The following is a 121,896-nucleotide window of genomic DNA, read 5'->3' as shown; positions in this document are numbered from 1 at the left end:
AAAGCAAGTCTAATGTCAATAGTGTAGAGATGTACGAAGCACAACTCACACAGAAGTCCCTTTCAAACCAAGTACCAAGCTTTCTGTTGGTCAACGCGGTGAATTTGCGACTGTTGCGAAATCCGCGTGGGGAATTCTCGATCGCATTGATTTTTATCGAAATGACTGGAAAATTAGCTGAACATCTGTAAATGTGACTGCACCTTAAGTTGTAATTCCCTTTGAATTACTGGCTTTTTGCATCATTGACATCCTTTTTGTGTTCCACACAAAAAAACAAAAAAAAACCCTAAACCCGTATGGCTTGAAATAACTTGAGGGTGATTAAATAATGAATTTCCACTTTTTGGGTGAACTATCCCTTTAAGTACTTTTAGAAGAACAACTTCAGGCTATTTCCTTTCCTAAAACCATTCTAGCCTTGCAACAACCGATGGTCATCTTCGGCTAAGACTAAAACAGTTTAAGACACGGTGAATCATGTCAGAGGAGATCCTCGTAACAGAAATCGTTGTGGAAATGGAAGCATTTATGCGAAGCACAGAGCTGACCTGACTGAGAACGGTCACCCGTGGATCTGTTCACAATATGAAAATGATCCAAAAAATGAGATCACATTGAGGAATTTTATGCTGTACCTTTGAAATAGACCGTATTCACTCAAAGATATTTATATATATATGTATATATATATATATATATATATATATATTAAAGAATAAAAAGATATACTGTATATATCGTTTAAACACGATTAATTGCATCTGACATAAAAGTTTGTGTTTAAATAATATATGTGTATATATATATGTACATACATATTAGCCTGGTTCTACCAGACTCTCGTACATTTCATTTGTACAGAGAGTCTGGCCTCTCTCCATTGACAAGCGTTAACTTCCTTGAAGGCGGGAACTCTGTTGAAGTTTAAAACTATTGGATCTGCCCAGAGTCACTCTGGATCTGCCATAACCAATCGCTAACCTTTGGTCGTGACGTAACTCTACAACTCAAACTAGCGCACGACCTCAACGTCATCGTTCTCAGCCACTCCCTCTGTTCGCTGATTGGACCGCCAAAGAAATGATCGGAGAAAACCAAAGAATACACCACAATCCCAGACGTAGAACTGAAGGGAAATAAAATTAAGCGAACGTACGCAGGAGGGCGGAGCCAGGCTACATACATATATTATATAAACACAAACTTTTGTCAGATGAGATATATATAAAATTTTGCGGGGAAAAATTGTGAAATCGCTCCTGCAATGCTCCCAGCTCTACCTCTTAATACTGTGATGTGATTTTTTTTTTTTTACTCTTAACAATTTTTTTTATTTATAGAACAAAAATCAATCTTTATTTAGCATTTGTGCCGTACCTTTTGGGAAGTGTTATCCTGACTCTAAAGCTAATGAAAGCCTCTCTGGATAAAGCTTGAAAGATGTATTTTTGGTTTGGAAATAATATTCCCAGGAGAACCAAAAAGGAAATAAACACATTTGGGGGAAAAAACAACTTACCAACATTCCTTTTCAATGGAAATTTATATCCTAAAATATAGACTTTTGGCAACATTGTTCTTTCCTTCATTGTTCAGCAGCTCTCTGAGCAAACAGTTCAGTCCAGCTCCCAGTCCTCAAGTCCTGGAATGCTCCGGTGGCGTCTGAGCTGTAGGCAGGGCGGTAAGAAATGGCACCTTCCAGTGATGGTCCTCATGAGAGTGTGGCCTGTGTCAGAAACATGACTCCTGGGACTCTGTGTCGTTCTGTATTGACAGTTTCTCCTGTTCAATGTGGTTTCCATTGTGAAGAACTGAATACCTGAAAGAAAAAAAGAAACCAGGAAACCCCTTCAATTACAGTGACACATATTAAAAGCACCTCAGAATCACATTTTCGTCCCTCTACAAGCTTTTAGAAGAATTTTCAAGCAATGTGGAGAAATATAAACCACCTCACCTCATTTGACAGAAGAGCCATTGTTGGCCTTTTCACTAATATGAAAAAAGGTTCTTTAACAAGGGCAAAATCTTTACATCACCTACTACTGCTAATGGTGAGGGCCAAAAACAGCCCAGGTTTAAATATGATATCAAAATGTATCTTTTATAGCTTTGAGGCCAACTATATGACAGAATTATCTTTTAGCACATGTGCACACTTACAATCTTGCTTACGTGACTTTTGTTCTTTTTCATATCATTTATTTATAAAGTACTTTTAAACTACTCAGTAGACCCAAGTGCTGTACATAAAATGATACATATAATACACAATATAACAATACCATACTAAAAGACCAGAGAAAACAAATAAGTCTTTAACCAACCTCTAAAAACAGTATAAGACGTAGAAGCTCGGACCACAATTATTTTTGTCCAATCAAATACTTTCTAGAATGAGAATAAGGTCCCTTCCCTCATTACTGAACAGCAATGGCAAGTAGAAAATATATAATTATTGTTTAATTGTTTAAAAATGGAGACATGCCATTCAACAGCTTTGATTCCTGTATCTCAATCGGGTTAGATTTCCAGGGAATGCAAGAACGGACAAAATGTATACCTTGAATGCAGTGTAAGACAGGCAAATGCATTGAAATGCAAGAACAGGAAGGTTACTGATGTTGATGGAAGGTTACTGTAGTTTTTGCATAGTTAAATCTGATATAAATTAAGTTCTGCAGCAAAGAAATCCTCTGAAAATCGTTTGGATTTCATAACCCTCCAATAATTTTTCAATGATTTAATACAACAAAGAATTTAAAAAAAGTGCATTTAATTAAATGTGTTACTTGCCATTTCTTCGTAATTATTTGTAATATTTACAAGCAATTTCTGAGTGAAAATTGTTTCAAAAGAAATCATACACCAAATTGTTTTTAGTGTAGCCAGACAAAAAACCTACACATACATTTGTGCATGTAGATAGACCTCCGCTCCGTCTCTTGTTTTGCTAAATTACTGAGACAGAAAACATTGCCCCATGCGATTGCTCCTTTTCTGTCTGTAGCCGCACCAGCCATGAACCTCCTTTTCTTTAGAAAAAGAAAAAAAAAATCATTACAATATCTATTTATAAACAAGCAAACTAAAGGCAATTCCTGCAGAGCAACTGGGCATGAAATTTACCTGAACAAAAGGAAACCGCACAAAAGAAAACCCTCTCAAAAACTCAACAATTCCGGGATTTTGAAAGGAAACATGCGTCAGCTTTTCAATGAAGCAGATCCCAAAATTACTGCCACATTGCCACTGTCTGACTATACTGTTCATTGAGAGACAGCTCTGCACAGCCCGAGCACAGACTGAGGCATCTGTCAAATTAACATGATCTACTGCAAACATACCATACTCCCCAATACCCTTCAGTAATAATGTCTTGATCATGCTGGTACATCCAATCTAGACATTAGCTGGCCGGATTAGAGGCAGAGCTCCTTAATTTACATGAACATGAGCTTTGGGTCACACACACACACACACACACACACGCACACGCACACACACACACACACACACACACACACACACACACACACACACACACACACACACACACACACACACAGGAAGGATCTACATCATTCTGACAACTTCATTCTAAATGATGTGTGTCCGGACATCAGGGAATGCACTAAACAGAGCCCTAAAGACTGATAGGAGAGAAGGCAGTGGCGTAGGGCTTGATTTAACCCTATTTTACTACATACACTCCGAAATATATTAATTTACATTATTTACTTATTTACAGTAAATCTAGAGAGATAAAAGTTCCAGTTTATTTTTGACATAAACTGAAACTATAGATGATGTTGGAGGGCTGGTGTGAAATAAACACACTGAAGTTTCAGCCTTCTCCTGGGAAATAATTTAGAAACGTAAGGCAACTGCAGTAGAAATATGCATTTTCATCTTTCATCTTTCTGTGAAGGCAAACAAACATCATGACTTTAACTAGAATAAAAAGTTTGTTGAGACAAACTTTAAGTTGGCTTGAGAAAGCCGGACAAGAGAGTTTGAAGAAGTTTAAAGAAGTATGAAGTTTAAAGTAGTTTGAAGTTAAAATAGTTTGAAGTTTAATGTAGTTTAAAGTTTGATAGAATAGTTAGAAAGAAAGAAAAAGATTAGTTAGAAAGAAAAAGAAAGATGAGTTAGAATGATAGCTAGATAGATTAGAAATAATAGTTAGAAAGAAAGAAAGATTAGTTAGTTAGAAAGAAAGAAAGATTAATTAGAAATAAATATTAGTTAGAAAGAAAGAAAGAAAGATTAGTTAGAAAGAAAGAAAGATAGATTAGTTAGAAAGAAAGATTAGTTAGAAAGAAAGAAAGATTAGTTAGAAAGAAAGAAAGAAAGAAAGATTAATTAGAAAGAAATATTAGTTAGAAAGAAAGAAAGATTAGTTAGAAAGAAAGAAAGATAGATTAGTTAGAAAGAAAGAAAGAAAATAGATTAGTTAGAAAGAATAGTTAGAAAGTAAGAAAGACAGATTAGTTAGAAAGTAAGAAAGACAGATTAGTTAGAAAGAAAGAAAGATTAGTTTGAAAGAAAGATTAATTAGAAAGAAAGATTAGTTAGAAAGAAAGAAATATAGATTAGTTAGAAAGAAAGAGAAATAAAGAATAGTTTGAAAGAAAGAAAGAAAGATTAGTTAGAAAGAAAGAAAGATTAGTTGGAAAGAAAGAAAGATTAGTTAGAAAGAAAGATAAGTTAGAAAGAAAGAAAGAAAGATTAGTTAGAAAGAAAGAAAGATTAGTTAGAAAGAAATATTAGTTAGAAAGAAAGAAAGACAGATTAATTAGAAAGAAAGATTAGTTAGAAAGAAAGAAATATAGATTAGTTAGAAAGAAAGAGAAAGAAAGAATAGTTTGAAAGAAAGAAAGATAGATTAGTTAGAAAGAAAGAAAGAAAGAAAGAAAGAAAGAAAGATTAGTTGGAAAGAAAGAAAGATTAGTTAGAAAGAAAGATAAGTTAGAAAGAAAGAAAGAAAGATTAGTTAGAAAGAAAGAAAGATTAGTTAGAAAGAAATATTAGTTAGAAAGAAAGAAAGATAGATTAGTTAGTTAGAAAGAAAGAATAGTTAGAAAGACAGAAAGAAAGATAGATTAGTTAGTTAGAAAGAAAGATTAGTTAGAAAGAAAGAAATACAGATTAGTTAGAAAGAAAGAAAGAAAGAAAGAAAGAAAGAAAGATAGATTAGTTAGAAAGAAAGAAAGACAGATTAATTAGAAAGAAAGATTAGTTAGAAAGAAAGAAATATAGATTAGTTAGAAAGAAAGAGAAAGAAAGAATAGTTTGAAAGAAAGAAAGATAGATTAGTTAGAAAGAAAGAAAGATTAGTTGGAAAGAAAGAAAGATTAGTTAGAAAGAAAGAAAGATAGATTAGTTAGAAAGAAAGATAAGTTAGAAAGAAAGAAATATTAGTTAGAAAGAAAGAAAGAAAGAAAGAAAGAAAGAAAGAAAGGTAGATTAGTTAGAAATAAATATTAGTTAGAAAGAAAGAAAGAAAGATAGATTAGTTAGTTAGTTAGAAAGAAAGAATAGTTAGAAAGACAGAAAGAAAGAAAGAAATTAAGATAGAAGTTAGTTAGAAAGAAAGATTAGTTAGAAAGAAAGACAGATTAGTTAGAAAGAAAGAAAGAAAGAAAGAAAGAAAAAAAGATAGATTAGTTAGAAAGAAAGATTAATTAGAAAGAAAGATATATTAGTTAGAAAGAAAGAAAGATTAGTTAGAAAGAAAGAAAGAGATAGATTAGTTAAAAAGAAAGAAAGATTAGTTAGAAAGAAAGAAAGATTAGTTAGAAAGAAAGAAAGAAAGAAAGAAATATAGATAGATTAGTTAAAAAGAAAGAAAGATTAGTTGGAAAGAAAGATTAGTTAGAAAGAAAGAAAGATAGATTAGTTAGAAAAAAAAAGATTAGTTGGAAATAAATAAATAAATAAATATAGATAGATTAGTTAAAAAGTAAAAAAAGAAAGAAATAGAAAGAAAGAAAGAATGATTAGTTAGAAAGAAAGAAAGATAGATTAGTTAGAAAGAGCAAGAAAGATAGATTAGTTAGAAAGAAAGAAAGATTAGTTAGAAAGAAAGAAAGATAGATTAGTTAGAAAGAAAGAAAGCTAGATTAGTTAGAAAGAGAAAGAAAGAAAGATTAGTTAGAAAGAAAGAAATGTTAGTTAAAAAGAAAAAAAAGAAAGATTAGTTAAAAAGAAAGACAGATTAGCTAGAAAGAAAGATAGATTAGGTAGAAAGAAAGATAGATAGATTAGTTAAAAAGAAAGAAAGATTAGTTAGAAAGAAAGCACAAATCGTAAAAACGATAAAAACACAATCCTAACCGTGCCATTTTAGCTTGTTTTTGAGCTCTTTCTATAGTAAGTCTTCCATCGTAAATCGATGCGTATGGTCGTCTGTTAGTTATTTTAGTCGATAAAGTTTTAAATATGGATATTTTTCTTACACGAACGCATCGCTTTGCTTCAGAAGGCCTTTATTAACCCCTGGTGCTGTGTAGATTACTTTTATCATGGATAGATGCACTTTGATGGACTGAAAAAAAAACATAAACGGCCATTCACTGCCATTATAAAGCTTGGAAGAGCCAGGACATTTTTTAATATAACTCTGATTGTATTCGTCTGAAAGAAGAATGTCATATACACCTATGGCTTGAGGGTGAGTAAATCATGGGCTAATTTTCATTTTTGATTGAACTATCCCTTTAAGTGATGACAACTCCAAAATATATTCGTTTACAAATCATGCACTACGGTAAAAAGTGTCTTGAGGTCATAACATTATTGTGCAAGGAGCTGGGTGAAACCAAATCTTTATTAATTCATAATCTGCCCCTGTAATTGTATATGAAAATGATTAAAAGTGCTTGATGTACTAGATGCCTCTAGTGTTCATTTTGGTTGGAAACTGCAGGGATATGTATTCATTTTCGATACTAGCATTTTAATGAAATGCGTTTGAAATATGATTTCATATTACAACAAACCATGTTTCTTTGTTTGTGCCATCTGCAAATGCCGCTTTGATGGTCTTGCCGTACTTTACAGAGCAATAAATGATCTAATAAATATATGCATGCTGTTTGCATTCTTTTAAATGACTTTTTTTAATTAAAGCATTATTTGTATATTAAATAGGAAACACAGTTCTCAGTCACGAGCCACGGGGTTTGCACCTAGACTCTGGATCAGGATTTTCAATGTGATCACCGAACGTGACAGACAACTCGCAGGTCCAGGCGGTCTTGCTACAGTGATGACGTTCCAGGCATCTGCGTTTCTCCACGCTCACTGACGTATGAAATTGGCAGCAGCTTACCTAAAATGCCTACAAATTCAGATCTGAGCTGCAGCGTAACTCAGTCCTCACGGAGAGCAGAGAAACCGGAGTAACCACAGCAACCACAGCAAAGAAATGACCAACCAACAGTGGCAAAATATGTTCAAGTTCATCACAAATACAGGATTTTTTTTACATTGATATGGGAACGATCGCACCAATGTTTCCTGTAAGCTTCGCGCGTGAAGGGTCACACGCTTCTGATGCTGCTGCAGCCCAGACAGACTCAGAATGAAATGCGTGAGAGAAAAAACAATTAATTTCCTGAACGAATAGATGCGGCATTTCAACTGAAGTCCATTTCCATGTCCATTGATTTTCAGTACGGAACTGAAGCTGGCAGAAATGTTGTACATGGAAATATGCAGCTCTGATTAATTTGCAAGATAAGTGTCACATCCTAGAACAGAAGTTCGTAGCGGCAATAAAACAGAACAGCCTAATGATAAATCGCAAAATTAATAAAGGAACTGCTCCACATTAGATTCATTTTCTATTTCTAAAATATCAATCTTGAAATGTCAATACTTCTGATACTGATGTATATGAGCAGGATGTGATTTTATAATGATTTCAATGTAACATTAATGCATATATATACCACTCAAAAGTTTGGGGTCAGTGTTTTTTTTGTACAGAAATTAACAATTGTATTCATCAAGGACACATTAAATTGACCAAAAGTGACAATAAAGATGTATAAAGTTAAAAAATATTTCTATTTCAAATAAAAAAAAATTAACTTTCAGAGAATCCTGAAAAAAATGTATCACGGTTTCCACGAAAAAATATTAAGCAGCACAACTGTTTTCAACATTGATGATAATAAGAAATGAGCAGCAAATCATCCTATTAGAATGATTTCTGAAGGATCATGTGACACTGAAGACTAGAGGAATTCAGCTTTGCATCACAGGAATAAATTACATTTCAAAACCAATCAAAAATAAAACATTTTATATTAAATGGCAATAATATTTCACAATATTACTGTTTTTACTGTACTTCTAAGCTTTTGTACTTTTGGTGAGCATAAGAGACTCATTTCTTCCCCAAACTTTTCAAAGGTAGTATATTTAAAAGTGAAAACTCTGACTTTGTGGTCAATTTGTTGCAAAGGAGTAGAATCATCTCTCCTTTCGCTCACCTGAACATCATCAGAAATACTGAAAAGATCAAGCAGTCAGTCAGTTATTGTCAGTATTTCTGCCTTGATAGTACTTGGTAACAGATCAAAGTGAAGTGTTATCGCCCATTCCCACCAAGAAATAGATTTTGCTTAGCAAGAACAAAGTGGGAATATTTGTCCTGACTTGCCCACTGTAAATCTACAACCGAGAGAGAGAGGGATAGAGGGCAGAGAGGAGAGAAGGAGGGAGAGAGATTTGTTCATTATCACTTCTATTCCACAGTTTCCTGACATCATTAAAGTCAGAACGCTCTGTTTAACTGTGCAAGTCACAGTCGCACCAATCCATGGCCATCTGGAGTGCAGAAAAGCAAAAAAAGCAATGCCTGAAATACTGCAGTGGCGAAGAAATGATAATCTCTGCTTTATTTTAAACTTCATAAAACGCCTTATAATCAGCGCTAAATGTAAACTGTGGCATCTTTTTATAAATAATTGTATTCATTATATTGTTATTTCGTTTTTATATATTTTTTTGTTATGCCTCATACTGGGTTTTAATGAATTTAACAGACACACAAACTAGTACTTGTCCATCCTTCCATGTAAAGGATATTTTATTACAACCTGCCAGTATTAGGACAGACACATCTACTGATTTATTTAGTACCAAGGGATAATTCGATGTTTATGCTTCTGTTTACAAAATGACTTTAGTCTGTCAGTTTGTGTCTGGCGCCATACTGAAGGGAGGGGTTGTGTCGGGCACATCGTTTTGTTTCTATCATTACTGTGAAAAAATAGAAAAAAATAATAATCATATGTTACATTTGTAAATGCAGGTGATTGGTGACTAATGCTAGATATTTTGGTCTGAAATCCAGTGCGAATATTGGCACAAAACCCAGAAACATGAAAGTTGAATTTGACTGCTGATACAATAGGTTCAAATCCACTATTGTCAGAATCTTAACAGTTCAACAGAGCACCGGATAAAATAAATGCTTCCAATAAATAACAGGCCTGAATCGCCACAATATCATTATAAGCAGAGAGCTGAAAGGCAAACTATTCTTCCATTTACCACACACACATCTCATGCAGCTGTTGATAACAGAAGACTCATTTAATTGGAGCCCTAAAGCCTGTTTATCAAGCCCTCTTATCTGATAAACTGACCTCTTAGTGATGTAGTTTGTGACGTGCTCACTATCATTTGAGTTTTGAGAGAGGAGGCAAACCAGGGAAATCTCTCCTAGCTGAACTGTTTAGGATTAACCAGTAAAGGCAGGGCAAGATAACTTTCTTTGGTGTCTGATACCATCTGCAATTCCAGGCCACTTCACAAGAAGAGTGGCTGGGCAATATATTACGAACTTATCTATTCAGACATATTCCAGTTCAGGTCAGACAGGGCGTCGCAAAATGAGTCCAATCTCATCTCAGTGCCTGACGCATCGCAGCTCTCATTCAGTGTCAGACTAACAGGCCTTGACAGTCCTTGACAGCGAAACACTACTCACTAGTACTTTTATGACTTCTTAATGTGAACTGGAAACATGTTACCATGCTTTTATCATGTATTTACACTACCATTTTGGGGGCAGCAAGAAATGAATACTTTTATTCAGCAAGGATGCATTAAACTGATCAAAAGTGACAGTAAAGACATTTATAATGTTACATAATCTATCTATCTATCTATCTATCTACTATAACTAAAATTAAATACTGTGCATCATTCATAATCAAACTGTATTTGTTAAAATTATTCAAAATTTTGTTTAATTATATGTATTTAGAATACATATAATGCTTGCATGAAATGAGCTTATGTAACCGAGACAAAGGATACGACAGATAATTGTGGAAATTATATTGTGGTGGAAATATTTATGACTGAATTTTCCAGAAGTGCAGGTATGTCCACAGACACCCTTACATATGGTATCTTTGAATAACATAACTAACACACACACACACACACACACACACACACACACACAAAAAACTAGCTTAAATAAAAATGCCATACTACTGCGTTTTCAATGATTTCTCTATGAGTGTTAACTGAATGAATCTGCACTCGATATCATTGAATAGGCTCAGACGACACACACACCCTGAGTAACTTCCACTGTTCAGGGAGCACAACTACAATGAGCACTTTCAAAGGAAAAAAAATAGTCAATAGATTTGGCTAAAAGTCTGCAAAAGATATTGATGACCACCAAGAAAAATAAGTGTGGTCAGTCAGACGGCCCCTTCTAGTCTAAATGGGCATTTCTGTCATTTACTGTATGCCTAAAGTCAAACGTCAGGCTAAGTGACTCTAGACCTTCACTGTCAGCCAGATGGTAATGTCAGTCCACGGCAGATCATGCCATTTCCTCATGCTGGCACGGATATGTGTGTGTTTGTCTTCCTAGAACTGTCTGAGGCTTTTCAAACACACGCTCACAGATAGAAGACCTGATTATTGTGGAGTTGAGTGGCACCAGAACAGGACCATGCCCTGATTGTTTTCTGAAAGAAATAAGACACAGATATGGTGTGGAGGAGGCTGGCGGCAGGATTGAGAATGAGACAGACAGAAAGTTATGAAAAAAAGAGAGGAAAACAAAGGAAGGAAGGACAAATGCACTTATAGGAGATAAATAATCCTACAAGGAAAGTAAAATCGGAATGCATCTGCACCACAAGGAAAATTAATAAACGTGATATATCCCTAAATGAAAACTTAAATCAAATTTAGGGGACTAAAAATATCATTAGCTCAGTATAAAAACAGAAGAAGTCACCATGACAGAAAATCAAACTTGTGTGTGCGTCAGTCAGAACTTAGTGAATAAACCAAGACCAGAAGGGAGTGCAAATCCATCTAGGTCAGTATCCGATTCATTTTTCCATGACAAAGACCAGAGTAAAATCTCTAATACAATTTCTCAAGTCTTCCTTCTGGCGAAGGCTGAAGATAACAAAAGGACAGCATCAATGCAGAACTCATAATACCACACTGCATGGCAGAGATGGGTTTGATCCTAACATCCAATCCCAGCAGACCACTCTTTACTCTTTATACTCTTTACACTCTTTACACAGGATTATCCAGCAAGCCTAAAAGGCAACTGCACCAGGTAAGAACCAGCGACTAGCGCATGAATAATGGAAATAGCTAGACTAGTCTGTTATCAGTGAGGAAAGCCCTGCAAGATAGCAGCTGGTGTGCAGCTGCCTGTCTCAGGTAACGGCTTATTTTTAGCATTCATAATTTAAAATCAACAACACAAATGGGTAACACTTTATTTTGATGATCCCTTTCGAACATTCTGTTGACTATAAGTAACTTCGCAACTACATGTCAACTAACTCTCATTAGAATATTAGACTGTCTGCATAATACCTTCAAAATCTTTATCGTGATGTTCCCCCAAAAGACACTCTGACTATAAGTAACTTTGCAACTACATGTCAACTTATTCTAACCCTACCAGTGAATACTCTCTAATGAGAGTTAGTTGACATGTAGGTGCAACGTTACTTATAGTCAACAGAATGTGCTAAAGGGACCATCAAAATTAAGTGAAACCCACAAATGTTTGTTATACATTTGTAACAATTTCAACCTATGAATCACTCACTCTTCAAATGTTTACAAGGAAATTTTTTCTTCTTTTGTTCTTTATCTGACCTTTTATCCTGTGTTTATCCCATTTTTTGCATGACAGGTTTATTTATTTTATCACTCAGCCCTAAATGTTTCTTATGATTCATTCAAACAGTTCTTAAACAAATACTATATAGATAATTTCAAGACCATCACTATTGGAAAATAAATCACTAATGCGATCTCTTCAATAGGCTACCTTAATTTTTCTCATAGACAGCAATGACATTAAATGGAGCGTATATTTAAAGTCTCCTGCTTCTTATATTTTCTCTCCAGAAAAAAATGTGACGCACTTCAGATGTCGCAACAATGTCTGTGCTTAAATACATTTCATTCATACAGTTCTCATCAGTTGTTGGATTTTAGTTATATTCCTGGAATTATGATTTCAGTACACAGCCTTTCTATTCCTGTCCAGTTCAATCTTTCACAAAAAAGAAAATCTGAAAAATAAATTCATTTAAAAAAAAGAAAAAAAAAGATCTTTACATGACGTGCTTCATTTCTAAGAAGTGTTCATGTTCTAACCATCAGTCAAGGATAATTTAGATTCTGTATTGTATACGGTATTTCTTTAATCTGAATGCCAGTCTTCTTCTTACACAAAAGCCAGTGATGGAGATGACAAAATTGCTTACCATTTTTTACAGCGATTTTCATGTATTTAAAGCAATAATGCATGAAAGCAGCAAAAATACTCCCACAGTATATTAATCCTTTGCTATAACGAGAATCAAAAGGCCTTTGTGCTTTATGACTGAATCAATTAATAAGATGACCTTAAAGGGGTCATATAATGGTACATGCACTTTTACAAGTTGATTGTACTGAAATGTGTGTTGGCAGTGCCTGTACACAACCATCATAAAACGATAAAAATCCATCCAGTGTTTTTTTTTATCTCCTCCGCCAATCTCTCAAATCAAGCCGTTCGACCTAGTGACGTCACACGGTCGGATGCCCCTCCCACGATTGTTGATTGACAGCAGCGTTTCAACACAGACCCGCCCTCGCTCGTGAGCGAGCTGTCAATCATCATTGTCCGTGCGTCATTGTTGATACGCTGGAGCACTGTCTATGAGCAGAATGGCGTCTAAGAGATTGTGGTGTTCTGTTCTTGGGTGTAATAAACAACACAGCAGTCATGTTGATGTTCCTAAATCCGAACCGCTGAAGACGCAGTGGCTGAGTTTTGTTTTCGAAGGGAATATTCCCCACGATCAACGTCACTGCTTTCATGTTTGCGCGAATCATTTCTTACCAGACTGCTTTACAAACGAGGGTCAGTATAAAGCTGGTTTTGCTAAGAAGCTGCTCCTGAAAAAAGGATTGGTACCAACTATTCGTGTTCCTGCTGCACCTCCAGAAGAAGAAGTGAGTGTAACGTTTTATTAACCTTTATATTAATATTTATATTAATCTTTGCAAATCGCTAGCACGCTTCACGATGAATGCGGCTATTTTTACACTCAGGTACATTACGGCATGTTTTCTGTGTACGACGTTCTCAATATAATTCATAATCCCACGTTTATAATGAACAACGCGTTATGGTTATTGTGTTATTGTGTTAAAAACGGTGTACGCACAGAACAGAGGGGCGGGGTGAGCAAAGCGCATTATCATTTAAAGACACATGCACTTAAACGGCGTGCTGAAAACAGAGCTCTTTTTGACCAGGTAAAATGAGTGTTTTCTTACAATACTAATGAGAATTTTTAATTAAAGTATATTACAAACTTTTAATTTAGACCCTAAAGAATCATATTAGCTTGTACAAAAATGGCATTATATGATCCCTTTAAGACATTTCCCAAAGGATAGGATTGGGAATTTGGGAGACATTTTAGACCATCATATCCATTTACCACACACACATCTCATGCAGCTGTTGAGAACAGAAGACTTGTTTAATTGGATTTTCAGTTATTTTAAATGCATGCCTTCATAGATATCCCTTTAAGCTAAATTAATCTTAATGAATGTACAGTAATTTTGAAGCTCAATTTCAGTGGCATGAGCTGGTCTAATAAATACCAGAGCACAGGAAGACAGTATTAAAGGGCACCTATTATGCCCCTTTTAACAAGATGTAAAATAAGTCTCTGATGTCCCCAGAGTGTGTATGTGAAGTTTTAGCTCAAAATACCCAACAGATCATTTTTTACAGCATGTTTAAATTGTAATTTTTTGGGGCTCAGAAAAACACGAACAGTTGGTACAGATCCATCCTCGAGTAACAACGGAGTAAATGAAGACTGCTATGTTCATTCTTACATCCAACAACAAAACACCTCAATCGCTTAGGAGACATTCTTGTCTACAGCTGCTCCAGCGTCGAAACACTGGTGGACTGTGTCTGTCCAGCTCACTCAGGGCGGGTCTATGCTCAAACTGCAGTGTCAATCAACAGTCGTGGGAGGGGCCTGTGCAAAGTGACGTCACATTGCCCCGAATCTGAGAACGGCTTGTTCTGAGACAGTGTTTATGATTTATGGAGATTAAAAAAAAAGCACTGGGTGGATTTTTATCATTATAGGTTGGTTGTGTACACACACTGCCAACACACATGTATGTTCAAACACCATGTAAAAGTGAATTTTGCATAATAGGTGCCCTTTAAATACAGCAATACATATCTATTAAAAGAGAATCAATAAAGATTTTACTTTACATTTTTAGTCTTATCAAGGCCGTAACCATGTCTTGAACATTGAGACCATGTCTCAATTTTGTATAAAGCAACTAAATAGAACAGTGAAGGAAATTCTAGGTCTAATTCTATTTGGGAAATAGTCATTTTTAACTATTTTAAAAAAAATACTTTTACATTACAATATGAGGCTATGAGCACTTTTATGCCTAATATGTCGAAACTAAAAGCATAAAAAATTTCGTCTTGTCACACTCAGTTAGGATTTACATGAATCACGTATAAATAAAGAAAAAGTAGTTGAGTAGTTTGCATCACTGGATGTTACTGTCAATCGTTTAACATTTATATTGTAAAACAGTTGACAAATATTAATTGGTTCGTCATTTACATCTTACCTCACTCTATTTCAATGTAAAACTAACGCTTTGCGCTGGAATTCACGCTCTGCTTCTGTGAAAGGTAAACCCCGCCTACTTTGATTTGAGAGTCTCTGCTTTTAACTCTTTCCCCACCAGCGTTTTTTATTATAATAAAAAAAGTTGCCAGCCTTCTGGTGCAGAATTTTTAATAATTTTCGAAACATTTTCATGTACCCAAGACTATATTGTTGTATGAAAAAGCAAAATTTTGAGCAAAAAGCTGAGAAAAATAAGCATTTTTATCCAGACTACATCTGGATCGGATTCAAAATGATGATCATAGATGAAGTAGATCGAGTCACACCTCACCACCCCCAAAGCACCATAGTCCTATAGTTTTGATGTGTAATGTTGATGATCACGTTATTTTATATATGCATCTACTTACTGTCTTGTGTGCTGCGCTAATCACTCCGCCCAAGTAGCCACTCTGCCCAAGTAACGTTAGCTGTGCTCCTACGCCTAGTGAGAATATAGTTCCCAGTATTTATCCGATTAAAAATGGTCTCTGTCTCATATAGCCTTGTTATTTGTACACGCTGTGACTATACAGATCACAACATGTAAATAGGAAAATGTTTGCATTATTTTGTCACTTATTGGGATTAGTATGCTACCATTATCCATTTACATCCAGTCTTTGTGCTAAGCTAGGCTAGCGGTGGGTGCGTCAAATAACACTTACAGAACACACAGAAATGAAAAAGGTATGTATGGACTTATCTAACTCTGGGGGATACTGTGAATAAGCTAAAGTCCCAAAAAGTCGGAGTGTTCCTTTAATGCATTCTTTATTTATTAATACTTGTATGCGGGTAAATTTAATAAAAAAAACAACAAAAGCTGAGAAAATCAAGTCTTTGTCAAAGGCTATGTATGATCAGGTTCAGAATGACGATTAAAACATAGATTGAGTGGATCGAGTCCACACCACAAGTCAACACCCCAAAAGTTTGCACAGTCCTATACCTTGTCCTGGGTTGACATTTCATTCGGTCCTGGGTTGACATTTCATTCGGTAACATTAGGCAGTTTGTTGAATGTTTGATGATCATGTACGCTGACACTGCCTCTTCTTCACTCGGTTTAGTACTCCTTACCGTAAAATCTTTACGTTTTACATCTGTGCCCAGAGGGTAAAATAAACTCAGAGAGTACTGTATGCTAAATGTATATTTTAAAAAGTCCTCAGTCACTATAAACAGACCGTGAAGTTAAATGGCAGATGGCGTGATCACAAGAAATGCAATTAAAAGAAAAACAGTGGTTTACGAGAGCAAAAGAGGAGAATAATGCACCTTTTGGAAAACAAAAAAATCACCAATATTAAAAGTTTGGCTGAAATTCCCTCAGCTGTGAAAAACACTGCTGGACGAAAACAAGGAATGCTGGGCATGGCTGGACTCAAAGTGCCCCATTATTCTCATGCAATGATTGCCGTTACATAACTTATAAGAGCTAATAATAGAGCTACCTGTTTGTTTTTACTTTATGACCTGATATAGAAACAGCACTCAACCACAAAAACTCCTCTCGGTTTATCAGGGTTCGCCCCATTCTGCTTGAGTTAATGCACTCAGTGGGGATTCACAGCGCAGAGCATTTTCCTGAGATTTTTGACAACACCCTGAGCAGTTTACTGTGAACAATCCTAATGCTCACCACATTGATCCACTCCTCGAATACTGATTTGTTAGCATTAGTGAACAAAAGGGAAAATTTCATAAACACAGGAGGTGATTTTTGACTGATATGACTTTTAAAAGCGGCTCTTGAGTATGTTACCTTAGGGGAGATTGCGTTAAGCTGTTCAGGGGTCAGATTTACTAACAGCTTGCGCCAGCGCAAACTCTCTTCTGGCGTTAAAAACTACTGTCAGGATTTACTAAAGACACCCAGTGAAAAATTAACGCTGAAAATGCGTGGACGGTTATTTTTGCCGCTGACTTTATTGCATTTGCAGGAGTTTCTCTTTCACCGGGGGACACTCTGTAATAGTGCCACGCTACAGTAAATGCTCATCCTTTTTTAAAGCCCACTTAGAGAGAAGTAACTAATTAGAGAGCACCGACTTAACTTTTCTGCCGAAAATGTGAGTGGCACTCGCAAAACTCAGCTAGAGTATTGCTGATGTGTTCGGAGTGGCTGTTAGGCTGTTCTGAGGTGAGAAAAAAACACACAAATAGAAATAAAAAAGGAAACAAACTAATTAAGAAACAAAGTTACAAACAGATTAAGTACATAAATTGCATGCAAAAAGAGATAAAGAGGTGGAGCTGCTCACTGAGGGAGCGAGATGCTGATAGTTCAGTGCATATGGCAGTACCATTCAAAGAGCTATGATGACCATGATGCTTATAGCTCTGTAAATGGCGCTGCTATCTGCACCACACAAGTTCTTCCTGACCCTCTTCCTGTGGGTCTTTGCTGTGTCTTGGGTGCACAATAAATCCACTAACAGCCATGAAATTAAAAACACAAATCAAATATGGTACACCAAGATTATTTGGCTTTTAAAAGCAATGGTGTAACAATCAGCTCCTTTGTGCTAGACTATTCCAAGCCGAGAGGGTGGAAATGAAAAATTGCAATGCCAGAGTTATGAGTACTGTATCTATGTACACCCACTCAATGGCTCCCAAAATTCACACTTTAATCCAGCTGTTTACAGACGCAAACGCACCGAGCCGAGTGACATAATTTTCTCAAGTAGAATAATATTCCTGCCAGAAGCAACTCTCACTAATCAAATAATTTGAGGTCTCTTACCACTGTGTAAATATGTTCTATCAGGCAAATCCAATTATTTAAAAAGAAATACCACACACTGTTGAAAGTCATTGTGGAGCGACGGTAAAGACATTTTCCCTGTTCAAACAAGCGTGACATGTTTCAAGATTAGTTAAACCAGGCTTGAACATATGAGTGTATCTCATGTAACATAGCAAAGCAAAATTAAGCACAAATAAGAACGTGTCACTTATGCTGATTTAAAAAAAAAAGAAAAAAAGAAAGAATTGGCCTTAGCTTACTTAACCATTTGATGTTGGTGCATTGTAATTACATTTAAAATAGGCTGCATGCATTTAATTAACATTACACTGTTAATTTAACTCCTACCTGTAACTCAACACTTACCCCAAAACCTCTATAACCTCTAACTCCTTTAATCCTAAACCTAACCATACATCTTATTAGCAGTAAACATGGGAATTTTCTTTAAACAAAATAGAATTGATTATTTTTGGAAAATGGAAAAGAAAAAATGGCTATATATCTCAAAGATGTCTCAAAAGAAGCTGCAGTGTTGTAATTGCAATACTTACACTGTGTCTTGAACACTGGGTAAAATCATGTGCTCTCAGTTTTTTTTTTTTCTTGACCTCAAAGAAACGTAGAGCTCTTGCTGCCTCCACTTAATTACTAGGGCACTTGATAAAAGCCACTGCTCCTCTCCAGTCAAGAGAACAAATACACGGATACATTTCACGGTCAAAGCTGCCTTTATATACTAATATATATATATATAGTACTGTATATTTAAGTTCAATAATTTCACTTAAATGGCAATGCAAATGACCTATTAATTGTCATTTAAGTGAGATTACTTAACTTAAATATACAAGCTTTATAAAAATGATCATTCTATAAGAAAATTTCAGATGGCACTTAGAGGCTTTTGCATCTGAACTCTTCATATATATATATATATACATACATATATATACATGCTCTTTTGCTGCTTAAGAAACTTTGTTACATGTACTTACCATAGTAATAACAGTACATTATGCATAATTACATGCAACTAACCCTCAACCAAATCCTAATCCTACCCTAACCTTATTGTAAGTACATGTTGTTAAATAATATTACACAGTATACTTAAATATAGAATTACACTGTAACAATGACACCTTAAAATAAAGTGTAACCGAAACTTTTTTTATTATTATCAAAGTTGAACACAGTTGTGCCGCTTAATATTTTTGAGGGATCCGTTTTGTGATTCTCATTCCCAATTGTAATAAATATTATTACAATTTAAAATAACTGTTTTCTATTTGAATATAAATTATAATTTAACGGTATTCCTGTGATGGTAAAGCTGAATTTTCAGCATCATTACTCCAATCTTCTGTGTCACATGATATTTCAGAAATCAATATGATGAGTTGCTGCTCATGAAACATTTCTTATTATTATCAAAGTTGAACACAGTTGTGCTATGTGGTGAGCAGGACGAGGCCGAGGGCTAACCTAACAGGACTTTATAACATTAGGACCAACCAATGTTATTGTCAGTCCCATCCCGCTAACCTCATGTCCGCTGTAATAAGCCATCTGCCCTGCCAAACGTCTTATTAGAAGCAATGGTCTATCGGCTCTGGTTATGATCCTTTGTTTTCAATAACCTGGGCTGCTTGGCCATTGATTTGCTATAATAACAGTCAAATTACCAGAAGCTCAAGGCTGTGAACGTTTCATAGCTCTGGATACATCAGCCCCGACAATTAGAAGAATATTGATGTCTGATGTGTGTTCACTCACGGCCCTGCACGACGCTCCTCTGAGGTACGTTTGTGCATGTCACATTGAACAAAGTCTGTTCCACCGGTACAGGGAGATAATCATTCACTCTCAATGCTGAATAATAATGTTCTCTTATGCTAACACAGGACTAGCTGCCCCTGACATCCTGTTTAAATGCTGCCTTCTCAATTTATCGCACCTATTGATCTTTAGAAACTTGTGATCTGAGAAGAAAGCCTCAAAACTTTCTGAGCTGATGAGACATCAACGCTGCAAGTAAACATGAGTGAAACTGCAATTATTGGCAATTTAGCGAGGCCTGTGTTAGAGGAGTGCGATCCTCACATGGTTCAACCACGAGCGTGTGCTCATTTGGAGGAACTCATTCTCATGGAAACAAGCTATGAGCATATATGGCACCTCAATCATGATACTTAGATCTGTTTTTTAATGCTTTGATATAGAGGTGGGCGATATGAGTAAAGCAAGACAAGGCTGTACATCATTATATAGTTCTTTTTTTTGCTGGAAACTGATGAAAAAATTGTTTGCTAACATTTTAACATATGGCTTAATTAGTTAACATCATGCAGTTCATGAATTAGGTATTATGAATAAAAAATTTTTTATTAAGCATTATTAATATAGGTTGGAGATAATTACATTCTATTTATTGTTCATTGTTAATTCAATTAAAATGTATTAAAGTGTATAAATACGTATTACAACTAAATATGTATTTTTCAAAAGTGTTAAGTCCCTTATCAGAAATGATACAGTCTTTAAAAAAACACAGTAAAACTGTAATAATATGAAATATTATTACAATTTAAAATAACTTTTTTTCTATTTGAATATACTGTATATTAAAATGCAATTTACTCCTGTGATGCAACGCTGTATTTTCACCATCACTGTTCCAGTCTTCAGTGTCACATGATCCTTCAGAAATCATTCTAATATGCTGATTTGGTGCTCAAGAAACATGAATTATCATTATCAATGTTGAAAATTGTTGTGTTGCTTAACAAAGTTAAAAAGAACAGCATTGATTTGAAATAGAAATCTGTAGTAGCATTATAAATGTCTTTACTGTCATTTGATCCTTGAATAAAAAGTATTAATTTCTTAAAAAATATATTTTTTTAATAAATGCTGTAAAAGTATTGAGCATGGTTACTTCATGATATCTAAAGCATTAAGTTATGTTAACAAATTTAAAGGGATGGTTCGGAGTAAAATCAACCAAGGGTCCTTTGCACCATTACCTCGCGCCAAACACCCCCCAGAAGCCTTTTTTTCCCTTGGTTGAACATTATTCAAGTTAGAGTTTATTTAGAGATATCAGCCAGATGGCTTAGTGCAGGCGCTAATGGATCCGATGATGTATCTCGTAAATGACCACTAATAAAATGCCCAGAATGGTACCAAACTACTACAGTAGTACAAATAGGTTCTGTACTCATAAAACGAGGCATTGGAAAGTTTGTAAGTACATCAGGAGTTTATTTAAATAACACTTGCCTGGCGGCTCATGCTACTGCTAACCCGGACGTCGAGGTCACTTCAGTGGTTTGGGAAAAGCCCGTAAAAGTCCTGGCAGAAAGCGATGCATAAGGATGTAGTGTAACGACGCCCAGTTCCAGGAATGCACTAATATTTTGTTGGTAGTACCAGTTTGCAACAATTATTAGTTAACACTAAGTTGTTAACACTTCGGAAAAAATAATAATTCGTCGTTACACTCGAACACTTCGAACCATCCCTTTAACCTTATTGTAAAGTTCTATAAATGGTTTACAGATTTTTTTTTTTTTTTTTTGTGAATTGAATATTTACAAATAAATGGTGCTTCATCTCATTTGATTATTTAATCACGACTTGCTTTACGGCACGACGTCACATACATCAACAACATATGAAGCAGCCTCTATGGAAGACACTAGCACGCATTTCAGACGTGAATCATGGCAGAGTCGACGAAGAAGACGAAGAAAGCACAGTCGGAAGAGTGCAGAGACGGCTCTGCGTGAGTGGTATTTACGACAGTAACGTTAAATATAAGTACTCCACAGCGACTCTAGGGGGCGCTGTTTGAGAAAATGGGCAACTGCATAGTGTGCCTTTAAAAACAAAAGACTAATAAACTGGATAGTGCTATCTCCGAAATCTGATAAAAGCTGCATATCATCTGAATTTTACAGTAATTCAGCCAGTTGTGATGTTGCCTCTTCATCACTCTCACATGTAAATTGCATGAAGAAGACTTACAATGAAAGCAATGTACCCATAGCATATTTACTGCACTATAAACATGCTTAGCACAATCCGAGGTATCATTCAAGGTATGATATCATTTGAGGTGTTATAAGGAGTTTGTTCAAAGTGAATTCTATCAGAAGTGATGTTTACCTTTAGTAATTAATAGAGACTTTTTAAAAGAACACATTATTTCAACCCTTTGAAAGTATCATAAAGAACATGATAATTGGATTGCACGATATGATCCACCTGTGCAGGAAAACTGAATGAATGAACCGCCGTTCGCAGCGGTAAACAAAAAAGCTGAATAATGAAAGCGTCACTATTGGCTCACTAAAGCATGAAGAAGTATCTAGCGCAGAATAAATCTGCATTTACAAATACATAAAGGACACACACAAATACACACACGCATTACAAACCATTAAGCATTTTAAATGGAGACGACAGATGCCATGCTGAAAGAATATGAGGCGAAGTCAGATGCTGAAAGAAACCTTGAAGTGATGGGAAAGAAAAGAGTGTGTGTGAGTGTGAAAAGGACTCACTTGAGAACTCCCCACACAGCACTAGACAGGAACAGGCCTAGTGTTGCAGAACCAGAGGAGCAGTTTGGAGACAGAGGAGCAGCCGCTGGAGGAGAGGAGGACAGGGGGCAGCAGAGGGCAGCAGGACACACGAAGGACAGAGAGGAAGAAACAGGAGGAGAGAACAGGGAACGCAGGTTATTTCCATCCGGATTGATTCATTGCATACTTTCAAACAACAAAAAATACCATAGGTTTGAGGATTATATTGGCCATACAGACATTGATGCTTGTCTGTGTAAACTTTCAGACTTTTTGATTTGGAAAACATGAACATCTGAGTGAGAATTTGAACAGTCTGTCAAAGTACAGTAAGTCTACAATTCAGAGGGGCCGTTCACACAGGACACATTCTCACATCAGTGTGCACAGGTTTTATATGTAAACTCACACAAATGGATGTCTTTGACCATTATGCAAAAAATTATGAAAATTCAGCTTTGCATCACAGGAATAAATTACATAAAAAAAAAAAAAAATATATATATATATATATATATATTAAAATAGAAACCAGTTATTTTAAATTGTAATTATATTTCACAATATTACTGTTTTACTGTATTTTTGATCAAATAAATGCAGCTTTGGTGAGAATAACAGACTTCTTAAAAAACTTTTGAATAGTAACATAGCTTGAATGATATAGAACAAGTTCCAAAGTAAATATTGGTATTGGGTTAGGGATTTAAAAAGTCCTAACCCCAAGTATGAGCTTACAAAAACAAGAATGAGAGATATTGAAAGAAAAGACGGAGAAAGAGAGAAAAATATGTTATAATTAGAAAAATCTGTTTCACTGTAACAAAAGAAAGTGTTATTCTTTGGGGTGTTGTAAATGATGCTGTATTCTAAGTTTATTAGCTGAGAAAGTGTAAGGTTATTGTAATAAATTAAGTAAAAAAAAAAAAAAAAACAGTTATATAGAACAGACTATAAACAAACAACCAAAACTAAAGACCTACAAACAAACAACCTAAAGGCAATTTAGGTTGGGCATGACGGTGAACAAATTGGGACAGCTCTGATACGTCACTATTTGCTACTCATGAAAAACAACTCAATGAGTGTCAATGTACACACACACACACACACACACACACACACACACACACACACACACACACACAAAACAAAAACGAGTGCTACTATATCCAGACATCCCAAGTCTCCCGGAAGTTCCGGGAGTCTCCCGCATATTGATAGCGGCTCCCTGATGCCCGCAAGTGAGTTAAAATCTCCCGGAATCAAGAGCGCGCATGGGAGACAGAGACTGTGTTCCAAACCGTGTAGCGCGTGCACAGCAGAGAGGGAGAGGGAGCGAGAGACCTTGCGTGTGTGTGCTAGTGTGCCTCATCATGAAGCGCATGTAAGATAGAGAGCATCTGATTGGCCTGTTTCGGTAAATCAACCAATCAATTGTCAATGTGGGAGGTAGGGCTGTCGCGATAACCGCAATATTGTAGTACCGCGCTACTGACAAGCCAAACGCAGAGGATTCCAAGTAACCGCAGCAACCGCGATATTCGCGTGTTTTCTTTTTTCATAAGGCTATACCCTTCTTGTTTTGAACTTCGTGCATGTGTATTGAATGTTCAATAAGTTAATAATGATAATAAGACGTGGTGATCATGGTTTTATCATGGTGATTTGTACAGAGGCTTCGTAGGTTTGCACTTAAGCCTAAACAGACAGTGAATGAGAGAGATCGACTGAGCGCGTGCGATTACCTGCGTCTGTCTTTGAGGTCAAGTCATATTCGTGAAAAGGTTGCCGTGTCCAAGGAAAGTTAAATATTTGTCCTGTCATCCTATTAACGTTTAAAATAAAGGGTATTTAGTTACCATGAATGGCATCAGCGACAGCGCTGGTAAGCATCACAGCGCGAGGAACTTGCGGTCGCGGGATACAAAGTGAGTCACGCATTGAATCAATGCAATTTGTTACCCATGCGACGCATTGCTGGTCAGCTGAGCCTTGAAAAGTGGAGCTCAAAGTTAAAAATAATTAACCTTGTTTCATTACTATCTTTTAATGAATCAATCAGCGTTTTTGAATGTGTTGTTGAATGAATGGTTTAATGACTCACTCAAAGACAGTCCGTTGCCGTAACAACTGCGCGTGTGACAGGCTTTCAATGCGCAGAGATGCTGTTTAGTTTCGGTTTATTGGTTAATGAAAATGTACTCGTTTTTGTGCATGGTGACCACATCGTGACACTTATTTATATAGCAACAAATAAATCAAAATAAATTAATAAATGCGGTAAAACCGCATATCGCGCTATCGAGCCACTCAAAATTACCGCAAGGGAAAATCCTTCACCGCGACAGCCCTAGTGGGCGGGCTTTTATCTCTTCTCCCGAACCGAATTAATCAGTTCAGTGTATCTAGACTAGAGTTCTCAACGGGTCGGGTCGGCCCGACAAACCCGACGGGACCCGCGGGTTCGGGCCGGGTTCGGGTCGAAAATATAATCAAATGACTCGGGTCGGGTCGGACCTCGGGCTTAATCTTTTCCAGTCAGTGAAAAAAAAAAAAACATTTATTAATCATCGCTGCTGTTCACCGTAAAGAAAGTCTGGCTGCTGCGTGCAAGCGCATCACGGAGAGGGGCGGGGGCAGACCTGACGCCGCTGCGTGCACGCCTTTAGCCTGGAGAAGATGGAGTTGGTGAAAAGTAAACTTGCCTCAGGTGAATTCACCGTCGCTACTACAGCCTATTTATATATTTAAAGTTTATTGTTTCAGTTGTTTGTATTGTTAAAAGGCGTTAACATTAAAGGTTGATTTGAATTTCCGTCTGCTGGTCATGATAATACGTGTATGAGAAAAAAAAAAAATCCGCCGGGCCGCGGGCCGGGTTCGGACAGATAATTCATGTTGATATGTCGGGTTACATCGGGTCCGGGCTTTAAAAGCCACGGGCCGGGTCGGGTCGGGTTGTTATTTTCAGGCCCGTTGAGAACTCTAATCTAGACACAGGAGCGCCATGGCAGAGGGAGAGTGCCCCAAAAAATGAAAGTATAAGACACATTTTACGCCAGACTACACGAAAGTGTACCCCCTAGGGACAACAACTCTGTGGTGAAATGGGGGGGGGGGGGGGGGGGGGGGGTCCTCAGGATATCTCCCTGAAATGACCTTTTGCAGGTTGGGATGTCTGTATATCCCTTAATAAGATATGAAAAACTTTGCCACAAAGTAAACACCTCTCAATGAATGAGAATTTGACAGATTGCCATGGCTTTTATGTACCATGTAAACACAGCTCTTTTCCGGGTTTTAAGTAGGTGGCACTTAAAATACACAGTATCTATGGTTCCTCTTTGTTGGCTTCATAATAGGCCCATAACATAAATTACTCAAACACAGATGCTCATGACTCACTGTGCTGCCTCTAATAAAGGTTACGGATCAACATTCAATCCCCAAGCTGATGATAAGGATGCCATTCATATATGTGCGCGTTAAAGCAAACAGTGCTGACGCGTAGACTTATAGACCTCTGTAATGAAATCCTAACTCCTGTCTTTAGAAAGTCTGGCATCAATAAATAGTGCAAGTCAACTCTCCCTGCAGAAACCTTAAGCCAAGTGTAATAAAAAGTGATGCACACCGGCAGTATGAATATAGGAACTCTGAAGGTGCACTTGTAAATTCCTTCGTCTCTGACGTCACATCTTCAGTAAAAACAAAACCAGTTTCAATACACTGTCTTTGCACTGTAAGGCCGATCACAATTCAGTATGCGAATATTGCGGTAACACCTACTTTTCTGTCAATAATGAATAACTACACAGGAACAAATGAGTAATAATATTAAGAAGATATGGTGGATCTATATGTAGATCTTCATTTATGGTCTCACAAAGCCTGTCGAGAGCATGTCTTCCAACTGCATGAAATAAATAAATGGTAACGCGTTACAACAAGGTTCATTAGTTAATGTATTAACTAACATGAACTAACCATGAGCAATACATTTGTTACTGTATTTGTTAATCTCTGTTAATGGTAGTTAATAAAAATACAGCTGTTCGTTGTTTGTTTATATTAGTTCACAGTGAATTAACTTATGCTAACAATATTTTAATAAAGTATTAGTACATGTTGAAATTAACACGAACAAAGATTAATAAATGCTGTATAAGTGCAGTTAATTATTAGTTAATTCTAACTAATGTCGTTAACTAATGTTAAATAATGAACCTTATTGTAAAGTGTTACCAAATAGATGATATAAAATTAATTATTAAATAATATATTAAAATAAGGACAATATTTAACTAATATTTAATGTATTGTGGGGTTATTTTCATGACAATTAAGCACATTTCTTCCAAATTTTCATAAAATGAATGTGTAAACTGTTAAGGATACAACATAGTAGTGTATGTTGCTCTCCTTTTCATTTATTTTTGTTTTTTTATTTAATAGTTAATTTAATTATTGTATATAATAAAAATAGCACCATAGTGAAACATTATTGAAACAATTCTAAGAATAATGAAACATTACTGAGAATAATGGGGGGACTCGACAGGAAAATGCTGGGACTCATTATGGTAATGAGAATTTGATGGGCTTAATTGTGATGCAAACAAAGTCACAATGCATAAAAAAGGTCCTAAAACATGCTGTCTTTTTGGAGGAAATATGACCAAGGTCAAGGTCTTTTCCTAAATCATTTTGATGAATAAATCAGAATCCATAACATGTATTTACCAAATTTCAGTAAGATTACAAACCTAATTTCATAACCACATAGTTTAATCATTTACTATAAAAGCCATAGGAGTATGTGGTGAAGCACAAGCGCACTGACAGCACCAATCAGAAAAAAACTCACTAAAAATGACAGATATTGCTTCCTTCTCACTGGGCATTTTGTTTGATCTGGCTGTCAGTCCTTGTTTCATTTCGAGGAAGTTTATTTTCAAAAAGCAAAGCACTTGAGGCTCGTCTACGTCCGAACATTGGTAAGAGCTGACATATGTGTGGTGTTGTTTCAGTCTGAGGTTTGTTGAAGAAAACATCCTGTCCCGAGTGAGAGATCGCTCATCCAAGATAACATATGCTTATCATCAAAATCCAGACCCAAGAGCGGGAAAATGCTTAATCAAATGCAAATCCAATACGATGGCCTCATTTACGCTGACCCTCTTTAACTTGTACGACATGTATGAACGATAACGACACAGATGAATGATATTGTTGAAATCACTTTCAGAATGATTTTTTCCAGCTTTTTCATTCAGAATCCATGGCTTTAAAGAGCTTGAGAATTTAAAACGGCAGACGACGTAACTGTAGTTTGCACTTATAACAGCTTAAACAGAGTGTTATCATATGCTGGTGTGGACCATAGACTGTAAAAGAAAAATGGACGTAGTGTCCGTGACGTCACCCATAGGTTTCTGAAGAGCATTTTTGAAGCCCAAAGTGGGCGGAGGCGGCCAGCGCCATATTGGCAGTGCGTCACCGCGCGTCACTCCCGGATAAACGAAAATGGGCAAAGAGGCGGGATATAATAAAAAAATTCATCCCCCTCACATTTTTCATGAATGGCAAAATTAGCTATATAGACCAAAACCACTTTTTGTACCAGGCTGTAAACATATTTTTTTCTGCTGTAAAGATGGGCATATTAACATGGGGGGTCTATGGGATTGACTCTCTTTTGCAGCCTGTCTCTAGCGGCCAGTCGATGAATTGCAGTTTAAGTCACTTCCGTGTTGGCTTCAAGAGAAACCGGAAGGTTGCCGCTTGGTGTGGACGCTAATTTAGTTATTAGGGGTGTAACGGTACATGTATTCGTTCCAAACCGTGGCACGGTTTGGTGCATACAGTCAGACGACGAATACAGTCAGTCACAGGCGATCCACACTCCAATCCAGAAGAGGGCGGTATATTACACGCGGTAATGCAACGCTGTTTGCTAAACACCACAACAGGAAAAAGAGCAGAAGAAGAAGAAACGATCTATGCAAAAACCCAAAACATGGGTTTATATGGCAACAAGGGTTTGCTAGTAGCCTATACACTGAGGTTCGCTTCATTTTTGTGACATGCTCCACACACTTCACAGAAAGGAACCCAAGATGGCAGAAAGCGGCATCCTGTTTGTTTTCTTTATTTTACAAAAGCACAATGTTTTGGTTTTATTGTGAGTGTACACAAATAAAAATAGTTTACAGTTTTGAACGATGTCTTACTCTTATTAGTATGTTTTAAGTTGTTAAGCTAGGTAGAAAAAGACTACAGAAGTGCAAAAAGTTTGATTTTTCATTATTTTCATTATTTTGTACTTTTATAACACAAGAGATGCTTTTCAGTTTTGTAGCTGACTGTGACCAAATACTAAATACTCTTTTTCAGAGTGCATTCTGTTTACTGCTTAGTGCTTAATACACTAAAAGAGGCTGTACTGCACCAACTACCTCAGGGGGGACTAAATGCCGCTAGTTGAAACAAATTGTAATTTGCACTTCTGTCTGTTCAAAATAAATAAAAAGAAACCTAGCACTGGGGATTTTTTTTTTCTCTCCTGTTATACCAAACTCCTATCGAACCGTGACCCCAAAACCCTAATAGTTATCATTATAGTTCTCGTTATAAAGTACTTGGTGTGAAAGAGCCTTTGCGTAGTCCACGGCTAAAGTAATCAAAAACATCTTTAACAGTTTCCCTTCATAAACTCCATGGGTCATACATCAATATTAATGTTACAGGCAAAAACACTGCAAGCTGGATGGTTTTATAGGGGCTGGAGACAATAATTATACCTTTAAAATATGAGGCATGAATTTGAACTGGCATCAGTGGAAGTGTAATGCTCTATTAGACTGAGTTTTGAGTTTGCTTCTGAACAGCTGATGACGTGCACAAAAGCCAGCTGTCATCAGCATTGGCTGCGTGTTGTGCCGTGAAACGCACTTCTATCATTGCAGACAGAACTCACTAGCGCAGACATGCATGTAATCTGTCTCTCACTGAAACTCATATATCACTGCAGCTCAAGCGCAGCTAACGCATAAAACTGCTGTTGGTTTTAGTAGCACCACCCGGGTGTTATGTAGCTAAACTTTGTTTCGCACGCACACTGTGTGCTAAAGTTTGCACAGGGCAAAGTTTCTCACAACCAAAACCTAATTAGCTGCCTTGCTGTTTAAGATTTAGAGCATTGCTCCCTGAAGCGCATGGGAGATTCAGCTGATAGCAATTGAGTTTAACATTAGCATAATGCTAAGCTAACAACACTACAATTATGCGACCCACCTTTCTACAGTATGATTTAAAATGCTAGGTAGGAAGGGCACTAGGTTTTAGTGTAATCTACAAGCGACACTTCAGTTAAAATCAATGCATCACAAACTTGTAGTGTAAACAGCTTTGTTGTTTATACCTAGATTGGTCTAGTTTTGTTATCTAGATGGGGTGTTAGGGTGAGGAAAGGACTAATCTTTCAGGAAGAAGATGGCTTTTAAACAGAGTGTCACTGAAATGTGCTGACTGGTTCATCGTGATGTGCCCTATGAGACGTTTGAACGATAGATATCTCAAGTGAATACCAGCAGACTGTGCAGAGGCTTGTGTGTATGTAGGTTTCATGCCTCCCCAGACCCCATTTCAGATACAGCTCAATGCCCTCATCTCTCACAAACCACTAATGTGTTCAGTGCATCATGAGTTTATGGGTCAATGACAAATACGGATGTCTAGGATGCTGGGAAGGTGAAATCCTTGAAAAATCTCCCTGTAAATGTGTGTGCTAAGTAAATTGTGTGTTGCATTGGTACATTTTTCAAAAGCATCTGTATCATTTTCAAATAAAAAAACAAAACATATACTGTATTTATTTACTGACCACTACACAATATATATATTAGAAATGTGAAACTTTAAAAATTAGATAATAAATATATAGTAAATATTATAAATAATTAAAAAAGATAAATAAGTAATTAATCCATCTGACTAACTAATCCCATAATAATTAAAAAAAATCTCAAATCTAACCACACTTACTATGATTTGACAGACAATCACAATCAATCATATTGATTATTTGTATTTAATATTGATATATATAGATAAATAATATTAATATATAGATATATTAATATGAAACAAAAAAACTGCTTCAATTCATATTTTTAAAGAAGTAATAATAATATCATGGCAAACTACTAATGCCAAAATTTGGTATTTTATGAGATTGTTTTATACATCACCTAGACATTTTTAACTTTTAAGACCATTACCCATTAAGGCGTGTAACCCATTGTTGGTGAGTGTAATGTTTTATGTTTCAAGTAGTTCATATTATTTCAAGTAAAGTCAAGCCAATTCATGCTTTGTCAAGTCTTTTGTTGATTTTGTATCTGTTAACGTTTTCAATCAAATTCAACTCACCTTCAGTGGACTATGTCACACATACTTTAATTCAGAAATTGAAAACATGCTCATCATAAAATATGACTGTATTCAAGCCACTGTCTGTATGAATAATGATTGTCACATCATTGACTCATATATAATAGCCCTGCGAGTTTATTTTAGGGATGGATTTTGATGCAGTCTGTCAGAAATGATTGGGCTTCCTCATTAAGCCAACCATAACTTTCACATATAATTCTTAATAGGGGTGATTTATGACATGATGTACGAGCCAGAGACCTCAGCCCAACACAAACACAAACCTCTCAGAGCAGCAGGCATCACATTTACTTCTCTGCCTGGCCTCCATTAAATCACCCACACAAAAGTTGCCGTTTATTTTTAATCAGGTGTGTGTGCTCTTGTCCTGAGAGAGTCCTACTGAAAGAACAATTAAGAATCCACTAGATCAAAAAAATAGTGCTGATGTTAGATCAGGACCCTGGAGCATTTCTAGGCATTCATGACCCTGCATTTTTACTAAATCAAGTTTCTAAAGCAAGTGCTGCTAACTCAGTGAATATTTCTGCTCTGCATGTGCTTAAACAGCCGAATCAAATTTAAGGTGAATAGGGAAAAAATTTTTTGTTGAAAACTGAGATCTTTTCACAACAATTTGAAGTGAATAGCTGATCTGTGTGTTTGGGATCCTTTACATTTGTAGTGTGTAGGCTACTCTCTGCACCAAAGCTGAACATGAAAAATAATGATATGTATATTAGGATTTACAAACGAAACCCTGCTATTATTCTATAGCCCTATTCGGACGGGACTAGTTTCACAGGGGGACGTTAGAGAAAGTTTCACAGAGATTTTAATCCTGTCCGAATCTGCCATGTCTGTCTTTTTCTCACACGATCTCTGTAAAAATTCCAGAGCTAATTACCTACTGTTTTGCGTCAAACTCGGCGGTCCTCAGAGAAATCTAATGTTTTTTTTCCAAAACGCTTTTTCTTGTGTGTTTTGGTCAACGTGAACTACCGTACAATCTATCGCTATCGTGCCGGTATTCAAGTTTCTGCTTTTTGCGCACCGATAATGGATGTAGATGTGTTCGGTACACTGCGAAGAAATAAAAAAATGAAATCAACAAGAAGAGCCAAATCACGTAAACTGGTACGACTGGCTACTGTAATATCAGTTTCAGGTAAGATTGCTTTCATTTCTGCACTTAATTACATAACGTGTAAATTCACAGGGGAAGTAATATACAATATAGAGTCTTAATGTATGTATACATACAGTATACATAATAAATACAGATGTTTTACATCTTCACAGGGGAAGAAATATGCAATACACTACAGACAATTTTTGTTTTTGTTTAGTACACTGCAAAAACAGTGCCTTTTAGATTATATTCAATAATAACACCCACCTACACACACACGCTTCCCCCTTATTTTTTTCTTGGATACATAATTTGATATGTAAGTCATAAAGTCAAATAATCAGATATTACAACACACTTTAATTTGGTGGACAAATGTTTAATAAATAACATTGGGCCTGCTGTAATCTCTGGGCCGTAAAAAAAATATATATATATTTTAAAACATAAATTAAAATAGCTGATTTTAAGATGTAGACGAGATGTTTTAAAGTCACAGTCTGTATAAATGTTTTATGTATTTTAAATAAATGAATAGATCAAGGCGAAACAAAAATGAGCATTACGTCATTGACCCATTTACCTTACAGTGCTGATCTTTATCAGCAATAATTTCTTGACAAGACCTGAGTCCACGCTTGCCACGCAGACATTCAGACAGAACCCAGAGGAGTCTTCATTGCCCAGATGAGTTTAACATCTCCATGTTGAGCTGCGGGTGAATTACTAAATAATTAAGACGGAAGACAGCAGGCCTGTGTTTAGATCTGTGTCGTCTGTGTTAATCTGCCTGGATCCCTAAACTCATTTGCCTGTCCCACAGCTCCTGCCTCCAGCGTCTCCGGCAGAGCCCCTGAAATCCCAACATACTTCACTCCAATGTTTATCAGCCAGATTAACATGTTGACAGCCCCACCATTTGGAAACAGTTCCACGATTAATGTCCCGGGCAGCTTTCCAAAGGGCTGTGAAAAACAAAGAGCGGTAGGACATACTGAAGAGCCGTTACAGTCATTTGCACAGTCCGATCTGGACCCGTTTTCACTGGGACATATTTAGATAACAACTTGGTGGAGAGGCCTTTGAAGACTTTCAAACATCTGTGGATTCGTTGTTCAAGCTGGGTGAACAGCCAGTGTCTCTGATCTTGTGTGTTTGTATACTGTGGAGGTCTGAAGGCTATATTAATATCTTGGGTTTTAACATTGATAGTGAACAAGGAAACGTTCCTGCTATCTGTATTAGTTAAGTATGAAAAAAATCACAACAGTTGATATAAGTTGGACTGCTTTAATTGTTTAGTTAAAGGTGCACTAATGATTTCTGTATTTAACCATAACAGATGACGTTTGGATTTGTTTGGGGAAGAATAAAAGCTGTTAAGTTCACACGTCTCATAGCGCACCAGCAGTCTCCACCAGTTAAAGCAAACATCCTGTTTGCATTGTTTGTAGCTGATGAAGCAACTGAAGCACAGCTGCTTATGCATGAAGATGGATTTAATGAACGAGTAATCCAAATATATGTATTTCTCCCTCAAAAATGTATTTTTGATTCATTTTTAGTTTACAGTTTTTCTGAATTGCTAAAACACATTTCTTGAAACCGTCACTCAATTTCCTTAACACAAAACCAAATTTTCAAACCACATTCATAGAACCTCTTAGCCTGGCAAGCCAGACCCACATCAAGATGTTGGGTCTGGGAACTCACCGTTGGCAGGGCTCAATCCGAGGGGCGGGATAAACGGTTGTCTTTCAAATTCCCTCTGCACGCAATAGGATAGCGCTACAACCAACCAGAGCGTTTTCCCACCAGCGGAGCTAGTTGATAGATTCAACTTTTGCTGTATCTGTTCGGCAAAACTACGAACACATCTTCCTTTTTTAAGAATGATTTAAGTGCCTTTCTTTGTTCTTTTCTCAAAAAAAAAAGCTTAACTCCAAGTCTTCCAGAGTCGTGGCCAAAGCCGATTCGAAAGACTGCTGTTCGCCAGCAGCAGCCGCCATTCTTTGTTTTCAAGTAGCAGGGAACCGTCGCAACTCTGTCATCATTATGTTAAGCCCGCCCGCCGACTCTGTACACGATGTGATTGGCCTGACTAGAGTTTGTTTTTTCCAGCTCGAAAGCCAACGGAGAGTTGCTAGACTACCCTGGCTGCAAAATAAAATTTGCTGCCGCTAGGGTGCGTCTAGATTTCTAGGCTGAGAACCTCTGACTCTTCTGCCAATACTGTATCCACTGCAAGTATAGTATTGTACTGAATATTGAATAGTAGGCCTATCGAATGTCTGTATATTCACCACTTGTATACTGTGAAAATACAATGACCTAACTGCAAAAGCCAAAAAGGTTACAATAAAAAAACTCTAAATGAAAAGCATCTTATAGTACAGTTTTTTCCAATTGCTAACACACTAAAATGACATGCACAGCACAATTATTTAAACGGACACACCTCTTCTCAAGTCTCCAAAAGTCTGAACACATTTTCTGCTTTACACACATTTTGCAATTCAAAATGGCACTTTTTAAATGCACTGAACACGGTTCTCGGCATAAGACACAACAATCTGACAAAGTCACACGTTTGCCATTTCAAAACACTGCCATTCAAAATGAGACTACATGAGCTGATTGGCCCATACATGTGCCCCCGGCCAAACACCTCAATGGTTGTTAACACTTTTTTCAGTTTACTGTTTTTGTAAATATATCTGCTGTGCATATGTTGCACTGACTTGTTTGGTGAAAAATAAAAAATAAATAAATGTTTCAACAGCATGTGTGTGTATCTGCAAATATTTCTGTGCATGTGAACAATCTGAAGAATTTTCTACAATTTGAACTATTTTAGTATTATGGCATACTAAAGATGAGAGTGCTTTTCATTATACCCAAGTGTGTAGTTGGTTAGACAAAAACTTGGTAATATGAATGAAGTGTGTGCCATTTCGTGCAAAAGTTTGCTTTTGATAATGCTATATGTAGTTTTGGTTGCAGTGCTTCATTTTGCAGGATATATTAGGTATTTTGCAGTTTGGGTGAGTGGTTTTGTGAATTGTTAAGTATTTTGATAAAACCAGCCTAATTTGCAAAATTGTGTGTTAGCAATTGGAAAAAAACTGTAAAGTAGACTCAGAAGAGTTGTGCAAATGCAAAATCAAGGTCAGTGAGATTGATTCTGTTTCAGCATCATGTCTTCATGTTGGTCCTGCCAGAGGAGTTTATCCACATCTCAGACACTGTCATCTCTGCAAGTAAAGGGAAAAAGCCTAAAGCAGATCCAGCCTTGACAACATTCTCCACACCACTCTTCCTCATCCTCATCCTCTTCCTGCTTGTTCACCTCCTCTTTCTCATCCTCTTCCTTCTCTCCCTCTTATATTGTTTCCATCCATTGTTGGTATCAACATTCAGTGCAACATTTTGAGTAAATTGTGGGACTCTAAACTGACTTGTATTATGTACAGTTGGTTTGGTCACATCATTAGAAATAATTATGAACAATTTTGAGTCGTTGTGTGTAAACGATGACAACTGTGTTGCAGTTGTGTTTAACTTTCACCTGCCTGTGTTTAGCATTTTGAAAAATAAGCGCATCACAGTGCAAAATGTGTTTTAGTGAGAGAGAATGTGTTTAGAGTTTTGAAAAAAAGAGTGCATGAGATTTGCAAACAGTGTTTTAACTACCTGAACCTGAACTGTTTTACAGAAAGAGTGATTTATTCGACAAATTTGTTTAGACTATTGAGAATTTGGTTCAGAGAATGGGGTTTAGTGTTTTAGCAATTCAGAAAAACTGTAATAACAGCATAAAGGAATATGGTGAATCATTTTAATAATATTATGTATACTAATACCATGTATTTGTTTAAGCGCTTGCACCTTTAATTTATCGAAGCTGAGAAAATGCAAAAATGCAAATAATAATTAAAGGTGCTCTAAGCGATGTTGGGTGAAGTCACTTCTTGTTGACGTTCAAAGTATTGTCAAACAAAACGGAGGCTAGCTCAAACTCCATCTCTCCTCTAGCTAACTTCCCTCTCCTCCTCCCCACATCCCCCTTCATGTGCACGTGCACTAACCCCCCAACCCCCACCCCCAAATCATTCTTGTCGGTTATTGGCTGGAACACTGTTTGTTATGTTTTGTGGTCCAGGCTGGGCCAGTTTGTTTTTCTTGCCGTTTGTGGAGCCTGGGCTGTCTACAGAGACCGTGTTTTTTTACAGTGTGTTCAGGGGACAGGCAGCTAGCAGATAGTGAGGAGATGTTTGCTGTATGTGACAAAAAATGTTTTGGCCTAAAAATCGCTTAGAGCACCTTTAAATAAACCAAGACAAGGAGAAAGATATATCAGTAAATTGGGACATAAGGCCTGTGACATGGAAATGACAGTGACGTGCCACTCTGTAATTGCTGTCCCTATAAGGCCAACACTGTTGACAGCGCAGTGTGTCTCATTCCCTTGAATAATTTGGTTTGAGTGGTCACTGAGAGACCTGAAGCAGAAAGGACATTGGACACTGTCAAAACACATTATTCTGACCATGTCCAACTAGGTGTCACAGATAAGGGAAATAGCAAATGGCTTTTCTGGACATACACTGTAAACCTGAACGAAGAAATTAACCAAATGAAATGAGTTTATTTCATTCAAATATTGTATCACTCATTGTACTTTATAGAAAGATAAGGGAACTCAATAACTGATTATATTAAGCTAAAAATAAACAGTAAACTTGGAGCTTGTTAACTTAAAAAAACTGATTGACTCAACTTTTTTTGAGTTCCGCCAACTTATTAGGGTTTACAGTTTACATATTGGAAAAAATATTGTGCAAGAAAATTAAGGCTGTTTTAGAACCATTAAGATTCAAGACAATTAAGCAAATTTACCCCAAAATAATTATCATCACTGTAAGAGAGAGAGTGTCACGGTTCATGGGTTTTCAGTCAACGCCATTAATGGGCAGATAAATCCAGGCAGAATCCAGACAGGAAGCGAGAGATCCGGGAAAGTGAACCACTGGATGGAAACCAGCGGAAACAGGAGTGGCGGGTGCTCAATGCTCAGGTGAAGCCTCACAACGATCTGACAAAGACAGGACGAAATCACAGACAATAAATAGGGTGCTCGACGAGGATCAGCTGGCGCTGATCAGCCGGGATAACGAGACACGCCCACAACACTAATACACACAACACTGACAGACAGCGAGGGCGAGACAGTGAACCCATGAACCGTGACAGAGAGAAAAAAAAAATCCTGATAAAATCAGCATTTAAATGCAGTACAACAAATAATACTGTAATGTGCATTAATGATTAAAAGTTTGGGGTGATCGTGTAAGATATAGTTTTGAAAGAAATACTTTTATTCAGCAAGGACACATAAGAATAATCAAAAGTGACAATTATAATGTTATAAAAGATTTATTATTCAAATAATTGCTGTTCTTTTGAACTTTGCATTCATTACATATATATGTACTAACATGTAGTTAAGGTTGCCTTTATTCGTGCATGAACCCATCTATGACTTCGGTCATATTTAAGGTTAATGTGTTGACTTATTAGTTCATGTTGAGGTAAGTATTAAAGCTACAATATGCAGGAATTTTTTGCCGCTAGAGGGCACTACATTCCAAGCAACAACAACGGCGTAGCTTGATGACGATGTGAAGGAGCGTGGAATGATGGGAACTGTCGTTTTAAACTCCACCGCCGTGGATGTAAATCAGTCAGACGGGAATCGAAAAATCATGTTCATGGATGAGGCTAAGTTCTTTTTTTATAATGACATGCTTTTTATGGCGAGGGGGGCGTGGTTCAGCGCGGTCTGTAATGGGAGAGAGAAGAGACGAGCAAGTAGGTCAAGTGCAAATGACGAACACCTGTGTCTTATTGCAGTGATCGGCGTGGATAAGCCGCGCGCTGGAACGAGAGAGAGACTGAAGAGAAAATTGGACGCAGAGAAAGAAAACCGGTGGATCCGAGCTCTCATCCGAGCGCGACTTTTGTTTTTTTTGCTTTATTTTAATAAAGTACGAGTCCCAGTCACGCCGACCCCTGTCTTCTTCCTTCCTGACTCTTGAACCTCATCACACTTTTATTTCATTAAAATGAATTAACCGCAAGAAAAGTAAGGTTTAATACTAAACTGGTTATCATAGATGTTACTGTATGTCGAATTCATTGTTGTGATAACGCGGCGCAGTTTAACGTGTTCTAAACAATTGTTGTAAAAGTACATTCGTACATACCCACATCATTTGCCAAAATACTGATTAATCTTTATGTATAACACATGCTATATTTATTTACATGGCCATAAACACCAGACGTGATAAACAATGTCAATAAACTAAACACAAATCTAAAGCAATAATACTTCCCTTACATAAACATAACTATTACCGAATGCTACATTTGGAAAATATAAAAATAAGCATGCTTTGTCGACAGAACCAGCTGCAATCGGTAAAGAATAATTGTGTTCCATAACGACTGCAAGAAACAAGCTAACGTTTGTTGCTTGATAGACGCTACAACTACAACTTCCGCATTTGTCCAGGACTCCACGCAGTACGAGCGGAAACCGAGGGTAACGCGGATATGACGCCATTGACTGGCGACTCCCAGCTCCCCCCCTGCTCTAACGCCCCGTTTCCTTGGTTAAAAATCGCAATTTTCTCACGATTTAAAAATAGTTGGAAACATTTGGGATATTGTAAGTAATCAACTTAACAAAATATATAACACTGGCCTTGAGATTATGGGATATTTTAATGCAAAATTCTTGCATATTGTACCTTTAATTCAATCATTAGTACATGCTTATTCATGTAAAGTGTTACCATTATCATAATTTTTTTCATACATTAGAGTGGGCTAATACAAATTACATACAGAAATGCACTTAATTGTAATGAAATTACTCAAAATACAAATAAAAACTTTTTATTAAACAAAAAAGAGCTTCATTAATTTAAATGAAATATGAAACATGTATCTTATCAGTTTTCAGATTAATCCGTGTGGAGTGTTACATCTACTCAAATTCCATTTTCGTCTAGTAAGAACTTCCATTTCACTCGTCCTCTTTAAAATGCAGAAACTAAATGATAGATTAACAAATGCATTATGGCTGCCTCCCTATGCCAAAGTGTAGTGTGAGATGGCCAAACACAAAGACATTGTCTAAATGGAGGTAGTCCATTGGAGTCTCCATGGAAACAAAATCCACAGATCTCTTTTGATGAAGTGATTTAAAAGACTTGCAACATATGATCTGAATGAGAAGAGACACCAATATTCACAGTGTGCTCATTATTACCACAACTGTTTTTGCCAAACATATGGCTAACAGAGCAGCACTGATCTTTATGGAAAGCTACTGACAGAGTATCAGAATATTTTCATTTGGCCTCTTCCCAGCAGGCCTACCACTAAATGTCACCAACAAACCATGCATAAAAGCATTCAAAAATGGCAAACTCTAACCATAAATTATTGAAAAAATAAATCATTCATCTATTATTGATAACAGTATTGCTTTTGCTTTCTTTTCACTGCTTTGAATTGTGACTTAGTAATATGGAAGCTTGTTTTCGCCACGGAATAAAAATAAAATAAAAATAATCTCGCAATCGCGAGTTTGCATCTCGCAAATCTGACTTTAAGTGTGTGATATAAACTCGCAATAGTGAGTTATAAAGTCAGAATTGCAAAATATAAACGCGCAATTGTGAGAAAAAAAGTCAGAATTGTGAAATAAAAAGTTGCAATTATCTTTTAATTTTGTTTTTATACTGTGCTGGAAACAAAATTACGATTCAGATCCAGATGGTCTATTTAAATCATCTGATAATAAATCTTTGTGAGCATTTAAATACATGTAAATGAATGTGAGCATCACATTTTAACCAGGAAGTTCCTATTCTACTGGCAGTAATGAAGAGCTAGGATTAGGGTAGGATTAGGTTTAAGGATAGGGATATGATTAGGACAACATTTTCAGACAGGAATGTTGTTCAATGATCTTACTAGGCAAAATCACAGTGACCCAATATGCAAGATAGCCTTATGTCATGCTGTACATTTCACTTGAAAAAAAAAAACAACAAAAAAAGAATGTGTCACTGCTCTGGTAGGCTATGCTGTAAAATATGATCTTTAAAAAAAATTATATTTGAATTGAAAAATGGTCTGTTGCTCCCACACTGCCACTATGTATGCTCCTCAACAACACAATAAGTTACATCATATTAATGTCTTTTATGGCCTTCATTCAGCATATTGTACATCTTTCTTTCATGTCTGGCTGCATTAATAACAAGTTACATCCTTGCATTCTAGATTTCCCTTGAGGGATTTGACCAGCTGTCTTAAATCTTTAATCTTTGCTGTATCAAAAATAACATGCTAGATTGTGGTTAGAGCCAGAGGGAACTCCCCTCCACAAACCCCTCACAGCGAAGAGCATCTTTCGCTCCTCTCATCCTCTGATCTACACATCACCTCTATCAGAGCAGTCACCACCAACATGCCACTGACATTGTAACCTACATTACAACAGCAGGGCTCTCAAGTTTTGAAGACAGGCAAGAGTGACATTTTGAGAGAGAGAGAGAGAGAGAGAGAGAGAGAGAGAGAGAGAGAGAGAGAGAGACAAACAAACAGAGTTTGTTGCCTTTTTGGACTTGTTGCCTTCCACCTGCACTGTCTCTTCCTCTGTTTCCTCCTCTAATGGGCCTATCCTTTTCGCCACCTTCTCTGACTCTCCTCTCAGGGCGAATGAGAGGATGCTTAATTGCTTTTTACCTGAAATCTTTAAAAAAGACAGGTGCAATGCATCCATGGCCAGGATATAATTATAAAATATGACATGATTTTAAAAGTGACCTATAACATCGACTATGCAATACAATTAAATGTATTTAGTGCTAATAAAATTATTAAGCCTATTTGGAGAGAGAGATGTTTATCGTGTGATAACGAAAATATGACTAGGCCTAGACTACTTGTTCTGAGCAGGTGTTGTCAGTGAACAGGCTGTAAAACTGTTGGCTAAGTTACAGACACTCATGAAAAACTGATGCTAATTATCTGGGAAACATTCTCTAACAGCAGTCAAGTTGTCACTGTTTGTGTCAAACAAGTTGTGAATTTGTTGTAACATTAAAACAGGAGATCATGACTTACTCTGTGTTCAAAGTGATGCTCGGAGCTCGGAGTGGTTTCCTCTGTGGGTGAACGAAACTTTTGGAAGACGTTGTAGCAGAATCACGTGAACAATTCCAGGATATGCTTTTTTTTTTCATTGGTTGTTGCGTTAAATCCTACCCAGATACAATAGTGCCATTTTCTGATTGGCTATTGTGTAGCCCCTTTCTTTTTTTTTGATTGGCTGATAAGTGGCAGGCTCGACTAACGGTACGTTCACACGGGGCGTCAGCATCAACGCTTCCCATTGACTTTGAATGGGTGACGTCAAGCGTTGCCGAAAAGAATTGTGGATCCGTCGGCGGCGCTTCACTGGCGTTGCTCGTTGGCGTTGAATTTTTCAACTTCTGCCGCGAGCAACGCCAGTGAAGCGCCGCAGACGGAAGCGTCAGCCAATCAGGATCGCTCTATGCAAATACAGTAGCCAGGCGGCAGCCAATCACGGCAATGAAGCTTGTTGTTGAGTTCCTGTCTAATTTCATTGGCTGACGCTGCTATGACCATGGCGTCAGTGCCAAACTTCAGCCACGCCTTCCGTCAAGCGTTGACGCTGACGCCCCGTGTGAACGTACCGTAAGAATTCCAGGGGAGACGCGCTTGATTCCTGCCGGTTCCATAGTGAAAGCGGCGCGGCCAGATACATTTTGGGCGCTGCGGCATATTAAATATATTATAAAGAGTTTTTCCGCGTGAGAAATACAATGTGTGGCGGGAGTGCGTGACAAAAGACCGAAATGAGTGACTGTCACGCTCGATGCGTGACACTTGAGAGCCCTGCTACAGGAAAGTTTAAAGGGTCAAATCATGACAGATCAAATAGTCCTTGACCTTTTGGGATAAAACAGTTTGTTGAATTATGAAAACATAATGTAAGTAACTAAATGAGCTCCTACAGAGTAGGGTCTAAACCAGTGCTATAGGAACTACCAGTGACGTTACGCTGATTAGCCGAATGCATGTAAAACACCAGCACTCGCCATTTTTTTTAAAACGCTGTGTACACGCACAGATTATAGCCTTTATATTTACTCCACAAACATAACTCTACGCACATGGAAAACAGTGATAAATAGACCTCTCAACCTTTAAGCTAAGGAGAACCTTTAATACAACGCGACTTTGGACCAAGCAAAGCATGATAATGTATTGCTGCTCAGCTAGCGACACTGGGCATCAACCATACGGCAAACGCTAATAATTTTTTATATACTGTCTACTTTCTCTGTATAACAGTTCTATCTAATAACGTATTAGACAGGACTGTTAAACAGGTCGTAAACTAATGAAGACAGAGAATGGGAGCGCTGTGTGCTCAGGCTCTGGCGTTCTCAGCACCGTCAAAATAAATGTCTGCCGCACCATCAAAATAAAAGTTACAACAACAAGCACGGCTTACGTCACTTCAGAGTTCCTACTGTGCGAAGGCAACCAGGAAAATGTTCCTAGGGGAACTATTAGTTCTCGGAGAACCACCCTGGTGGCTAGTTAAGGATACTGACCCAGTGACAACTTTTGTACCATTTTTTTCTGAGAACGTGTGAATTTTTTATAAAGAGCGAGTTCCCACACTAGGATTAAAACAATCTTGTACCCTCGTTAAAATGACTGACCAAATTTACACATCATTCCTGCCAAGTAAAACCCAATAGCATAAATGCTATTATCCTAACAGCAGAAGCATTTATTAATTCATTAAAGCGAGAGGAAATAGTAATTTAAACTGTTCTTTGGTTCCAAAAAATGTCAGAAATGGACCTCTGCAAAATATAAATATTTTTTTAAATAATATACAACTCCTTTAAGACATATGGATAACTGCATAAAACAGCTAAAGTTTTTATGAGACAAGACAAAGTTTTGTGATAAAGTATATGGATGAACAACACTTATAGTGGGGATAGACAATCTTTCTTAGTTTTACGCCCAAATATTGCAGGACAGAAAAGCTCTTTTTTAGTGAAACAATAACCCTTCTCTGTCACAATGTTTCTGAGAATAGTTTAAAAATAAAGCAGATGGGGAGCAAGAGTTCTAGCAGATGTGCAGTCTAACTGAGATGACCAAAGCTCGGGTTTATGTTCCCATGACACATAACAGCACAGCAGAAGCTACAATATACAGATGTTCATGCTCTGCTGTTTTCTGAGTAAATGTTGTAAGGTCAAGAGGTGAGCAAACTAAAAATGCCTGATGAAGTAGTCGAACACTACACCTGACAGTGAATGTGAAAGGTGTACACAGCAGGACATGGACTTATTCTTTGCTGCCTGTTGCTCCAAGAACGTCTACAAATGACCACCAGAAGGCAAATACAAGCTAATACACCAAGCAACCAATGAAAAGAAGTAGTATATGCAAATTAATAAATCTGGAAGTCTTCTACTTTACTGAAAATGAACACCTTTAGGGGTGATTTCACACTTTGATTGCTTGGTCCGAAGTTCTCCGAACCTGAGTTTGATTGCTCCCCCTCTTTTGCCCCCGCTGGATTGTGTTCACACTGTATTTTTTGGAGAGGGGGTTCAAACCGCTTCGGTCATCAAAGCGGCAGCTGTTTACACCTTTTGCTAGGTATCAAGACACAGGGGAAGGTGGCAAAGTGCATAGCGTGGCTCGCCTCACTTTTATATTTTTTGTTTTTGTTTCTAAAGCGTCATCTATCTGCCATGAATGCACTGCAAATAAAACCATAAATAAAAACCATTTCTGCTAAAGGCGAACAAAAAACTAGATATACATTCTCTCTGCTTGCAGTGCATCAGTCCCATACGTTAATTTCCACAATGTAGTACAGTTGCATTCATATCAGCAGCAAACCGTACCAGACATCATATGAACCGTACCCCAGACCACCTTTTTAAATCGGGGTACAGTTCGGAAAACAGGGTTGACATCAACCAAACAAACCCGGGTAAGCACCAAAAGTGCTAGTGTGAAAGCCCTCTGAATCAAAGAAAGATTATGGACCAGGCAATTTGTTGTCTTTTGTTACTGATTTTTGTCTTTTGTTACTGATTTTAAGATGCGGCTGTTTAAATAAATAAAAAATGAATGCGAGCTTGCAGTTTATTATGGGTGGGGTTTAAGCAGACTAAATTAAGTCCTTCATAAGTCAACAGAGAGAAGTCAGTCATTTTCACAAAACGATAGACCTTTTGATTAAACATTAATAAACATTTACAAAAAAAAAAGAAACAGTTCTGGACCAACTGTTCACATTAATATCTATAACATGCATTTACAAAATAGATAGGGCAAAAACAATTTCAAGCTGACTTAAATGTAGTCAATATTTCGTCATGTTATATTCATTCATTTTAGTAAATTTGGTAACACTTTATAATAATGTTCAGTTGTAAGGCATTTATAAGTGGTTGGTTAATGATGAACTAATCATTTACAGAACATTCATAAATGATTAGCAAGTGATATACTAACATTTTATGTATGTTTTGTAAATTCCGTTACAAGTCATTTACAAGTGATTAGTTAATGATTAACTAATCATTTACAAAACATGACTATGCGTTCATAAATGATTAATTAGTGATATGTTCATTATTTTATGTATGTTTTGTAGATTCAGTTAGAAGTCATTTACAATTGATTAGTTAATAATTAACTGATCATTTACAAAACATGACTATGCGTTTCATAAATGTTTAATAAATTATGTTACATTTTTTTAAATGTTTTGCTCACATCAGGGGCACAGTGGTTAAAGACTCCATGTGTTTCAGAGAAGACAGCTGTCTATACCCTAACCAGTCAGCACTTACACTGCAATGCACACTACACTACACACTACAGAAGACAGCTGTCTATACCCTCACCAGTCAGCACTTACACTGCAGTACACACTACACACTACACTACACTACACTACACACTACAGAAGACAGCTGTTTATACCCTCACCAGTCAGCACTTACACTGCAGTGCACACTACACTACAGAAGACAGCTGTCTATACTCTCACCAGTCAGCACTTACACTGCAGTACACACTACAGTGTTCAACACCTGTTATAGATGTGTAAACGCATGAATACATCATTTACAACCCTTTCTGCATCCCCTAATCTAAAGTGTAAACTATTCATCACTTGTAAATGTGTTACACATCATTCGTAGATTACCACTTCAAGAACCAAAAAGGCATAAGATCAACGAATCGAATCTACGAATGTATATGTAACACATTTACAAGTGATGAATAGTTTACACTTTAGATTAGGGGATGCAGAATGTGTTATAAATGATTTACAACACTTTCTGCATCCCCTAATCTAAAGTGTAAACTATTCATCACTCGTAAATATGTTACTAATGATCTGTACATGTATTCAAGGCATTTACAGCACTTTCTGCACCATCTAATTGCTACATACATACAAAAAATACATTATTTATTAAACATGTGTATATGATTAGTTAATCATTTACTAATCATTTGTAAATTACTTCTAACTGAATCTACAAAATATACATACAATAATTAATATATCACTTATTAATCATTTATGAACGCATAGTCATGTTTCGTAAATAATTAATTAATCATTTACTAATCACTAGTAAATGACTTGTAACGGAATTTACAAAACATACATAAAATGTTAGTATATCACTTGCTAATCATTTATGAATGTTCTGTAAATGATTAGTTCATCATTAACTAACCACTTATAAATGCCTTACAACTGAACGTTATTATAAAGTGTTACCGTAAATTTTTCTCTGAATTGACAAAATTATTTTTGGATTTATGGACAAGAAAGCTTTTTTGTCTTTCTATGTTATTGTATCGAAAGAAAATACCCTTTTAACAGACATTTTTGTCAGTGTTTTCTTGATGAGATGTTCCTGACCTTGGTTCCTGACCATAATCTGTCCTTTTTCCAAGTGTACATGTTACCAGATCCACCTTCGAAAAAAGAGACCAAGGGAAATATAATTTTTGTCTCACTTACTTCAGGACGTGTGTAGAGCCGTTGATCTGCGTGGCCGTGCAGGTCGTTCTAGGGCCTAGGATGGAAGATCGGCGGTAGCGCTTGTGTCCGCAGCAGAGAATGATGAGGAAGGCACGACGGAAGGACTTGTTAAGGAAGGCGTAGAGGATGGGATTGAGCATGGAGTTGATGTAGCCCAGCCAGAGGCAGGCTGCCCAGAGCTGCTCAGGAACACTGTAATCTATGAAGGGGTCCACCACGTTCGTGATGAAGAAAGGGGCCCAGCACAGGCAGAAGCAGCCCATGATGATACACAGAGTCTTGGCCGCCTTGGTCTCGGTACGCATGCGATGGTTGCGTTGGTGGGCTGCGCTGTCTGCGTTCCCTGCTCCTCCGGCCCGCTGCAGCATACTGATCTGTCGGGCGTGTGCCCGCGCCGTGACATAGATGCGTTGGTACGCCAGCACCATCAAGATGAGCGGTACGTAGAAGGCCACGACTGAGCAGGTCAGAGCGTATGGCTTGTTCACCATGAACACACACACCGTGGAGTTGCCGGAGAACTTCCGCTTCTCTATCTGTCAAGAAGATGTTGACATATTCAGCTTACGCAAACACAAAAGAATGTACACTCTAAACATTACAGGTACCAAAACGGGGTTTTCACAGTGATGCCATACAAGAACCATTTTTGGTTTTCCGAAGAAACTTTTTTCCACTATAAAGTAACCTTCTGTGCAATGGAAAGTTAACATGGATGTTAAGATTCTTCATGGAACTATAGATGCCGATGAAGAAGCTTTATTTTTAAAGGCTACTTGACACTGCACCGTCAGACACAGATCAACATTGAGAGTCACCAGATCACAATACATAATTTCTCAGACATTCCAAGACCAATTCCAATTCAATGTTCAATCAGCGCAAACAAGCATCGACCAATGCCAACAGATGCTGTCAGGGGTAACACGCTGATTGAAAAAAACCCTGACAAATGACTCTGCTGGTGCAGTGTGAATTGGCCTTAAGAGTTAAGGAAATTCTTTTACTAGGTTTCTAGCGCTCCCTCTGTATCCGATCATTATTTACCATTACCATAAGGTTGGACCCTGTATGTCTTTGGCCTCAGGGAACAGTCATTTGAGGAGACCTTTTAAGAGCAGAGGTGGCTACTTACAATACTCACAAGGACCTCTAGATGTGGAAGAGAACTTAGCCAGAGGGCATGAATCTATAAATATCTTGCTCCCCAAATACACTATTTAGAGACTCTCACCTCTTCATATTAATGAAACATGCTTGACATTCAAATACTATGATGTACAGCACTATATCAGTTATATTAAGTTTGTAACTGGTAAATTAATTACACTCTCCTAGAATTAAATTCACCCTCTGATGCATGATGTCCTTTGGAGTGGAAAGATTTTTAAAAGTCATATTAACTTTTCAGGGTGTGATGATTTAAATAATGATTTAAAAAAAACAACATTCAAATTATCATGACTAATGACTTTTGACCCTTAGCCATAATTATATTTGAATTTCATCTATATGGGCAAATATAAGTGGAAACCATGACAATTTTTTTAAATTATTTTTTACAAATAAATATTGGCATTAGCCGATACGTTTTTCTGTTTGACCGATATGTAGGAGGCGGGACTTTTATTTTGTCACTGGGCATGCATGTTTGACAAACTTTAAATCCTTGATTTCAACCTATGCTGCGCTATATCCAGTGTGCTGTTATATCATATTCATATCATATTCACTGTGTGCTGTATGTAAAATTAGCACTACCTTGTCTTCATGTAAAAATATGATTCCCAGTGTGCACAGATTTACCAGATTACTGAGTGCACTGTTGGTTACAGTGTTTAGTTCCTTATCTATCTCTAAATTAAATAGTGTGATACCATAGCTATCTGCTTTATATCGGCCACCCTGCTCTCTAAGATATTGGCTGTAAAATAATGTATATTGTTAGACCACTACCTACATTGCAGCTACAGTTGTCAGCTACAGCAGCTCATAATATATGCCTAATCATGTTATTTGGTTATCTTTGGGAGTGACGTTCACCTCATTAAATCCATACAGGTTGTCAATGCAGTGACGTCACTCTCTATTGGACCCTGACAGCTCGTCTAAGGTGCTGCACATAAAAATCAAAGAGGTAAGTGTCTCAAAGTCTGTCTCTCTCTTCCATATAGCTGCTTCCATCAGCTCTGCTGTCTTGCAGTTATCCATACTGTACATTGCAGATCATAAAGAGGACACTGCCACACCTGCAGCCCTCTCCACAAATTTCATTTTTTTACACCCCTCGCCTGACTGGGAGGGGTGTGGGTACTGGTTTATTCATCTCCAACGAATGGAAATTGAATCCTTTACCATCTCTGTGTGACCATAGTTAATTTAAATCGCATGCAATCACTATCACCATCCCTATTAAAATCCATTTTGTAGTTGTTTTTCGTCACCCAGGTCAGCAAGGCAATTTGGAGTTGGATGTGTTACTCTCATCCTGCCCTGAGGATGGTACTCCTCTGGTAGTTATTGGAGACTTTAACATCCACCTATAAAAACCTCAGGCTGTTGATTTCAACACTCTGCTTGCCTCGTTTTACCTCAAGCTGGTATCTACTGAGGCTACTCACAAATCAGGTAAACAATTTGACCTTATTTACATGCGCTACTGCTCCACTGACCACACACTGGTCACTCCACTGCACACTTCAGATTACTTCTCCTCACTCTTAACCTCAACCTGGCTCAGAAACCAACACACACTCCTCCACAGGTCACCATTCGGCAAAACCTACGCTCACTCTCACCCTCCTGCCTATCCTCTTTGGTCTCATCCACACTTCCTCCCCCAAATCCGTTCTCATCACTTGATACTAACAGTGCAACTGATAGTCTTTTCTCCACACTAACATCGTGCTTAGAAAACTTCTGCCCCCTTTCAGCCCACGCCACCCCCTCTGGCCCCGGGTTATCTGATGTTCTCCGCGAACATCGTTCTAAACTCAGGGCTGCAGAGAGGGAGTGGCGCAAATCAAAGATCCCGCTGACCCTGGTTTGTATCAATCCCTCCACTCTTCCTTATCTGCTAATGTCTCTACTGCTAAAATGACTTACTACCATGACAAAATGAACAATTCGTCTGACTCTGACTTTTTAAACCCTCCTCCTCCCCCTCCTTCATCAACCCTAACAGCTGATGACTTCGCTACATTCTTCATTAAAAAAAAACAACAACCATCAGCATCAAATTTTCCACACCACAATTCGACATGCACATCTTAACAGCTGACACATTCTTCCCTCCTTCTCTCCGCTCTCAGAGGCAGAAGTCTCCAAACTCATCCTTTCCAAACACCCTACTACCTGTCCGCTTGATCCTATACCTACTCATCTCCTTCAAGCCATTTCTCCTTCAGTTGTATACCTGCAGTCACTCACATCATCAACACCTCTCTTCACACTGGTACCTTTCCCACATCATTTAAGCAGGGGTGCGGTTAACCCCACTGCTTAAGAAACCCACTCTAAATCCAGCACATCTAGAATTTTTTTTACTTTTTTCAAACTCCTGGACAACAACCAGTCTGCAGCCACTCAACTGAGACTGCCCTGCTCTTGGTTACTGAAGCTCTAAGACTGGAAAGAGCAGCTTCCAAATCCTCAGTACTCATCTTGCTGGATCTGTCTGCTGCTTGACAGATTCTGCTTGTCAAATCTCCAAACGCACTCCAATGGTCCAAGTCTTACCTCTCAAGTAGGTATCGTGGAGAGGTGAGGTGTCTAAGTCACAACATCTAGCTAACATCTGTGCCTTAGGGCTCAGAGCTTAGTGCTTGGATCACTTCTCTTCTCCAACTACATGTCATCTCTAGGATCTGTCACTCAGAAACATGTATTTTTCTATCACTGCTACGCTGATGTCACACAACTCTACCTCTCATTCCAACCAGATGATCCGACAGTAGCTGCTCACATCTCAGCCTGCCTGATAGACATTTCTTGCTGGATGAAAGACCACCACCTTCACTTAAAACACAACCAGCACAACTTCTACATTCAGCTAGGTTCATCAACCATAACTCCATCCAGGGCAGCCAGGAACCTTGGAGTTGTGATTGATGATCAGTTGAACTTCACAGACCACATTGCTAGAACTGCCCGGTTCTGCAGATATGACTTATTATACAACACTAGGAAGATCAGGCCTTTCCTTTAGGAGCATGCTACAGCATCCTGAAAAACATGCACCTTGATTTCCACAAAATATCAATCAGCACAACTGTTTTCAACATTGATAATAACAAGAAATATTTCTTAAGCACCAAATCAGCATATTAAAAATGATTTCTGAAGGATCACGTGACACTATTTTCCATCACAGTTAAATCCCATCATAGTTAGATTAAAATTACATTTTAAAATATATTCAAATAGAAGCCAGTTATTTTAAATTGTAATAATATTTTACAATATTACTGTTTTAATGTATTTTTGGTCAAATAAATGCAGCCTTGGTGAGCATTTCAAAAACATATAAAAAAAGAAAATCGTATTCACCACAAACTTCTGAATGGTAGAATACATACAAACATATTTCCGGTTTTTGGTCATATAAGCCCTTTAAAAATCACAGAAAACCATTTCAGATTTTATGAAGCCATGTTCAATTAGAAATGTTATTGCTTTTAAGTAAAGTGCAATACCCGCGGGCAGGTATAGATGTATACGCTAGATGTCGCCTTCGCTACTGCAGTTCATTGGAACGAAACCGTAGCCAAGGCGACATCTATGTATATATCTATACCCGCCCGCGCCGTCAGATCATTTGGACGTGTGCTGTGTTCAAGAGATAACAACGATATAAATACTGTTCGTTTTCTCACACAAACCGCTCGTTTCGTGTCTTAGGCCATCAATGTGTACTTACGATGGGGAATTGTTTCATTTGGACGATGGGGAATTGTTTTAATTTGGACTCTGTGCTTGTGTTTTGAGCCAGTGACCATCGACCTGCATTATATGACTGACAGACAAGAACGGTTTGACCTAAAAATATCAAAATTGAAACTACTGCGGAAACAAAGACACCTACATCTTGGATGCCCTTGAGGTAAGCTAAAACATATCAAAAATTAATTTCAAAGTGAACTATCCCTTTAACCCCACAATTAACATCAACAACAACTAAGATTAAATGGCTAGATATTGTAAGTGAAGAGAGCTTGATGAGAGTAATTAACACAATTGTTTTCAAATCTGATCTAGGTCTGTGAGAACCATAAAGTATACACATGCATACAGATATACTGTTTACAAACAGACTGTTAATGATTTGATCCACAGAAGGAAGTGTTATGATGAGAAACATAAATCACTGTTCATCTGAGCCTCTCTCCTGCCTGCTCCTCACATAACTCTGAGCCCTCCAAACCATAAACCCAACACCAACCCTGTCATTAATAATGAGAAACTTCTGTACATTTTCCTCTCATGAACTGCAAACAAATTGCACATCAGTGTCAGACTGCTTTTTTCTTTTTCAGAATAAGCTGGACTTTGGCCCGTGCTATCATTGATATTCAATATCAAACCGCTAATTAGTTCCTTTGAGAAGAGCTTTTGGCGTAACGGGACGCTTCTCTGAAAATGTGAAGTATAGGTAGCTATTAATGTGGAATAACCCAGGATACTCCAGACGGCAGAATGCTAAGTGTTTACTTTAAAGAGAAAGCATTCATTAATTCTTTTAGATTTTTTTTTCTCATTAAAAATATAGTTTGAAGGAATCTAAAATGAATACACAAATATTATCCAATACACGTGGGCAGATAAAACCACTCGGCTGTTTCCAAAGACCGAAAATGGCAAAGTAAAACAGACATGGTGTCACATGGATCTCATGAAACATTACATTTACAACATGCACATGAAAACCAGAGAGAAATACTTTCCACGTGACGTTTCCTTTCTCTAGCATGAATTTAATTATGGTGCATCACCCAGGGCCATTTTTGTTAGTTTACTGGAAAGTAATGAATTAAGTTCCCTACCTGAGACTTTGGCATTTCATTTTCTCCTCAATCATCCCAACCCTCAAAGCTGATCTTTATGAGAGCCCCTACGTACTTCAATTGCTTTCCTAGAAACACTGACAGTGGCTTAGGTTCTATGCATGGATGGATAATTGCCTTTTGAAAACTGCATATACAGTAGAGCAGAGAAGATGCCTGAAAAAGACTTTACATGTGTCGCAAGTTTCTCTCATAATCACTCCCTGGATTTGTTATAAAGCATTTTTATAATCCACACTTGATTACAGGGTGAGAGAGAATGAAAGAAACATCATTACAAGAATCAAAGTCAGACTGCCTTCACAAACCTTATCAGCACAAACAGTCTACCGTCTGACGGTTGTGACTCACCAAATCATTTATTCCAATACTGTTCCAGCCTTGCATTATGGGTAAGAAGGAAATAACGGTTGGGATTATCCAGCATCCTCCGATCATTAAAGTCACTCTCAGTGGTGTCATCTTATTTCTGTAGACCAGTGGCTGGCAACAGATGGCATAGTACCTGTAGGAAAGGGTAACATAAACAGTATATGTTGAATATTCTTTATTTGGCCACCCATAAAGTGTATACAAAACAATTAAGACAAAATAATTGTACATGAATATGTTGCTGAAAAGTTTTATGATGTGCAAGTGAAATACAATAACCTAGAAAAACCGGAAGGATGATGACCTGCAGTGCCCCTGACTGACAAAATGTCAACCTATCAAGCATCTGGAAAACAGATTCCGTCAACCTGCTATAGCTTCTTAACCTTTCTGATCTGCCAGTCTATCCAGCTCAAGGTTGTTGGTTAAATGACACTTCTGACATTAACTATTAGTATTCTGAGATACCAAAGAGTCCTAAAATGATGTCAACACAGCCAGACATGTACAGAATTCCATTTGGCCCTAACAACAACACCGTGAACAGTTGTAAACTGATATTTATAGATATTTAAAGACAAACTACCGTTCAAACATTTTCGGTTAATTTGGTAAGATTTTTTTAATGTTTTTGAAAGACATCTCTTGGAGAAGGCTGCATTTAATCAAAAATACAGTTAAAATGTAATATTGTAAAATATTTTTACAATTTAAAAGAACTGTTTTCTATCATGAAATGTAATTTATTCCTCTGATGCAAATCTGAATTATCAGCATCATTACTCCAGTCTACAGTGTCACATGATCCTTCAGAAAAAAAAAAAAAATCATATGCTGATTTGCTGCTCAAGAAACATTTCTTATTATTCTCAATGTTGAAAACTGTTGCTGCTTTTTCTGAAAATATATTTGAAATATAAATATTTTGTAACATTATTAATGTCTTTACTGTCACTTTTTATTAATTTAATGTGTCCTTCAAGATTTAAAAGTATATATATATATTTTTTTTTAAATCTTACTGATCCTAAACCTTTGAAAAGTAGTGTATGGTGTATATCACACGGAATATTATTGAAAATTCATTCACAAAGGTCTATAACCATTTTGTTTCCCCAAGCAATACATTAGGTCATGAAGAGAGAAACCAGACTGACATGCAGCAAATGTCAATCTGAGCATTCAATTCAATAATAAATCACTTGGGAAAAAAGAAAACTCTTGACTTTTAAATAAATGGCACTCAGTTAAAAAAAAGACTTCTCAGTCTGAAAGAGGAAAAAAAAAATGTAAAAGGTAAATGAATCATTGACTTTCAATATGTATAACCTGCGAGACAGAAGGACCCCGCAAAGGTGTCACTGTGAATAAAAAATATATATATAATAAAAGTGTAACTGCACAATACAAGCCCTCAAAGTATCTACCAGGTACTGCTATAAATGGTTATCAACTACTAACACAAAAAGCTTAAAAGGTACACTATTTTTGTTTGATTGAAACAATCTATGACTTGTTGAAAAACTGAAGATTTAAGGACCATGTCCCTAAAAGTTACCCCTTGCCCAACCTTTCACCCTTCACTTCCCATTACGTTCTAAGTCTCACATTTTGCCATCCACTGCACATTGTGAGATGAACCTCGGGTTAACATTTTGTGCCTTGTGGCTGTCAAGGATGTATGGTTTGATAGGTCTGGTATCTCAAATAGTGAGAGAAAGGATTGAGGAAAAGCCATAGAGGACAGACTTTACTCACAATCCCTTTGACTAAATGGGACAGGTCACTCTTTTTTCTCTTTCTTTAATCCAGATGTGTCAATACTTCAGTCTGCAGGTGTTGAGGTTCCTGTTTATGTCCATTTCTCTGGCCATGTGTTCACCACAGCATGTTTCAAGCTCTGCTTTACCCCACTGGAAGTGCAATCTGTCAATGTGCCTCTGCCCCTACATGTCAAGAGTTTGGCTTTTATTGGATTTATTTTGGCATCAATGCATGTACAAATTCTAGAATCCTGTTTTTGCAATTCCATTTGGCGTTGCTGGTGGTGCAAAAATGACAGATTTCACCTGGCAAGAAACATAGCAGGTGTTCTGAGTCAACTGTTCTGTCTTATTGACAACATAGCATAAAATGCCTGCGCTAGGTCCTCAAATAACATTCTGGTGCAGTTTATTGATTCTTTATATGGGGCGTTTGAATGAGACTCACATATTTTTTTGGAAATTTCTTTGAAAAGATGGGCCATAGGAGATTTGCAGCAGTGAAGGTAACTGTATTTGTTAGTGAGTCAGCAGAAGCCCTGACCAAACATTACTTACAGTCTTAAATCATTCCCAGCTAGTGTCAGATAACTCTCTGCTGCAATCGAGCACTGGACTCTTTCTGAATTGGACTTAAATGTCATTTTCTAGAGTGTCGGATGGGTCAGTTTTCTATGTTAGTATACTTTAAAATATTATTTATTACTGGGATGGCAAACGCTGAATTTTCAGCGCAATTACTCCATACTAGGGATGCATAATATATCGGCCACCATATCGGTATCGGACGGTATGTTTACTTTTAATATTATTGTTATCGGCCCGATAAGAAAATTTGGCCGATTTATTAAATGACAACATTATAATTGTGTGATTGGGACATGGCTTTTAATGGTGAGACTTTTGTTTTTGTAATCAGGCTTTTAAAAATGATATCAAAAATTTAGATTTAAATTTCTCTGCCAGTATATCGGTAATCGGCTTTCAAATATAAAGAATTATCGGTTATCGGTATCGGCCTTTTTTTATTTATTTATGCGCATCCTTGCTCCAGTGCTTTAGAAATCATTATAATATTCTGATTTGGTAATAAAAAAAAAAAAAAAAAAACATTTCTCATCATTATCAATGTTGAAAGCTGTTGTACTGAATGATTCTTTACTGCCATTTTGATCAATTTAATGCATTGCTGAATAAAAGTATTAATTTCTTCCAAACCTCCCCCTCCCCAAAAATCCCAAAATTTTAATGGTAGTGCAGTTCAAATTTCCTGTTACTTTACCCAGGATGTCTGACTTTGAAGGCAGTACACTTTAGCTTTTTTTCTCAGTTATAGTGTGCCTGTTTTGAATTTAATCAATTTGGCCCATAATAAAAGTCATGTACTCTCTTAGAGTATTCCCATTTCTCTAAACAGCTGAACTGAGACAATATAAATGAGGCTAATGGGCTTAATGTTCTCTCATTGTTCTGGCTGCATTTACTCCAGCCAATGTAAACGAAACATAATTAAAATGAGGTGACACAATTACAGCAATTGCTTTATTGCATAAAACACAATATGTAAGATGCTCATAAAAATCATCAAATGGCCAAGATGTCCTTAGGGATTTGGACCTTATATTTTCATTTGCGTGTCTGGCTGATATTAGAGTGATAAACAAATTACTGTACCACCGTTCGGCCTTTCACAGCTACATCCTATAGTCTGCTGTGAAATACAGTGAAGAAATTCTGTCTGGAAGACTTATGATGCTTGGACTGACTGTCAGCCATGGTCCATTGATAATGGCAACCACAGCCCTGTCAAAGGCGGATGTCACAGAGCCAGCTCTGTGTACTTGCTCAACCAGCTTATTGATTTTTCACCATGTTACCTGTATCTAAAGGGATGAAAGCAACCGCAGTAGAAAAATGAAGGCAGGCTTGAGACAACATTACAGTTCCAATGAACAGTATCATGTGAGTCAGCGGCCCTGACTCACATGGTGCCCGAGGCAAGGGATGAGCTACCTTTTTAAATAGAATAAATAATCAACTACAAAGTAAGATTCAAACATATGATAAAATGTAATACAACACAGTTAAGGCAATCCAGGGTGGGGTTGCACCAGCCATTTGTAAGTTTTTTCTTAAATTGGAATGTTAAGTCCACACAAGTTAAGGCCCTATTTTAATGATCTAGCATGGCACAAGTTCACTTAGGGCATGTACGAATCCACTTCTGCAAGTTTAACAACGGTAAAAATGGTTGGCGCCTGGCCCAGGCACATGGTCTAAAAGGGTTGTCCCTATTCTTATAATAATTCTTATAATGGGTGTGTTTTGAGATTTACGTGCGTTAAACCAATCAGAGTCTCATCTCCCATTCCCTTTAAATGCCAGTTGCGCTCGCGCCATGGCAGATTCGCTATTTACATGACGGAATTTGTTAGTGGAAAGACCGAATGCGTCTCCAGAGCGCAAAGGTAAAGTGCGCGAGGTAAAAGTGCACAAGCAGACCATCTAAGGGACAAGTACACAATAATAATCTTTTACATTGTAATCCTTTTATTTTAAATATTTGGCATGTTCGTGTGCTGCTGTGCGTCCCGGTGTGTTTAATAAGCAGAGTGTACGCGCGTTGTGGACCCGCCTATAGGTGCACATTACTAACGCACTCATTAAATAACAAAAAAAATATCGTGCCAGGTTTCAGTTGGTCAATGGCACAGTCTATTTCTGTTGCCTCAAAATAGCAACGCACCCTAACTCTGTACTTTATTCGGTTTCACCATTTGTTCTTAAGGCAGAACGTAGCTAGTAGTTCGTAAGCTCTCCGTAAAGTAATGCGTTGTCGTGTGTCGCATATGACGTTTACCCTCAATGATTCATGCAGTCTTCAAATACGTAAGCAGAAGTTGTGTTGAAATGCCGGGGAATTCTAACTTCTTCTGCCTCATGTACGTTTCCATTCAATACAAAATTTAATCATAAATAAGATAATAAGGGCCAGATTTACTAAACAGGGCAAATTAGTGTGAGAGCGCAATTCCAAAAAAAGCGCAGATGGGAGTGGAAAGTTCAGCGCGTGATCTACTGACGACGCGCAAATTAAAGAACACAGTTGCAGTCGGATCATTTCCATAATGACCAACACAATCTACCAGTTAGCGTCTGGTTTAAGACGTGCTTTTTTTGGGCAGTAAAAAATGGTGCAAACACCAGTAAATTGACAAGCGCAAACCTTTGTAAATCACCTTACATGATTCATTTTAATATGAAATGTGCTCCTCCCATAAATTTTGCGTCTGAAAGGGAAACTCCTACAAATGCATATGCAATAAGGTCAGCCACAAAAATAACTGTCCACACCTTTTCAGCGCAAATTTTTCACTGCGTGTCTTTAGTAAATCCTGACAGTAGTATTTCTAACAGCAAAAGAGGGTTTGCGCTGGCACAAGCTTCCGTAAAATATTTAGTTTATACGTAGATACCCTTTAACTAAGTTTAATGGTGCAACGCAGAAATATTTTGTAGTGCGTAAGTTGTAACTTAGTGCCCATTTACGTCAAAAAAATAGGTTCAGTTGTAACTTACAACTGGTGCAACCGGCCCCATGTGAATAAGGTAAAACATTTTTACAGATATCACCATACTTCTCCATTTGATTGATTACAAGAATTGCAAACCTTTTGCATTCAGGTTTTCTGAAATGTGGAGATTTCTGGCTCAGTGCAAAAAAAAAAAAAAAAACAGCCATTAAAGATATGTATTGCAATGCGAAACCTGTGGTATCTGTCAGAAGTTATTAAGCAGAGAAACACATGAAACAGGAGTAACAATCTTCATCAATCTTGTTTACTAGTATACACCTCCGTTCTCACAAACACATCAGACCACAACACTTCAAAATAGGCTATCAGTCCACAACTAAATTTACTCCTGAACACAACAAAAACCTCAGATGCAAACAGATAAAGTGTAATAAACTAACACTTAAAAGTGTAGTTTTGGTGTTTTCATTCCACTAGTCTGAAACAATATGTGATGAAAAGCCAAATAGGCCAAAACCTCAAAATTCATGGAAAATTTGACATGCTATGTTTACATGACGTCATGCCTTTAGCAGTAAATGTGAATGATGTCAAACTGCTCATTGGTCATATATATGATTATCTGTAATAAATTATAAGAGTTAAAATTTTAAGTTTCTAGCATTCTAAGAATGTAAAATCGTAAAAAAAATATCATAATATGTTTGCAGATATTTAGGAATCATGCTCATACTGCAGTACCCATTTCAATCACTAGCGGTCAATATTAACCTTTAACCCTCTGGACTTCTTCGCCCGAAAACGGGCGAAAACTTGAACGTTTCGAAGTGTTTCATTTTTTTGCTTCATCGGATGGGGGTGAAACTTGGTGACTTTTGTTTTATTACCTATATGAACACACAAAAAAATCAAGGAGATGATTCTGATATGTTAAAGGGTCATAAAAAAAAAAAGTCACACTTAGCTTCCTCCCGCCCGAAAACGGGCGACATAGGAAATGAATGGGAAATACGAAAAAATAGGAAAACTCAGAGAAACTTTTGGTGGTACAAGCTACAGATCAGCCACTGTGCTGAAAAAAAGTGTCAGCAATGAAGGGGTGACACTCTAAAACATCAAGAGTGCAAATAAGACACCCTCCCCCCCCCCCACACACACACCCACACACACAAACACACACACACACAGAGAGAAATGAACTGGTAAGACTGAAACAGCAAATTTTGCCCCAAACTATATAAAAATTATATAATCATAATAACTCCAAAACTATAGCAAGGAGAGTCAAAAGGTAGGTATCGTTTGAAAGAACTCTTTTTACATTTTTTGAAAATATAAATTACATTACATTTGGACATTGTCCTGCCAAGAAACAGCGGATAAAAGACAATATATATATATATAATTTTTATTATGATTTTGCATATCTTTCTTATTTGTCATGGAATAACTCAGGAAGGAAATAAGGTAGGAGGAAAATTCTTTTTTAGTGAAGTCCCCCTACATGTTAGCTGCATCTGGATAAAAAAATAATACTTTTTGGATAAAGGAATCAAAAGTTACAGCATTTGGAAAAGAGATAGCCTTTTTGTACAGTCTTTGACACCCCCTCATGGGCAAATTTTTTCTCCATGAAGAATATCTTGTCATAAAAGCAATAGATTATGTTAATTTTGGGCTCATTTTAATTGTAATGATATGCTGTAAAAAATGAAGTGCCATTTTCAATTATCTGAGAATGTTTCATGAGCTGTATGATGTTTTTGACACATTGCAGTACATTATTTTATAGATTATGAAAAAAAAGAAATTCTATTTATCAGCAAATAACTCAGCAATACTTAAGAGTTTTTCAAAGTGGATACATTCACTGTAAAGTTCAGACTCTAAGCTTTCAAATGACATCAACTTTGTGTTAATCAAGGCAAGATTTTTTAAAAATATGGTAAAGAATATTTTCGCAGCTAGGTGGCGCCTGCTGGCGGTACACTCGGTTTTAGAGGGATTACTCAGCACTCGTTAGGAGTTAAAGGGATACTCCACTTTTTTCGGAAATAAGCTCATTTTACATCTCCCCCAGAGTTAAACAGTTGAGTTTTACCGTTTTAGAATCCATTCAGCCGAACTCCGGGTCTGACGGTACCACTTTTAGCATAGCTTAGCATAGATCATTGATTCTGATGAGTCCAGTAGCATTTCTTTCAAAATGACCAAAGAGTTTCAATATTTTTCCTATTTAAAACTTGACTCTTCTGTAGTTAAACCGTGTACTAAGATCGACGGAAAATGAAAAGTTGCGATTTTCTAAGCCTATATGGCTAGGAACTACTCTCATTCCAGCGTAATAATCAAGGAACTGTGCGGCTGTACCATGGGTGCAGCAGGCGTAATGATATGACGCAGCGCCTGAAAATAGTCCCCAGCTCGGTAACTTCTTCCAACGTGACCGGGACTAAGTTTGTCTAACCTATTAGACCTATTTTCAGGCGCTGCGTCATATCATTACGCCTGCTGCACTCATGGTACAGCCGCAAAGTTCCTTGATTATTACGCCGGAATGAGAGTAGTTCCTAGTCATATAGGCTTAGAAAATCGCAACTTTTCATTTTCCGTCGATCTTAGTACACGGTTTAACTACAGAAGAGTCAAGTTTTAAATAGGAAAAATATTGAAACTCTTTGGTCATTTTGAAAGAAATGCTACTGGACTCATCAGAATCAATGATCTGTGCTAAGCTATGCTAAAAGTGGTACCGTCAGACCCGGAGTTCGGCTGAATGGATTCTAAAACGGTAAAACTCAACTGTTTAACTCTGGGGGAGATGTAAAATGAGCATATTTCCGAAAAAAGTGGAGTATCCCTTTAATAAATGTAATTAGATGCATTAAAAAGCTGAGATCCTAAGCTTTAAAATGATATATAATTTGTGTTGTTCCATTCAGTGGTTGCTTAGTAATATTTTTTTTTTCTTTCCGAATGGGAATAAATCAAATAAATAAATAAAAAAGCTATAGGCCGCCTATAGGCGGTTATAGGACATGACACAAATTAATACATTTTGAAGCCACTAGATGGCGCTCTTCTCACTTGAATTTTTTTTTTTTTTTAGGCCTGCACTCTATTTTGATGTGAAATGTTGCATTTATTGAAAAATAAAATAAAATAAAATAAATAAAAATATATATATTAATTCTAATGGAAAAAATAGCTCATAAAAATTATATAATTAATGCAAAGTATCATAAAAAATTCAAAAAATTCTAAATAATAATCAGAAAACATGATAGAACAAAAATATATTTGATTGGTTATCCTGGGAAAAAGTAAAGTAAAATTTTAAGGCTTCGCCCGTTTTCGGGCGGGAGGAAGCTAAGTGTGACTATTTTACGAAGAAGCCCAGAGGGTTAAGGTACAGTATGTAACTTTGTTTTGTTCAAAATTAACACAATTTAAATAATGAGTGAAAACACCATCAATCCTTCTTCCAAAACATGTTTTTGTCTGACCCTGATTCACTAAGCCTGTTATAAGTGTTTATATTTTAAATCTGACGGGGTGGTTTTCACAGGAATTTGCGTACATACTGTACGTCACTCGCCCGTTCGTGTCTCGTCATATCCGTAAATAGAGAAAATTTGCTCCGGGCTACGACATGTGTATGGTGTGGGAGTGGCATAGGTTAGTTGTCACAACGAGCGAGAAATGTCGACAAGGAGCACGCTAAATCTCAAACCTTTGGGGAATCACCCGTTTTAAAAACAATGCTGAACAGAGGAGAGTCTTCTAGCAAAAAGAGAACGTGACAGAGCTCGTAATAAAACCAGAATCAACATTGACTTGGGTTTTCAGAGATGACGAGACCTGCGGGATTTGAAATTTTGTAAAAGCAACATGGAGATGGTGTTTTTATTACTCAACAGATAGTAAGGTATTTTATTGAACAGATAAACTGCCATATGTAGCTCTCTAACAGAGTTCATTGTAAAGCATTATATATTGCGAAGGGTCATTTCATTATGGTTGTGGCACTGTGCTGGAATTTATTTTCAAGGAAGTACTGTGTCAATTAATGAGTATAGCTACAGTAACGTCTTCAGCTAGTCAGCTTGAGATCCTTTCCATCAAAACTGGTTATTTCTCTTATGCCAAGTAGTGAATGTTTTACAAGCAGTAGAAGTCATTCGCAGTCACGTAGATCTGAAGCACAACCAAAACAATGTTCTTCTGCAAAATGCTTGCAGTTTTGTTTTTTTAACCGCTAGAGGCCAAAAGTTATATAGTGTACTTTTCAATATAAAAAGCATGACACCATGAATCATCGACCCTTCCATACCAAGCTGCCCATCAGGGAAATGTATGGCTTTCCTCTGAGAAGTCAAATTGAATTTCAAGAAGCACTGAACTACTGTCATACGGTGTCCATTGGCTTTACATTTGATCAGTCAGAAAAATCAAATCTGTGATCAGAATCAACAATATCAGTTCCCAAAGCACGCATGACCGATCAGTCATGCAAACGTGTTTCCCTGAGGGTCGGGCACATGGGGAAATAGTATCGCGAAAGTCTGCGTAAAAATCCAATTCCAAGCTTGGCTGGCATTGGACAAGCTGTGATGTGGAGAAATTAACCTCCAGTCAAATGGAAAGCAAACGTCTGGGCTGAATGGGCAGTCACCCAGTTCTAATGACTATAAGCTCATAAGTAAGATCCACCTATATCTCTGTTATCATAGGCCAATGTCCCTGCTGACCATTTCCTGCTCTCTATGGCTCTTTCAAGCGACGCTTCACTCATAAATGGAATAATATGAATGCAGAGCTGTTTAAGAGAATTGCAGCTATTTTTTTAGGGGGTTTATAAAGTGGCTCATACAAACACTCACTCTCAAGATAGTTCTAGAGATCTAGTAGTCTAGTACAGTGGTTCACAATTCCAGTCCTCGTGACCCACTGCTCTGCACATTTTGTAGGTCTCTCTTATCTGACACACTCAGTTCAGTTCATGGAGTCTCTCCTAATGAGCTGATGATCTGGTTCAGGTGTGTTAAATAAGGGAGACATACAAAATGTGCAGAGCAGTGGGTCACGAGGACTGGAATTGGGAACCACTGGTCTAGTAGATAGAAAGCCCATGTGATGTCCATATAGATTCAAAAAACATTTATGGATTCTGGCAGTAAACCAGCATGCTTGGAGAATAAAATGTTATTTTGAGAACACATATTGCTGTCATATAAAATGCACTACACAGAGCAGTGCAAAGTTCTTCACATTAAACAAGGGGAAAGTATCACACTCCTAACACTGCAGTCACATTGCCCAATAGTGTACAACATTTTGTAACCGCCGCAGAAAGTCCTCCAGACAGCTCCCCTGTTGCTCTTTTGTTCCCTGTTTTGAGGCTGATCAGGTGCGGCACTCCACATTTCATTTCTGTAGTGCCATCTGGGTCTCTTTCTTGCATGCTGCTGAGGTGTGCAAACAGTTGTGACAACAAAAGCTCCTAGATCAGTTTACAACTTACAGACGTTTTCTTGCAAGGTCAAAGTATTTTGTCTGCTTAATGCAATGTTGTCAGTGTACATACTCCAGAACCATTCTTTAATATGGAAATAAATCCTATTTTCAAACTTTTTTGTCTTGTTTTTCAGTAAAAATAACTAAACATCCTTAAATGCAGTAGATACTATGACTTGTGCATGTATTTGTATGTATGTATGTTGTGCCATTTTACTTATGTAATGTATGACGTTTCCAAGTGAAACTACATTTTGAAACAACACTATTTTTTGAGAATCGATTGATTCATGTAAAGTGGGTGTCCATATCATAATTGTTACATTGTCAGTCTGTTTTGATTTCTGTCTTTGTCAATGTTCTGTCTATTAGTTCAGTTTAGTCTTCCTCTGCCCCTGCCTGTTTGTTTCCATAGTTACTTATTGATTAGTTAGTTCAGTTCAGGTGTGTCTTGTTAATTTGCCTCTTTAGTTCTGTCTATTTATACCCTGTGTTCTGTCTTGTTCTTTGTCAAAGTTATTTTATGTTGCATGTGTAGGTTGTTCTGGTTTTTGTTCTGAGTTTATTTTGTTTAGTTTGAGACAGTTTATTAAATATTACTGCTGCACTTAGAGCCTGTTTCTGCCTCTGCTTCAACTGAAATCCTGTTTCTGCCTCTGCTTCAACTGAAATTGTAACAATAATAGAGCCAGACCTCTATAGAAATTGGGAGTCAATTGTGGAGTAGCAAAAAACTTTACAGGAGGGTTTTAAACCAGGATTTTTTTTTCCAGAAGTTCACCCTGAAGACGGATGGTAACAGTTCGTCTTCAAAAATATCAATATAATTTATTGCTGTAATCTTTATAACATAATTGCCGTTACATTTCTGGCTCTGTTACTGAAAATGAATAGTTGAATAAAGTCATTATTTTAGTTTTTTTTGCGCACAAAAAGTATTCTCGTCGCTTGATAAACTTATGGTTGAGCCACTATAGTCACTTATGCTATTTTAAACATTGTCTTTACCAACTTTCTGGGCCGGCAAGTTTCAATTACAGAGAAGCCTATGGAGGAGTGAGACAGCTCTCAGATTTAATCGAAAATATCTTAATTTGTGTTCCGAAGATGAAAAAGTCTTACGGGGTTGGAACAACATGAGGGTGAGTAATTACTGACAGAATTTTCATTTTTGGGTGAACTAACCCTTTAATTGCTTTATTCAATGTCTCTACTTGAAAACCACTGTTATTTGTCGTTATTAATGTTTTAAATGCATATTAGTTAGGCTAGTAGTTTTAGCTGTGGTATTGAAAATGGAATATAGAACTGTGAATTTTCATTGGTATCTACATTTTTGGTGTCATAACTGCCTCTTTTTTGCAAAAGCAGTTTCATGGTTGGTAAAAAAATATTTATGGCTGGTAAATTTCCCTAGCCACCAGCCATTGGCAGACGTGCCAAAAAGTTAGTTTTTGGCCCTGCCTCTAGATAAAACTTAAATGTATTATTATTTTTATCCATCCAGTCAAATTTTGTAATGTAAACAACAATGACAGTTTTAATTGTCCATGAGACATTCATGTGTGCATTCACATTGAGTGGTTCTTTATCTTCATGTTGTGCATTACAATCATTTAATGTCATGTGAAAATCATTCAAATAAGAGTGAACAATACAGGCAATATCAAATATTCATTCTGTGAAAAGAACTCTTAAATGGATAATTTACCCAGAAATTTAAATTCTGTCATCAGAAGATATATTTAAATATATATTTCTAAATCAATAAGAAGACATGTTTCTATTTTTGGACACTTTAACATCTTATTCAGGTATGCTTCTCAGGTAACTTTATACTTATTTTATACTTTATAGGATGTCACAAGGCAAAGATATCAATGAGAACAATATATTTTGTGCTATGATTAGAATGTGTTTCCAGTTTTTAAAAAACACATTTTCTCCATGAAAGCACAAATGCTTTGGGGCAGTTTTGTGCATGTTGTATTCTATAAGTGTACCTATGTATAGTGCCATAAAGTACGTATAAGACCTTGCTTATCGTGGATATTTTACCAAGACTATTCTCACCTGCTGATATGCACAGCGATTATCAAGAAGAACAACAGAAGTTTCAAAAACATGTGAAAGTGGCGGCTTGTGACGCACTAATAACACAGCTAATGAGCACATACAATTAGTATTCAACCAGAATGAACCAGATGAGTGGAGGCATAATAGAGAGCACTAAATTAAGCAGCAAATCAACACTGAGACTGCAAATCATCTGAAGAGACTCACGCTGTATCGCAGACTCTAAACACATGCTGCTCGGTGAGTGAGGTTTGTGTGAGAAACGAGAAGAGACTGCTACTAACCCGAAGGCCGAAGAAGAATTACATTGGAGAAAGCAGCTTTTAAGAACAAGGTGGAGCGCATTTCACACAGTCTAAATTGAGATGACATGGCTATTATTGCTGTGTGTGCTAAGTGAGTGCCCGAAGGACACCCGGCCAGCCTCATTGTCAAAACTCAGAGAGGCAAATGACTTGTGCAATAGCCAGAATGGGTGTTGTTTCCTTTCCACAAGACCCATGATTGTCATAAGTGCCGCCTGTGGCCACGCTGACTGGAACCTCTTCATTCCTTCGTACTCAGGAAAACATTACTGTCTTGATGAAAATCAAGGAAGCAGATCCCAGTGGAGCGTGAATGCAAGGTGCGATACATAATAATGGGAAAAGATGAACAGAAAAAAGATAGATAATGAACTGACTGCCATAAGTCTCTTTAAAAGTCACATTAAAAAAAAACATCTGCCACATTGCTATTACCATTTAAGGTTATAAGTGGGTTAGAGGAAAGATATTATCCATTCAATGAAAGTGTTTCATAAGTTTCACTGTCTTTAACATGCAGTATTTAATATAATAATATACTGTATTTCTTTACAGTATATTATTTCTATAGTAAGTATTCTTTTTAAAAGTATGCTTAAGTGTACTCATTCACAAGGAATCATCGTAAATTGATTGCTATGTTGTTGTTTTTTCATTTGCATTTAAATTATGGCTGTTGCATCAAAAGCAACTCATGATGACATAAAGATGAATCAATTATTTACTTCATATGTTCTCAAAACTAGAAGTAAGACTATAGTATGCATAGACTGCAATGCTGCATGTTTGTAGGCAGGGAATGTAGCAATGTAGATAGTTACATTATTATTTGACTCTCAATTCAGTGGAACCGTGGGCCAGAATAAAGAAAGAGAGAGAGGTACACACGTCAAACGGAGAAAGCGGTACATTTTGTAACAAACCAAATATTTTCAGTCCCCCTCCTCTCAGTGTGCCCTCATGCCCCCTTTAACAAGCGAGGCATTGGAAGGCGGTCTGTGTGACTGCAGGGGCTGAATGACGCAAACTAGGGAAGCAGCTGAGCACTCAAAGCTCTTCCTGAATATCAGTCCTCTGGTCTAATGCATCACTCTGGGGTAAAGGACTGGAGCTGAAAGGGTGGTTCACGTCGGAGGGAAGTGGATACGAAGGCTTAGTGCTTTATTGAACTTCTAAGTGGAGTAGCTTTATAATGTGCCAGTGTCACACAAGACGTTTGAGATACTAAACCATGTTCGAGTACCTCTTATTTTCTCCTTTTATTATTCACGATGGAGCATTTGCTGTCGACAGGAACAAGGCCAGAAACTAAATAGAATGTCAAAGAATAAAATGTATAACAGCTGAATGCCCATTCACAGGGTTTAGACGAATTGTCCATTATAGTTATGCGCAGAAAATAAAGGATAAGATCAGACTGGGGCAAACATGATGGTGTACACAAAGCCAAAGTAGATGGAAGCAGAACAAAATTACAGCTACTTCCACAAACAACCTTAATGTTTCACAAAGAGCAACAATCTTTTATGAAACCTTCAGTGTTTATGGATAATAAATCACAAACGTGTGCCAAAGCGAGCATAAGAACTGTTTATTCATATGTATTTGTCACCACTGTGACTTTGAGCAAGGCACTTAACTCTGGGTTGCTCCAAAAGGATTTTCTTTTAAATAATAGGTCTACTGTGAGTTACTTTGCATAAAAGCATCTGCTACATGTGAGATTTTCAAACTTTATGATGTCAAGCACTATCAAATATGATGATCTCCTGCAGAGGACCAATTTCTTAAAATATAAAGGTACTTGTAAATGTTGTTAAAATATATTGATCATTATTGCATATGTTAGTTAAAATGCAAAAAATGCATCACGGTTTATTCAAAAAAATTAATACAATTATTTTTTTTCTCTCTCAAATGTTTCCTGAACCCATTAGCACCTCTTTGCGCTCCCCTGGTGTGAAAAGCCCTCTCTAACATGACTATTTGCTTCTAAGTTGTCCAGCAACAATATGCTTCTCTTTTTAAAGGTTTGCCTGTTGCTCGACTTTAAGAGTTTGTTAGGTTCATAATCACATGTGATCACTGCAATATTGGTGAACGATTTACTTGGCAAGGGACTTTGTGTGGCCACACATAGATCACCATGGAAACAGCATCCCTACACAGTCCGCAGAACTAAACTCTCAAGTGCTTGTCCTCGGTGGCGAAACAATTTATGGCTGCCATGACAACAGCAGCTGCAGTCATGTGTCAAGACTATACGTTTATTGAATTTCAATTAATAGCACGTGATTTATACACAACCAAGACGCCTCATGAACATCCTGAACTGAAAGGGCAAGGTCTTTTTTATTGTTTTTTTACCTGTCAAGGGATATGCAGCACAGGTGTAGGATGGAGGCGGTGGTCAGCAGAACGTCCAGAGAGGTGCGGACAAGGCAGAAGGTCTCTCCGTAGATCCAGTTCTGATGGATCAGTTCTATGGCACCAAACGGCATCACCAGCACTGACACTAGCAGGTCAGCAAACGCCAGCGAGACGATGAAGTAATTGGTTTTGATTTTCCTGCAGCAGAAACAAAGATATATTACTTTCGGTAACACTTTAGTTTAGAGTCCAATTCTAACTAGTTGCTTATTAGCATGCATATTATAGGATATTGGCTGTTTATTAGTACTTAAAAAGCACATATTAATGCCTTATTCTGCATGACCGTATTCTACATCCCTTAATTCTACATAATACCTAAACATAACAACAACCTTACTAACTTTTAATAAGCAGTAATTAGGAGTTTATTTAGGCAAAAGTCATAGTTAATAGTTAGTTAATAGTGAGAATTGGATCCTAATCTAAAGTGTGACCTTACTTTCTTCTCTTCTTCTTCTCTATTTTTTTTTATTCAGCTAAATACAATTTTAAATGATTTTTAAAGATTTTTAGGTTAAAACAATTAGTACACAAGCATGGACACAAAATATTTTTTTCAAAGCTGCAATTAAAACTATAACCAGTTATAATTAATAAAATCAATAATTATTGAAGCGTTTTACAAGAAAATACTTCAGTCTTTCTACTGCAAAATTTCATGTTTAATTGAAATGCTGTTTCTTTGTAATTATTTGTGAAATTTACTAGCAATGTCTGAGTGAAAAAGTGTTTCAAATCCTACTACAGTGTATTATAAATATTGTCCATGCGACTTGTGTGCAAACTAAATTTTCCTTTTTGAGTGAATTATCCCTTTAAATTCAATAATGAATGTAAACACAGCAGCTTGACAGGATGTGTTCCCTCATGATTAGAAATTAATATTCACTATTAAATCATTTGGAGAAAACAGTAACAAGATATCTACTGAACGTGTCTGCGTGTGTCTGTGCTATGTGTGTGGTACGTTGCTGATAGGTTGTCATAATGTTCGCTCCCCTTGATAATGTCCAGAGCTCTGGGCACTCTATTAATGAGTAATAAAACTCTTGCTTGAGCTTCTGAACACAGATATCTATATATAGCTCACTGAGAAGCATTAATAGGCTCAAATCATTCTGTCACATAACCATAACATGGCATAAAATCCGCATACCAGCTGTCTATGAACAATATACATCTTTGAAAGAATGCAGAGAGGGGCACTGATTGGCTTTCATGAACATTTGACAGCAATTCTGAAGAATGAAAAGCAACATGCATCCAATAATTACACCATCAGATAGTGTGTCAGTGTTTACAAATCCCTTTTGGATGCATCATTAAAGCAAAATGGCACCAGATGTTCCATTTGACCCTAGCAGCCTCTTTTAAAGACATTTGTCAATACTATCACGGCATAACATTTGGCACGTGATTCAAGTGGTAACATTGAGATTATTTTTAGACTATTTTTCTCAGGACTGAGTAGAGTAGATTCTATTAGAGTGGAAACATGACCTTTGAGTGAAAGAATCTGGGTGGTATGGGACAGGATAAGCAATTTATAAATCAAAAGGAAGTATAGTACGTGAAATAGAGGAAGGAATGTATGCATTGATGTGTGGCATGACGTTTGAGGTGATAAGAAGCCTAGCGCTGCCTCCCGGCTTTAGACACAAAAGAAACCAACAGCTTTTTCAGTACAGAGCTCTCTAAACTGTTTCTTCTCTCCTTCGCAAGTGTTCATAAGACATAAAACATGATGGCAACAGTTTGCAAGCGTGTATATATATATACATATAAACGATCCATTTTCAAGGGGCGGCTCCTTTAAGGCTTGTCAGTAAATGGCCACTGTTATGATTTGCTAACGTCATTGCATAGGACACAGCGTCAATGTCCACTCACTATTGCATGCCAGTAAGTGTTTTGAAACCTTATCCACTGTGCCTCGTTTACAAAACAATCTGTAGTCAAATGCTCTGAACAAACAAAATCCTCAGACGTGATTCAGGACGCCACTAAAATAAACCATCCACTTGTTTCCGATGCTGGAATCCTTCTGAAGTCTCTACAGAGAGATACAAACGAGCTGTTTAAACTGGATGCGTCAAAGCGAACATTCGTTCACTCTTCTATTTCTCCTGCTGTCGACAGACTTAAGTGTGTGGAGTGTGTCAGAAACTGAACTCATATCTACTATGTCCAGTGTAGACAGCATCAGTGATTAAAATGGGTTCTATTTTCGTTTGACGCGACACTAGGGCTGGGTATCGAGTTCGATACTTTTTAGGCACCGACCGAATTGCCTCAATACCATCGAGTATCAAAAAACGGCTTGTCGTTTGGTACCAAATTTTGATACCTAAGGGGTTAATCTCGTCAGTGCCAGTGAGCCAATAACTGCAGCATAATTGGCTGTTGCGAGGCATCAAGGAAAAACAGTAGTTTGCGCGATGCAATATTTGCGACAAGATAATGGCTGCCAAGACTGGCAACACAACAAATCTGATGAAGCACTTGATAGTGCATGGAATAAACTTTAGAGCAGAAAATTTCTCTGTCTTTGACTGCAAAAAGAACTGGAGTGCATCTATGGCGGCAAATCAATGACAAAACTAACGGAGCGCACAACTGATGCTGGCGTGCGCAGTAAATGACTTTCGTGAGAGGATAACAGCGAGGGAACGGGAACTCGCGAGCTCATTCAGACCCTACGCGCGCGCATGACATCTCCTCTGCACGCAATACAAGCCCTCGCGCGGGCCCGCATGATCATTCCCCACGCTCTCGCGCTTGATCCCCTCTCGCCTGCTGCTTTTGCTCGCTCAAACACTTTTATTTTTGGCAGTCGAGGGGCGGGACTTACTGTTTTAATAACCTCAAATGTCATTGGTTACAATGTCATTGGTTACAATGTCATTGGACGCCTGTCCTTGACTTCAGACATGAGACATCACTTAATTTGTTTTATTTATTTATATTAATGTGTAATGTGATTTAATGTTCACATAGAATAGATTCTTACCAGATACTTTATTAACAGGAAGTCTTACTAGTGATTGCATTGTGTTGTTAAGAGATATTTACAGACTGTAATGACGCATTTCCATGGTTATTAGCATTGCAAATCTACCAAAATTCGTATACATTTTTACGTAATATAAATGGTTCATTGTATTTTCTATTAAATGTAAAAGGGGTTCTGGCTTCTCAAGTTAAGATACAGTACATAGCATTAATTATAGCTTACAAATGCCTTTTCAGAATTTGCTACAGAATACAGAGGGACAAAATTAAACCCAGCAAATTATTAAACCCAGCTTAAACCCAGCAAAGTAGATATTACAACATAATATAGTGATCTTAATCATCTAACTTTTTGTAAGCGAATAACCTAATAAGAGAAAGTATGAGGCAAGTACAGTACACAGCATGAATGATTACACCCCATCTGAACATAAAATATCTAAAATAAATGAATAAATAAAAATGCATTCATGCTGCCAGAACCCCTTTTACATTTAATAGAAAATATAATGAACCACTCAAAATTGACATAATAGTAATACACAGGATGATAACAAAAAGCTTACACAAAGACTCTTGCTTATTGATATTAACAAGTAATTTATCTTTCATCCAAAGCCCTTGTTATATTTACAACTATTTAATGGTCACTTTTTACATTTCTGAGTTTCTCAGATCCAATATAATTTTGGTTGGGTAAACGTTAATAGTGGTGAATGGGAGTATAGTGGTAATGTAGTGGTGAACTACAGCAAATATGACTTTGCATTTCTATTTTTCTCTAGTTTCTTTTAGATATTTTAATGCCAATAACACAAATCATAGTGTTATAAATATAAAATGTAAAAATGTATATCTATTTAGGTAGATGTAACGCTAATAACCATGTAAATGTGTCATTACAGTCAGTAAATACCTCTAAACAACATAATGCGATCACTAGTACGGCTGTCTGTTAATAAAGTATCTGGTAAGAATCTATTCTATATTACCAATGCATTAAATCACATTACACATTAATATAAATAAATAAAACAAATATCATGTCTGAAGTCAAGTGAATTACGGGTCATTGGACAGGCGTCCAATCACAACTGACTTCCGGAAAAGGGGAAGTAACCAATGACATTTGAGGTTATTAAAACAGTAAGTCCCGCCCCTCGACTGCCAAAAATAAAAGTGTTTGAGCGAGCAAAAGCAGCAGGCGAGAGGAGATCAAGCGCGAGAGCGTGGGGAATGATCATGCGCGCACGCGCGAAGGCTTGTATTGCGTGCAGAGACGTCATGCGCATGCACATGGTTTGAATGAGCTCGCGAGTTCCCGTTTCCTCACGTGTAGATCTGTTATCTGTAGATCTGTTATCTATATAGGCATATATTCCGCCCCCCAGTGGCCTATATGAGTCTTTGAGTCTGTAAAAAAAGTCAACAAACTGAAAAAATAAAACCAACTTTTTTGAGGTAATATTTAATGCAATTAAAACGGACTTCATAAAATTGGTCTCAGAAAAAGTCTCGTTCAGGAACCGGTATAGAAGTCAAGTTATCGGTATCGATATCGAAAATTATTGAGCGATATACCCAGCCCTACGTGGCACTCACATCCAGAGCAGACAAAAGTCAGCCGTTAAACTATTTTCCGATGTCTTGCTCTGGGGAAAATCAACAACAACTGTAAATTAAACGGGTAAATGGTCAAACAATGCAACCATATTATTTATTCATGCTCTAGTGCACCTGAGTGCACCTCTGAGTAACCTGTATCTGTGCTGCTAGTTAGCACCTAAAAAAAACTACTTATAAAATGTATAATAGAAAAGCTGCTTTGACATGCATTACTTCCATACTTCAGTTCGTAAAAGTGAACAACAATAACAACAACAAAAGAAAAACCCTACAATAATTAGTTATTTTGTAAGTGTTGAAGGGAGAGTGGAAGACAAAAGAAGGTATTGTAAGAAATGTCTCAGTGTTTTTTGTCCATACAATGTTAGTAACCAACATGCTTGAAAATATCTTCTTTTATGTGCCACAAAACATGAGAGCGAGTAAATAATGACAGAATCTTTGGACAGACATTTTTGGGTGAATTAAGAACCTAAGAATCGTTTTACAGATTCAGAAGGAAATTGGCTGTCTCAGAAGGTCCGTATCACCGGCTTCATTAGAATTTCACATTCTTGATGGCATTGACTCTTTCTAGACAGTCGGAAATTATGGTTATTACAGTAAGATATGATACAGTGTGGGTGGAGATCTGGAGCTTAAGCAAACAACCACGTTTATTTCCTGTCAGACTTGGACTATTTCTGTTAAAAAAAGGACTCGGAGCTCCATTCAGCCAGTGGCTTTCATTGATATAAAAACAATAGCAGCATAGTTTTCCAAGAACCCAGCAGGACTCCAAAGGAGTAATTAACAAGCTGCTAATTAAATACACACTGAAATGAAACCCAAAGAGACTATGTAGAAGTGTTTATGAGCTGGTGAACTGCTTAACTAAAAAAAAAAAAAAGAAAAAAAAAGGAGAAACACCCAATGTTGATGAGCTTCTTCAATGTTAACCATTAACCTGTGTATTATGTGTGAAAGACGAGATTACATAACGGAGGAGTGTTCGGACGGCCTATTTTAAGGACATTTATCACTATCATCATGACATAACATTTAGTGCATGACTCCATCTTTGACACTTCAAAGAGTTTCTTGGTAACCTTGATGAATGTAGATAACTGACATGACTTTAGAGATTTCATGACAAAAGCATGGTGCCTATAGGCTTGAGAGGCAAAAGAGACACCTACAATGTTGTTTTAATTACTGTTTTTACTGGGTGAGCATAAGAGACTTTTAAAAACCTAAATAAATAAAAAACACAGATACTGTGTCTTAATATTTTGGATAAAATATCAATCTTGCATATTGTCAAATCATATTGAATGAATGAATGAATGAATTCTTTAGAACATGATCATTAGTAACAAAACATATTTTAACAAAAATCAATAAAATTAAGAAGTCTCAGCATGTTCAAAAGAAAGGAAAAAAAAAAAAAAGGAGAAGGAAGAAGCTAACTTATATTTGCCTTCCCCTTTTACACATCTAGTTTTGAAACGGCTACTGTTTACTCTTGCAAGATATCATAATTTATCCTTATTGAGATCCTCCTTATCCTCATTTGAAGTACATTTATCTGAAAATAAAAAACACAATATAATATATAGAAGAAAAAAAATAAAAATAATTTAAATATATGCAAAATGGCAAGAAACAGACTGTATGGTAATTCAAATCAACCTCTTGAAGAGGAAATGAGACATTTGTCCCATGTCCACCTTAATTTATATACTTTTCTAATGTAAACATTTTAAACCTTCTTTTAAATTGCACAATATGTTTGCTGTCTTTAATTGTTACAGGTAAATTATTCCACAGCCTCACCCCGTTGACAGATATGCACATGCTTTTGAGTGTAGTGCGTGCCATTGATTGAGAGAGATTTCCTCAGATATTGCTTTTTTATCACAGTTTACTGGATACATATTCAAGAAATTCCCAGTTCTTTCTTTACTTTTTTTCTAATCAAAATGTGTGTTTTCTCAACAGAACATGTTTTCTTGGGAATACTGTTTTAATTGGTAAATGTATGTTTTCCCCCTGCAGGGTCTATGATTTCACTTTCCATTCTATTAGTCTTTTGTAAAATCCAAACTAACAAAGCACATCCTCCTCCAGGAAGTGAGATCACTTTCTGTTGGAAAACAACATCACAAACACAAGTAATTATACATTAAATTATGAATTTAATTAATTCTGTGATGTTTGTGGTATTCACTGGTTTAAAAACATCCCAATTAAAAATCATTCCATCTGTTTGACAAAAAAAATGTCCTCACTCATGTAGGCGAACCAAGCAATGAGTAATTTTAGCTCTTTATTTGTCATCCTGTAAAGTTATAATGAAACTGTCTGAATTTGATCTGAATATTTCTATATACTTTAATAGAAACACATGAATTCTGCTATTTTAAAAATTGCAGGGTGAGAAGAAACTACATAACAATGTCTGCCATTCAGATTTAAACCCTGCAAAACCTAAAAAGAACCATCCAGTAAGAATTACCTCGAACATGAGTCATGTCAGTTCACTTGAGCTGCACAAATGAAATGCTAAAAAGGGATGTTTTCCCCTGGGCTGTCAGATAAGAGGAGAGCAGTGTGCGGAGATGGGCGGTTTCTGACCTGAGCTGCCGGTCCTTGCAGACGGCCACCATAACCAGCAGGTTGCCCAGGACGCTCATGAGCATGACCAGTGACAGGAAGCTGATGAGAGCAACCGTCTTCACCAAGCTGTTGCTGTGGTAACAGAGAGAAGACACAAATTTATTGAAAATCAGTTGATTGCATGGAACAAAGAAAATACTGATAACTCTTGAAGGCGACTAACAATAGCACAAACGTTTCATTTCCAGAAGACACTACTGGTGCATAATTTTCAGTGAAGAAATGCTGTCTTTAAAATGCATTTAAAGTAAGTTTGATTTGCTAATTATTAAATGTTGACATTTAAGAAAGGTTTTGCCATATCAATTCCCATGGAAACAGCTGCGTAAGAGCACTTCCCAGGAATAGAAAGCACATTGCCCACACAGTGTGGTCGAAAAAGACAATTCCTCCTTGTGAAAAAGATCATTTCTTTATGTTACTGATGACATGAATCTTACCGACGTGTAGCATCGTTTGTTTCTAATCAATGGTGTTATAATGATTGAAACATTTATATTTCTGTATATGTGCATTCGTTTCCAGTTTTTATTTACATTATTAGTGCAGTAAATCTGCATGTTATTATGCTTTGTGAAGGATCATGCGACTGAAGACTGGAGTAATGATGCTGAAAATTGTGCTTTGCCATCACAGGAATAAATTAAATTTCAAAATATATTAACATAGGAAATGGTTATTTTAAATGGATATAATATTTCACAATATTACTGTTTTTACTGTAATCAAATAAATGCAGTCTTGGTGAGAGACTTTAAAAAATATTTAAAAAATATTACCATCCCCAACACTGTAAAAATGTCATTTCAACTTAAATGACATTAAAAATATCTTCTTCTTTTTTTACTGTGAAACATCTGAATAATAGTGTATATCTTGCTTTTTTGGGTAAAATATTAATCTCACAATTCAACAAATGAGTCATATTGTATCATATTAGTTTTCTTTTATCACAGTGTAGTGGACATAAAAGTATATTTTTTAATATTTTCACATTAGTTCTGAGCAGATATTCTAACATGAAAAACAATAATGTTACAAAGATTTAGATTGTAAACCGCATTGTGGAAATCATTTTCTTGTGTATTTTAGAGTAAGATAGAAAAATTACCGTAATGCCTCTTGTATAACCTAAAAACTCAAAAGTAGCTCTTATCCGACGCATTGTTTTCCCTCAAGATTGACACTGACTATGTAATTGTAGGCTAAAGCGTGTTATTTTGACTGCAGGCTTTAAGAAGAGATAACCCCCTACCGCACATTAAATGAACGGCAGGGAATTTGAGATAACTGATAGAGAGTCAGTTCAACCGTAGAACGTTAGACACTTCTTTTGTTCATGAGCTATAAAGCTCTACCTGTCTAAAGACAGTAGAAATCTGTGTTGATCTTGCAGTAAATGTCATGCCATGTCTAACGTGACTTTGTTGTTTAAAGATACAAATTAGAATAAATCAGAAGAGACAAGACAGTACGAAATGCCCAGTGTGAATTTAATAACCTCGAATTAGACCCTTCACTTAGATTTACTTGGATCTGCTACTTTCTGTGACAATATATTGGTAATTTCAAGAGTTTATATAATCCTAGAGTGAGAGACTACTGGAGTAAAGAAAGAAATACAAATAGACAGAGAATTGAATATTATAGGTGCTAAGAAGTGAATAAGATAAGAAGATCTGAATGAGGAGGGAGGTGATCTCTGGAGTGAGGTAAGCAGTTGTTTATATGTCCTTGAAATTTGACTGGTTGGGATTAAATGAACACGCTCCTTTAGAATAAAACATAATTTTATATTCATACCATTGAACATAAGTCTACAGTCCATAGAACGTTTTTTAACAATAGGCCCGTTTCCATTACAGATTTGCGCAAAACTTTTGTGATTTTTTCTAAATGTTGACAAAAAAACTACTGCGAAATAATGGCGTTTCCATTAACCGATGTTATGCGACTAAAATGTATCGCGATAAATCATTCCAAAAATCATGGCGACGGATGTTGGCAGGTTTACCTATATACCAGCCACTGCACTGGCCATTATTAATAATTGAAGGAGACGTATGTGTGTTATCCAAGCATTAATGGTAAGGAACGACCCTTATACTTGGAGCCCTCATACTTCTGGGAGTTTCTCCCTCATATCTGCTTCGAGGTCTTGATTGTGGCATTTCTTTGAGGTTTAGAATCCAGTATTCCTGTAATTCTTTTGTCCTTTATGAATTTAAGAACTCCGTCTCGTATTCTGTCCAAACTACGTCAGGTGACCTGCAAATGCCATTGCAGTTTTGCGAAATATTTCTTTTTCAAAACCATTGGTCCGTTGTCATGATGTAATAGGTAGGTGTGCCCTGAGGCCCCGCCTTCTTTGACATGAAAATCTTTCCCGGATCATTTCTTCTGTTCAGTCACTTGAGGTCGGACACTGACACCATTTTTTCATTGTATAAAGTGATATTTAAACAAACATGACGTGATTTTACTTTGCTAAAATCAGTTGCTTTCTTACTGCTGCTTTTTGCTGGGTATTTATTTGGATATGTAGAGGAAAGCATGTGGCATAATTCACATATTCATCTAAACTCAGCAGCGTGGTCGGCGTCGGGATGTTTGCTAACAGTATACTGCTGCTCACGTACTCCAAACTTTTTACCCCTAGGCAAAGAATGAAAAAGAATGTCACTCGGCTGTGTTCACTGTGTGTAATGACTGGTGAAACCTTTGACCCCTAGAATGTAATTGAACTGAGGGTGCAATCAGAACATAGCGGCTCAATCAAAGCACTCAGTGATTTGACCCTAGGTCATTTGGTACACGCTGTCCCTTTGGTTAGCTTCCGCTGCAAAACACCTCATTTCTAGACAGCATGTTGGAACGCTTTATAATTTCTCATTTAAACTAATTAGGAGCTTTTGTGTCACAAGCGCGTATTATATGAGTCTGAAAAGGGCCTTAATATAAAAACTCTACATTAAATGAAGTAGACATCAGTGTTATTGTTAACTTAATCTAAAACTAAAACTATTACAAATAATTATCTGTAATTTATATAAAGCTGAAATAAAAATTAAATATAAATATTAAAAAAACACTAAATTTAAATGAAAATTATAAATGTCTTGGCAACAAACTGAAATAAGTACTAACATTCCTAGAGCTAAAAAAAAAAAAAGTAAAGCCAAATAGAAATAAATATAAAAACGTATATACTACAAAGGTCTTATTTATTTTTTTGTGACATGGACTCTTGATTTTCCAAAAGCAGAAGACAGACTCACATCTGCTGTGACTCAGTAGAGGGACTTTGACTTTGAGTAGTCTATCTGCAATATGATGTCATGTAATTAGGCCAAATGGTACTTAAGTCCTACATGTTTTCTTTTCGGTGTGGGAGCCGTGTCAAAAATCCCAGACTCCAGACGGAACTCTAACTGAAAACATGCTTTTCCCTGAGAACAATGGCAACAGATCAAGTTAAATTGAAGTCCTCCTCAATCTACTTATTATATAATAAACTATTTATTATATAATTGAACTATTCATAAACACTACTATTTTAACAATTTATTACTTTCTCTGCAAAGAGAAAACGTCTAAAATATTGCGCCAGTCAAAAAGGGGGAAGTACGCTTTTTTTTTGCTGCAATCTCTGTTTTATTTATTATATACAGAGACATTTAATGCCAGAAAAGTGAAGTTATGCAGCCCTGTGTAAAAAAAAAAGAAAGAAAGAAAAAATTATCCACCAAAAATGGAACAAAGACAGCTGGTGAAAAAACACAGTACTCTGCAAGCCCAGCACTGCAGCGTAGCCGGTTTGATCTTTCATGTTGTCTGCCACGTCACGTATTCAGCCCTACCTGTTGTTTTTCAATTGATATGATATGAAGGTTAGAAGGAAATTTGTTCTCAATTGCTGGGAAACCGTCCAAGAGTGGAACCGCTGACAGTCTAAACCTGAACTTAGGCCCTTCATTTTCATTAATTCTCTGTGCAAAATGGGCAACAACGTGTTCTGATTTCACAGCAACACTCGTGAAGGACAAATATGCTGATTAAAGGCACAAAGTGCACAGTGTGAATTTACCAAGATCAATGAACAATTGACCCTCACAAAAACAGGCATTTGCAATTCTAAATGTGTAGCGGTGAAGCAAATTCTCCTAACAAACCTAAATATGATCAGAATCTGTGAGTTTTTTTAATTAACTAAACAAACTTGTTAATAGTGTGGATAATGCACAACATTAGAACATGCATGGGTTTTGATCACATGGCTTTAAAATCATAAACTGCTTCGTTTGAATGTATAGTAGAGTGAAGTGCAACAGTGCCTGTCAACTTTTTTAATGGCTTTGGTTTCAGAAGTATTTTTCCCATACATCTTTCCCATAGGGATTAACAAAATAAAAATAAAAGTATTTGTTTAAAAGTTAGAAGCCATGAACCAAACCAACCAGTTACAAGGTGAATCACAACATTATGTTAAACTTATTAAAGTTTATATGTATAAACTTTGATTTTAAGCAACATTTTTAATTATCAAAAAGACAAAAGATACAAGACTGTGTACTTAATGGCTTTAATGATAAAAAAAACAACTACAATTGCATTTAGCATTGTGAATGACAATACAATTAAAAACAATTTAATTATATTTATATGTGTATATATGTATGTATATATATATATATATATATATATATATATATACACACACACACACAGTATATACTGTAAGCTATAGAAACAATAAATTTTAAATTGACAGTATTGCAAATATACATAAAAATATAAGTATTTTGAGAGCATAGGGAGACCGACTCGATTGCATCATTTGCAATGCTCAGACTCAATTGCATCATTCGCAATGCTTTATGGGAGTGGGTGGGTGCTAAAGATGTCTTTTGCTGCAATTTGCTATTTTTTCTGATTGGTCAGTTTGAGATTTATTTTGCAGAAACATGGATAAGGTATAATTTTTTCACCAGGAATATAGCTCTTAAACATAATTATATATATAAAAAAAATTGTTTGAAATAATGCAAGGTAATGGTTTCAACAAAAGCATATACCATAATTTAACAACCTCATAGCTCACAGTACGTCTGTCGTTTAAGGTTTACAAGCTGTTGTTAAAATCAATTTCCCTATGGAGAAAAATGAATGGGATTTTTACTTCTGGAACCCAACTGTTGGCCTCTATTTCAGTCCTCATGCTGCCATCGAGAATGGTGGGACATGTAGTTTTGTCACATAAGCCTGTCACTTCATCTAAATGAGAAGTCTTTCTGGCAAGCCATATCACTATTCTTTATCTACAGTGCAAAAAAAAAGCTAAATAGTTAACAATGACAACTAAATTATGGCCCATTCTAATCAAGTGAGCCACACAAGTCCTAAAAAGTGACGCCAAAATGGATCCAGTATAGCTCATAAACCCCACCCTCTACATGTAATATTATGGGACGAGAGACAAACAAAAACAAATTACACTTCTAATAATTTTTTTTTCCAAAGATGGTTTCTGCCATTTTAGGTAGTTTTTATCACGTTGATGTAAGTTCAAGTGTTCGTTTTTTTTAAGTTTGTTTTTAGTTAGTTATTTGATGCTATAAAAATGGGAGTGTGACGTCATGATTGACAGCTTTGATTGACAGCTTCTCTGAGTCACTGATCCAGACTGTTTTTCTGGATTTTCAGGAGGAGATTGGAGATTCTGCGGGAGTGTGGGTGAGGCCACTTCACATGCACTACTGCGCAGACTCGGGTCCTGAATCAGCGCAAGATGTCAGTACCATATTCGGACATTGGCGGCTTCACTTTTCTACAATGGAAGAGAGTGAAGGCTCCTTGTCCATCTTTTTTACAGTCTATGATTCCAATTCACATTCTTCCACCATGATTTCTTTCATTGTCATGTTCCCAACTCAGAAAGCCAGGGACATTTTCCTTCACCATGCAAACTTTGCCCAAAGTAAACTTTGGAAAACATCTTGCAATTTATTCTGACATGCTGCCCCAATAAATCAGCTAGCCCTAGCCTTTGGTTATTCTTTTTTTTAAATCTTTTTTTTTGACAAATGTGCCTTTGCTCTCCAAGACCAGTAAGTTGAGCAGACACCCTGCAGAATCATGAGATAAATCAGCAGTGACAATGCGAATGGATCTAGATATTGTCCATAGGTCAGTGAATATTAGACCTCATTCGGCTATAGATTCGTATACAAGGCCACACACAACGTACACGACCTTCAGCACTGGGAGGGAGGGCAGATTGAAATACCCTTGACGTACAGTAAATCAGTATAGATTCTGTATAATGCATGTTATAGTATAATAAAAGTGTTTTAAAGGGTATAAATTCAGTCCATTCAAGGCTGTTTATCACATGATATGCATCAGCCTGGTTTCACTGGAGCACTACTGCTATTTGCTGAATGCCTCAGGTGAAGTATTTCAAGAGAATGAGAAAATTCACATGAGACAAAGAGCACAATTTTAGAAGTGCAAATATAAGGCTTACTTTCCAAACATCCAAGATGTGATATCATTTCCCCAATTCCCTTTGCAGATGAACACTTCGCATCCCTGAATGAATATGGCATCTCAATGGAACTGAACTCTCATCCAATAGGCGCCAATTGGGAAATGCGTTGCCTGACTATTATAAATCATCATTTATTTATTTTTTTCCCATCCTGTTCTGCATATTGACAGTAATTAAATGGGAAATCTGTTAATAACTTGCACCTGGGAATGGGCTGGGCTACATGTCAAGCATGCCTTTTCTAAGGGCACATGTGACTCTTCCATCCTTGAGGACAAAAGAGTCTTTTGGGATGAATGTGAAAGAGTGTGGATCTCCAAAGGATGGCTGGCATGGACTCAAATGTGGATCATTTAGGGCTTGTAAGCTTCACACTTCTGGGTAATTTACAGGCATTTTTAGATGTCATGTCATCAACGCTAAATGAATTGTAGGGGCTGTCAGAAACCTTTACCCTTGATGAGGAGTGTTTGAAAACATGTCAAAGCTCAGATTTTCTCCCCATTTTGGCACATGTCAGACTCATCTGAGAAAGTTAATGGGCATATGTGTGTAGGAGCCTATAGATTTATGTACTGCAATAGACATGTTAGGCCATTTTTCTTGTCATGCTGAGTAAAACGGCGTTCCATACCCTCACTGTTATCAGTGTTACACATAACATCATGATAGTAAATCTGTGTTTTCTATTCCACTTTATGTTTCTGACAATGCTGAAATGCTTGAGTTAAATCACATCTTCTAAATTCTAAGGCCAGATTCATTATGGAATCTGTATCATTTAAATGTAGCATTTCACACTGTTTACCCACAATAATAATCAGTGGTGTATTTGTAGCCAAGCATCAATATTACTATTGCTCTTACTTAATCCATTTAATCCCACGAGTTACATTTGTGACCAATATTTAGGACCATTATTTTAAAGTGATTTTTTATTTTTATTTTATTTTTTTATAATGGTCGAGAGATCACTAGTAGTTCTTGAAGAGTGACTAGGTAATACTTCATTAATTAGTGATACATTTTATGACCACACAGAGTAAGAAAAAGACAACTGCTCACATCTCATACACAATAATGTTGTGATCAGCAGTTAATTAATTAACTCTTTATAATTCATAGTTACTGTAGTTATTAGTTCTTAATTAGACCAACCTCATTCAGCAATTTTTGATTACCTAATAAGGAACTATATTTGTCCTATATTTGATATTACTTACTGATTAGTTAATCTTGTTTCCAGTTACTTTCCAGTTAATAGTAGTAGCTGACGTGTTACTACTCATTTATCCTGCATTACTTCCTGCTATTAATGATGGACCATTATTCTAAAGTGTTACCAGATGCATACCAAACCTGTCATTAAACATTTACAACTGCTACTTTTGACATGTGTTAGACTTAATAAAGTAAATAGATTAATATGTGCAGTAGCCTATAGATTTGTGTACCGCATATGTTACGTCAAAAAAAAAGTAGTATGCCCAACCTGTCATAAAACATATTCAACGCCCACTGTACAAGTATAATGATTAAACAGTCTGTAATTAATTTATTAATAATATCTCTGGAGTTTAATAAATCTTGCTCGATGAACAATGTTTACAATGTAAGTGGGTCACAATTGAGACCCGTGGGAAAAAAGAGAGCACCATTTTGAATAAGTAACTTATTATGTGTCATTACATTCTAAAAATGATTTCAAAGTATTGTTACAAAGTTTTGTTAAGTATTAAATAAATGCTAGAAAAAAATAATAATATATATATATATATATATAGAGAGAGAGAGAGAGAGAGAGAGAGAGAGAATATTTCTTTTTCTTTTTTTATATTCTACTTGTCAATTTTGTCTTACAAATTGTCAAATTTTGACTTTCCATTTTGGACTCAAACGTTTCCCACCAGATAAGACTGTGACCAAGAATAAACCACATACTTTCACTTGTATGAAAAGACATGTAGTTTGTTTCATTGGTCGATCCGAAGGAGAAAAAAAATGCATGATGCTGGTAACAACAATGTGATATTAAATAGGTTCATAATAGTAATTTGCGTAGAGGGGAGAAGCGGTTCTGGGGTGCGGTATTGGCGGTTCTGGGGTGCGGAATGCGGTACTGCGCATGCGTCGCGACTGAGTGCGTTGTTGTGTTTGGAGCTCCGTCGAATTAATTCAGAAACCTTGTTTTTCTTCTTTACACTCTTTTACAAACGAACTTTTTCATTTTTATAGCGTGTGAACATATCTGGAATACTATTCTCCTTAAAAAACAATCGGATTGCTCTGATATCGCTACATATATCCAACCTTTCGAACTTCCGCTACTAGCCTTAGCCCGCTAGCATTACACGCGTGGTCGCGCCTATCGATCGACTTATTTACACCCGTATCACTGAAAGCTATAATTCGCCATTATAGCACATCTGCTATAATGGCGAATATAACGGATGTGTGTCTAACGTTACCTTTGAGTGCAGGTGAGGACACCTTCGAGCTGCATTCTGTGCAGTTAGAGCTGGAATCCGTGGAGAAGCAGATCCGCGACCTACTAGAGAGACAGGCCGAGCTACGAGATCGACGTTTCGCGCTTGAAACATCACGCGCCGATGCTCAAAAGTCAGTGGTTAGTGCTAACCTTTTGACTCCGACCTCGTCTACTCCATGTGTTTCTCTGCCCAGGATGCGATCATCCCTGGTTTCATTCACTCCGGCACCGACACAACAACATGGACCCTGGATGATTCCACAGCGGAAGACGCGGGCCAGGACCAGAGCTAGGACCTCTCCGCCCCTCCCGGCCTTCGAGATCTCCACCCAGAACCGCTTCTCCCCTCTACGCGAGACGGAATGCGACGCTGTGATCATCGGCAGTTCCATCGTCCGGCATGTCCGTGCTACCATAGGTAAAGGTAAGGTTCGCACTCACTGCTTTCCTGGTGCTCGTGTTCTCGATGTCGCTGCACAGGTTCCCGGGATTCTGAACGGTGACGAGCCCGTCGGAGCTGTCGTGCTGCACGCGGGAACGAACGACATCAGGCTACGGCAGTCGGAGGTTCTGAAGAAGGACTACAGGAGCCTGATCGAGACGGTACGCAGCACATCGCCTGAAACAACGATCATCGTGTCTGGACCGCTTCCCACCTACCGACTAGGACACGAAAGGTTCAGTAGATTATTTGCTCTAAATGAATGGTTAATGTCATGGTGTAATGAACAGAGACTGCTCTTTGTAAATAATTGGAATCTTTTCTGGGAGCGACCTAGGCTCTTCCGTGCTGATGGCCTTCACCCCAGCAGAATCGGAGCGGCTATTCTGTCGGACAACATCTCCAAGACGCTACACACCATATGACTAGTAAGTCAAAGTCCAAATCACACTCTTTGCTGTCCAAACTTAATTGATATAAGTACCAATGTAAAACATTATATTGAAACTGTGTCTATTCCTCGTTTAGTGAGATCAAATAATAAATCTACTGCAGGATCTAAGAAAAATCTAATTGTGATTAAACCAGAAAATCTCAATATTAGTGAACAAAAACAATTTATAAAGCTAGGTCTTTTAAACATCAGATCGCTTACACCTAAGGCGGTTATTGTAAATGAAATGGTCACAGATAATAGTTTCGATGTACTTTGCCTTACTGAAACCTGGCTTAAACCAAATGATTATTTCGGTCTTAATGAGTCTACTCCTCCTGGATACTGTTACAAGCATGAGCCCCGTCTGATTGGTCGTGGCGGTGGTGTTGCTATAATCTATAAAGATATTCTTACTGTTACTCAGAAAACAGGTCACAGGTTTAATTCGTTTGAAGTACTTGTGCTAAATGTTACTCTCTTAGATGTAAGAAAGAAATCCATATTATCTCTAGCCTTGGCTACCGTATATAGACCGCCTGGGCCTTACGCTGATTTCCTAAAAGAGTTTGCAGACTTTCTCTCAGATCTTTTGGTCAATGTCGATAAAGCATTAATTGTTGGAGATTTTAACATACACGTAGATAATTCAAATGATGCTTTAGGGGCTGCGTTTACAGATTTATTAAACTCCTTTGGGGTCAAGCAAAACGTAACTGGTCCCACTCATCGTCTTAATCATACGCTAGATTTAATTATATCACATGGAGCCGATCCAACCGATATAGATATTATACCGCAAAGTGATGAAGTCACTGACCATTACATGGTCACTTGCATACTACGTACCGCTGAAATTTGTCATGTTGCGCCGCGTTATCGACCAGGCAGAACAATCCTTCCAACAACTACAGATCATTTCTCAAATAGCTTACCTGATCTGTCTCAGCTGCTCAGTGAACCCAAACAAACAGATGAACTAGAGGAAATGACTAGCACTATGAGCACCATTTTCTCTAGTACATTAGACATCGTTGCACCAATTAGATTAAAAAAGGTTAGAGAGAAAACTAAAGCACCATGGTACAACAGTGTTACGCATGTTCTAAAGAGAGAAACTCGTAATTTAGAGCGTAAATGGAAACAAACTAATCTAGAGGTCTTTAGAATCGCATGGAAAGACAGTATGTCACGTTATAAAAAGGCCCTAAAAGCAGCCAGGGCTGAGCATCTCCGCAAACTAATAGAAAACAACCAAAACAATCCAAGGTTTTTATTTAACACCGTCGCTAGACTAACAAATAAACAGACGTTACCGGAGCAAAATATTCTGTCACAGTGTAGTAGTAATGATTTTATGAATTTCTTCACTGAGAAAATAGAAAGCATCAGAAACACAATTGTAAATGTACAATCTTTAATGGTGTCTTATGATTCAGCCTCAATTATCACCCCGCAAGAACAATTACAGCGCTTTGCAACTATAGGACAGGAAGAGTTAAATAAACTTATCATTGCATCTAAACCAACAACGTGTTTATTAGATCCAATACCAACTAAACTACTGAAACAAGTGTTACCTGTAGTGGAAGAGCCTCTTCTCAATATTATTAACTCGTCTTTATCCTTAGGTCATGTTCCAAGAATATTCAAGTTGGCAGTTATAAAACCTCTTATTAAGAAACCACAATTAGATCATAATAACCTAGCAAATTACAGACCCATTTCAAATCTTCCATTTATGTCTAAAATATTAGAAAAAGTTGTGTCCGCTCAACTGTGCTCTTTCTTGCAAGAAAATGATATCTATGAAAAGTTTCAGTCAGGATTCAGACCGCACCATAGCACAGAAACTGCGCTCGTTAAAATCACAAATGATTTACTTTTAGCTTCTGACCAAGGCTGTATCTCAATACTAGTTTTACTTGATCTTAGTGCTGCGTTCGATACTATAGATCACACAATACTCTTAGACCGACTACAAAACTACACTGGTGTTCAGGGACAGGCATTAAACTGGTTTAGATCGTACTTATCAGACCGTTACCATTTTGTCTGCGTAAATGGGGAAAAATCGAAGATAACGTCAGTAAACTACGGTGTACCGCAAGGATCTGTGTTAGGCCCTCTGCTATTCTCAATATATATGCTGCCACTTGGTAATATTATAAGAAAACATGGAATTAATTTCCACTGTTATGCTGATGACACTCAATTATATATTTCATCACGACCAGATGAAAACGCTAAATTATCTAAATTAACAGAGTGTGTTAAAGATATAAAATACTGGATGACATGTAATTTTCTGCTATTAAATTCAGATAAAACGGAGGTATTACTTATTAGTCCAAAAAACTGCCCACAAAACCTCTTACAATACAACTTTAATTTAGAAGGGTGTCCTGTTACTTTATCCTCTACAGTAAAAGACCTGGGTGTTATATTAGACCGCAACTTGTCTTTTGAAAATCATATTTCATATGTTACAAGAACAGCCTTTTTCCACCTTAGAAACATTGCTAAGCTACGTAACATGCTATCTGTTTCTGATGCAGAAAAGTTAGTTCATGCATTCATGACCTCGAGACTAGATTACTGTAATGCTTTATTAGCTGGTTGTCCTGCATCCTCAATAAACAAGCTACAGTTAGTCCAAAATGCCGCCGCTAGAGTTCTTACTAGATCAAGAAAATACGATCATATAACACCAATTCTGTCGTCTCTACATTGGTTACCTATAAAGTTCCGTATCAATTACAAAGTATTGCTACTGACCTATAAAGCCCTAAATGGTTTAGCTCCCGTGTATTTAACGGAACTTCTATCGCCCTACAATCCATCGCGCTCTTTAAGATCACTAAATTCGAGGCTTCTGGTCATTCCTAGGATATCTAAGTCCACTACAGGAGGGAGAGCTTTTTCACATTTAGCTCCTAAACTGTGGAATGGCCTTCCTGATATTGTTCGAGGCTCAGACTCGCTGTCCCAGTTTAAAACTAGATTAAAGACGCATCTCTTCAGCCAGGCATTCACATAATACTTACATTTTATACTACAGTTGAGACGACTCGACGCGGGCGATGTTTATGCCCTAAATCAATACATGATTAACTAACTGTATTTCTCTATGTACATTTCTGAAATGCACTTTCTGTAAAGCTGCTTTGAAACAATATGTATTGTGAAAAGCGCTATACAAATAAATTTGAATTGAATTGAATTGAATTAATTTGAACAAACACCTATATATTTACAGTACATTAAAGGATAGACCTGAACCATAGAGTGATACCATATATATCCGAATATCATATATCTCTTAACCAGGTATTTTATAATAAGCTAGAAAACTACCATATAGCAACTACTGTACCACAAACATCCAAGGAACCACTGAGCAAAGCCCTGGAAAGCACCCAAAACACCCTTGCATTGTGGGTGTAGTTTTTGCAGCGCCAAACACCACACAAAAACACAAACTATCATTTTAATAGAGAGGCCTCCATTAATCAACATGTTGCTTAAAACTATAAAGTGTTCGAACAGCTTATCTTTTGATCACCTAAACTAAATCTTAGTTGGCTCGCTGTTTGTTTCTGATCGTGTTATCATTATTACAGCTGGAAATCTCCAGGGTGAGGTGGACTATGCGCCCGGGTAGATTTATTGCAGCCGAGCAGATCCAGTGAATAATCCAAAAAAGCAGCGCTCTCGTTTGAGCAGCACTGGGTTTCCCTGTCCCCTGAGGCCTCCCTCTGCTCTGAGCCGCTGGAAAAGGGCCAGCAGCTCACACAGAGGTTTCTGGTCTTTCTGCCTGGCTAACACAGAACTGTACATAACACACAAGAGGCAGTGCACCTTTAGTTACAGAGATCGTATACAAATCAGGGCTATTCTTGTGTAACAAAATGAAATTGTGTCGTATGAAATAAGGGTTTACCTGCTGTTTCAAAACAAGGAAATAAATTGTGCATGACTTCTCTCGACTGCATCTCATAAAGAGAGAGCCAGGTCATGTATAGATATGTTGCCCCGCTCATTGCAGCAGTTCACAGGTCAGTTCAATAGGAAAGTTCACAACAGCCGAGTAAGTTGCAGGGTGAGTTGCGGAGATCAAAAGGCAGTGACATCTCTAAAATAGCATGTCTGAAGATGCTATCAAAATGTTCAAGTAGGGAAAGGAAGAGCATCCTTCTGTCTGTGTCCTTTGTTCTCACTTTAAATGTGTCTCTTCTATGGGCACTTTGGGCTGTGTGGTCTCTTTAGAAAATCCAGCTTCACTAAAAATCCCCCACTGGGAAATAAAAGTGCCCCAACCATGCTGAAACATTCATTAACAGATTCAATTGAATCTTCCTGGGATTTACCTCTTATGATGATGCAGAGGACAGGCTCTAATTATAAAATGATGGTCTTCAAATTGTATTCTGCAGTGGTACCATCATTCTTTCTTAATTCATGCCTGCTCTGATTAAAGTTACCCCACCATGATAGTCTCAAAACATTACATCAGAGAATTCCTCATCTAAGCACGCCACACACCCGGAATACCCTCCGCTGTCTTCTTCAGCATAAACTGCAGTCGCTTCCAAGACACTCTGGAGAGATTCTTCAAGAAGAGTGGTGATCCAAAATGTCATACACAGTGACAAAGGGATAAGGAGTTCGGCCTTCCCCAGAGAGAAGGATATTATGCAGATAAACAACTAAAAGGAGGAAGATATTGCCATGTGGTTTGTTGTGATACAGAGCACATGGTGGTATCTGCGATGTTAGCCGGTATGAATGAAAATGTTTGGAGATGAAGCGTGACACTGCAGGTGCAGTAATAATCACACACTGTAGACAGCAGTATTGTGTTTCCTCAATGGGGGATCTGACACTTTTGTTATAGAATTCTTAGAGGCTTGGATCGCTGCCGGAGCTGTCTAGCTTTACCATACTTTCATTAGAATTGTAAGAATGACATTGTACCTGAATGAATCTCCCTTTCTTTTTTCATATTTCACATTCAGTAGAGAAATTTGAATTGACACAGTGGAGTTGTACGGAGCCCCTAAAGGGACGTGGTGGTCGAAATATTTTTAGGATGGGAGAATTATATATATATTTTTTTCAAATCTTTTGCGTTCCCTCATAAAAAAAAACCTTTTACATTCCCCTGAGAAACGTTGCGTTCCCTCGCAAAACTTTTGCGTTCCCAGACTTCCCACGCAAAACTTTTGCGTTCCCTTGCAAAGTTATTTGCGTTCCCACGCAAAACCTGTTGTGAGCTCGGACAGACACTTCCTGTTTAATGTCCCGCTGGCAGTGCTTCAGAGCTCTGTACGTTAATGGAGCGTTTCATAGTGTTTGAACTTGGACTCAAATAGAAAGAAATGCGGTCAGTGCTTAACTCAAGGAGTTCAGTCAAGTTGGCAATATATTCACATAGGCTATTCGAACTTCCCGGATCAATATTCTTGAGCTAAACGTTGTTAAAACACAAACGACACCTATTTATAATCACAGTAACCTAGACAACGAGCTACAACCCAATTCTCCTCAAAACGAGCTTTATAATATAGGCTAAATTGTGCAAAAGTGCAATATAACCCAAAAAACTACTTGAAAGTTTGTTCACAGTTTGTTAGTTAGCTATAAAAAAAAGCTAGAGAGGAGCTTATTTACTGTTAATTATATATGTATGCTCGAATAAATTTGTCATGTTTATGAAAACTACCTTATGTGCAACCAAGTTGCATACAAACATTTCACTTTTTATTTGAGTGTAATTATTATAACTGTTCTTAATTTTAACCTCTAATATTATAGTAGTGTACCAAATAAGAGGGTTCCCTGTATAGTTTACAGCATTATTTTTGGAGAGGTTTTATTCCCCTTAAGAAAACCAAACTATTGATATAATTCTGAACAATCGGCTATCGGTATCTGCAGAGAAATTTGCTTATCAGAACACCTGTAGTCAGCACTTTGAACATAAACAGCACCGTAATATCTCACTGACAACAAATAAAAAAAAGAACACACACATGCTATTTATAAGTGTCATTACTGTGTTGTTTAGTAGCTTGAGAAGCTGTGATGTTACAGGATACGGATGGTTTTTAAGTAGATTCCGGAATGCAGAAAGCTAATACCAACATAGAAAGACCATATTTCATCTGTCCTGCTGAGCAAACAGGCCCACATCCTCTGGAGACCTTCAAGCCCCCCTGATGCTGTAGCTTCCCAAGAAGTCCCAGAGACATTTCTGAGGGAACCAGTGCATTTACAGCAATGACATTTCAAAAAAGCAGGTGAACATATGGTAGTATGTCAGTGTTGCGCCAAGCAAGTGAATTCATGCAAAGGCCTCAGGCGGGGTTAAAACACTTCCATTGATTTATGCATGAACCAGGTCTATTTATAAGGCATCTTGGGGATCAAGGTCGGCTAAAACAGTTAAAGGAAAAAACTGACAATGGTGGTGGTGCTCTAACCTCTCATTGGTATCTACTTCTTCCAACTCAGGCATCTGGCTGATGGAACTCAGATTCATGTACCCGTAGATGCGGAGCGGCCCTGTGAAACGAGGAGAAACAAGGGTTACGTGATGGAGCGGTCAGGACACAGCATTTATTTTACCTCATAACCCATCAGTTTATTTTATGTAGGCTGTTGTGATGATTTGCTGTTGCTTTTTTCTCTGTACAGATAACAAAAAATAGCTGCACAATGAAATTGTGTCAGCCTAAATTTAAAAGGAGGGAAAATACAGTATTTCAGTGGCTGATGTGTGATATCTATTAACCCCGGGAACAATGTGAGAGACCGGCTGTAACGTGGCAGGAAAGATTTACAACTGTTGTTGAATGTCACGTGTCACAGAGGAGGGTAAAATGACAAATGAGCTCAGCAGCCAGTTTATATGAAAATAAGAAACGTGCTAGTAAGGTAAAGAAAAAAAAAAAGAAAGGATCTCTCAATATATAAGACCCAGAAAAAGTTATCCATGACAAATCCAGTTCTATTAGATAAGGATGTGAAAAATGATTTTACAAAGAATGTACAAAAACACACACAAACATAAACACACACACATACACACACACACACACAAAGATCAAAAGGAAAAATTATATACACTATAGAAATTTACATTATTTTTCAGGCCTGGAAATCAAACCTGAAGAACTGGTGTTATATGTATTGTATCTATGTGGGAACCCTGCTCATAGACCCTCAGTTTTTATTGGTTTAACTCATGTAACAAACACTGCTGATTGCAGGGGAGTGGAGAACATAAGAGTTAGCGAGTTAACTTTTTATGTCTGTTCAGTCTTCACCCCTAGTGCGCCAAACAATAAATTCACGGCTTACATAATGCCCATGATTAAAAACAAGTTTTACTCTGCGTGGTCAAGGTAAATTATGTCCCTTACTGTATTGTATTGCACTTTATGGTGACACATAATCTCTTTCAAATTAATGTAGCCTTTTTTATATTCTAACCTGGCATAAGGAACAATATAATCTCATTTAAAGGGATAGTTCTGCCATCTATTCACCCTCATATTGTTTCCAAACCTGACTCATGGCATATTTGAATGTACATTGGGCCCTGTGATTTCCACAATGCAGAAAATGCAGATGAAATTGTGGAATTTTGTGCCAATTTCTGATGAAAAAAATCTAAAATAGGGCTGTACAATTAATCAAATTGTGAAGTGGACTAGAATATTGAATTGCAAAAATACCACTATTTAAATATAAAGTCTGCATGTTCTTCTTGTCCATGACTTCATGTTTTATGAATTCAATTGACTAGACAATTTTGATTATTACAGTGCCATAATTTGCAAGTCAAAAACATTTTAATTTCTATAATCACCTCTGTTCTCACATTGTCTGAATCGTTTCAATAAAAGATCTGGTCTCTCTAAACCCCTCCTTTCTCAGTCTGTTGTGATCGGTCGACCGCTTACAGCATGTTTTGGAAATGAAATGTCCATTATCATATCTGATTTTCAGTTCCTATGTAGATTTGTACAGGAAGTGAGACTGAAATTGCTGATGACTCATTTTGGCATTTTAGAATCGATTCTTTCAAATATGACAATAGGGCCTACATTTATTTGTTGTGCACAAAATTTACAAAACAGTTATATTACACTGCATGAAAGGTAGGTATATTTGAAAAAGCATAATAGAGACACTTTAAAATGTAATTAAACAATTAAAATGGAATCCAGATTAATTAAAAAGTAAACACAGAACTTGGGAAAAAAATTAAACAGATTTCAAAGGACATAGCATTTTTTGCTTGTTATAAATAAATTGTTGTTAAATTGTATACATTTTATGACTTCAATTAATTAGACATGCTTTTTGACTGCTAAAATACCTAACCATTAAATTGGAATCCAGGTGGAAAAAAGAATTTGGGAAAGAATAAAACATATTTCATAGGACGCTATGTACATAGACCCAAACTGAGAGCAAGATCTGAAGGTACAATTTTCAGTGAACAACTTTTAGTCGATCAGATGCTTTTTTGCTCTTTTTGTAATTCAACAGCATCGCCCCCTAATAAAATGTATTCATTGTGTGGTATAGAACACAAAAAAGCGTAACGCAGCGATACACTGGGAGAAGACAAGAGGCAGTTTTGTTTTGAATAGTCAAAGGAGGAGAAGCTTCAGTATGCTGAATTTTGGAGTTTGTTCACAGCACTTCTTATTCATTTCTATGCTGTCCGCAAACAGTGACTGACTGCTGTCAAACTTCAACAGCAATTCAATGACATTAAGCCCATAATGTTGTTATCAAGGCACACATGATCCAAGTTGAACGGTACACTTTCTCCAATAGAGCCGTGGAGTTTGAGATCTCCCCATGATAAGAATATCTCTGCTCCTGTGTTTCACGAAACAAGAAAGACATAGAAGTCTGGAATGACATGAGGGTGAGGGTGGTATAAATATTAATGGAAATATAGACAAGACACAGCTAGTTTTCTTTTTCCACCTAACCTAACATGAACATTAAAAAGGTTAAGAATGTCATAAGAGTGTCAGAACTATAAGAGTGTCAGAACTATAAGCTCTTAAGACTTCACTCAAGTTCCAAGGGCACTTATGAGAGGTTTGATTCATTCTGCTGGAGAGCGCTCCATGTCAAATGAATTGTCTCCTGTTTTCTTTCACATCTGAAGCTAAGAGATTTGTAACAGCAATAAGTGTCTAGGTTCGGCACATGCACAGACGTATAAATCCGTGCTGGCACAATAACAGCAGCTCTGCAGTTGGGAAGCGTGCCCACATTAAGCACACACACACACAGAGAGAGAGAGAGGGTCTGGTAAAGGTTTACAGTAAACGTGGCTGGACTGGTTGGATTCTCATCAGCTCTGCCGGAGAGGAGAATTCCAGCATGAGCCCACCAACATGGATGTTAAACCTCCAGACAGGACACAATCCTCCCGGTTGGTGCCCAGTATGTGTTTTACATTCTCCTGAACGTACACACAGCCACATGAGGAGCTCTACTGATACATATACCTGCAGCAGGCAGATAGAATGACTCCCATTTAAGAGAAGTGCAATCATCACTGTCAAGTTTAAATGACTGCACATCGACCGCAACATACATAAACAGGATGTGAGTTCTGACATAATCTAATAAACATAGACAGACAAGAAGAAATGACTAAAGCAAACAGCACCTGAAACAGTTTGACAAATGACATTAGTTTTAGCACAACACATGCCAAACGTTTGCCAAAGTCATAAAACACAGACACAGTTTGTTCTACCTCAGAGCACCGTTTGATTTTGCAAACAAGTGACTTTAAAAGCCTTTTAAATTCTGAGTGAATTAAATAAACTGGATACTTATGAAATCTGAAAGCTACAAAATGAATTTGGCCCACAAGGGGCTTTCTAATCTAGTTTAGAGTTGTCAGTGATCAGCCAGGGTCCACCACCACACAATCACAGGGATTGCTGTCACCTGAGTACTAATCACCTGCACGTCATCTGATCATCAGCACAAAAGCACTCACCTCACAGTCACATTGTCTGGTCTCGTTTGAGTAAGGACTCTTTTGTTACTGTTACCTTCCCACGATTGATGTTTAGTGTGATCGTCTACCGTCCTGTTTCTCCAAAGTTTCCATCGTCTTCAGCTACTTACCTCTCTACGTTCCACTGTATTTTCTCTCTCTCTCTCTCTCAAATCCACAACCTCCATCATTTACAAAAGAACCACAGACTGTCAGTATATCTCACCATCATTATTCAAAGACATTCTCCATTATTGTCACCCACTGGTGCTCACCGCTACTTGTTTCAATAAACCTGTTTCTTACCAGTATCATTTTGTCTTGAGTCTCTCTTCCATAACAAGAGTGGCATGAACCAAAAAGAAAAAAGGCTCTTCAGTATTTACATATTACGCTCCTTTAGAAGCAAATCTTGATGTAGTCAATTCAGAAAAACTACACGCATCACACAGTACAGTTTAATTAAAAGATTACTTGTTTAACCTTCAAATAGCAGACCTTTCAAAAAGGACAAGCAGATGATTCACAGGACATAAGATGTGGAGGTGTCATTGCTGCTGTTAGGTGATACTGGACAAATATATATATATATATTTCTTTCTTTTTTTTGCAGTGATCAATGTCTTATCTGTGCTGATATGGAGGATCATTTCCGGTGGTAAAACCTTTCTTCTATCTGCCTATATCCATCTCAAGTTACACTGAAGGGAGTAGTCCCAGTTTCAGACAGCATGCTTACAGACCAGGGCACATTTTGATACTGGAAGCTAGTGAAAATGCTAGTTCTAATCTGACTGGCTAAGCACTAGTCATTCCTTGTTCTATCTATTCCAAAAAACAGCTTTGAGAATTTCAAGTTGTTACCCACGGAAAATCCTTTCTGCCGTAGCCCTCATATCTCATTTGTGCATGCACAAACTGGGTTTGTCACGAGTCACACCAGGTTTAACGCCAAATATCATTGGTTCTTGAGTGTTGCTTATGCGACAAGTATGAATATATGCAAATGTTAATGGTCTTATATACTGTAGGTTTATGAAGATATGAGAGAAAAAAATAATGACAGAATCTAAATTTTTTTGAGACACTTGCTATAATACCAAGTAAATAAGATATTGTTGAGAGCACCAGCTTATTCAACTTTTTAAAAAGTGTCCAATTGTCCATAAGAGACTACTTTTACATATACTGTACACTAACTTTTAAACAACAGCATGTATGTACAGTATATAATATTTTTCATTATCACCACATAGATGTTTTACACCTGTTTTTCCAATAGTATAAGACATTAATCAGAGGGACAGATCATTCGTTCATGTAGATCACAGATACACTGCTCCTCTCCAGGTAAACTCAATCTCCTGGATCAAAATTGAAGGATCTTTTGAATTTCAAGCGCCAACTCAGCCACCCACTGAAAAATGAGATGGCCTTTCAAACTTTCTTCCATCTCAATAAAACAAGTCTGGCTGAGTCAGCCCTCTTCACAGGGGAGATTCAATTAAATCTGGAGAGACCATCTTCCAGATGTGAGGAGGGTCTCCAGCACATGAGGTTCTCCCAGTATAGCACTCTGTGAGTAATAGAAAAAAAATGAGTGCAGAGAAAGGTTCCCCTTTCCAAATGAGTCTCATCATTATGCCTGAGGCTGTGTAACGCTCCGAGGAATTTCACATTTCATTTAAATGCAAATTTGGGGTTTAATGATGATCTGGGGCATCTACCTTTTTAAACTCTTGTATCTGCTGATTCTCTGGATCATATTTTTTTGGGCCATTCATTTGTTGCTGGTTTGCACTATAATTGTTGAATATTTTCATTTTCACCCTTAAACTAACGTGGTTGCAACTGAGTCATATGTCTCTTTTGCTTTGTAAATTACTAATGGCTTACAATTGAATGCCATAATTTCAGCAACTAAATCACTGTGCAATTTCTTCACCATTGGCCAATTAAATAGCTTGTTTATTATTTAAAGTGTGCGCTGTATAAGAATGAAATGTTTTGTTAAAACATATGGACATGAGTCTGCTCAGGAATGGTTGTGTAATATCTTATTGGAGTCGGTCAATAGTGATGAGTGCTAATGGGAAATAAATGATGGGAGATGAATTTCCCACAATAGCAGGTACAACTTAAACTGCACTCAAAAAACACTCAGCATGCTGTTGCTCTTTAGAAGAGACATTTAGTAAACCACTCCATGCACCGATTACTGTGCAGTGACCGCAGGTTCTTTGAATGGTAGGAAAAGAGAAAAACAAAAATCAGCAATGAGACTACTTAAATATCTTAAAAATGATTTCTTCTTGCCACTACTGAGATAAAAAAGTCAGAGATCTCAATATGACCAATACAATTTGTATTTTATCATTACAAAAGAGCAATGTAATTTTCTGGGAGGCCTCCCATGATGGGAAGCATAAGATGACTCACCCGCAGAAAATTTGACCTAGTTGAATCAAGACACTTGATCTGGATTTTAGGAATGCATGTAAATAACTTCAAGTGTGTTAAATCCTCTAAATTTCCAGGCCAAATCTGTATTAAACTGAGAGATATCTGTGTTGATGGGAAATAAAAATAAAAATTCTGGAAAATAAAACACTATATGGTAAATAAATAGATTGTAATAAATCAAATAAGTTAATAAATGAAATTAATAAATTATTAAAAAACGCCTTCTGACAGCATGGTACAGCAAGCACATTATGTACATAGAAAATAAATACAATGCTGCTTACCAACAACGGACACTATGCACAGCCCATAGCTGAACTTTTCAGTGAACAAGGTAATTTCTCCAACCTGTGATTAAATACAACTTCAACGTACCCTCCTAGTAAAGTCCTGATAGGGCACAAATCTCTCCTTTTAAAGACTTTTATCAGACGTGCAGAATGTAGTCTTGGTAAATTAGCCAGTTAATTTCAGACTCTGGTGATTTGACAGATCTAACTGCTTTCTAGAGAGGCCTGTAAATAGCCCTGCCTTGTGCCAAAATCAAGTCATTTCCCTGAGAACAATATAGTCACCATATCTAATTCAATAGTGGATGCAATGGTTTTACAATCTTAACACCCCCTGGAATTTTACGACCAATTACCGCCCGCCTGGCTTCCTTGATGTATCAGAGGCTGAGAGCAGAGTCCAAGGACTCCCATACTGTGTAGCGTTTCCTTTCTGCAAACCACCGTCACCGACCACACACTCTACTATAGGCCACACGTTTATCAAAATCATAATCAAATGGCATCAAATACATGTTTGAATTGTTCTTTTTTTGAAGAATTCAAGCCTAGTGGGCAGCCAAACCTAGACATAGCATCATAGCCCAGCCACTTCGGTTACTGAATACATTTGAATCTCTCAAACCCTACCTAGACAGGGGATCATTGGCATGTTACGATGCCCAACAATGCTGTTTAGATTGAAGCTGAATGGGCTTTGAAACAACCACTGACTGCAGGGACTCTGAACTGTATGAACATGATAAAATCCAGAGCAGTGAAAAACTCCATGAGAGACTCTAGTTGACGAATTATTCATCACAGCGGCGAGTCATTCTGAAAGCATGTCTTCTCAGTGGGTTTTAACTCAAGATGGACTGTCATCCTGCCCTCAAAAGCACAGTGAAAAGGATTTCAAAAGTAGAAAACATATTACTTTGCATCTTGGAGTTGCTTTATGGTTCAGTTGGTCAACACAAGGGTGTCCTTGCTGTGATAAACTTACTGTCCTGTGCATGAACTCAAGGCAAGCTTAGTTTGATCTGCACCCACTTTAATGTATGTGCTGAACTAAAGTAAATGCTTTAGGCCACAAACAGACTTCAAATTAAAAGCCCAGTTTAAAAGTTTAAATCCCAGAAAAATTAGATTGTTCCAAAGCGGCAACGACTGCCTCAGGCAGGCAGAGAAAATTAAATGCTGATTTGAAATGAGAATGCTGATTGTCTAGCACACTGGTTCTCAAAGTGTGGTACGCATACCACTGAATTTCGCACGTACGATCAAACCGGTGTGATCAGTCTTGGCTGGTCCCTGGAGGGTGCTCAGCGCTGTCATATATCACTACTCAGTGTTTTCAACCACATAATGTTTATTTTAGGTTTCAGACATTTAAATTCACAAAAGTACTAAAAAAAAACCAATACATTTAGAGTTTGTAAAATACACACTGCTGTCTATGGAAGCGGCAATACTAATCCTTTCAATTATAATTATACGACACGTTTTACTCATATCAGAGCATTGTGTAAGTAACTTTAAAGTTTACTCTATTCTAGAGTATAAGTGGATGAATTCACGTTTTAAATCCAACAAATCCGATTCTCTGAACTGCATCTGCGGCACAAATTAACATGGCGCCGCCCATTGCGCATATAGCTCAACTAAAGCGATCGTTATAAAGGTGTTTAAACACCAAAAGACTTCCACTTGCACATATTTGACAATCGGAATATCAGATATTTCATGCTATAAATTTGTGAATATTTTGAATAAAAAAGGAAATAAAAGCAGATCATCAGTCATTCAGCGCTATTGTACTGCGGTGTGTCATGTGACAAGCAATGCCGCGTCACCATGGAAACAATAAAGTGATGAGTTCTAAATAACGGTCGCCTTGAAAAACTCACGGGGGTCAGCCAGAATATTTAAATGTACGTGTAAAGTACGTGTAAAAAGGTCTGTATTTGTGTTCTTTTTTTATTTTTATTAATTACAGTACTTTTTAATATTTTAAGTACAGTTTTTATTTAACTTTTAAGTACAAAACATTTTCATAATATAAACTTTAAGTAGGCTACAGTTTTTATTTCACTTTTAGGTGCAATAGACCTACATTTTAATTTAATCATTATTTAAGTTTTTTATTTACCTGTATGTAAGCAGCACAGTGCAGTGTTAATATTCAAACTGTGTTTTTACAATGTTTAAAGTGGCTGGCAATAATACATATTCTTATTAGAAATAAAACTGCCTCATTTTTGAGCTGTGCATAACTGTAGCTGAATAGTTAGGGCTACTACCCTACTGTATTTTCATATTGATTATTATGGTGGTACTTGGAGAGCCACATATTTTCTGAGGTGGTACTTGGTGTAAAAAGTTTGAGAACCACTGCCCTAGCATCTTAAATGAATGAAACGGATAGATGTACCAAAAAAAATATCCGATATCCTCTGGTCAAATTATAACCTTGCGAAATGTGAGAATGAATGAGTGTCACATTCCTCCATGTAGTCGACAAATTTCCTCTGAGAACACACTCATATTACTATTCTGCTAACCAAACTGAGGCTATCCATGAGAGAACTCATCTGTTATTTGAGCCAATTATTTGCACTAAAGTGTAAAAGCAAGACTGAAGTAATGTCATTCATGGAATTTGCTGAAATTAATTTCAGAATGTTTGCAGTCATCATTTGCACACCGTTCTGTCTAGTTGGTTGGTTGCCAACTTTTTACCACGCAGGATATGGAATACTGTCAATTTACATGTTGTTACATAAATTAAATGTGGAGGACCATTTAAAACATGCTGAGCATTTTGAACATTTATTGTTGAGGCTATATTCATAACAAGCTTCTTATGTATCCTAAATCCACACTGTTAAAAATTACAGTATATTCCAGGTTAATGATTGCATTACTTTCACAGGAATTTCATAGTAGGACTTCTCTTGTCTAACTGCACTCTTGGAAAATTTCTTGGAAAATCTACAGTATCATACTGTATTTCTACAGTGCATATGCACTATGAAGGAACCCAGCATGCAGTGTGGTATGAATAGATAATGCTGTGGAGTTTCTTGATTCTTGTTGGTTTTATCTGTGCTGCTTATTTTTGGTTCACTTTTAGCAGTTTGTGTTTTTTTGTTTATTTTGTAATGTTCAGAATTTATCTTTATTATTATTATTTGTTGAGTGTCACCATTGTTGTGTTTTGTATGTCGAGTATTGATGTCTGTGCATCATTATGTCAAGTCAATCTTCATTTATATAGCGCTTTTAACAACGTAGATTGTTCCAAAGCAGCTTTACAGTGATAATAGGAAATTAAAGTAACAGAGATTGTTTTGGCTTTATTATGTGATGGAATAAAATCTTGTGCTGCAAGATGGTCACACCTTTCAAAGATAAATCTCAGCAGCTGTTTTACAATTGTGAAATATCCTTCTACAACAATTTGAGTACGAGAGTTTGAAATAAGATACTGGTAAATCTTTATGCTGAAATAACGCTAATAATAGTATCGTTTGACTAACTTAACAAATGTTTTCATTTGTCACACTTCTGACTTTGGCTAGATTAGAAATTTGAATATGAATATATCCAAGATCACAAGCAAATGGAACACTAATCACCATTATGGTGACTTTTACAATAACAGTACTAACAATATAATTTCTTACAGCGGCATGGTTAAAGACGACTTTATAAAATGAATTCACAGTAATACAAGAGCAGTAAATTACTGTAATGTCAGCATTATGTTGCTGTTGATTAAGAAAATGACCCAGCATGCATTAATTTCACTGTAAATGTGGAACTACAGTAATTTATTGTAAAATAATAATCTTTAATCCTAGAAATTTCTGATATTCTTTTTTTTTTACAGTGCAATTAAATATTAAAATATATTTCCATTTTCCTACAAGAAATATTGAAAATATTCAAAAATGATGTATGTTTATTTCATTTTTGTTTAAATTATCATCATTTTAAAGTTGGATTTATATATATATAATGGAATATTTTACTGTAAAGAATCTGAAAAGCTGCTAAAAATAAATGATGAAAGCATGGTAAAGTTTCCAAGACAGTTTTTAAAGAGAGAGAAAGAAATATGTTAGTTTTAGTAAAAATCAACAATTAGAACATGCAAATACAGTTGAAGAATCAAAATGCAATGTCCTGCCTAATACATGACAGTCTGCAACCCTTTTTGTGCCCCACACAAATTAGGATTGTAGTCATTCACACAGATCCGACAAAATAGCATAGATTTGAGAGTTGATAATCTGTATGCGTCCTTATCATGTTTAAGCAATCCTTTATTCTTCTTCACCAATAACTGTAATTACTATGGAATGTCTTTTGTCATCTCATTTCAATTCATAGAGGGTTTAATAATAGCAACCGTGTTTCTCAGCTCTCCAATCTACTGGGTAGATTGAAGAGCAGGGATCTCAATTTGCAAGCATTCAAGGTGAGCTCCTGACATTTTCATACATCAGTGAATGTGAAGAACCTCTGACATCAGTACAGATATTGCTTTAGCCAGCCTCTCTGGACTGACATGGTAGACTAATATTAGCAAGAGTTGTCAGTGATATTCTGAATATAATTCTTAACTGAGTTTGACCAAAGAAGTCACTGTTAATAGGGAAGTGAAAATCACGACAAAAGAGCTCATCAATGACCACTCAATCCGATAAAGCATTGCAAATGATGTAAGTCTATACAACTGCTTGCTTCAACACAAAGTTAGTAATGTTGTGATTCACCTCAGAGCTGGTTGGTTTGGTTTGAAACTCTTTGCTGAAGAATTGACTGAAATGGAGAAAATGAATGAGAAAAATGCTTCCAGAACAAAGACCGCTGAGGAAGCGGGCAATCACTGTAATGAGCTATTGTCTGCTCGAGTCTACCCGCAAACCTCAATGCTTTTTGACAGAGAACTTGCATCTTGTATTATCAGAAAATGAATTGTCACAACAACATAAATGAAGTGACACCAGAATGGCAGCCATAAAAAAAAAACGTGGAGAAGGATTGTGTCTAGAGTTACCAGTCTACCATTTTCTAGGTACCATTGTTTTACCAGTCAGACTAGTTTTCTAGTCTACTATGACAAGAAAATGTTATTTAGCAATATATATATATTTTTTGTTTACTTCTTTAGAATTACCAAAGTAAACCCATGAGATGAAGGCTTATTGGCCGCAACGCGTAGGTGTGCCATTGCTTGTCACCTGTTTTTAAAATCTAAGCCATGAAAATTTTTCTAAAATGAATTAATCGAGTGTTTTTTCTTATGAGTAAAACCCATGAGAATTTCTACACATGCATTTCTCTCTTTTTTTTAAAAGTGGATTTATAAAGCAGAAGGCGAAATGATGCATATAAGATTCTGAACATAATGTGCATAAAGTGATGTACGACGCAGTAAATACTTGCTTCGTTTATTTAATCTATAACATACTGTAATGTTTGAAATATCATGCTGAGTTTACAAGGAATGATTTTTCGATTTATTTTCTAAGAAACACAATGACGTATGGGATGTATGGAACAGAACAGTAAAAGCTTATTTTGGGTTCTTTGGGGTATTATTCCATCTCCATTGTAAAACAAATGTTTTACGAAGCAAAATGCCGGACAAAATAAGCCAGTCCACAAACCCCATTTGTGCCGCATCCAAATGGATTTAATGGATGAAGCCCAGAGGGGGGGGGGTGGGGAGCTTGGGGGAATCCATTTTCACATTGTAAAGTGGGCTATAGCTCTAAGTGTTTATTTTCTGGAGTCAGCGGGTGTGGAGGACGTGGTGGCATCTCATATAGGGGTTATAAAGCTGATGCACTTCTGCCAGGGTAAACTATGATGATTTCTCTCTTGCCTTTCTTCAAAGGTAAATACTTCACAGTTTGCTGTCTGGGATTCATGCAGTCCTAGTCTAAGTGTCAAATGTGGAGCTTTTGAATTGCAGCAGACCTGGAATTCAGACTCTGTGCAAACTCGTGTGCAGAGCAGACGCGGAGGACTTGGATGGATTGCGGAGCGCTGTTTTTGTTAGAGTTAAAGCCAGTCTGCTTCATCTGAGCTAAGAGGGGTTTGCAGAGGCAAAGCGATGTGCAATGCGGCTGCACAGCACTGTAAAACAACATACATGGATCAGGTACAAGCAGCTAGAGGTGCCTGATTTACCAGTCAGGTGGCAAGCTTTTCAATACCCTGTGGCATGGATTTACATATAACCCTGAAATGATGACTTTCTTGGAATCAGCTGAGATAATGTTACAGCTCATTGCAGAAGTCACCTTCAAGAAAGAGCATATCATTTTTAGCCGATTATTTACCACACGTGAATTTAAACTGGTTCTTGCATAGAAATAGAAATGGCAAAAACCTGAGCAGAATATCAAGTTTGCTTTCTTTGGAGAGAAAGGCATCTTTATGGAGCCCTGGCAGCAGTAAAACTACTTGTAATAAAAACAACAAGCCTAATTATTAAGGTCTACTGGTTTATGCAGAACAAATATTATCCTTACTGTGTCAATACCCTACTAATGTCAAACACTCAGTGACTTCTGCCTCCGTAAGTCCACATACTTCTGCAACTCTGCCTCCCCACCATGCAAATTAAAGTAAGATTTACATTTGCATCGGTTACGGCAAGACAAATTGATCTGATCTATAGCATACGGAACATTTTTACATTCCCAAGGAAACTGTATATTTCTTCTATTGAGTCCAGAGACGACTGACACAGATAAATCAGCGTCAGGGCCGGCCACATTTACGCAAGCCAGGAGAGCATGTGGAAGCGCAAGTGTTCTGTTCCTGGGTTTGTTTTCTGTCCACCGGCAGGAGAGCTGACAGCAGCAAGCTTGTTTTTTTTCTTCAAATCTCCTAAGTAGCCTCGTGTCAGTGTTGGTGCACGGCAGAACAGCCAATTTGCTCCACGAAAAGAGTGAAACTTTAGTGAATGCTTCTTTTTGGTTAAAATAAAAATCATTGTGCAACTCTGGAAAAGCTCCTATCGTGTTTTATAAACAAACCTAGAGTGCATTTCCTGAACTAATATGCACACTGGAAATCAATGTCAGATGCTTAATTGTCTAGTTTTGCATCTTTGTTACTATTGATTTTCATTAAGCACACATTCAAACCCACACAAGCAGTATCTTGGAAAATGGCCCAGATGCTACCAAATATGTCCTATCGTTGTGTTTGGATGTTTGAGCGAGCGAAGCCAAAATTCAAAACATATGACATATGACCAAGAACAATTTGAAATAGTTAAAGTAATAGCGTAATTGTGTCCATAAAACATCTCTGCTTAGTATGTACTCCAGTCTCTGAGCCACTGTAAAAATGTACTTTCTCAGAAATAACTAACTAGAGCCTTTTAGTCCCTCTCAAAGTGCAGCGTTGGTAATAACAGCGCTTTCGTGGCTCCAGCACTGCAGGAGATGGTCTGCTGTGATCTTCACTGTAATGCTGGTGGACATCATAAGGCTAATGAAGAGAACTCCAGGTATTTCTGTGGGTTCATGCCTCCCGTGAGTCCCACTCTAATACCGCGGCCATCAGTCCTCTGATATCTCACACTAGGTGCCAGAGTCCCTGGACTTGAAAGATGTACTGTGAATGACTGAGAAACTGTTACAGGACTCTTGGAACATCGATAACCTACAGCACACGGTGGCGGTTAAGGAAACTCAATATTATATGAATATGAACAAATGTTTAATAAATGTGTAAAATGCAAAAAAAATATCAAGTGTTTCTTCTCATATTTTAAAGCATGTTCCTTAGTAAAATGTGACATTTAATTGCATGTTATAAAGCAAATTCATGCTATTCTACATGATTTCAAGAAAAATGTGTTACTATGGGCTGCAAAATTTTGTGTACATTTTGAATAATTAGTAAAAGGTATACAATCATTGTATTCATTCAATTCTGTTTATTAAAAAATAATTCTGATAATTAGACAAAGAAGTGAGATGAACCACAACCCCTTGTTTACATTGAGAGAATTGTGTCGGCACCTCATTAAAACTTCCTAAAAGTTTAGCCTAATACTGCAGAAATCTAAAGACCGAGAAGATCATTAACAGTGCTGTAACACATTAACATTGTGATTGACAGCATTGAGCTGGATCTTCAAGTTCTTTCTCTAGACCAACTAATGATCTTTCCTCTACAAGCTGCTCAACACCAGGGACAGAATGAAATCACCCCAATCACTTGCAGTGACCTAAACTCATTAGTCCTTAAAGATTATTTATGCCAAAATCGAAGCATGGCTCCCACTGAAAATGGAAAACTTTATTTAATGGATTTACACCTTCGGACCAGACATCTTGTCTGTTTTTTCTTTGTTTTCCATGAATTCAAAATCAACGTTTTTTTGGCTTTTAGAATGAATATGTTAGCCTTACTGTTATCTATAAGCTAGTGTGCTCCAAAACAATGACAGAATTTGCATTTAGAAGATTTCAAAACTTACAGTCTCTGACTTCTGCCGATTTGGATAAATGATTTTGACTCACTCTGCACTTCAGCTTTAATCAGATTTTCTGTCCAATCAAATCCTCTCTAGAATCTGAAACGTCCCGCCCCCTACATTATAAACAGATGCTGAAAAGGGGAGGCGCTGTTTGATATGTCCCGCCCTAGCTTCCTGTTTCAGTGGAAATTACGTCAACGTTATGTCTAGTCCTCGCTGGCCTGATTGTGTTTACCTGCGTTCATTGTGTGTGTGTGAGCATTTCTTGCTTGTCTTCAGGTCTTTTCAATCAGTGCTATAGGTTTCCCTGTCAGTTCTAGCTTTGTATTTATTTCCTTTAGTTTTTTTCTTTGTTCCTGTTTTTTTTTATTCTAGTCTAGTTCCAGTCTTTATTTTGCTGTAGTTCTCCCAAGCCTTTTTTTTTTCTTCTCTTGACTTTGATTTTATTGCTAACTAATCTTTCATTTATTTTCTCTCCAGTTCTCAGCAAGGTTGGAGTTAGTTTTTAGATATCCGTTTTTCTTTTCTTTGCTGGCTCCAGTTATAATTTAGTTTCTTGTTTTCTGTAGTCGAAGTTTTCTTTTTGCTTTTGTTATCTCTCTTTTGTTGTCCTGTCTTGTTGAATCTTGCCATGTTGCTTCCTCTGTCTTCCCTGGTCACTGACTCTCCTGACCTGGCAGCCAGTCTGATGCTTCTGCAGTTACTTCAAGTGTCGAGGCTGGTTTCCTGAGCCGCTGCCTTGTCTCCATCATTGCCTAAGCATCTGGAGCTGCCTCATCCACGACTAGCCTGTTCTCCTGTCTTGTGCCCTGCCCTTTTGTTTGGACTAGGTTCCTGCCTCACCAAACGCATTAACCGAGCTTCACCTTTGTTTCTCTGCATAGGGCTTTAATGCAATGTAAAAGAGAGCTTATCGATCTTCTGGCTACAGCCTCTTACTAAGCCATCTATCAAAACACATTCGTTCCACGCCAATATTGACTGCTGAATCCACTATTGCGTAAACGCAAATTGACCTAGGACCCCTTTGGATAAGTGATAACTCCTCCCATTGCTAAAGGTCCATATATGAGCACAGAAGACTGCACTCTTTTTTTTTTTAGGACACACTACGCAAAGCATCCCACCAGAGCTTTTCTGAATTATCTCTATTTCTGCGTTCATTTAACTTAAAATGAAAGCTTTAAATGAACAAATGACAGTGTCCTGCAAAATGCCTCAAAGAGTCTGTGACACTCCCATAAGGGTAAAGTATATTTGATATGAGGTAATTGTTTTGAAAGAACCCAAAAAGTTTTGCCCCGTCTGATTAAAAAAAGCTGTTGGTTTTATCAAGTTGGCTTTGGCATGCAAGCTTCAAATGAGTGCAGAAGATATTTTAAGAGAGCAGTAATTTCTTCCCTGGTATGTTCACAGACGTCTGTCTCTTTAGGTATTGTCTTTATCAGGATCTTACATATTTGGATTGCTTAGCAATTGCAAGAAAGATTTTTTGTAATAAAACAAAAACCTTGAATTCTGAAAAACCTCCAGCTCTTTGAGAGCTCCTGAAGTACAGTATTATGCATGTAATATGATGCGTAGCTGCACACTAATATTGAACAGACACCATGCTGTTGGATTTCCTCATTTGAACACTATCTGGTTGACCGGTGAATTTAAGGAGGTCAAAGTGTTTAGTCTTAAGAATGGTTTTGTAAGTCATTCCAGTCTCATTAATATCGACAAATCTTTTTCTGAAAGTCTGATTTTATCATGTCGTTACTGAGTTCATAATCATATAGTTGGGAGCATATTCTGCGATAGCAACAGCCAAAGTCTGTGTTTGTTTTATAGGGAACGGCGCTGAAACTTGCACCTGATTGTCATCTCACTGATTGGAACATCTAATTGAAATTACCCTTTTTAGAGAGACGAAAAATCTAGATTCACATTTCTGGCATTTACAAATAGATTGTGAGTAAAAAACATGCTCTGTGACTTAGATGAGGATTGGCTCACAATTTAAGTTACATTCAAAGCTGATTACAGTTATTCAAAAGGGTTAAAAACGTTCTACCACCGCTGTATGAGATTTACAATCGTTCATATATCAAAAACACAGACAACTCTAAAGTGTTCGCTCTCTTCTCTTTCTTTCTGCGTCACTGGAGAACTTCATAATTGCAAATCATGGAGAAGGATTTCTGCCTGGTGAGGGGAAAGAGTGCTTTCTAGATGTGACAATCATGAAATTACCTTGCCATTAAATTTACCGAACTGTCAGCATCTAGTCAACACTGCTGATTATGTGGATTGTAAGCCACTAAAATCCAAAGTAAAATGCTGAACATAGAGGTGAAACTTAAGACATTTGAAAAATAGGTCTTGCTATGCAAAAGCTTAAGTTGTCATTAGCTAAAAACAATTTCTGATAACATGATGCTATATTTAAGTGCCTGTTGTTTCATTACAGCCTCTTAATATTTAAATATGATAATGCATCAATATTTAATGGAAGCTTTAATTAATCCACATTTCAAGCACCTGAAAAAAACGTCTAGGTCAGTCAAGCTGCTTCTTGCACCTTTGGGCAAGGTACACAGTCAGATCCACTCTGTCCTTAGAGACAGTTTGTGTAGATTGCATAACGCTCTGCCAAATATGAAGAATGTCTGTCATAGCCAATGACATTTGTATTCATGAATAATAAATGATCTTCACAGACATGGGAAGCACTAACAGTGTTTATGCCACGCCACTTGTTGAAATTTAAACATTAACACATTAAAATGTGTTTCAAACGGGGATTCGCGTGAGTAGTCTATTTTGATTAGGAACTGAATGTGAAAGTTGTTTTACGAACATTATTCAAACGAAATACCAGAGAAGTTCATAAAAACAGAATTAATTATGCTTCATGTCGAAAGAACTGAAATTGACAAATGTGAGAAAGTAATGTCTCTCAGTTTATGATTTCTTCATAAAAGACTGTGACAAATGAGCACACAATAATATAACTCCCATATAAGGACACTTTTCGCTTTTAAGCTGTGTATGTTTCACAGCAGTCCAAACATTTGTGTGTATTCATCTTTAGCACAGAAATAAGTGAATAGTTTTTAGTATTTCAGGGCAATTATAAAGCGCGTTAATGATGAATGAATCACTCACCATTTCTGTGAGGAGCACGCGGGTCAAAACCATGGCACGACTCTAAATCCTCCTGTAGAAATTCACATCCTCTCATGGAAGAGAGTCGCTTGCAAAGAAAAGGACAACTTCTAGGCTTTACCGGGTTTGCGGAATGTCCACTGTCGGCGGAGGGCACAGTTGTGGGAGTTTAACGTGTGACGGTTATGTCAGAGCAAACTAGATAGGCGCGTGAGAAGCGCGCGGGCAGTTCCGTGGCTCAACGGTCAGTCCGCCAGAACCGAGATCGAGCGCCCTTCAGTTTCCACAGTGAAAAGCAAACTGAAGTCTCAAGTCCCTCCTCTTTCACACCACTTCCACCTCCAATGTGTTTATTGCCTTTTTCAAGAAACGCGTGTCCAGTGTCGTTGTCGTGTGTACAACATTAGGAAATGCGCACGTTTATGTTTTTTGGGCGTAGGCACGTAATGTATACAACTATGCATAGGCTATTCTTCACAAAGTTATTTGTTATGTCAATGAAAATAAATGATTAATAATGATCATTTAGATGTTTTTGTGGAACTAACTCAATTTGCTCACTATTGTGCCTATTAGCTCATTATAGATATGGCATTTACGTTCTTACTAAATATAAATATATTTATTTAGAACATCACCGTGATATTACCATTACCGATAGTAGATTACATAGATAGATGGAATATTATTTTTCCCCTTTATTTTGGGGGTATACTGATTAAAATGTAAAAACTCGTCTCATGTCAAATCTTAAATTTGATAAGTCTTTCCTGGAATGTCATGTCTACAGTTGAATACAATTCAGATGATGATTAAAAAAAAAACGACACCTATTCATTTTTGACTCTGGTTAAAGTGTGTGTCTCACCGCTTTGACGTTGTTATAAACTATAATAAAAGGTACTTGTACATAATATAGTTTAAAAATGTACATTTCCACAACAAGCAGTCGTTAAATATTACTTAGAAGTGGTGTTGAGGAAGATAAAGACCATAAAGGGAACTGAAAACAGCACACAATTGAAACACATCAATAGGAAAGAAACTGCAAGACAGCAATAACTAAATGTCAGTCATTTTCATTTTTTTCAGTGTTGCAGTTAAACATGGATTTGCTCTCTATATACTCTGATCCTCTGTATCTAACCTTTTTAATCTGTGTGTCTCACAGTCTCTTTTAGCTTCTCTAATTCTCTAATCTATATAGCCTATAGCTTAAAAAAATACATGGGCATACATAAGAATCTTCACTCACAAAGCTTGAAAGGCCAGGTCCAACAACAACTCTGTTTACATGTCCACATTATGTGACAAAACTAAGCTATAAAAATAAAACAAACAAAAAAACACTTGGGTTACACTTTATTTCATGAAAATTCTGTCATCATATACTCACCCTCGTGTTGTTTCAAACCTGTATTTATTTCTTCTGCTGAACAGAAAGGAAGATATTTAGAAGAATGTCAGTAACCAGACAGTTTCTGGTCTCAATGACTTCCATAGTAGGAAAAAATATATACTATGGAAGTCAGTGAGACCAGAAACTGTCTGGTTCAGCAGAAGAAAGAAATTCATAAAGGATTGAAACAACATGAGGGTGAGTATATGATGACAGAATTTTCATTTTAAAGTGGAGTATTTTAAATGTTAGATTCATTGTTACACTGTAATTACATATTTAGGTACTGAGTAAAATTAAGCAACTACATGTATTTACTATAGGGTTAGTGTAGGATTAGGATTTGGTTGAGGGTTAGTTGCATGTAATTATATATAATTTATTGTTATTACTATGGTAAGTAACATATGTAACAAGGACACTGTAAAATAAAGTGTTACCAAAACTTGCAGAGAAAATATAGCTGTAATAAATTCATCTCACCACCAACCCTGATGAAAACACCAGTATATGTTGTGATTTGAATGCTGATGCGCATTTGTCCTCTAAACCAGCATAAATCAACCTGAACCAGCAAGGATATTCTTCTTTACCCAATATGTTTTTAAAGCAGGAATGGTTTATATATATTAAAGAAAGAAATATAAGAAATATTTATGAACAACTGTCCAAAATTCAGAAATCTCACAGTCTTGTTAAAGAGTCAATGGGGCATGAGAACTGGAGGTCTCCCTAAATTATTTCCTGGAGGAACGAATGATATATTTTGAAAAGACTTCATTAAGAGCATTTTCCATGCCCTTGAGCCTCACACATTTCCTTGTCTCTAACCCCAGTGTTCTCTCTGTACAACCAATATTGCTGTCCAGTCCAGTCATCAGCCAGAAAGGACCATTATTATGCCTCTGTACTCTGTCTTGCCATATAAAAATGGAAGGCACTTACTAAATCAACAAAACAGAGAGGCTTGTGTGCCAAGACTGAGCATGCGCTCCTTACAATAGTGTTCAGTTCAATATATGTATTGAATGGCACTATGAGCCTTTACCTTAGACCTGCTCTACAGTAACATATTCTCTCGCACAAAGTATATAATTCCATTGCATTCGGATCTTTCTGCTCTTTCATGTGTAGAGCATAATTACTAAGGCACCTATTCACTGTTCCTGTGAAATCTCACTCCCACTGCTCCTGCAGAGTGGTAGAAAAATTGAAAAAGATTCCCCTTCAAAATAGTCACTTTTCTGTTCTGCATCCTGGTACAATGCCTCTTGCGTTACTAGAAAAATGTGCAAATGCTGGTATTTCTCTTTGTTATGGAACATAGGTCGACTGCTTCCCTCTAGGTGTGTGTAAGGGGTGAATGAACAGCTAGTACATTCAAATGTTAGTCATACATCTTTCATGAATGTGTGTGCTGACGTGAAGTATATATTCAAAGTTTGCTCTTGGAACATATTCATGCCATCAGACAAAGCACATATGAACTGTAATAGAGTAAGTTAAATTAAACTTTTTTATTATACATTTAATTAAATTGATGCCAGGTTAAGGCCATAAACATCCATGCGAGTACAAATATGTGAATGCAGATGCTTCTACACTCTTAAAAAATAGGGTTCCTCGAGGTTCTATATAGAACCCTGGGGTTCAGTACTTGGCCAATAGAACCTTTTACCAAAAAAATGGTTCTATGTAGAACCCTTGCATAGCAAAGAACCTTTTTTTATTAAAATGGTTCTATAATTCATGTTTTATGACTGAAGTGTAAACTAAAGATTACACAACACATTCACAAAGCTTTTTGAGTCAAGACCCATGAGAATGACTGCTGTAGTCAAAAACAAGAGTAAACAAATATTAATATGAGCTGTACATTAGCATGAAACTTATATTTCCTAATATATTATAGTTTAACTTTTTGACAAATCATTTTGTGAAGAAAAAAATAAACTAACCAGGAGTTTTCTTTATTTTGTATACCATATTGTGATGGTTTTAATCTATCGAAGGGAACATTAAAAACAAATAATCGTAAAAATGCTCCCTGGTGGCGTACATGCGTTGCGTTCTGGATTGTTTATATTTTCTTATTTAATAATATACATTTTTTAGGTATCAGCTGATGTTAGATATTGAAAAATTGGCCATTAACCGGTTATCAATCATAACGTGAAAAGAATTATCTGTTTTATTATCACCAGGAAATTAATATCACTTGCAAGCTCAATTTCATGTGTTATTGGTTCCCAAAATATGCCAGACCATAATTCATAAAACAAAAGTACATACTCCATTATAAACTCCATAAGTATAACAGTTATTAAAGAAAGAGGGCACAACAGCCACAAAAGGCCACCATAAAATTACAAATAGGACATTCCAATTTTGTGATCAACTGCACCATTTGGGACTATGTCTATCTTTCTTTGGCATCTAATTAAATATAGCGTTAAAGGGATAGTTAACTAAAATAATTAATTTTTTTATTAAAATTCTGTCATCATTTACATGACCCTCAGTTCGTTCATGTCACCTGCATGACTTTCTTTTCTCTGAAGATATTTAGATGAATGCTGGTAACCAAACTTTGGTGACCATTGACTTCCATTGTATGGACAAAAACCACTGTGACATTTCTTAAAATATCTTTTTTTTTTAATGATCAAAAAACATTTAAGTCCCTAGAGTGGCATTATGTTAAAGGAGAACTCCGGTCAATTTTAACATTGAGCTAATTTTTTTGTACATTTGGAGTGCTGTCAGTACAGAGAACAACGACAAACATCGGTGTTGCCTACACCGTGTTATCCTCGTTTTAAAATTTGCACCCTGTTGACTTCAATGGGGCATGTTTTAAACCTGCTTTTAGCCTCTTAACACGCGCGCGTGAACTCGACAATCGACTACTGTGGACTTCGACCGAAAACAGGATGTAAATACAGGTATGTGCGCTGGCTGAATAAACATCATTTTTTATATATTTCTTTCACATCTACTGCAGTCAGATTCACCCGCGTTCACTCAGAAGGAATCACTCACATGACCTGTGCACTTGTAATGACACATTAAAAAGCAGGTTTAAATATTGCCCCATTGAAGTCAACAGGGTGCACATTTTAAAACGAGGATAACACGGTGTAGGCAACACCGATTTTTGTCGTTGTTCTCTATACTGACAGCACTCCAAATGTACAAAAAAATGAGCTCAAGGTTAAAATTGACCGGAGTTCTCCTTTAACGTTTATCTCTGATTTTAACACCAATTGTTCATTAAATATTATTGTTGAAGGAGCTGTATGTAAGAAATGTATTTCAATTAATCATAAAATGGCCCTGATATGTCACTAGACATTAAGACATCATGTTCATTTCAAATACTTATATCACTGACAACAGTAGTCCGGCCAGGATATTGTCATTTAAAAAGTGAAGTTGCAGCCCTCAACTGATGTTGATGTTGTCATGTTGTGTTTTGGCCTGAAGCGCCACCCTGCACCTATCTACCAATCACGAAGTCAGTAGTGTTTCAGCATCCGGGTTGCCAGCTCAGCTCTAGTTACCACAGCTGCAGCTACAAACGTTCGTGCTGGATCCTGCAGCCTATCTGGCAACCTCGAGTCAGGGGGGAGGTGGAGGGGATACACCGCTCTACAGTCATTTGAAAGTGATTGCAGTACCAGTTTTGGCCACAATCTTACATACGGCTCCTTTAAGTGATGTTTTAAGATAAAGTTCGGGTCAACAACCCTGTCCTTAAGTGATCTTAGTTAATGTGGTCTCCAAACAACATTCTTAATGCTGACATATTAGAAAGGGCTCCATCTTTAGCTGCTTCCAGACTTAGCACTTGACCCGCATGTTTCATTGACTCCAAGTTAAAAATGTCGATATTGTTGGCAGCCTGTTTGGTCCTGCCCTTCCTCGCAGTGGCCGGTGTCAGAGCGCAATGGTCTGATTTAGCGCAATTTCTTTGATAGACGCAATGAAGGACCTGTGATTTGCTTGCGATGAGAGAAGTTAGTGGCTCCAGAGAGAAAGAAAGAAAGGTCGGGAAGAGTAAATGAGAAGAAAAATGGGAAGAAATGAGGCTGAGAAACGCCTCTCTAGCCCTTCTGCCCTGTATTACTTGCACCTGGCTAGGATTTCAGAAAAAAGGTCTGCCAATGCTTAAGGCAGCAAATTTTCCTCCTGAACTGTGAGGGTTTGCTGTACCCAGAGGAATCAAGTCTGATTCAGAAGTTATGCTGAGCAATATTATTGGCTTTAAGTTCTTCTCATAACACGTCAATAAAGGACAAACAAGGTAGGACTTGAAGCTCCTTCGCTTGAACTTGTTTAGATGGCTGACATTTTCCATCTCACTGTACTATGTGAGCTCTTTGCTTACGATGCACACCAAGCACAAAGTGATAACCAAACTGGATAATGTGCATGTGTATTTGCCCAGACTGTTAAGTGACCAAGTGGTTTTTTATTTTAATGATTTTTAATGTCTCACCCAGACAAATGCACTTAGACTAGTGAATACTGGCTTTTATCTTATATAGATGACAGCTGTTGCACTTTTATGGACCATCTTTCCTTTTCAGAGATTTCACTTTGGAATTTGTATCGCTCTGCATTATTTTAAGTCTAAACAGGGTCTTTTGGGTATTTCGTGCAAATGTATGAGGACATGCTCGGCTACATCAAACGGTTGTAGGATTATGGCAAAGTTTCTTTGGAGAGGTAAATGAAATGCATGAGCTCTGAATTCCCACAGTGCATCTTAAAAAGGAGAATTTGTGAAAAATAAACAACTGCACACAAGCCTAACCGATGAGTCTACAGACATTGACTGATGCTGAATGTTTGTGTTGTGTCTGGTAGCCTAGTTGGCTTTAATCATCGTTTTTTTCCCTTTTTTCCCCTGAAGTTCACAGCTGTGTCTGCGTCAAGATCTCTGGTCTTTTAAAGCAAGCTGATCAACATCAAACAAATGACAAAAAAAAATGCAATAATTCGTCCTCTATATGGCCTTAGCTTCTCAGCATCATGGCAATTTTGCCTTTGTGTGTCCGTCTGATCCAAATTGTCATTCCACATGCGGTGTGAGTCTGATACATGTCTGGATGCCAAATAGACCTTTTAGCAAATTGATAGGGGAATGTAAATGTGTAGTTGACAAATGGCCAAGAAAAAGTACTTTTTTTGGAAAACATAACTTTTTAAGAAAAAATACATATATTTATGGAGTATGAAAACTGCAGTTTCAGAAAATAGTAGTGGTCACTCATTTTGTCAATGACTTCACATATTTTTTTCACGTTTTCACTCAACAGTACTGTAAATGTGTCCTATGGTGAGACATTTAAAAAGTACTAAGAAATTATATAAAAAAAAAAATACTTGAGACAGAATTGTTCACATTATTAAAAGATTATTTTCTTAAAGTGATATTTATTTTACATGAAAGTACTAATTAGAATCATTTTCACCATGAATAGATGAACTTGATCAACTTTTCCCTACGAATGTCAATTAAACTTTTTCACCAACCTTACAGAACTGTTTGAAATTGTACCTATCTAAAAGGAGATATTATTGCAACTCCCCTAATGCCAAACTTGACACTTTTTTAAAAAGATATTTTCAAATAAGTATATTTTTCTGTTGTTTTCTGTTTGTCATACCATAGGACAAAACGTCACACCAAAGGACAAAGACAGTCATTGCATAAAAAGAGTCAGAATATATAGTGTTTTTTTTGTTGAAACTTTATCTATTTGTTTTAATAGCTTCTTAAGGAGGTCTTGTCCTATTGTGTGACATCTGTGTCCTATGGTGTGACAGGCCAAAGTGTCACACCAAAGGACATTTCCTGAAGACTATTGCATAACACCAAAGGACATTTTTTTTCTGTGACAAACTTTATGAAATTCCTACACTTTTGGAAATGTATGTATAGGAAAAGTGATGGCCACTTAGTGAAATAGACACTTGCACAATTATGCCAGGAGTGTTCATTAAGATTTTTAAACATTATTTTCTTTATTTATAAAAGTTAATATTTATGAAATAATTTTGTCTACCGTCACACCATAGGACGATTTTGAGATTTGGCTCAAAGTTGTAAAAAAAATAAAAAAAATAACTCGGGTATTAAAACAACAAATTCATGTAAAACAAGAAAATGTTTAACCATTTACAGTTTTCTAAATGATGAAAATGTGAAATAAATAATTTTTTATCTTCTGTGACGGTGAAAAGCCACGTCACGTCAACTACCCAAATACAGTTTTTGATGAGCTAAGATTACTGCACTTGTCATTTACTCAAAATACAGAGGTGATTTTGATGTTGATTAGGGAGTAAGATAAAAAAAAAATCAGTTAAAAGATAATATGCCACATTCGTTCACCAAAATTAAAAATACTAGCAGCACATTAACTGGAGAGGAAAGTGACTGATTACTCATCCACTGTATCTGCAGAGCTTGTGTTGTGCATGGCTGCTTTACAGCTGGCAGGTGTTTGGTGTTTTTAGCCCCCAACGGCGCCTTCCAGGCAGCGAGGGGATGGGTAGGTTTAAGGTTGAGGTTAGGGTTAGCTGCCTGGAATGTTGTCCAAGTGTAAACAGCTTCTGATCGGAATGTTATCCGATCAGCTTGTCCAGGTTTGGAGGTAGTCGAGGACGTATTGTGATCGGATCTCAGTGTAATGTAAACGCAATCCAGCCATTGTGTCTGCATTCACAGGTGGACGTCACACAAAACCCCGCCCACTGTCATCAATATGAGCGGGGCACAACCTAATGTATTCAATGAGAAAAATAACAATCATAAGAATAAAATGTGCAAGCTGTCCTGTCGCTTTGCACACTAGAGTCTTACACAATGTACAAGATCTATGCCTATTGAAAGGCAGTTGCCTAGACTCCAACACTTTCCCAGTCATTATATTGGCACAATCTGTTGGTGGGCAGCAATGCATGAGGATAATTAACTCTATGATCTAACTGTGCAAGAATGACTAAGATCTGTAAAAATACCTTCTCTTTATGAGCCCTGTTAGCTGTGTACTGAGTTTACATAATTGTTCAAGAAATTATACTCGCCCCACATGCACTTTCAAAGACTGAAATTATATTTATTATTTATTTTTCTATATCAGTGGTTCTCAAGTAGTTTTGTTTCATTTATATCTATATATCTATACAGTATATATATATATAAGGATCACCTGTCAGCGTGGGCGAATGTATAATGCGTATACGTCGTTCCAGCGCTTCTGTGAAGTTAACTTAATTTATTAGAATTTAGTTTCAAATTTTATCTTACTTAAATTTAAAATGATTATTAAATGTAGACTTTGTTTCTAATTAGGAGCTAACCAAAAAATATTGGTTATGTTTTAATTTAGGTATTTGACTATTCTGGGTATCCCATACTTTCAATTATTCATTCATTAGGGACCCGATTTCACATAGAGTCACACACCGGCTGGGATCTTCATGGACACAAACTCGCCAGTCTGATCTTAGACAGAGGGTGCAGAGTTAGCTATTACCTTTTAAGTCGTTTTCCTTATGCTTACTTGTACATAAAAGTGTTGTTTATTTAGCCACCTAACACCTTCGCGAGATTCTACAACCTCTGGGTTGAGCCAGTTTCTTCCCGTGGTTGAGTTCAAACAGGTAATGTCGAGAAGACTGGCTCTGTGTCTCGCTTGCTGCGCCATTTCCCTCTAGGAGGGGATACGAGTGCCTGTTTGCTCTTCAGGTGAGTTCCCCACTTGGCGAACCCTAAATCAAGTTCCTCCAGCATCCTTCGGGAGTCAAACATGGCAGAGGCGTCTGACGCCAGGCCCAGTACTCGTGTGCATGCCCGGTCGGTCGGCCCTTATTCTGGGCTAGATGCCCATATGCTGTGATACCTCCTGGGTAAACCCATATGTGTACAGTCCACGATTTAAAGTTTGTGTTAATATGACAGAACTTGTTTATGCTGGTATCCGTCTAATTTGGGTGCTTTTACCAAATGACGAAAATGTGCATAAAATACTGAACAGTTTGACTGGATGGATGGCGTTTGATATTAATGGGATAGTTCACCCCAAAATTTACATTTTGCCATCATTTACTCACCCTCAAGTGGTTTCAAAACTTATGAGTTTATTTCTTCTGTTGAACAGAAAAGAAGATATTTTGAAAAGTGTTGGTATCCAGACAGTTGATGGTATAGACTTCCATAGTATTTTTTTTCCTATATGGAAGTCAACGGCTACCGTCAATTGTTTGGTTACCAATATTTTAAAAATATCTTCTTTTGTGTTCAACAGAAGAAACTCATAGAGGTTTGGAACAACTTGAGGATGAGTAAATGATGACAACATTTTCGGTAACACTTTACAATAAGGGTACATGAATAATCATGTACTAATGCCTGAATTAATAGTTACTTCAACATGAACTCATGATTAGTGAAGATATGAACTAATCATGAACAAATGAAGAGCTAACCTTAACTACGACAGGAGTCGTAAGAATTCATACATGAATAACAGCAGCCTTAACTACAGGTTAGTATATGTGTTTGATAGTTAATGCATTAATTAACACTTAGGGGTAAACAAAATCAATCAGGCTCCGTAAGATGGAATAAGAAATATTTTGACTTTGAAATACATATAAACAATTTGTTACTGTCATAATTTAAACTATTGACACCATCAGCTTCATCATAAACATTACTGAGAGGCACAGGATTAGTTTATCATTCATTTCTCTGATCCTCCTTATCAAACATAAAATACTAAATAAACTAATAATTCATCTTAAAAGGCCTTAATCTGTTTTGTGAAATTCTTTTTCCCATCAAACTAAACCTTCTATGACTTACAACAGTTCCTGAGGAATCAGTTCCCAAAAAAATAACCAAACAGGAAACATGAACACGGTCAGGGGAACGTTTGCTGGGATCAGTACTTCACTCTACATCCAGACAGAAGCTGTGATGATACTGTACCTCCGTTCTCTGACTTTTTGAAAAGCCACACAACATCACTTATCTGGGCTGAATACTAGTTGTACATGTGTATTGGATAGTAAGTTTATGATAAATTATGAGCTGAATTTGGTAAGTAGTTAACAATTAATTATGATGTGCCCCCTCATGTAAAGTCATGATGCATTAACAAGCCATTAGTTGATATAATAGTGTATGGTTAGTTAATAATTAGTTAATTATAATGTGCCCCTTCAAGTAAAGTCATGACACAGTCATGCATTAACAAGCCATGAGTTGATGTTAGTGTATGGTTAGTTAATAATTAGTTAATTATAATGTGCCCCTTCAAGTAACGTCATGACACAGTCATGCATTAACAAGCCATTAGTTGATGTTAGTGTATGGTTAGTTAATCATGAGTTAGTAATGATGTGCCCCCTCAAGTAAAGTCATGACACAATGATGCATTTACAAATCATTAACTAAAATATGAATAAACATATACAATAAGAGTGCCATCCTTATTCCTTTACACCCATGGTACAAAAAAAAAAAAAAAAAAGATAAAAAATTATTTGTGGTTATTTTATTTTTACTTATATAATTAAAAATATATGGACTTAAAAGAAAGCCCAAACATACCTGTAAAGACACACATAAGGCACGTTTACATGTAAATTATGGCACGTCCATAAGCTAATCCTAATCGAAGCATATACATTAAACGACAAATAATACAGTTAATTACTGTACATAACTTCCTGAAAACTCCTAATACAACATACATGCAAACATGTCTTTAATTATTAATTCTGTTTACCAAAGCAGTCAGCATTTATTAGATTAAAATGCCAGCATTACCGTAGCGAACACAACTAATGTGCAGAGAAAGCACTGAGTGGGCCGCTATTGAGTGTCCCACCAGAAACAAATCCCACATACTGTAGTTCCGGGAAACGTATCTATCACTAAACATATTCATAAATGAACTATAAAAAAAAAATCGAATCAAATCAAATGTATTAGTGGTAGTTATTTTAGTCTATTTTCAACATTTGGTTTGATGGATCTGTGTAATTAATGGCTAAATAATCACATACCATACCAATTATTTGTCACAAAGCTGCAGATGGCAGATTATGATATTAGTTTAAACTATGGCAGTATTAAATCATATGTTTAATTCAAATTCAGATTACTTTTTTATTCTTATGAAGCCGAATTTATTTTGTTTACCCCTAAATGTTAATTAATGCATTAACTATCAAACATGTACTAACATTTAGTTAAGGCTGCTGTTATACATGCATGAATCCTAATGACTCCTGTCTTAGTTAAGGTTAGCTCTTCATTAGTTCATGATTAGTTCATATCTTCACTAATCATGAGTTCAT

At 36.9% G+C, this 121,896-nt stretch overlaps 1 protein-coding gene across 1 annotated transcript; it reads right to left on the bottom strand.

Annotated features, from left to right (window-relative positions):
* Window positions 1–759: 759 nt before the first annotated feature.
* Window positions 760–110,415, bottom strand: htr4 (5-hydroxytryptamine receptor 4). The gene is made up of 7 exons (XM_084430339.1): window positions 110,115–110,415; window positions 92,149–92,230; window positions 75,709–75,822; window positions 68,389–68,589; window positions 52,804–52,957; window positions 46,370–46,926; window positions 760–1,822 (listed from the first exon to the last, which is right to left on the bottom strand). Exons 1-7 carry the CDS (start codon window positions 110,188–110,190, stop codon window positions 1,735–1,737), a joined length of 1,272 nt encoding a protein of 423 aa, XP_084286465.1. The 5' UTR covers window positions 110,191–110,415; the 3' UTR covers window positions 760–1,734.
* Between the last annotated feature and the right edge of the window lie 11,481 nt (window positions 110,416–121,896).

Source organism: Rutilus rutilus, assembly GCF_951802725.1.
Source record: "Rutilus rutilus genome assembly, chromosome: 14".
In the NCBI taxonomy this organism is placed as follows: domain Eukaryota; kingdom Metazoa; phylum Chordata; class Actinopteri; order Cypriniformes; family Leuciscidae; genus Rutilus; species Rutilus rutilus.
The sequence above is the reverse complement of the archived record's forward strand: the minus strand, read 5'-3'. Positions and strand labels throughout refer to the sequence as shown.

Bases quoted from the DNA above. Each gene is read 5' to 3' on its own strand.
- htr4 (XM_084430339.1), bottom strand. From the start codon at position 110,190: ATGAGAGGATGTGAATTTCTACAGGAGGATTTAGAGTCGTGCCATGGT. The intron at 75,823-92,148 runs GTTAGAGCACCA...CTGTTACCACAG, and splicing joins GAAGTAGATACCAATGAGAG to CAACAGCTTGGTGAAGACGG. The intron at 1,823-46,369 runs GTAAGTGAGACA...TTTTTCTTTCAG, and splicing joins GGCTCTACACACGTCCTGAA to GTATTCAGTTCTTCACAATG.